Raw genomic sequence first — 138,883 nt, 5'->3', positions numbered from 1 at the left:
AGGCACCTGCCCAGTCCCGCCCAAGGCCCTCGGCGCATCCTGGATCTGTGTCCACCCCCCCCACACACACACAAACACCTGGGCCCTAGGTTCCCCAGAACCTGAAGGCCGCGCAGGGGGCACCCAGCGACCTGCACTACTGGGTCGGGAAGGAGGCCGGCGCGCAGGCGCAGGGCGAGGCGGGCGCCTTCGTGCAGCACCTGCAGGAGGTGCTGGGCGCCGCCGCCACCGTGCAGCACCGGGAGGCGCAGGGCCACGAGTCCGACTGCTTCCGCAGCTACTTCCGCATGGGAATCATGTGAGTGCGTGGCGGGGGTCCGGGAGACCCGGGGCGACTCCCTTCTCCCTCCTGTGGGGGTGTGGGTGGGGGAGAGGTCTTTCCTGAGTTACAAATCTCATACTGTACAACCGGCCCATTTAGAGTGTAAATTCAGTGATTCCTAGTGTATGTATAGTCACAGACCTGTGCAACCGCCTCCGTCACCCCAAAAAGACGCCGCATACGCTTCACAACACCCCCCATTTCCCCCCAACCGTTTCTTCCCTCAGTCTGTATAGACTTGCCTATTCTGGGCATCTTTGTAAATGGACTTGCACAGCACATGACGTGGGGCTAGAACGCATTTTATTTATGTGTTTATCACTTACGGGATATTTGAATTGCTTCCACTTTGCGGCTGTTAGGGGTAACGCTGTTATGAACATTTGTGTGCATGTTTGGGGGGTGGGTTTTTTGTTTTTTCCAGTTTTATTGAAATAATTGGCATACATCACTGTATAGTTTGAGGGGTACAGCATGATGGCTTGACTTACAAGTATTGTGACAGGATCACCCCACTAAGTTTAGTTAACACCTGTCTTGTCTACAAGCTTTTGTGCGGTAGTGTTTTTCGCTTTTCAGATATATACCCAGGAGTGAATACCAATGTTCTTTTGCGTTTGCCTTTTTGTTACTATGCCCAGTAGAAATACGCCTTTGGCTATAAATTGCTTCAAATATGGATTAAATTAATAATTGCAATATATTGGGTTAAAACCATAGGAAAATGGCAATATTTGCTGTTTCATACAGTTAAACCTCACACATGCAGATAGTATAGCCAGGAGCATATTTGCACACGCGGAAAACACACCACTGTCTGGTGGGCACACCTACATACATCCGCACCTGCGTGCACACATGTATGCGGTCGCCCAGATTCCATGCACTCCTGTCTATACTTCCACGGACAGCTCCCCCTATGCCCCCACTTGTACACAGACACATGCGTCTCCCCCCATGTGTGCTCACATCTGCGCTCACTCCTGCACCTAGCAATGTCTGGTCTTCCAGGAGAGCCCATTCCCTCCTCAGCTACAGGAAAGGAGGCCTGGCCTCTGGCCTCAGGCATGTGGAGACCAACATGTACAATATTCAGCGACTGCTGCACATTCAAGCGGGGAAGCACGTGTCAGCCACCGAGGTGAGGGCTGCGGGGATGCTGCTCAGTGTCTGGGCTCAGGTCAGACTGGGGGGACTGCAGTGTAGGGAAGTGTGGAGGGTGGAGGTGCGGGGGGGGTTGTTGGGGGAACACCATGGGCTGTCAGCACTCCCAGGTGGCCTATCTTGAATGAGGAGAGAAGAGGCGGAGCCAGGCTGCTAGCCCCACCCCGCCACCGGTCCTCTGACCCTGTTTTGTCATCCACCCCGTGGCATATGAAGAACCAGGGGAGGTGAGGCAGACAAAATGGTGCACCCAGGTGGTCCTCTTAGGCAGCGTAGTGGGAAGTAGCATGGTGTGGGGTGGGGGGTGCACAGCCCCACACTCTTCATGCACGTTGTCCCTATCACCCATAGGCGCACACATGGTCTCCCACCAGTCCCGCCAGGCCCACTCTAGTCTGCAGAGTGCCCATTACTTCCTTCTGTCAGGAACATAACGGGAAGTACAATCTTGTTAGAACATGACCGTCTGGCAGGGATTTGGTATCATGAACATCCGGGTGTTTGATGTCTGCAACGTGAACGCTGACACCTGAGGTGTGCACACTCCTGTCTCTATGGCATGTAGCAGCCCTGTGACAATCCCACCCGGGCTCACCCTCTGTCCCCACAGAGGCAGTGACCCTACATTCCTGGCCACACAGGGACAACATGCAGCCCCAGGTGCTGCCTGCCATATCGGCATAATTAGAGTCCCTCCTTTCACTCCCCAGAGTGTCTCTGTCTGGATGATAACTGCCCTTGTCGCTAGATAACACACTGCCCCCCACTCAGGCACATCACGTCATCACCCATGCGCTCACACACCTGTTCCCGTTGGGCGTGCCCCCATGTGTGTACACACGCGGATAGATACGCACGCCCTATTGGTGTACACACATGCAGCTGCCAACATACATTGAGCAGAAAGTGTCGTCGTCACGTACACCCTGTGAAACGCAGCAGGACCTGAAGTCACACATGCCTACAGATGCGCACAGCTACCCCCATGGAGTGACCTTCGGGGTCTCACGTGGTCACACAGAAGCATGCGTGCACACCGCAGTACGGGTCACATAGATGCGCAGTTGCCCACAGCTTCGTGCACACACGTGGACCACGCTCACGTAGGTGGAGATAGGCTGCCATATCCCTCCCCCCGGGTGCTGGCGGTATGACACCCTGTGTCCTGCCCTGCCCCCCTGACTCTGGCAGGTGGAGCTGTCTTGGAACAGCTTTAATAAGGGTGACATCTTCCTGCTGGACCTGGGCAAGGTGATGATCCAGTGGAATGGGCCCGAGACCAGCATTCCGGAGAAGGCGCGGGTCAGTGTCTGCCCTGGGAAATAAGGGGTGCAGGGTTCAGGGAGAAGGTTGATCTTCCAGGTGCCCATCCTCCAGCCACCCCGAGAGGTGGGCCTGGTTCTCCGCTACAGCCTCAGAAGCGCCAACTATGCGCAAGCTGAGCCCAGACCCTGCACTGGTATCCTCGGAGGCCAGGATACCGTGATGCCTCCCCCTGAGTCCAGGTTCTGGGAGCTGAGCTGTCACAGGAGGGCTCTGGGATGGATTATCTGAGCGTTGGGGGGAGGGGGGGCGGCATGCTGGGGAAGCCCTGACTGCCAGGTCCTGTCCTACAGGGCCGGGCCCTGACCTACAGCCTCCAGGACAGGGAGCGTGGTGGTCGTGCACAGATTGGTGAGGTGGATGACGAGGTCGAGGCCGCCGACCTCATGCAGGTCATGGAAGCTGTGCTGGGCTGCAGGGTGGGCAGCCTTCAGGCCACCACGCCCAGCAAGAGTATTAACCAGCTGCAGAAGGCCAGTGTCCGCCTCTACCAGTGAGCAGACCTTGGGAGTGAGCAGGGTGGGTGGAGTTGCCTGGGTCTGCATGTCTGTCATTACTGCAATAATGCAGTGTCTCTAGAAAGCTCTCCAGGAAAGGCCCCTGGGTTTCTGGAGCAAGCCATGTAGGGCTTTGGGCCCAGCCTGTACTCTTGCATGGCTGCCTTTCTGAGAAACCCATTGTACAGATAGGGCAACTGAGGCCCTGGAGGGCCGGGGAGCGGCCTAAGGCTCCACAGCAAGGCTGAGGTGACATCAAGACTGCAACTCAGGGCCCCAGACTCCATGCCTTCTGCCTTTGGGGGGACTAAAGGAGGCTGGAGTGGAGCCAGGCCAGAGAGGGGCTGAGCTGCCTACATCTGGATACCTCTCCCCCAGCGTTTGTGAGAAGGACGAGGACTTGGTGATCCAGGAGTTGGCGACCTGCCCACTAACCCAAGACCTACTGCAGGAGAAGGTGAGGCAGGCCTGGCCCAGCCACCTCATCCATCCCCACCCCACCCACAACCCCAACCCAGTCTGGACCATGTACTGACCAGTCCCCCTCTTGCTTCTAGAACTACTACATCCTGGACCAGGGTGGTTTCAAGATCTATGTGTGGCAGGGACGCAGGTCCAGCCTCCAAGAGAAGAAGGAGGCTGCCTTCAGCCGGGCTCTGGTGAAGCTGTTGGGCCCTGTCTCAAAGGGAGCTGCCCTTGGGTTTGAAGGGGGGGAGCCCTGCCCCGGGGTGTGAGGGAAGACATGGCAGTACCCTGAAATCTAAGCTAGGAGACATCCATGTTCCCAGGGTCTTTAATTAAGGAGAGGTAGTCCTGCCCTTGGGCCGGGAGGTGGATACATTGTGCCCTGGGAGCCTGTCTGATAGAGGAGGACATGACTTTGCCCTGGGGTCTAAACCTGGAGACAAAGTGCCCTGCCTGAGGATGGAGAACACAGGGCCCCCCTCAGGTACCAGGGACATGCAGCCCGCCCAGGGAGCCCTGACAGGGGTTGGGGGAGCAGGTGACCAGACAGCACCCAAAGAAACCACGTGCAAAAAGGTACCGCTCTGAGCGCCTCCTCCTTTTTGAGGAGGGGAGACAGGGCTCTGCCTGGGGTCTGGGGTGCCGTCACGCCCGCCCTTCCCGAGGCTTAGACTAAGGGGACCTTGCCTGTCCTCAGGGACCTCAGAAAAGTCGGTAGTGAAGGAGCCAGCTTTTTAAGCGGGTCATGAGCTCGGTTAATGAATGCTGCTCAGGGCTCGGCTGAGCCGCAGGTCCTGCGGGTGGAGCGAGAATTGGGCCGTCGGGCCGCGCGCCTGACAGAACCCCCGCCCCAGGCCTTCATTCAGGCCAAAGGCTATCCGACCTACACCAACGTGGAGGTGGTGAACGATGGCGCCGAGTCGGCCGCGTTCAAACAGCTCTTCCAGACTTGGTCTACGAAACAGCAAAGGAACAAGAACCTCGGCGGGTTGAGTAAGCGGGAGGGGTGGGGTCTTGGGGGGCGGGGCCAGCTCGGGGCGGTACCCAGAACGTCGGTGGGATGGGAGTGAGGGCGTGGCTTGGCCTACGGGGGCAGGCGTGGTCGGCGCAGGGCGGGATCTGCGGGGCGGGGCGGGGCCGGCGCGGGGTGGCACCCAGAACCTTGGTGGGATGGGAGAGCGGGCGGGACGAGGCTGGGGGGCGTGGCCGAGGAGGGGCGTGGCCGGGGCGGGGCGGCACCCAGAACCTCGGGGGGTCCGAAGAGTGGGCGGGACGAGGCCCGGGGAGTTGGGGAACCCCCGCACGGGGCCGATGCGGGGCCGGGTCTGGGTGGGATGGAGTGGGACCGACAAGGGGCGGCGCCCAGAAAGCGCCCCCGGGTGGGGGAACGCGGCCAGAGGGGGCTTCTTGAGTGATGGGCAGGATGGGGTTGGCTGGGGCGAGGACGCTAGTGACACCCTATGCCCTCCCTGATTCAGGTAAATTGACTCAGGTCAGGCTGGATGTGGGCCAGCTGCACAGTCAGCCTGAGCTCGCGGCCCAGCTCAGGATGGTGGACGACGCCTCCGGGAAGGTGGAGGTAAGGGTCATTAGCTTGGCTGGGGGAAGATGGGCACACAAGGGTAGGCTTTGTCTTCAGGTAAACGGTATGGCTGCTAAAGTGCCCCAAGTACGCGCAACTGCACAACACACAGCGACACCCAGGGGCATGCGTCCATGTACACACACCCTGCCTACAGCTTGCTCATACACAGCACGCTTGATCCATCTATAAAGCGGTGTTCGCATAACACTTGGCACACAGCACAGTAACACTTCAAGATACTTAATCGTGCCCTTTTGTTAAATATATGACACAACCATATATATAATACAGACGCATGTATGCACACCTTCTAATCGCACCCACCCAGCCAAGTTCATCAGCTGCAACCATGTAATTGCACAAATTCTACATTATACGTGATCACAGTCACACACAACACTCAACCCACAGGAACACACCAACATCGTACACAATCACATGTAGTCAGTCACAGCCCCACACAGCTGGCCACCTGTCTGGTCTCAGACCAGTGTCCAGGGAGATGCAGCGGTTGCATTGTGACATGTTATCTGATCCCTGGTAGAGCCCTTAATTCCTTGGGCCTCAGTTTTTATCTATAAAATGGGGGCAAAAGCTATGGTCCCATCTGGCCCCTGGCTGGTGTGGGGTACTGTAAGATTCTGGAAGCAGGACTTCCGGGCCTCTGTGAGGGGTTCTAGTTCTTAAGGTAGGTGGAGGTCAGAGAAAATACCATTTCTCCAAGGTGTCTTCCTATATTTCCCCTAATATGAATGGACAGAAACTGTTAGTAGGAAGGGACCAAGATAGGAGGAGACAGGGCAGGGCTTGGGGGAGCAGGCAGAAAACAGAGAGAGAAGAGACTGAGAAAGACAGAGTAGGGAGGAGACAGAGTGGGGGGGCGGTGGGATGAAGAGCAGGAGAGATGGGGTACACAGGGAGAGACAGAGGGGGATAGAGAAACAGGAGAACAAAGGTCTTGCCACTCAGGATCCCTCCCAGCAGGCCAGCAGGTGGGGGGAACCCCTGAGCCCAGATGCCTGGCTGCCAGATTAGGGCTGCTCCTGGGTAGCGCGTGTGGTCCATGTGGTCAGAAACAGCCTCTTCTGCAAAAGGCAGGATTCTGGTTGCTCTGCTCCAGACGACGTCTTCCCCAGAGAGAGCTGTCAGGCTCTGCGTGGGGACAGGATGCCCAGGAATTGTTCCTGCCCTTGTCAAGGCGGGCGTTGTTATGCCCACTTTACAGATGGGAAAAGCTGAAGCTCAGAAGGGTCTCCCTGCCCACACAGGGCCTACCTGGGATTTGAGGAGGCTCTGCCTGGCTCCAGAGCCCATGCTTGCCACCCACTAGGAACAGGAAATCGCACTATTAAGTGTAAGGAAGTATTTTCCTTTCAGCCTTTGAACAGACTTTGTCTTTTTAAGTGACACTTGAAAATCGAGAATTTTCTCAAGAGCCCCGAGGCCTTGCATCTGCCCAGCTTCTGCAGCCCCGGCCTGAGCAGCAAGCAGCTGGGCCAGGACCTGCCTGCCCCAAACGTGCCTGTGGCTGGAGGGGGCAGGGTAGGGGTGGTGTGTGGCATGGCTCAGGTCTGTCTGGGCAGCCTCTGGAGTCCTCACTGCTTGCTCGTCCCGGGAACCACAGGCCAACTCTGTCCTGGCTGACAGCACACCAGTACAACCGTGGTGGGGCCCAGAGCGCCACGGGGAAAAGGATCAGCTGCAGATCCTTGCGCAAGCCCGGGAGAGCCGTCTTCTGCACGGATGAGGCCTGCCCTGAGGCTGAGGATCGCTCGCTGGCTGGGCACAGGTGGGGGGGCTGGTTCAGGTGAAGGAGCACCTGGGCTCACTGGTCCTCTGTCCCGCAGGTGTGGTGCATCCAGGACTCACGCAGACAGCCCGTGGAGCGCAAGCACCATGGACAGCTATACGCGGGCAACTGCTACCTGGTCCTCTACACATACCAGAAGATGGGCCGCGCCCAGCACATCCTGTACCTGTGGCAGGTGTGCTGACCTGAGAGAGCGGGGTGGGCACCTGCAAGCCCCAGAGCTGAGGGTCTGAGAATGGAATCTAAGAGCTGCCCCAGGCCCTTACCACCCCTACCTGCAGGGCCACCAGGCCACCACACATGAGATCAACGGCCTGAACTGCAACGCCGAGGAGCTAGACCTCCTGTACCATGGCGCCCTGGTGCAGGAGCACGTGATCATGGGCAGCGAGCCCCCTCACTTCCTTGCCATCCTCCAGGGCCAGCTGGTGGTCTTCCAGGTAGGGCCCACCTTGGAGGCTGCTCCTGCAGCCTCCCCGGCTCCTCCATGTGCCCATAGCCCTTAGGTAAGGGCGAGGCTTCTCTTCAGCCCCAGGGCCCCGCTTACTACCCCTGGTGTCCCGGTGCTGTCAGTTGGGTGACCCCTGCCTGAGTCTCTTTGCTTGGTCCCCAGAGCCAGCCATAAAGCAGAAACACAGGTCAAGAAGCTGAGTTGGAAGGGAGTAGGGCCTTGCCTGGGGTCGCCATTTTCTGTCCTCAAGGCCTGGGGGAACCATGACCTTGGAGATGAGGGAGGGATCCATTGAGAAAGGGCCTGGTTCCCTATCCTAGGCTGATGGAATCCTCACCCTCTACACTCAGAGGGTCTGGAAGATAGTGGTGGCTTCAGGCAAGAGTCTGCTAGGCCCCAGGGCAGTTTGTCCATCACTGGGCTAGGGAGGAGGCTCCCAGGAGCCCTTGCCTCATCCTGAGACCCAGCCCTCTTGTAGGGACGCATGGGGCACAATGGGGAGGGGCAACCAGCATCTGCCACGAGGCTCTTCCATGTGCAAGGCACAGACAGCTATAACACCAGGACTGTGGAGGTGCAAGCCCGTGCCTCAGCTCTCAACTCCAGTGACATCTTCTTGCTGGTCACAGCTAGCACCTGCTACCTCTGGTTTGGAAAGGTACCTCTAACCCTGGCCACTCGACTCATGCCTAGAGCAGTGTGCCAGGCCAGGGATGGCTCTACTCCACAGAGGAGGCAGACTTCATGTCCAGCCTCAGATAGGCCAGGAGTGGGGCAGGGGCAGGGCCACAGTGGGGAGCTGAACATGACAGGTAGATCTGGGAGTCTACTGGTCAGAGGCAGACCACGCCCAGGCCGCCTCCCCTCCTTCCTGCCTCGAGCAAGGAGCATGACCCTTCCGGAGTCTCTTGGGAAAAAGAGGAGGCCTAGTCCACTTTGCCAGAGTTTTCTCTGATCTTCAACATAAACCACAAATGGTCCTTGAGCCTGGAGTCCCCATCCCATTCTCTGGACCAGGAGAGGGTCCCAGTCCTGGGAGTGGGGAAGGGGAGATCCCTGGCTCATGTGTGCCCTGCCATCAGCCTAGGCCTCCGCTGACTCAGGCCCAGCCCCCCAGAGTCCCCTGAGAGTGGGGAAGGTGGGGCTGGAGGTGAAGACCCCTCCCCCTCAGGGCCTGACCCAACTCTTTGTCGGCCAGGGCTGCAGCGGTGACCAGCGTGAGATGGCGCGTATGGTGGTCACTGCCATCTCTGGGGAGAACAAGGAAACGGTGCTGGAGGGTCAAGAGCCTCCCCACTTCTGGGAGGCCCTGGGAGGCCGGGCTCCCTACCCCAGCCACAAGAGGTGACAGGGCTGGGAAGAGGGTGTTCTCCTTACACAAAGGAGGAAACTGAGACCCACAGAGGGTGGGTGATGACTTAAGAGTCATACAGAGAACTGGAGAGGCCACCCTAGAACTGAGGTCTCTTGGCTCCCCATTCCAGGGCTCCCAGGAGCACAGCCCACTCTTCACTCCCCAGCCCTGGGTCACTGGGATCAAGATGCCAGGGAGAGCAGGGGAGTGGCGCCCTCTTCTGGCCGAACATGCTCCCTGCATTGCCTAGTCCTGGACCTTCCCAGTGGCAGAGAGCAAGAGGGCAAAGCCCCATTCCCAGCCCACAGTCCCCAGGGGTCATTGTGCCGAGTGTGTGTGTGTGGGGGGGTAATGTGACGTGTTGATAAACAGTATGTGTGGAGTGTGTGAAAGGACAAGGGTGTGTATTGGAAGGTAAGGCAGGGTGACGCCTTCAAGGGAGGAGGTTGCTGAGTCAGGGCTGCTGTGTGTGTCTGTGGGGCCTGGTTTATGCACTGTACTCCCCTCAAGTCCCCTGAGCATCCAGTCAGGACCAGGGGCTCCTCCCTCCTGGGGAGGGGAGGGCCCCAGCTTTACACGCCCCCCCCCCAAAGCGCTGCTGAGCCAACCATCCCCTTCGCAGGGCCCACTCCTGGGAATATTCCTGGGGCAGCGTGTGTCACAGCTGGCTGTGGCTAGACAGGTCATGAAGTGGGCTTGCCCATTGACAGATGGGGATGGGGCCCAGAGAGCAGCGGAGCATCTCCAGAGTGATTTTATGGGCTGGGGGAGCCCAAAGGAGGGCCCGTGCCTCCCGCTCCAGGAGAAGCTGTTTCCCATGGTAGGGTAGGGGCTCTCTCCACCCCTCACAGCCTGGCTGCCCACACTGGCCAGGCTTCCGGAGGATGTCTCCAGCTTCCAGCCACGGCTGTTTGAGTGCTCCAGCCAGATGGGCCACCTGGTCCTCACAGAAGTGGTGTTCTTCAGCCAAGAGGACCTGGACAAGTATGACATCATGTTACTAGACGCCTGGCAGGAGGTAAGGCCTGGCTGGGTTTGAATGGGGGGGCGTCCGTGTCTGCGCAGCTGGGGTTGAATGGGTGTAACTGTGTTTCCAGCCATGTCAGGCTGCGGGTGAGTCTGTGCGATTGTGTGTGACATGGTAGCGCTGTGAGTGACTGCACTGTGTGACCAGGGACAATTCCGTGTCACTGCAAAGCTGCAGGAGACTCTGGCTGTGTCTGGGGCTCGTGTGCAATTGTGAGCAGTTTTGTAGTTGCGTCTGCGTGCCTTACAACGGCGTGATTCCTGGTGCCTGGGTGCCCGTGGCTAATGTGTTGGTGCGAGTGATTGCAAATTGAATGCGAGTGTATGTGGTTCCTTTGTGGTGACAGGGCTTGCCTCTGTGGAGTGGCCGTGTGGTCACGCACTGGCTATAACCGGGGAAACCAAGAGACTGGGAGACTGGCCGCAGTGTGAGTGACTGAGTGGGGGGCAGGGTTACCATGTGTCTGAGAGGCTACATGTGGCAGGTTTTCTGGGCTGCCTGGGTTTTTCCGGAGTGCGCACAACTGTATGATGGAGTGCAATCTTGTTTATGTGCAGCCGTGTGTGACTGTGGGTGACGGTGAGTGGCTGTGATTTGCTGGCTCTGTGGCAGTGGGGGATTGTGTGTCTATAGCTGTGATCATGTGTGTCTGTGACACTGAATGTGGCCGTGAGGCTTTTGTATCTCCATCTCAGACAAAAGCAAAGCCCTTACTACCGTCCACGTGACCTGGAGGCCCCCACTCTCTGGGCCGATTTGCTTCCACTTCCCCCTCCACTTGCTCTGCTCTAGCCACAGTAGCCTCCTTGCTGCTCCCTGAATTTGCCCAGGTGTGCTCAGGGCCTTTGCACTGGTTGTTTCTTCTGGTTAGAACACTCGACTTGCTCCCCTCACCTCCCCCAGATCTCTACTCAAATGTCACCTTCTCAGTAAGGCTCTCCCTGATTCTAACTTAAAATTGCGGTCATCCTCACCCCCCAACACCCACCACACTTCGTGTCTTCTTTCCCTGCCTTACCTTTCTCCATCTGATATAGTACATGTTTTACTTATTTAACTTACTATTTTTCTTTCTCCCCCCTGATAAAATGAAAGCTCTACAAGGGCAGGGATTTTTGCCCGTTTTGTTTTTTCACTGTTGAATCCCCGGTGCCTAGAACAGTGCCTGGCACACAACACGTGCTCAATAAATATTTGTGGGTTGAATGTATACATGCATGCCTGTGACCCTCTGCCATGTGGGTGGAATGGCAGCAGGCCTGCTGGGTGTGCCTGGTTGGCTGGGATGTGTGCGGGATTGTGAGACCATTTAATGGATGGGAGTGGGAAGGAAGTGGTCAGCTCTGGGCAGCCCCTCCACTTGCCCAAGGCCAGGCCCCCTCTGTGGCCCAGATCTTCCTGTGGCTGGGGGAAGCTGCCAGCGAGCGGAAGAAGGAGTCGGTGGCCTGGGGCCAGGAGTACCTGAAGACACACCCGGCAGGGAGGAGCCCCGCCACGCCCATAGTGGTGATCAAGCAGGGCCATGAGCCTCCCACCTTCACTGGATGGTTCCTCACCTGGGACCCCTACAAGTGGACTGTGAGTGAGGCCTTAACTCCAAGCCCCAACCTACTCCAGGGAGAGGGGCTGCCCTGAGCAGACTGGGAGGAGGCACTGCCCTGTCTGGGGACCTCAAGTGTGGGTAGAGGAGCCCTGGTCTTGTCCTCAGGCCCCTTCCCAGGTCCCAGTGGTGCTCTCCATCCTGCCCCTGCCCTGATTCTGGCCCCCAGAACAACCAGCCCTGTGAGGAAGTGGTGGATGGCAGCCTGGGAGCAAGACCTGCCATAGCTGAAATAACAGCAGTGAGTATTGGGTCCGCCAGGCTCCCGCTGGGGACTAGGCTTGGTTGGCATGGTCTGGATGGGCAGAATGGGCAAGGACGGAGCCAAGCCCGGGTGGGTGGCAGGGTTTGCAGTAGGGGCAAGAGGGCCAGTGGGCTCAGTGTGGCCTCCCCGTGGGAGCCTCTCCCCCGTCTCCCCAGCCTGAGTCCCCTCTCCGGGCAGGAACTCAACAACTTCCACCTGTCTAGAGGGCCAAGCAATGGCAGGACAGGCCCCTTGACCCTGCGGAGACTCGAGGGCTCCCAGGAGGTCTCAGGGAATGAGCTGCAGAGAGGCCCCAAGGCCGGTGGCACCGGCACTGGCAGCTACCACAGCAGCCCCAGACTCAGCATCAGTGGGAGCCTGCCCCGAGAACAGCTAATGCACCAGGCTGCTGAGGATCTGCCAGAGGGCGTGGACCCAGCCCACAAGGAGGTCGGTGCCCGAGGCCCCCTGCTACTCGCTGCCCCAGCACTGATGCATCTAAAACTCAGCTGGAGGCGCCCGGGGCATGACCCACTGATGGTGGGCAATGGGCAGGCTGCCCGGGGAGAGGGGTCTTCCAGATGGGATAATGGGCAGAGAGATCTGGGGGAGGATCGCACCACTGGGTGGATGGGACGGGGTTCTGGGATCAGTTGACACCCTGCCCCTGTACCCTCTCCCTCCCAGTCCTATCTCTCCGACTCTGACTTCCACGATATCTTTGGGAAATCCAAGGAAGAATTCTATAGCATGGCCAAGTGGAGGCAGCAACAGGAGAAAAAGCGGCTTGGCTTTTTCTGACCCCAGGCCCTGCCCCTGCCTGTGCCACCCACATGGGCAGGACCTTGGGTACCTCCCCCACACATACCTGAGCTCCCGGGGAGACCCCACTGGCACACCCTAGTCGGAGACTCCCGGGTCACCCCTCCACCCCAGTCAATAAAAGCTGGTGGTCCTCACAAGGTGTGGCATGCGGGTTTTCAAGTCTGGATCACTCAGTTGGTCCACCCCTGGGGGGAAGGGGCCTCTGGGACTGCAGGGGGTAGTCTGTGACGTTTTCCGGAGGACTGAGCTCTCTCCACTGTCTTCCATGGAGAGGTTTGTTTCTCACTGGTCCTTCCTGCCCAAGGGGACAGACAACCCTCCTACTCACAGCGTGAGTGTGGGGCAAGTGGAGAGAGAGAGAGAGGTGCTGGGGCTCCTCTCTCCACATACATGCACACGCACGTGCACACACAAACACACACACACACTCGGGTGCCCTTATAGGAATTTTCTGGCATTCCAGTGAAGAGACCACAGGTCTTAGTCTTATCATTTTTATAAAAACCCTCACCCCAGGGCCAGGCCAGAGGGCGGAGGGCTGCAGTGTTTGTCCTAACGGAACTGAGGAGAGCTCCAGGGACTGGGGCTCCTGGGACCCCAGAGACGCAGCAGCACAGACGGTATGTTAGAGCTGAAGGCAGTGTGGGGCCTCTAGCTCCGAGTGAAAGGTCGGGAGCAGCCACACCAGCCCTGTCCCCGGTGGGGACGGAGGGCCTGGCCTGCTTGGGGCAGCCCCCGTCAGAACCCCCAAACCTAGTCCTGGAGAGACACCTTCACAAAGAGGGTGGCGGATGGGTGCTGGTCTCCGTTCTTTGACAAGAGGTGGACATGGCGGTATCCTGGCAGGGGGGATGGGCAGGAAAGAGCACACAGAGAGTTCCTCCGGTCATTCGGTGAGGATGCCTCAAGGGACAATGGCTCTGCCTCCTCCACTTGTCATCCCCTCCCCTCCACATACACTCACCTTGCTTGAGGCTGCCCAAGGGGATGGTGCTCTGGCCGATGAAGTCGTTCTTAGAGGAGGCATCATAATCCTCCACCACAAAGCGCACGAGCGCAAGCTCAGGCACCACCACCTCAAACTCAAACTCCGTGTCCCACCATGGGTTGAACCCTAGGAGTACAAGCCCCACATCAGCAGCACGGACACCAGCTCCAGGGGGCGGGCCCCACCCAGGCCCAGCAAGTACCGTTATTGGTGACCACGGCAGTCTGGCGGCTGGCCACGTCCCGGCCCACACCGTGGATCTCCACGGTCACCTTGGGGTCCACAATTGAATTCTTATTCTTGTTGACTTTTGGCAACTGCTGCCCGGAGATGACCTGAGGAGAGGCCAGGGACAAAGGGCGTTCGGGAATGATAGCAGGGAGGGAGGCCCATGGGCTCCTGTCCCTCCTGTGGCTGGCCATACCCTGACACTGAGTCGCTTCCGGGTCCACCAGGGCCCCTGAGCCAGGGCACGTGAGTTAAAGGTAGAGTTCGGGTCTCGCAGGAAGGCAGGCTTCAGCACATAGCCGCAGGCCCCGTTGTCCCGGAAGCGGCCCTGGTACACATCCATCTCTGGGCCAGGTGTCTGGAAATTCAGGGCCACTGTAGCCAGGATAGAGCAGTCACAGGCTGTGGGCTGGTCTCAGGGGCCCTAGAGCCTAGTCTACTCAGGGCACCCTGAGGCCTTAGGGTCATATGGTGAGGCAGAAGCAGGGTCCAGCACCACTCCAATGCCTCCTGCCCTCCTGCCACCTCACTGACCCATCACACCAGCCTCACATTCCATTTCTGGTGTCAGAATTCAAAGGACTAGTGTGCTAACCATGCGATTTCGGATCCTGCCTTCCTGGCCGGGGGCTATTTCCAAACCGAGACTACCAGCTCCCGAGCCCACAGGTCCCTGTGTCTGGTCCCAGCTGGTCCCCAGAGGCTCCTGACCCCTGGCCCTCTGGACGGAAACCCTCCCCAGGCTGCCTCCCGGCCCCATACCGATCTGGCAGCCCCCATTCCACATCTCCACGGGGCTGTAGTTGGAGGAGTCCGTCCTCCACCCAGCGGGGTAGATCCGGCTCAGGTGACTGACGTTGTGGCGAACGAAGCTGTTTCCTGCAAAGGGGAGGGTGCTCAGACGCGCAGGCCGCCTGGTGAGCCCGAGCCCCCCACCTCTGTCTGGTAGCAACAGGGAGTGCCAACTCTGGGCATGTCCCGGGCAGTGGAGCCAGGCCGGGCCCGGGCCAGTGCAAATGGTCAGGCGGATGGCCAGCACCCTGATGATGCAGGGCTGGGGCTCACCTGATTCTTGGAGCAGTCGGAGGGCGCGGTTCTCAGAGAAGGATGCCATCTCATAGAAAGCCTGCCCTGGGGTGCCAGAGCTGGGGAAGCCCCCAAAGTGGACACTCTTGCAGTAAATGACCATATCGGAGAGCTCCTTCACTAGCCTGAGCTTGTCCTCCTGGGGGCCATGGGGAGGCCCAGGTTAGATTCGGAGGTTGGGGCAGGTGGGCACTGAGAGAGCCAGAAACCCAGACACAGACAGACAGAGAGGGAGACAGACAGAGAGAGGGGAACCGAGACGATGGGGGAGGGCCCCAGGGCTGCCCCCTCCCCCACTGCTCCCCCTCGAACCCTGGGCTTGCGCTGCACGCGGCTCCTCACGGCCTCGTCCTCCATCTCAGCAGCCTCATCCTCATCCGACACGACAGTGGCTTCAGGGCCACCCTCCCCGCCAGGGGGCAGGAGCCCCCCAAGCTTCTTCCCCTTCAGCAAGATCTTCCCCTTCAGTTGCTAGGAAGGGAGGAGCAGCTTGTCAAGACCCAGCTGGCCTCCCCGCCAGTCCCCCTGCCCTCTCGTCTGGGTACCCCCATGCCCACCGCGAACCTCAGGGGAAGGCAGACTTGTGGTGACCCCATCCAGCGGCCGGTCCAACAGCATGGGGCCCAGGATGGTGCGCAGGTGTCGCGCCATCACACGCTGCTGCTCCAGGCTGCAGTGGTTCTCCAGGGACAGGATGACGGGGTAGGGGGACGCCTGGAGGCCCCAGGGCAGGTTAGGAGGGGGGGCCGCCCCTACCATGGCCCTCCTCACCCGCCAGGGGCGCGCGCAACCTTGAAGGCGTAGTCCCGGATGGCCCTGAGCACGTCGCAGAGGAGGATCTTGGACGTGAAAGTGTAGCCGTGGTAGATGACCGGCTCCTGGTTGGGGCCGTCCCAGCAGTCCAGCTCCAGGCAGCGGCAGCCTTTGCACAACGCCCTGAGGGTAGGCGTGACGGCTAGGCCCTTCGACCCCGCCCCCAGGCCGCCCGGCCCCGCCTCCGCCCCGGCCCCGCCCCCGCCTCGGGCCCCACCGGATGTAGGCTTCGGTGCTGCTGGGCCCCGTGAGCTGGTCTTCCAGCAGGTAGGTGTTGTGCGAGGAGGACATCAGGTAGTGGCTGAGCGGCTGGCTCATGTCCTGGTACACCCGCCGGTGCGCCAGGCTGAAGGCGCTGCCGTCGGCGGACAGCAGGTACATGAGGAAGCCGTCCTTGGTCATCTGCCGCTGCGCCTTGGCTGCGAAGGAGGAGGCCGGCGCCAGTCAAAACCCTTCCGGCAGGGCCAGCCACCTCCAGGAGACCTTCCGGCGCCACTGCTCTGGGAGGGGAGCCCTCTGCTGTCCTTGCCTCCCTGTCCTGAGCTGGTCCTTGATATCTCTCGGAGGGGGTGAGTTTGAGTCAACCATCAGACTGTGACTACCCCACGGTGGGGGCCCTGTCTTCTCCACGGCCCCCCATACTGTGAGGCCCCCTGAAGCCAGAGCCACATCTCCTCCTCCTCTGGGCCTCCAGTCCGAAGCCCCTCCAGGAAAGGGCCCTGACTGTCCATCTCAAAGCCTGGCTCAGGATGGAAGCAGGAAAAGGGTTTGCTTTCTCAGCCTCCTCTCTATTTCCTAGAGGAGGAGTCCACAAAACCCCCTGGAAAAGGAACCAAGAGAGGGGTAGTGATGCTGGAGCCCTGTCTCCCATCTGCTTGCTTTCATGGGGCAAGCAAACACTGACCAGGGTGCCCCCCTTCCCTCCAGCTCCCTATCCTCGGGCTGTAGTCTCCCCAGGGGTCTCCCCGCCCAGTGTGGCCCCAGGGACTGCAGGCCAAAGGCCCCAGCCAGGATCTCACCAGTCTCACTGGGCTCATAGCGCTCAATGAGGGAGAGGGCCAGTGCAGGCCCTGATGCCTCCTCCCGCTGCTGGTGCTGCAGGAACATCACTAACTGGTCCACTGACAGTGTTGCCCTGGAGCCGGCTGCCTGGGCGAAGGTGCGGTCAATCTCCTGCCGCTGGGTCAGCATCTTGTAGAAGGCCTCGATCTCATCATCCTCCAGAGAGTCCGTCTGGGAGTGGTCACACTCCTGCAAGGCCAGGTGGGCCTGCTCAGAGCAAGCTCCTAACTCGGGTGCGGGGCCCACTGCCCCACGAACCCAGCCCTCAGTCCCTGCCTCACCCTGAAGATCTTCCGGGCGTAGCTGTCATCCACCTGGATGTTGAGCTCCTTCAGGAAGTTCTGCAGCTCCTTGAAGCTCATCTTGTTGTCCTTATTTTTGTCAGCTTTTCGCAAGCAGGAGTGAATCCAGCTGGGCAAGAAGTAAGGAAAGAACCCAGGAGCCCTGATACCCCCAAGGTCCCAACTACAGCCAGGTTTCAAGCCCAGGGTCAACGCCTGGGCCCAGATGGACTGAGGTCACCTACAGACAAAGCCCCTGCAGGCCTGACACACTGCACACCGGCATTCCAGGACAAGACCCCAGGGCCTTTTCCGAGGATGTTACATCCTATTAAGGGGTCTTTTTCCTATTAACTGTCTTTGAACCCTTTCACATTTAAAAAAAAAAAACAAAAACATTTCTTTTCTCACTGTGGAAGAGTTCGCTATAGACAACTTACAAAATGCAGAGGAGTAAACAAACAAATCCCCCATAGTCCTGTCACCCAGGTATAATTCCTGTTAACATTTCAAAGTATGTCCTTCTGGTTTTCAATACATAATTGTTAGACAACTTGACTAAAGCACTTGAAGCTTATTTTACAAGAAACAGCAAACTTGAAGCCACAGAGCAGAAGGTGAGGGCACCAGAAGCAAAACCAAAGCCTGCATCATGCTGTCACAATGCGGGCACTTAGCCCCCACTTTTCCATGATCTCTGGCCCCTCTCCCCTCAGACTTGACCTGGAGAAGTCAAGAAAGACGACCTCCACCTTCCACAGAAATTAAAGAACAAAGACAATGAAAACAATTTTTTAAAAAATGACAGTAGGTTTTTAGAAGTCACACAGGAAACAACATAAAAATGATGCCATGTAAACCTTAAATAATTCTGAGGGTCAAATAAAGAAAAAATAAAGCCATCCAGAAAACACTATAATGACCCTAATAGCCAAATGAGAAACGGCCATAAGCTGACCTTTTGCAAACATTCTCGGTAATCAAAGATACTAACAATTTGCAAGCGAGATGCAATTTCTTAAACTCTAAGATCAGCAGTTGAAAAGTCTATTACCCAGTACAAGGAGGGGTGACGTGCCATGGACACTCCCATCCACCACTTGGGTAAAGGAAATTGTCAACCCTTGGGAAAGTGATGCAGCGATAGAGCTAAAGCTCGGAGCTGTCCCATCACTGGACTCGCTCGTTCCACTTCTGGGAATCTGTCGGTAAGGAGATACTCCTAAATACCGAGGGCTTTTAGAAACATAGTTCTTTGCGATGCCACTTATAGTAGTGAAAGACTGAAAATAAATGTTCCACACTAAAAGAAGGGATCACTAATTTACAGGCATCTACTCAATGGAGTATTACACAGTCACTACAGCTTTTGATGGAGGCTGTACTAACACAGGGAAAGAGTTATGACATACGGTACACAGAAAATGGATATCGGTGTAAGATCTCCACTATTTTTGGCAAATGCATCATTAGGCAAATTGAAATGCAAAAAAGAAGATTGGGGGCAGAACCCACATATTGGCAGTTTCATTTTGTGGGCCTTTAAAACTTCATTCTAGGGCGCCTGGGTGGCTCAGCCGGTTAGGCATCCTACTCTTGGTTTTGGCTCAGGTCATGATCTCAGGGTCATGAGATCGAGCCCTACCTTGGGCTCCACACTCTCAGCGGGGAGTCTGCCTGAAGATTCTCTCCCTCTCCCTCTGCCCCTCCCTGTGCACATGCAGTCTTTCTCTCTAAAATAAATCAATAAATCTTTTTTAAAAATTAAAAAATTAAAAGAAAACTTCATTCTAACATAGCCATATTTTATGTATATATTTACATGAAATAATAATTATGGCAGAATTCCAGGTTAAGAAAAAAAATCAAGTTCAGGGGCGCCTGGGTAGCGCAGTCGTTAAGCACCTGCCTTACGCTCAGGGCGTGATCCCAGGGTTTTGGGATCAAGCCCCGCATCGGGCTCCTCTGCTGGGAGCCTGCTTTTTCCTCTTCCCACTCCCCCTGTTCCCTCTCTCACTGGCTGTCTCTCTCTGTCAAATAAATAAATAAAATCTTTAAAAAAAAAAAAATCAAGCTCAGAGTGGTCCAGCCAAACGTGAAGTCCCCATGAGAATTGTTCGTCAGCAGGCTGGGATGGCTCTATGATCAAGGGCTAGGTAACAAAACCGTCCACCCTCCAGAGGGCACAGGACTGCCAAGGATAAGCCAACGCTACAGAACGGGACTTTTAAGAAAGCTCAAATTCAGGCAGAGGTAGTGTTGAAAAAAATACTTAAAAAATCTATGAAATGCTGAAAAGCACAGAGGAAGGAAACTAACAGAGCTCGAAGTATGTCCCTCGAAGCAGCTGGATAACACTAGCAATGAATAATCAGAAAATGAAATTAAGAAAGGAATTCCAACAAGTAGCCTCAAAATGAATTACAATACTTGGGGGGCGCCTGTGTGGCTCAGTCATTGAGTGTCTGCCTTCGGCTCAGGGAGTGATCCTAGCATTCTGGGATCGAGCCCCGCATCAGGCTCCTCTGCTGGGAGCCTGCTTCTTCCTCTCCCACTCCCCCTGCTTGTGTTCCCTCTCTCACTGGCTGTCTCTCTCTCTGTCAAATAAATAAATAAAATCTTAAAAAAAAATCGCCAATAAGAACATTACAATTTTTAAAAAATATATAAAAAAAATAAAATACTTGGGAATAAAAATTTTTTTTTAATGTATAGCTCATAGTCTGAAAACTACAAAACACTGTTGAAAGACATTAAGGAAGATCTAAATAAACAGAAAGATAGCCATATTTACAGATCACAAGATTTGATATCATTAAATAGGGAATACTCTCCGGATTGATCTACAGACTCAACCACCCCTATCATAATCATGCTGGCTTCTCTGCAGAAATTGATCCTAAAATTCACATGGAACCTCAAGGCACCCAGAATAGTCAAAACAATCTTGCAAAAAAAGAACAGGGGCACCTGGGTGCAGCAGTTGGTTAAGTGTCCAACTCTTGGTTTCGTGAGATCAAGCCCTTGGAGTCTGCTTGAGATTGTCTCTCACTCTCCCTCTGCCCCTCCTGCTCCTGCTCTCTCTCTCTCTCTCTCTAAAATAAATAGATCTTTAAAAAAAAAAAAAAAGAACAAATTTGGAGAACTCACACTTCCTGATTTCTAAACTTACAAAGTTACAGTAACCAAACCATTGTGTACTGGTGCAAGGATAGACATAGATAAATGGAATAAAACTAACAGCCATGAAGATAAACCCTCTTGGGGCACCTGGGTGGCTCAGTTGGTTAAGCATCTGCCTTCAGCTCAGGTCATGATTCCAGGGTCCTGGGATCGAGCCCCTTGTCCGGCTCTCTGCTCAGCGGGGAGTCTGCTTCTCCCTCTCCTTCTGTCCTCTCTCTCTCTCTCTCACTCTTGCTCTCTCTCAAATAAAATCTTTAAAAAAGAAAAGAAACCCTCATATTTATGGTCAATTGATTTTTGATGAGGGTGTAAAGACAAGTCAATGAGGAAAGAACAGTCTTTTCAACAAATGGTGCTGGGACAACTACCTATATGCTAAAAAAATGAAGTTGAACCCCCCACATCACACCACACACAAAAAGGAATTCAAAATGAAGCAAAGACTTAAATGTAATAGCTAAAACTATAAAACCTTTAGAAGAAAATAATAAGAGTAAACATTAGTAATTTGGGGTTAAGCGAAACCTTCTTAGACATAACATCAAAAATCACAAGCAACAAAAGCAAAAAGTAGCTGGATTAGACTTCACCAAAACTAAAAACTTGTGCTTTAAATACCATCAAGAAAAAGAAGAGAACCCACAGAATAGGAGAAATTATTTACAAAGCAGAATTATGATGGGACTTATATCTAGCATATATAAACAACTCTTATAACTCAATAATAAGACAAATAGCCCAATTAAAAATGGCACCAGAGACGTAAATAGACATTTCTCCAGAAAAGATACAGGAAAGCAAATTAAAAAAAAATACTCAACAGCACTAATCATTAGGGAAACACAAATCAAAACCACAATAAGATACCTATCAAAACCCAAACCAAACCAAACCAAAAAACCCAGAAAATAACAAGTGTGTTAAGGACTTGAAATCAGAACCCTTGCGCACTGCCGGTGGGAGGATAAAGTAGGTCAGATGCTGTGGGAAACAATATGGTGGTGCCTCAAACAATTCTAAGTAGAATTACCCTGGGATCCAGCGACTCTGCTTCTGGGTATCTACCCAAAAGAACTGCAAGCAGGGTCTCAGAGAGATATTTGTTCAGCCATGTTCACAGCAGCATTATGCACAACAGGAAACAGGTGGACGCAACCCAGATGCCCATCAAAGCATGAATGAAAAGACAATATATAGATAATGCAGACAGTGCATTATTATTCGGTCTTAGAAAGAATGGAAATTGGACACCGGCTACCACATGGATGAACCTTGAGGACATTATGCTAAGTGAAACAAGCCAGTTGCAAAAAGACAAATACTCTGTGATTCTACTTGTCTGAAGTGCCTAGGGTGGTCAAATTCAGAGAGGCAGAAGGTAGAATGGTGGCTGCGGGGGAGGGGGGGTCGGGGCTGGGGAGTGTGGATTGCAGGTGGAAGAATGAGAAATTGTTGTTTAATAGGGATAGAATTTCAGTTTTACAAGATGAAAAGAGTTCTGGAGATGGACCGCATGACAATGGGAATGTACTCAACACGACTAAAATGGTTGAAGATGGGAAATTTTATGTTATGTAGATTTTACCGCAAGTAAAGATTTTGAAAAAATAAATCCATTTAAAAAAGAGCTTAAGAGGGGCGCCTGACTGGCTCAGTGCGTAGAGCGTGCAACTTTTTTTTTTAAAAGATTTTTAATTTATTTATTTTGGAGAGAGAGAAAGAGCATGTGTGAGCAGGGGGAGGGGCAGAGGGAGCGGAAGAGGGAGGAAATCTCCAGCAGATTCCCAGCTGAGCACGGAGCCTGACTTGTGGGGCCCGATCTTACGACCCTGAGATCATGACCTGAGCTGAAACCAAGAGTTGGATACTTAACTGATTGAGCACCCAGGTGCCTCTGAGCATGCAACTCTTGATCTTAGGGTTGTAAATTCAAGCCCCACATTGGCTGTAGAGATTACTTCAAAATAAAATCTTTAAGGGGCGCCTGGGTCGCTCATACAGCTCAGCATCTGCCTTCAGCTCAGGTCATGATCTGAGCCGGCTTCTCCCTCTCCCTCTGTCTGTCGCTCCCCCTGCTTGTACTCTCTCTCTGTGTCAAATAAATAAAATCTTTAAAATAAAATAAAATAAAATAAAATAAAATAAAATAAAATAAAATAAAATAAACTTAACAACAACAAAAAGTGGGCAAAGGATCTGACAGATATTTCCTCAAAGGATCTGATAGACATTTCTACAACTGATGGATAAACACATGTAAAGATAGCTGACATCAGTAGCTATCAAGGAAATGCAAATCGAGACCACAATGAAATACCACTTCACACCCACAAAGGTGGCTACGATAAAAAAAAAAAAAAAAGCAGTAACAATAGTAACCAGCCTTAGCGAAGATGTGACAAATTGGAACCCTCATAGGCTCCTGGTGAAAATGTCAATTTCCTGGTTGGGAAACTGCAAGTCCTTCAAAAGGTTAAACTTACAGTTACCATAAGGCTTATAAATTCTAGGTATATGCCACACAAAACTTCTGCACCAATGTTCATAGCAGCATTAATGCATAAAAGATCCAGAGTGAAAACGCCGCTGTCCATCAACTGCTGGCTGGATAAATAAGCAGACCGTGGACTATTATTGAGCCACGAGAAGGAACGAAGTGGTGACTCACACTACCACCACAGGGATGTACCTGAAAGACCGGCCCGTGAAAGAAGCCAGTCACTAAAGACTGTGCGATTCCATTTACAGGAGATGTCCAGAAAAAGGCAAACGTAAAGAGCCAAAAACTAGATCAGTGGTTGTCTGCGGCTGGGGGTTATGGGGAAATGGGGCCTGGCTGCCAATGGGTACGGGGTTCTTTTTAAGGTGATGAAGGTGTTGTAAAATTACTTGTAACTTTGTATACACTAAACAGCATTGACGTGGACACTTTAAGCAGGTGAATTACATGGTATGTGAACTGTATGTCAATAAAACTGTCATTAAAATGAAGGAGCTGGACTGATTCCGCCCTCCTCCTCTGTACCAGAAGCCTGACCACTTTGAATCACAGGCTGGTGTGCTGTTGGGCCTCCAGACTGGGAAGCGAACTTGTTTTAAGCCTATGGGCTGGCCTGCACATGAGGCCCAGGGAAACTTGATCCACTCCCTGAGGAATGGCACTGGGGGTACCATGGCCTTCCAAATTCCGAGAGAAAAAAAAATGTAGTAACTCCAAGAAACATGATTCAAACACTCAGGACTCGGTCTCCCACGGGAGCAGGCTGCTGCCATTAGCAGAACTCCATGCTGGTTACGGGGGGAGAAGAGGGGACATCGGGGGCTGCACTGAGTAGACCAAACAGGGCTCCAGGTACCTTCTCTGCTTCCCTTCCGCTACGGACTGAACTGTGTTCCCCTCAAATTAATATGTGGGATCCCTAACCCCCAATATGATAGCATCTGGGGATGAGTTGTGGGGTGCTTACATGAGGTCATAAGGTCATCAGGTGGAGCCTACATGAGAGAATTAGTGCCCTTATCAGAGGAGACACCAAAGATCTTCTCTCTCTCTCTCTGTCTCTCTCTCTGCCATGTGAGGACACAGTGAGCAGGCAGCCACTCACCAGCCAGAAGAGAGCTCTCACCAGAAGCTGACCGTGCTGGCACCCAGACCTTCGGTCTCTAGCCTCCAGAACTGTGAGAAGATTCATTTCCGCTGTGCAAGCCACCCAGCCTGTGCTGTCGGTATGACGGCCCGAGCAGGGTATCCTCCACACCCAGGCTGCCCTGGCGATGACCACAGCCGGCACCCGCAGGCTGGGCGGACCCGCTGCTGCCGGAAGGATACTGCTGCAGCTTCTGCCTCTGGTCCATGGAGCCCGAGTGGTGGATGATCTTATGCAGGCCCCGCACCCAGTGCTGGGCCTCCGCCGGCGACGGGGAGATGAGGTCTAGCGTGTTGCGCTGGTCCTTGAAGACGATGGAGAAGCAGCGGTCCTCAGGCACATCCCGGGCAAACTTCTCCATGCCCTCCGTGCGGTGGCCCTTCCGCACCTCCTGAATGTCCTCAATGGAGACTGCAAGAAGGGGATAGGTGGCAGAGAGAGCTGTGAGGCCAGTCCCTGCCCCCGGTGTGGCCAAGGCACAGTGTGGGGACACAGAGCCGGGGCGGGAGCTCAGGCCTGGATCCAGAGACAGGGAGGGGGGCAGCAGGATGGACAAGGGGAACGCAAAGGAGGAAGGAGGACAGAGACTGAGGTGGAGGAGGAATGTGAGACACAGGGGAACCAGGGGCGGGGGTGGACAGAGGGAGAGACTGACCCTAGAGAAGGGCACCTGGGACCCCAGGCTCCGCTGTTCCTGGACTGGGAGGCAGGAGGGCCCCTGGGAGAGGACTAGGGCAGGGCAGGGCTTTTAGAGATGGGGAGAGACCATTCTGGAGCTTGGAGCCTGAGGCGGACAGGATACATACCCTCCTAATCACACTTGACTTTGGACCATCTTCCCCTCAGATGGCCCTGAGAGCCCGCGGCCCCTCTCATGACCATGCGGGAGCCTGGAGCCACCCTCCAGCAGCCCTGGCCCCAGGGTGGGGGGGCACAGGAAGAAGTGCTTGTGCTGCAGCATAGACACGACCTAGCCCGGCGTGTGTCCACGTGGGTCCTGACCTCAGGGAACCCCTTGGCAAGAAGAGTATGGGAAGGCTCTTGCTCTCTAGGACCCCAAGAGGTGCCCTTAGGGGTCTGAGAGAGTACATCATTCTGCCCTTAGGAACTGGGGGGAGAGCCGTCCTGTCACACCCCAGCCTTCCAAGCTTCAGAGAGCAGCAAGGCCCTTGCCCTCCACCCCCACCTCCAGGGTGCCCTTCCTGGCCTGGATGGCAGCCAGTCCCACCAGCTGGGCTCATGCTAAGCTGCCCAGCATCCAGGTCCAGGCTCTGCCCCTGCTCCACCTGTGTCCTGAGCCATCCACATCCATCTGTCCTGGGTCCTAGACCAGCTCCAGCTGCAAGCTCACCCGTCCTCCCCATGCCTGCCTGAGCTCTGAGTGCCCAGAGGCCTCCTAGTCACCCACAAGCCCCACATGAAGGGATGTGCCCAGCCTGGGCAGCAGGCTCCCAGAGTGGGACATGTGAGCCCGGGCCATCTGGGGTGCAGGGGATATCCCTGCTTAATCCCTCTGCCCACAGCCTCCTGTGCCTGCTAGGCCCAGGCCAGCCCCCGCTGCCCCAGGCTGGGAGTGAAAACAGGAAACCTGAGCCGGGCAGCTCCTGGCCAGCACCCCCACCCACGCCAGAGAGAAAGTCCAGATGCCTGCCCTGCTGATAATGCCTTGTCTGCCTCTGGGAGCCAGAGTGGAGGGAGTGGAGTGGTGGCAGGATCAGGGGAAACTTAGGGAGGAAAGAGCAGAGAGAACTGGGGGCGCTTCTCCACTCCTTCACCTGGCCTCAGTTTCCCCGAGGGTAGAGCGCATCTCGGGACAACTGTCTCACTGCTCACACAGAGAAGGGAAGCAGCCAACAGGCATGCTCAGCCTGAGAGCCGCCTCAGTGTGTCTGACATGGAACAGAGCCTCTTCTGGCCACATTCCTCACCTGAGCACACCGGAGCCCGACCCCGCACCTCTCACCCCTGCAGCCCCTCTGGTCAGGTGCAGGACGCTCACTCATGCCCCTTCCCCATTCTCGCCCCTGCACCTTTGCTCACACTGGTCTCCTGCCTGGAATGCCTCTCCTGCTCTTGTGCTCTCAGCCCTCCCAGCATGAGGGGCTCATCTCTCCAGCCCCCATCCCTACTCTTGTCTCTGCCCCCAGGCCCGCCACCAAGTGCCAGGGAACCAGGCATATGTACTGGCTGGTGAAGGGGGGGCGTCTCTCAGGAATCCCCAGAGCTCAGAGAGCAAGACGTCCGTTCCCACCGTGCCGCCCCCCACCAGCATCTAACAGGAAGCCCCATATCAGGGCAGAGACCTATGAAGGAGTCTGGCTGGTGCCACTGACAGAGGTGAGGTCTGGGTCACTCTCATGCTGTGTGACCAACATGCACTCTGGTTTTTGAAGACTACCGTAGGCTCTATCTGCTTTAACCCTACCCTGCCTTGCTCGGAAACCTTCCATGGCCCACAGCCCCAAGGCCCCAGCCTAGCTCTCCCCCTCTGACCCTGCTCCTGTCCTGCCTCACCTCTGACCCCGCTACAGGCCACACGGCCAGCAGGCAACACCTCAGATTTCTACCCAGCGTCCTGAGGCCCGGGCAAACCCTGCCTGGGCACCTCCCCTTCCTCCTGTCCCCTCTCTCATCCAGAGCCTGTCACCTGTGTCTGATCGCAGTCCCCAGTGGGGTGCCCCTGCCCCATCCCCCCTCCCCGCCATGGCAAAGGCAGGGGTGTGGGTTGGGTGAAATCCAGCTTCGATGATCTTTCCGCATTGTCCAATATAACAGCCACCAGCCACACGTGGCTATTTAAATATAAAGTAGCTAAAATTCAATGAAGTTAAGAATTCAGTTCCTCGGTCACACTGGCCACATTTCAACTGCTCAATGACCACGGGTTGCTAGAGGTGCCCATACTGGACAGCACAGATATAGAACATTTCCATCACCAAAGGAAGTTCTTTCGGGTAGCATTGGTCTAACGTTTTCCCACCAAGTAAAGATGTAGCAGGGACCTCTCATTTTATAGAACCCTTAGGGCATTCTTTGTTACAAGGCAGCTAGTCAGCACAGCTTTCTCTGAGAGGCCTGCTGGAGGCACTCTTCATTTGCAGGCCTGAGCCTTGGGTTCCTGGGCCTTTTCCAAAGCTTCCAGAAAATCCTCAGACCCAACACCCTCAAGGGAGCTGCCCAGCTAAGGCCTCTCTCCACTCCACCCTACCTCTTTGCTATGGCCCCAGTCCCAGGAAAGAACTGCCTCCTGTGGCCACACCTCATATCCTGGCCACTGAAACCAGGAAGGGCCTTATCTGCCCCCGGACTTTGGGCTTGGCTTTTGGCCTCACTACACCTGATACACCTGGAGTCCTAATCCACCCAACTTCCCTCCTTTCCACATCTGTCTGGGTGGATACCCTGTGAGTTCAGACAATACTGTCCAGCCACCTCCCTACTTCTGAGCCTGGCTTTCCCACCTGTGGTCACAGTATGCATCCCTACCCCCAAAAGGCTTCAGCCTCTCCATCTCTGGTCCTCCATGACTAACTTCTCTGGCCCAGACTGGGCCTCATTTGCCCTATCGGTGATCTAACTAACTCTTCTCCCCTACCCTTGCCAGCTTCAGTTCCCCATATCTGGTCCTTGTTGTGTGACCGACCCGGGCCCCACCAGGCCAGGCCTGGGTTTCCCTATTTGTGGTTCTGGTCCAGGATCGACCCCCCCGCCTCACTGTGCCCTCCCCCAGCCCGCAAGCACAAGATCCACACTCTGCTCCCACCCCGCAGCCCTGGGACACTCACACAGGTGGGACTCCGGGGTCCGCATGACCTTGCGGGACTCCTGCCAGATGGTCTTGCAGTCTTCCTGCAGCTTGTAGAAACGCTCTCTCCGCCATGAGTTGGACTTCACCTTCAGGAGCTGGCTGCCCTTTAGCAGTACCTGTAGGTCCTCATCATCCTGTAGACCTAGGGGGCAGAGCTGGTGAGATGCCACTTCTCCTGGTGTCCCTGCTGCCCCAAGCCCCATGCTAGCTACTCCCACCTCTGGACCCTCTCGGAGAAGGGTCCCACTTCTCACCAGCCTCACCCTTTGTTCCCCATTCCCTTCTCCCACCTTCACCCATGCTCCAACCTGATCCTGGAGCCCTGCCTCCTCCAGGAAGTCATCTCTGATTGCCAGCCAAGGCCAGGCAAACCTTAGGACACCCACCCACTCAAGGCTACACTTTTTATACCATGACCTGCCATCCACAGCTAAATGGACAAGGGGAAGCACTAATTCAAGAACATCTGGCTCCTGGGGAACCAGATACTGGGAAATGGCCTGGCTTGCAAAACAAAGTGTGCCCCTCCTGGTCATACTTCCTTCAGATCATACAGAGTGATCTGAAGGAAGCCAGGACCAAAATATCAGGCCGAGCAGGAAAGAAAAGGTCCGGATATAACAGCAGTTGTAGGTCTTGGTGTCAACACTGTGGTTGCTGTAGGACCCTTGTGCCCATCCCTGGCACCCTCACCCCTGCTGCCCCCACCCTGACTTCCACCTGCTTGAGAAGGGCTCTGATCCTTGCCCCCAGAAGAGACAGATGAGCCCACTGTGGCCTGGGTTTGGCCTCTGGGATGCCCCTGGGTCTCCCTGCCCATCCTGTCTCTGAGTGTCCTGGGTCTGGGACCCTCGCGTATAACAGCCCTAAGGCACAGTGCAGCCTTCTCAGCAGCTGAGGCAGGACCCGGCCCAGGGTCCTAAGTGAGGACCAGACTGTGGCTGCATGGCCTCTCCTGCCCAGCTGTCTTCAGAGACCCAGGCTGGCCTCCGAGGCACAGGCTCCCAAAGATACAATGTCCTTTGTCCTAACAGGCTCAAGCAGAGGTACCCCAAGGGCACTGGGCCTGGCCTCCCAGGAACCCTCATCCCCAAGCAGAGCCTGTATTAACTGTGATAAATGAGAGACCACTCCCCACCTCAATGATTCATCAATACAATGTAGAGATAGATGCGTCTAGATCCCTATCTCTCAGCTGAGCCCCATGCAGTCCAGCAGCCAGCTCTGCTCAGAGCCAGGTGGCCATCTCACCTCACTCTGTCCCCAGAACTAAAACTATGTGGCCATTCAGCAAGCTTTATCCTTCTGCTCCAGCAGAGCGGTGGCATCAGGGACCGTGTGCGTGCAGTCTAGGGGGCCTGTGACTAGGCCTATAAGCTTTGCTTTTCCGAGCCCAGATCCACAGCCCCTGATAGGCTCTCCAGCTTTATCCATGCCCCTGCTGCCCCCGCCCCACCAGCCTGCCCCACACGCCCACAAGACCCAGGGAAACTTCTGGACTGTTTCCCCAGGCTTCAGCCACCCATACCCTCTCTATCCCTCCCCAGTCTCCTGCCTCCACTAGGGACAGAGCCCAGTGCTAATAACCCCCCACCCCACCCCATGGCTTTAGGCAGCTCCCCTCCCCCGTGCCTCTGTTTCCCCATCAGCACAGGGTGAGAACAGTGTTGGGAGAGGCATCTGCAGGCCTCTTCAGAGGTGACGGTCTGATCTGCCCTCTTCTTCCTTTGTCCCAAGTCTCCCCACACTTCTGGGAGACCCCTCGGTCTTAGTTTAGATGAGCAGCCTCCCTTCAGCCCCAGCAGAGGTTCAGTGGAGGAGAAGGGGGCTTGCAGGACATCCTGCTGTGTCTGTGGTACTTGGAGCAAGAGGAAGGGGAAGGGAGTTCCCAGATGCCAGAAGAGAGTCCCTCAGCCTCTGCTGGGGCATTCCATTGTCCTTTCTGAGGCTGAGGTGTAAACTGGCAGGGGCATCTCCTTACCCTGTGCCTGCCCCCTGTCCCCCAAGCTGGGCACTCGTTAGGACAAGCCACTGCCAACAACACAGATGGTAACGGGGAGGGGGTTGGAAAGCAGAAGGTGAGCCCCACCCTCCGGTCCTGGAAAACACCGTAGGGAGATGACATGTTCATCCTGTCCTGGAGCCAGGCTGTGGCCTTGTCTGCAGTCAGGCAGAGATAAGTCCCCTGGCTGCCGACATGGCTTCCGGAACACGGACCTCAGCCCCAAGGTGGGCCTGGATAATGGCCGCTGCCTTCTGCGCCATTAGGGAACTAGGGCAGGCACCCCCACCTCTGAGTCTCATCTGTAGCCAGCCCTTTTATTTCTGAGGCCGCTGGGCTGCCCGCCTCGCCACCCTTGCTCCCTCAGCACTCGTCGCCCAGCCCGCTCACTCAGCTTCAGTACCCTCTCCTCCTGTGGGAGGGTGGTGGTAAGGGGCCTCTAACCTCAGGGGCCCCTGGGCTGACCTGGCAGCCTCACCAACCCACTCAGGCTAGCCGCACACAGTGAGGTGGCCATGTGGAAGAGGGCAGAAGGTGTGCAGGTGCTAACAGGAGGCTGGGGGGGGGGCTGGTGCCAGGAGTTCTGCCCCTGTACAGAGGGTGACGCATAATGGAGACAGACTGGGTCTGGGCCCCACAGCCATACAGTTACACGCTGCCACACTCGACACACAGTGCCGGAACATCGTCACAATGATAATCACAGCAGCCACCATAACATTCATGGGCAATATTTGAATAAGACACTGTTCTTAGCATATGTATTTAATCCCCCCAACAACCCTATGAGGAAGGCACTATCATTATTCCCATTTTACAGATGAGGAAACTGAAGTTCAAGGAAGTTACATGGTGGAGTCAGGACTCCAAAGCCTGCCCAAGGGTTCGTGCTAGGAAACATTACCTTATGCAAGTCACCGCTCAGGCCCACTGAGTAATGTCAGAAAATCCACATAACACATACTGTGACACAGAATCAGTCACCCGGTCACCCACTGTCAATCTGTCTCCCACAGTCACTCAGGGCACAGGATAACACTGGACCACACACAGTCACACTGGTGCCACAATGTCACACACTTGGTTACACAGCATTACACATCATCATTACCACACAGTGCCCCACGTACCACATGAAGGACAGAATCACCACTAGGTTACACACTGGGTCACCCGCTGTCACACTTGTCATTCACACTTGCACAGCATCACTGGATCACATAGTCTCAGAAAATCATCTCACTGGGTTACACAGTCATGCCAGTTACACACTGAGCCACATAACTAGTAGTGCCTCAGAAATCTGTAACAGGAGGGGTTGGGGTGGTAAGGGGCGGGGGGCTTAGGAGGGGCTCAGGGAGATCAGGAGAAGTAACCAATCCCCCGGAAAACACTACATGCCACGCCTACAAACACAATCCCACAGTGGGTCTCACTCACAGAGGTACTAAACAGTTCCAATAAAAGGATCAAAGGAACATAAGTCTACATCCTGCCCCAGCAGCCTTCCCAGCAGAGCTCGGTGCCCCCTGCGTCCCTTACCCAGCCTCTGCCCATTGAGCGCTGCCACCTTGAGGCTCTGCTCCTGCAGGTAGAGCTCTCTGGAGCGGCTCCGGCTCGGGATTCCTAGGCATTGCATGACGCTCCGCACTGCCTCTGCGCCACCGAGCCTGGCCCCGACAGCGCAGCGTCTAGAAAGCCCTGGCAGTGGGGGCGGAACTACCGCCCGGGAGGGGAGCAGGGGCGGAGTCCGGGCGTGGAGGGGCGGAGTGAGAACCCAGAAGGAGGAGCCAACCTGGAGGGGCGGAGCCTCAGCCCTAGAGGCGGGGCGTGAGAGAAATCAGGGCTGAAAGGGGCGGAGACAGACCCTAGGAGACGTGGCCAGTCCCGGAGGGGCAGGACCTTTGCCCCCGGGAGGTGCGGCAAGGGCGGACTCCAGGAGGGGAAAGGAGGAGCCAGAACCCAAGAGACGGAGGGGACAAATCTGTAATCCAGGAAGCAAATCAGTGGCGAAAGCCAGAGCCCAGAAAGCGGATAGGGGGCAGAGCCACAGCCCCAAATGTTGGGGTAGGAGGCGGGGGAAAGAAGCAGAGTCTGGGAGGCGACGTGGAGGCAGAGCCTCCCTCAGGAAGCCGACCGGGGGCGGAACCAGGGCCCAGAGGGCGAACCGAGGGAGGGCCCCGCACTGAAAACGCGGGGTTCGGGCAGGGAGGGGCGGAACCTCTGCTTTGGAGGCGGTGTCCCACCAGGGGGCGGTGTCCAACCGGGGGCGGAGCCCGAGTCGCGAATTCGAAACACCTGCTGGGGGCCGGGCTGAGAACCCGAAGCTTGAGTGAGATGGAGCAGAGGAGGGGAGATCGGGAAGCGGCGGCCTGGGTGGCCAAGTCTAAGAGGACGGGATGGGGCGGGGTCAGACGGAGCAGGGGATGGAGCCTGGGGCAGACCACCAAGCCGGCCAAATATTTTACTTCAATTACTCAACGAATTCATTGTAATTCAGCTGGCTGTTGCCTCACAGGCCGACCTATTTCCTTCTCACAGTTTCTCCACCCGAGTGGGGTAATCTCCAAGGTTCCAAATGCGAACGGAATTCTTGAAAAAAAGGCTGATCTTAAAAATGAGTCCATTAACTCAGGCTTGCTTTGAATAGACGAGAACTACTGCAACTTTATACAAAACTGTGCTGCCAGTGTGCTCGGGAACAGTGGGACCTTTCATTAAGTTACAACTTCTCTTTCATGCACCCAGCCCCTACTGTGTGCCAAGGTCAGGACACCACCCAGAGGCCTGACTCACCCCTCTCTTTGACTCTCTGCCTCCATTCGTCTCACTGCTGCTCCAGTCACCAGCACTGGCAGTGAGTCACCCGCAAAGCCAGCCATTAGCACGGCCAAGCAAAGCAACACTAACAATAAACTGAAGCACAGAGTGACTCGCCTAAGGTCACGCCACAGAGAATAAATCACGAGAATGCGTGTTAGTGTAGATGAGCTGAAATACGGGCACAAACAACTTGTTCTTCATTTGGAGGGGGAGGAGGCAGAGGGTAAGGTGAACCTGCTAATGGATAGAATCACATCTCAATATAATTTGCTTCCTTTGAATTCACATATATTTTATTTTATGCATTTAAAAACATGACCCTGGGACGCCTGGGTGGCTCAGTCCATTAAGTGGTTAAGGTCTGCCTTCCGCTCAGGTCATGATCTCAGTGTCCTGGGATCCAACCCCCACCCCCCCATCATCTGGCTCCCTGTTGAGCTCCCCGCTTCTCCCTCTCCCTCTGTTCCTCCCCCTGCTTGTGCTCTCTCTCACTCTCATGCTCTCTCTCAAAATAAAAATAATTAAACCTAAAAAATTAAAAACATGACCCGGGGGGGGGGGTTCCACAGGCTTCATCTGACTGCCAAAGGAGCCTACGACACAAAATGTTAAGATCAGTGTGGATCAGTGTGTGTCTGTGAAGAATGGGTCTGGAACCCCGGGGACAGTTTTGAAACATAACTGAGGTGAGTAGGGGGCTCACCCCAACTTGCTATGATGGCTCTGCAACCATTATCTGTTGGGGGCACTGCTTTTTTGCCAACCTAGAGCCCCTATGCCCATTCGTGCTTTCTCCTCACAGCGTCCCCTGTAAATTGGGTGTTGCTATGCCATGGGTGGAAAAAAAGGGCCCAGAGAGGCAAAGGGACGTGCTCAGAGTCACAACATTTATAAATAGAGGCCAAAAGAGGCCTGGAGCTCAGGTCTCCTGGGGCCAAGATGAGGCCCCTCCTATAGCCAGCCTTCCACTTCTACAAATGCCAGATTTGACAGTGGGGCAGGATGGATCTGGGGTAAGTAAAGTGAGTGACGGCGGATGTTCAGTGAGGGGAGGGCCTGGGAGGTAGTGGCCTTTGGGCACATGTGGAGACCTGCCTGCGAGGCCAGCGCAGGCCTGGCTAGAAGGGAGACAGCAGAGGTGGTGGAGGAGGGGGAGGAGGCCAGGGGACTGGAGCATCAGTCTGAGGGCTTCAGAGACAACAGAAGGAGCCCTTTGGTTCTTGAGCCCTGTTCTGGGCACATTTTTCCCAGCAAGTGACTCCTTTTTGGTGCCTCCCTCATCTCCCAGGAATGCACAGGGCATGATCACTTGGGGGTGGTCCTCCTACAGGAACACAGCCCCTACCGAGTGCTGGGTGCTGTTCCCATTGCCTTATATGTATGACCTCATTCAGTCCTCACAGCAAGCCTATGAGGTCGGTAGGGTTCTTGTCCCCTATTTTACTGAGGAAACGGAGGCACCAAGAAATCAAAGGATTTGTCTACAATGAAAAAGTCAAGGCTTGAACTCAGTCTGCCTCCAGAACCCACGTATGTAGGCTGCACTGTATGCAGAACCCTCCACTGTGGACTACCCTGCGTCTGCACGCATCCGGGGTGAGGACGTAAGCGACATCTCCTATCTAGGGAGGCTCTGCCACAGACTGCCAACTGCCCAAGCCACATGTTTGGTGCTGTGGGGCCCCAAATAGGAAAGGGGTACGGCCTCTCCAATGGAAGTGTGGACACCCTGGAATAGCACCAGGCACAGTGACAACCCCTCCCCACCATCAACTTCCCTTGCTGGGTTCTTGCTTCCTGATCTGGTTTGCAGGAAGGACAAAGGCAATTAAGGGAGTTAAGTCTGGGTGATGAGCTAGAAGTGGCAGGGCCTACAGGGAAAGAGCTTGGGGTTGCAGTGGTTCTGCTGGTCCCGCAGGAAGGGCTGGATGGACAGAGTGAGGCATTTGGGAGGCAGGTCTCAAACAGAATGGGCCAAACCCATGCCACAGTGCCTCCACGTAGCTTCCTCTCCAGGGAAGACACCAAGGGACAAAGACTGGACAGAGGCACAGATGCCTGAGGGGGAGCCCGTTCCAACATGAGCTGTGCCAGAGGCGACCAGAGGAGACCAGAGGACTTTTAGGAGATCTGAGTGAGAGACAGGCCCAGAAGAGCTGGTAGTTTGCAGAGCAGCACTGACTAAGGGATGATGAGAGAGAAAGCAGAGGTCTCCACTGCAGTCTCCTGAGCCATCCAGACTCCCTTCCTGCCAGTCTGGCAGGAGCATTAAGGACACCTCTGGTCTGAGAGGAGCAAGCACTGGAAGGAGCAGGGATCCCCTGACCCAGCTGGATGAGGTTGCCTTGAGGAGCCCAGGCTAGTGGTGCGAGGGTCACAGCTCTGGCCCCTGAGCAAGGTCTCTTTGGGCCATGGAGACCAGGTCTAGGCCAACGAGGAAACACAACACAGACTAGGGGCTGGCTGAAAGGAACATCTCCTATCCCCCTGAATTCCAGGGGGTCTCTAGTGGGCAGCTGGAGGGCTCTGCCTTTCTCTTTCCCATCTACTATCTTCATATATGGTTTAGATAGACAGGTGGTGGGCACTGAAGTCTCCAACCCCAGGGATACTAGAAAACAGGGAGATATGGTTAAACAGTGATTGGCATAAGGGACAGGTTTTGCTGAACTGGCAGATGATCTCAGGAACCAGGAGGGCAAGACACCCTTAAGAGTGAGTTGAGTCGCCAGGCTGGAGCAAAGAGATGCCAGACCAGGTTTGGGGTCCTGACCTGCCAGAAGACCTCCAGGCCCTACAGTGGGAAGCCACTGCTGCTCTTTCTCCTGGAGGGGCAGCAATAGGGCAAAGACTGTTCCCCGGCCGGTCAGAGGGACAGAACTCTCGGCTGGACAAAGGGTGGAGCTGCAGGCAGTTCGAGGTGAGACTCGGCCCGTCCCGCCAGGAGGGTGCGCGGAGGGGAGGAGCAGGCTGCTCCTTCCAGCTTGGGCATCGCTGACAGCAGTTACCGCCGCCCAGCCCGACCTCGGCCAACCTTACACACCTCCTCATCTCCTCCCCCCACAACCCCCACTCCCTCCACACCCGCGCGGCCTGACGCGGTCCAGGCACGCCTGGGCTTTGGGGAGCCTCTCCAGCGGGGCCCGGACGGTGTGGGGAGAACTTGGTTATTCGTAGATGCTGGTTCCGTCCCTCTTCGGCCCTTCCGTGCGCGCTGGACCGTGGAACCCAGACTCTGAGACCAGAAAAAGGCAGAATCCTTGAGGCGGAGTCTGGGGGTCGGGGGTCGCTTTCAGCGAAGTCTTCAGATCCGCACCCCACCCCCACCTCCGGCCAGATCTGGGGGACAAGGCTAGAGACGCCCAAGGTCTTGCCTGGCAGTCCCCCCCGGAGAGTCCTGCGCCGAGATTTCCCCAACGCAACAAAGGAGCCGAGAGGCGGGCCCGGGGCGGGGCGGAGGGCGGCCGGAGGAACTGGGGTCCCCGGCCCAGGGCCGGGAACGGCTGCCCGGGGGGTCGGCCCGTGCAGGGTCTGCCCGCACGCCGGCCAGCCAGGAACTCACCATGCAGGGTCAGGAAGTCCCGGCCCGAGTCCATGCCCGACGGGCGGCGCAGCGGGAGGGGGCGCCGCGGACACACGTGCACGGCGACTGCGCCGGCGGCCTCGGGTCCGAGCCGAGCGCGGTGGAGGGACCCGAAAGGACTCCGGTGGGAGGAGACCGGAGGTGGGCCCGGGACACCGCTCCGCCCCCCGGGCCCGCCAACCCGCGCCTCTCCCCGCCCCCTCTTGGGGATCGGGGAGGGCAGAAGGGGGGCCCGTAGCCCGGCCAACCCTGGCTGGGGCTAGTGGGCGCGCCCCGGCCAGAAATAGCCGGATTCCTCCCGCTTCCTCCGCCGCCGCCACCCACAGGCCATAGGCCCTGTCATTACAGCGGGCGGCCCGGCCCCACGCCCTACCCGTGGGCGCGTCTCCGGGTTTGGGATGCCGCTCGAAAGAATCTGGCGTCATTCTGGGAAAGGGACCGTGTAACTTCCGACGCCCAGCCGGGCTGCTGCGAAAGGGAGCCTGGACGTCTGGGCGTCCAGACTTGGCTCCCCGGATCTCTGCTTTCCCTTCTGCAAAATGGGTGCACAGGCATGGGTTAGGAGGTTCTCAGAGAGGTATGCCTGAATCTTGTCCGGAGGAGGGTCCTCTCCTCTCTCGATGGGAAGTTTCTAACCCCAGGAGCGCCTTTGGTGAGGGCTGGGGCGCAGGCAGGGAAAGCTTACAGCAGTTGGGTGCAGGGAGCTCACCTTTGAGCCTCCCATACCTCAGACCCCTGGTGGGACAGTGGTGGGACAGGACCTAGGGGTGGGTTACATCTCCAGGGTCCCTTCTTTGGGTGGCCTCCCAAGGGGCTGTCTGAACAAGGGGCCACGAGGCTCCTACATGGAACCCCCCCCTTACTCCCCCTCAACTCTTGCCACCCAGATACCCTCTTTATAGGGTATCTATATACCCCCAGGGAGAGTCCAGGAATCCTGCTGCCCACCACACTTTGGGAGAGTCCCTTGGGAGAGCCCCCAGAAGGCCTCCCAGCATGAAGGGTGCTGGGCTCACCAGTGGATCACCCAGGCTTCCTGAGGGCTGATAAAGCCATCCTGAGAGTCTGGTAGAAGTCAGTTGGACCCCTCTTGGAGGAGAAGCCCTGACTCACCTTAACCCCTCCTCTTTCTGGTACAACCAGGCCTGGGTGGCGTTGAATACCTCAGGTAGGGATGTAAGCCATGGGGCAGGTCTTCCTATTCTGAGGGTCGAGACTGGGTCAGGACTAGGGACTTCAGAGAGCCCCATCCCTCCATATGCCTCCCCTCCACATAGAGGTTCTAGCCCTTTATCTGGCACTTGTTCCAGTGAGCCCCTCCTTCAGTAAGAGTGCCCCCTGGTCCTGGCAGGCCTATCAGAGCCTTCCTTGGTTTCCCTTTCAGTCAGGGATGAGCAAGTCCACACTGGCCGGCCTGACTCTGGAGCCCCAGTGAGGGGGTGGGGGGTGGAGGCAGGGTGGATGAGGCGGTTCTTTCTCTGCCCTCACCTGTCTCCATCTCTCTCTCCGTCCTAGGCTAGGACATATGCCAAAAGGCCTGCCGTCTCGTGGCCTCTGACTTTCCTGGGGGCCTACAAGCCCCTCTACTCAGCGTGTCAGGCCCCTCAAGCCCTGTTCCTCTCCCCAGACAGAGACACAATGAAATTCCGACACCGGCAGTTGCCTTGGCTTCAACTCAAAGCATCATTCCTATTGATCCACGTCACCTCCCAGCTCTGAGCCCCAGGCTCCAAACTAGGGAATTATTTGGGACCGTGGCCTCTCCCTCTGCCCCAGATGCCTCTGGGGTGGGGGCTGCAGCCAGGCTCGTCCTTTACATGCCCCCACCCCTCCCCACACAGGTCCTCTTCTGGCATCGGGTGCAAGCTGGGCTCCTCCCAGGCCCGAGATGGTTAGGCGTGGCTGGCTCAGAGCTGGCACATGTAACCAGGTTCTGCCGGAAAGGAGGGCTGGGCAGCGCCCTGCTTGGAGAAGCCAGGCTGCTGCCCAGCCCTGTGGCTCCGTCTGCTGCACTCCTGCACTCTGCACAGTCCTCACCTCCTCTGTCTGCCCCTCCCTCTCTCACAGGCTGCCTGCGAGGCACTCCGCCTGCTTCTGCTGGGTGCCAGCCTCTGCGGGGAGTGTGACTGTGCGTCTTTGGGTGGAGGGGCTGGAGGGCCTAGCAAGAGGCTCTGTACCCAACCACAGAGTTGCTGGCTTCTGCTCCCTCCACCCTAAACAAGCAGGGCCCTCTGTGGGCCCAGCCCTGGCCAGGCGCCGTAATTACCCGCCCCAAAACCCAGCTCCCAGTTACCTCAGCAAGATGCCCTGAGATCCTGGTGACTCACAGGATTTTTGGCAGGCTCACTTAGTGTGTAGAGAGGGGCCACGCATGCCCAAAGCCGTGCTGTCCTACGGTGGAGTTTCAGGCATCTTGCCACCTCAGCTGACCATCCTGTCTTCAATGTGTGTGTGAGGCTGGGTGCAGGCGAAGGGGACGTCTGGGATGACTGGGGACAGGTGAGACCCAGTGAGACCTAGTGTTAGGGGCGTGCCTACCTCCAGGCAATTCCCTTGGCCCCTCCAGCACTACCCCATGTAGAGTTCAGGCCAGGAGCAGGATCAAAGCCATGAATGTCAACTTTCAGGACTGTCGGGCTCCCGCTGTGCTTCAAGGCTGCCCCGCCCAACCCTTCCCCCAGAAACGCAGACCCAGGCAAGCTTGAGTAGGTGGGGGGCAGGAGGGTTATTCTGTCCCTCCTGGTCTTTGGAGCCCCTGTCCCAGGGCATGGGGACGAGGGGCTGTTTAAACCGGCCCTGCCCTTTCCTGCTGTGAGACTTTGAGCAAATCTCTTCATTTCCGCGATCTCCACAGTCAGGGGCTGCAGCGCCCTTCAGAATCCGATGGAATAGCAGATGTTGGCTACCTGGTACAAATTAGCGCCTGCTGGACAGACATACGCTGGCATCCGATGTCCCCACAGCTGTCCCCTACCTGGCCTCCTCTACCGAGCCTGGTGATCATGGAGCCCAGCCTCAGGCTCTTGGTCTGAGGGCATGCCCCTGATGCTTGCCAGGGCTGGAAAACCCCATCTGAATTCCCTCCAGAGAGTCCTGGACCCAAATCCAGACGCGTCAGGAGGAAAAGTGAAGGCGGCCTGTGCCAAGGAAGCAGCTGTGTTAAGTGTGTGTGGTCAGGTCATGCCAGGAAGACAGTACTGACCGTGCAGGGATCCAGGATGCAGTGATGGACCACAGGGTGTCTGGACCCACTGGTTCTCCCAAGATGATATGGGATGACTTGGGGTTACTTTTCCATAATTACATTTGTGGGATTTTATAGTATATTTGCTTATGACTGTAACTGATGTTTCCTTGAACGTGGACTAAGTCCCAGTGCTCACCTCCACCCTATCCCACCCCACAGGCAGAGTCTAGTGCTAGGTGGGGGGAATGGTCAGGAGACGGGCTTTCAGACCTTCCTCTGAGGGAGGAGACACACTTAATTCTGTGAAGCGAAGAAGACACTGCTCTATTTCATTTGTTTAGCAAATATTTATTGGGCACCTACTATGTGCCAGGCACTGTTCTAGAGGCTTGGGAATCACCAGTGAACAAAATACACCCCCAACCCCTGCCCTTGTGGAGCTTAACTTCTAACAGAAAGAAAAGAGACGCCATAATAAACATAAGAAGTGAATTGTGGGAATTCAGGAATGGGAGAGGGTTAAATTTTAAATAGGTTGGATCTTACAGGGAAAGTGACATTTGAGCAAAGACTTGTAGGAGGTGAGAGAGTGGGCCATTTGGGGATATCTGGTGAAGAGGATTCCAGGCAGAGAGGACAGGCAGTGCCAAGGCCCTGTGGCAGGAATCTGGCTGGTGTGTCGGAGGACTGGCAAGGAATCCAGTGTGGCTGGGGCAGAGGAAGAGGGATAACGAGAGGGGACAAGAGTAATGGGGACACATTCGGCTGGGCCTTCTAAGGGCTTCCCTTGTACACTGGGAGAAATGGGGAGCACTTGGAAGGTTTCAAGTCAAAGAGGACATGATCCAACTCATATTTAAAAAGAATCACTCTGGAGTGCCCGGGTGGCACAGTCGGTTAAGCATCTGACTCTTTTGATTTCAGCTCAGGTCATGGTCTCAGGGTTGTGAGATCGAGCCCTGCATCAGGTTCTGCCCTGGGCGTAGAGCCTACTTAAGATTCTCTCTCCCTCTCAAAAAAAAAAAAAAAAAAAAAAAAAAGAGAGAGAGAGAGAGAAAGAAAGAAAAGAAAAAAGAATCACTCTGGCTGCAGGAAGGAGGAGTACCATCGGGGAGGGGCAAGGACTGAAGCAGGGAGCTCAGAGAGGAGGCTCTTGCAGAGTGATTCAGGTGAGGCAGATGGTGGCTCACACCTTGGGGGTGGGAGTAGAGGTCATGAGAAGTGGTAGGATTCTGGAAATATTCTGATGGGAGAGCCAGCAGGAGTTACTGGTGGGGGCCATGAGAGAAACAGGAGTCAAGGCTTCCGGTTTTTGGCTGGGCCAACAAGTTACCGATAATTGAAACGGGGGAAGGCTGAGGAGGGGCAGCTGCTCTATTCTGGATGTAAAAGTCTGAGATGTCTTCAGATAGCCGAGATGAGACGTCAAATATATGGTGGATGCACAGATCTGGAGTTTGGGAAGGAGATGAGAGCTGGGGGTAAAATTTGGGATATGGTTGAAAATATGTTAAAAATGTCCATCATGGGGCGCCTGGGTGGCTCAGTCAGTTAAGTGGCTGCCTTTGGCTTAGGTCATGATCCTAGAGTCCTGGGATCAGCCCCATGTCAGGCTCCTTGCTCAGTGGGGAGTCTGCTTCTCCCTCTTCCTCTGCCCCACCCCCTGCTCTTGCTTGTGCTCTCTCTCTCATTAACTCTCTCTCTCTCAAATGAATAAAATCTTAAAAACAAAACAAAAAATGTCCATCATGCTCTCACAGGATGCAGGTGGGAGTCTACTCTGGGATAATCTTTCTGGAGGGCAATTTGGCAATATGTCAAATATTAGTAAGTACATACCCTTTGGCTAAGCAGTTCTAATTCCATGATATGATCTTATTATCTGATTCTGTGATCTCATCTGCGTGTTAGGTAGAAAAACATTACTTGGTTAAATAACCTTATTTCCATATGGTGGGTTGTCTTGTGTCTGTTTTAAAAACAAATACACAAACAAAAGTTCTGGTCAGCAGAAAAATAAAGAAGGCAGCTTAAGGGATTCCCTTTGTGCTAAGAGGTCTGCCTGGAGGAGGAAGCTGGAGAGTGGTTCCAAAGGTGGCTCGAGCCCTTTGTTTCTGGTGCAGGGTTTGAACCATTCCTTTGGTCAGTGAGAGTTATCAGGCAAGCAGAAATCGAATGCTGGAGGCAGAATCGGGGATGGATCCAGCCGATCAGGCAGAGAGAGACCAGTGGTAGAGGGAGATGTGGGGAGCACAGAGGAGAGGGAGAAGCCAGGCAAGAGAGGAAGAGGCAGTAGCAGGTACTCCTGGAAAGCCCAGGATGACCAGGACAGAGGAGTGGCCGCTGCCGCTGGAGGAACTGGATGGCTGCTGGAGACCTCAGCCTGGACAGAGCAGGGTGAACTAAAGCCAGAGGGTGGGAGGGGTCACAGAAAAAGGGGAAATGGCTCCCGTGCCGAAGCTACTCCTTGCGACCTTCTCGAGGCTGTCTGGAGGCAGCTCGGAGAGGCCAAAAGTGTTAGCAAGAATCCACTGTCCTGTCTTTCCCCGAGACGGGGAAGGGGGCCAGGGAGCCTCTGTGGAGAAGGGTGCAGCTGGGGGAGAGCCAGAGCAAGGTCCTCTCTGAGGACTGGAAAGGTACTGGAAAGGACAGATGAGGGAGCCAGGCCTACCCAAGAGAAGCGGAAGTGGCCCAGGTCAGTGGGCAAACATCCTGGGGCTCATCTCAGGAAGTGGGTTTTAGCTGCAAGGCAAACCGACTCACCCCAGGAGGAAAAAGCAGCTAGTTGGGTCAGCTGTGAGCAGAAACCATAGTATGCCAATGATGCCAGTCCATGTGATGTCAAGCGGCTGGCCTGGGCAAGCCTGGTCCTTTCTCCCATTTCAGTGGAGACAATCCCTCCCCTGGTTGCCCACACGTGATATCTGGGAGTCATTCTGGGCTCCTCCTCTTTCTCACGTCCATTATCCATCAGTAGGTCTTGTGACTTCTCCCTTTTTTAGGTCTCCAATCAATTCCTCCCCCTAATCCAAGCTCCTAATTCATCTTTTTCCTAACCTCTGCATGAATGCAGTTTCCTAATCCATCCATAGTTTCCTAATCCATCACCCTGACACCTTCTGCCTCCCTCCAGCCTGTTCTTTACGGCAACCAGAGTGATCTTAGTAATACGCAGAGGTGACCATGACATGCCCAGCTGAAGACCCTTGATGGCCCTTCTAAATGGACTCAGAATAGTTTAAATTCCCTAATGTTGCCTACAAACCTGCTTATGATCTGGCCCTCACCTCCCAGCTTCATTCCTCCTGCTCTAATTCTTAAATTCCACTCCTGAACTTCCTCCATTTCTTCCCATATGCACTTTCTCTCGTTCCACTTTTATACAATGGTTTCCCTCTGCCCAGAATGCCCGTTTTCCTCCTCTCCTGGCTTATTTCTACTCATTCTTTTTTTTTTTCCTTCACTGTTTAAAAAACTGGAGTATAATTTGTATGCAGCAAAATTCATCCTTTATGGTCCTGCGGGGTTTTACAAATTCATACAGTTGTGTAACCATCACCACAATAAAGAACAGTTCCCTCACCCCAAAGAAATTTCCTCAGGCTCCTTTGGAGCCAACACTAACTTCCATGACCAGCTCCTGGCAACCACTGATCTGTTTTGTTTTGTTTTTGTTTGTTTTGTTGTTGGCTCCACACCCAGCCTGGAGCCCAATATGGGGCTTGAACTCACGGCCCTGAGATCAAGACCTGAGCTGAGACCAAGAGTCTGATGCTTAACGGACGGAGCCGCCCGGGCCCCCCGATCTGTTTTCTGTCCTGAATTTTCCAGAATGTCCTAAAAATGGAATCATTATGTAAATAGCCTTTGGAGAACGGTTTCTTCTACCAGCATAATGCATTTGATATTCACCTCTGTTGCTGTATGTATCAACATTCCTGTTTCCTCTTTATTGCCGGGAGCGTTTGTTGTATAGATGTACCACAAGTTATCCTTTAGCCGGTGGATAGAACATTTGGGTTTTTTTCCAGGTTTTGGTGATGATAAAGAAAGCCATCATAAACATTTAGGTACAGGGTTTTGTGTGCACGTAAGTTTTCATTTCCCTGGGAAGATACCTGGAAGCGGGCCTGCTATATGTGTAACTTTCTAAGAAGCTGCGAAACCATTTTCCAGAGCTGCTGTACTAGTGTGTATTCCCGTGGCAAAACGACAGTTGGAGTTTCTCCACATCATCACTGGCACTCGCCTGGTACATTTATTTATTTAGCCAACTTTCTGACATTCTACTAAGTGTGCAGTGGCATTGCACTGTGGTTTTAATTTCCACTTCCTTGATGACTAAGGATGGAGATTTTAAAAAAATCTCTGCCTGGTCTTCACTTTGTCCAAAAAGCCACTGTTCGCGCTCCCTCTGTAAAATGATTAAGTTCCTGTCCTTTGTGGTTCCCTGACAAACAACATTTATTGCCACCTTGGGCTTAACCCACTAAACTACCAAACTATGATTGTTTTCCAGTGTCCTCCCTGCTCACCACCCTGGTTTCCGAGTCTAGGTCTCTCTCTCTCTCTCTCTCTCTCTCACACACACACACAAAGACTGAGGGCAGAGGCAGCATCTTACTTCCTTTGCTATCTTCAGCTCCCAGCACAAACCTGAAATAGAACCTTTACACAATAAATATTAAACGAGTGAATAATTACTTAACAAATTAGAGAATGGACGCATGAAGAGAGGTAGTCAGGAGCCAGGTTTTGCAACCAGACTGGCCTGGCTCTGCCAATGAACCATTCTCCACACGTGCCTCACACTATGCTCACTTCAACAAGGCCGACGCAAAAGATACGAATATTTATGACGACGACAACACCGAAGACACCCCCCGCGGAGAGAGGCAAAGCGGAAGGGGCGCAGCCGGAAGCGGAAGGGCGGCAAGGAGTTAGCGGCGTCTCAGTTGCCATGGAGACGGGAAGAGCCAGAGATCGGCAGTCTGCAGAGTCCGGGTCGTACGCATTCCGGGGCGCTACGTGGACGCCAACCTCACACCTGGCCGGGATCCGCAGCCCCAGCGAGTCCACCCGGCTGTCCTCCTTAACCTACTCCGAGACCTTTCACTACGGCTTTGGGGGCCGGGCCCGCCGCGTGGGGCCCCTCACGCTCCAGCCGCTCCCCGAGCCGCAGCTGCTGAGTCTGCGCCCCACCTCGCTGCGCACCCAAGACATCTCGCACTTGCTCACCGGGGTCTTCCGCAACTTGTACACTAACGAGGTGATCGGTGAGGACCTGAGCGCGAGCTTGATCAAGGCCCGCGGCAGCGAGGATGCGCGCCACGAGGAGTTCGTGGACGAGCTGCAGCGGGTAAGGCGGCCCCGGAGCCCCGCGCGCTCCCTGCCGGTGCTCACCGAGAAAGCGGTGGCGTCGCGTCCGCGGACAGTGCGGGGGACCCAGGGCGCGCCCCTAGAAAGGCAGGGGACTCAGCCGCTCGATAAGTGCCAGCACCTGCCGGGTGCCAGGCCCTGGGGATGCAGCTAGGAAAGCGCAAAGTCCCTGCCGCAGTGGTTGGGCGGTCTAGTGGAAGGGCAGGCTATCCGCACGTTTACATAAATACGTGCATAAGGCATATGTCTGCAGCACCTATCCATCTTCATTTGTCTACGTGCATACACACATGAAATACTGCATATATAAATAAAAGGACTGGGGCAGATAGCCGACTAGTTGTTGTTGCCTGGAGATGATAAAGCTAAAAATCACCCCTTTGGGGTGCCTGTCTTTGTATCACAAACCACAGTCGTAACCTAAGCATTCATGCCCAGATTTGAGGAAGCATGTCTCGTCTTTGGAAGGCAACTGTTTCCTCATCTGTACAAGGAGGAAGGCAGCTGACTTGGATCCTCTCCGCTGAGGAACCCCTTAAAGGGAGTCTCAGGTGAGGTAGGCATCTGGGTGGCACGCCCCTGTCTACCACAGATGGTGTGCTAACTCGTGTTTGCTCTTTCAGAGTTTGGGTGGCAGCTGTGAAGGCAGGAGGTACATTTTCAGGCTCGGCTCTGTTTCTGACTTTACTATGAAACCTTTAAGCCATTTCCCTCTGTGGGTCTCAGGTTTCACATCTGTTAGGTTGGACCAGATGGTTTCCATAGTTCTGTGACTGTTCTTCTGTGCTTCACAGGAAGCCCGATGCTGGGGAGGGAGGGTGAGTAAAGCTCTGCGATCTCAGCATATTTCTGTGCGTTTGATCATCTACCTGCCAGATTCGGGAGCTCTATAAGCAGCGACTGGATGAAATTGAAATGTTGGAGAGACATATCATTCAGGCCCGCGCACGAGCTCTTGCAGAGAAAGAACGGATCATGCAACTGGCCGAAGTGCGTGTCCTCGATACCTTTGTCAAGATGCCTCCAGGTGTGTATAACCTGATTCCCCAGGTGTTAATATGTTGCAGTGTTTGCTCCACGATCTACTCTCTAGTCTTCTTGTGAACATTTGGAGATTAAATTGCAGATGTGATGTTTCATTACCACAAAACACTCTAACAGGCTTGTCTCCAAAACAGGGACTTTCTCCTATGTAATCAGCATACAACCATTCAAGCCTAGAAATTAGCATTTGTGTGACACCAACCTCCAAGTCACAGATCCCATTCAGATTTCACCAGCTGTCCCACAGTGGCTTTCTCTCTTCTATGATCCAGTACTCTGTCTAGGAAGTCATGTTGCATGTGATTGTCAAGATGCATTTTTAGTCCTTAGCGTTGAAGAATTCCTTGATCTTTTCTTGTCTTTCATGTTCTTTAAAAAAAAATTCTTTTCTGGGGCACCAGGGTGGCTCAGTCAGTTAAGTGTCTGACTCTTGATTTTGGCTCAGGGCATGATCCCAGGGTTTTGGGATCAAGCCTCGTGTTGGGCTCCATGCTGGGCTTCGAGCCTGCTCGAAATTCTCTCTCTGTATCTCTCTCTCTCTCTTTCTTTTTCCCCCTCTGCCCCTCCTCTCTCTTTCTCAACCTCTCAAAAAAAATTTCTTTTTTATTTGAGTGCAGTTGACATACAAGTTACATTAGTTTCATGTGTACAACTTAGTGATTTGACAAGTTTATACACGATACTGTGCTCACACACCTGGAGCTCCCATCTGCCCCATACCTCTCTATCAGTGTCACTGACAGCATTCCTTATGCTCTGCCTTTTATTCCGGTGACCTTTCATTCCATAATCGTCTTTCATGTTCTTGACAGTTGTGTTTTTCTCCACAAATTCTTTTATTGTGGTAAAATATGCATAAAATTTACCATCTTACCTATTTGTAAGTGGGCAGTTCAGTGGTATTAAGCACATGTATAATGTTGTATGAACATCACGACCCTCCATCCCCAGAACTCTTCATTTTGCAAAACTGAAACTCTATCAATTAAACAATAACTTCCCATTCCCCTTACGCCAGCCCCTGGCAACCACCATTCTACTTTTTTTTTAACAATACAATTTTTTAAAATAATACAATTTTTTAAAAGATTTTATTTATTTATTTGAGAGAGAGAGAGAGCAAGCAGAGGCAGAGGGAGAAGCAGACTCCCCGCTGAGCAGGGAGCCCTATGGGCGGCTCGATCCCAGGACCCCAACATCACGACCTGAGCTGAAGGCAGACGCTTAACCAACTAAGCCACCCAGGCACTCCTGTCTTTACAATTTAGACTCTAAGTACCTCATATAAGTAGAATCATACAGTATTTGTCTTTTGTGACTGGCTTATTTCACTTAGCTTCGTGTCCTCAAGGTTCACCCATGTTGTAGCCTGTGTCAGAATTTCCTTCCTTTTTAAGACAGAATAATATTCTGTTGTATATCTCTACCACATTTTGCTTATCCATTCATCCACTGATGGTTACTTGGGTTGCTTCCACATTTTGGGTATCATGAAAATGCTGCTCTGAACAAGGGGTGTACAGATACCTCTTTGAGACCCTGCTTTCAGTTCTTTTGGGTGTATACCCAAAGGGGGAATTGCTGGCTCATATGGTAGTTCTATTTTTAATTTTTTGAGGAGCCACCATACTCTNNCTTTCCCACAGCGGCTGTGTCATTTTCACATTCCCACCAAGAGCGCACCAGGATTTCCATTTCCCCACATCCTTGCCAACACTTGTTGTTTTCTGGTTTTTTGATAGTCGCACTTCTAAGGCGTGTGAGGTGGTATCTTATTTTTGATTTGCATTTTCCTGCTAATTAGTGATATTGAGCGTCTTTTCATGGACTTATGGTCATTTGTATATCTTCGTTGGAAGATATACAAATTTCAAACCCATTTTTTAATCTTTTTTTTAAATTGTTGACTGTGCCTTGGTGTCGTATCAAGGCTTATAAGAAATCATTGTCAGATCCAATGCTGTGAAACTTTTGCCCTATGTTTTCTTCTGAGAGTTTTATTGTTTTAGGTCTTACATTTAGGTCTTTGATTAAATTTTTTAATTGGAGTATAATTAACATACAGTGTTGTATTAGCTTCGGGTGTGTGATGTGATGATTCAACAATTCTGTACGTTACTTAGTGCCCATCGTGATAAGTGCACCCCCTTTTCTTTTGAAATTGAGTCTGTTTTATTGGCTCTAAATAAAATTTTGTGCTTAATGGAACTAGCTTCTACAAATTCTTAAGGGATCTTAATGTACAAGATGTTCCAAAACAGCCAAGACCCAAATTTTGTGTTTAGTAAAAGCAAATGGCATTAAGCGCCAGCGTGAAGAAAATTCTCCCTTACAAAATTGGAGAGCCACCTACTATCCCGCCAGCAGACTAGCACCTACCACTCTGTTTGCGTCATCAAAGAGAATGACACTAAAGCTGGACTCAGCCTCTCCCCACTGACTTCATTTCTTTACACATCCCTGCTCCTTATCCTTGTGGCAGGTGAATCAGGCAGTGATCTCCCCATGTTCTCTGGGCAATGAGGAAAGAGAGAGGAGCTGGGGGAAGCTCAGGAAGGAACGCTCGCCTCTGCACCAGAGTTTTTACTGCCCTGAGTTAAGTAGGCTTCATCCCTGTGTTACAGATGACACTGAGACCGCACAAGTTTTGCTACCTTGTTCAAGGTCACCCAGCTAGTAAGTGGTGGGAGGTCCTTTATTCAAAGTGAAATTTATACTCTTGGAGGGGCTGATACACCATCCAAATAAGGAAAGATATAGGTTTGAGTTTTTTGGGAAGGGAAGGATAAACTTGACATGAGAGTGTCTTTAGTGGTTCTAACCTTGGGGCAGTGCTGTCCTCCTTGGGAGCATGCAGACATGTTTGCAAGCATCTGTGGTGTGCCAGTAAGGGGGGGGTGGGTTGTGTTCCTGGCTTTTAGTACTCCACGGGCCAGGGATGCTCAGACACGCTGCAGTGCTCAAGACGGTTCCACACAACGAAATATCTATCCCAAGATGCAGATAGTTTCCTGTTGAGTAACACTATAGGCGCCGCATTAAGTTCATGAGTTACAAGTGATGAAATTACTTTAACTCCCTTTGGCATGAAGTCAGACTAAGAGATGCAGTGACTCACAATACGTGTACTCTTAATCCCTTTCATTTCACTCACCACCCCGCCCACCTCCCCTTTGGCAACCACCAGTTTGCTCTCTGTATGTAAGAGTCTGTTCTTTTATTTGTCTTTTTTTCTTTGTTCATTGGTTTTGTTTCTGAAATTCCACATATGAGTGAAATCAAATGCTTATTGTAGCATTATTTACAACAGCCAATATATGGAAGCGCCCAAGTGTCCATCAGTAGATGAATGGATAAAGAAGATATGGTATGTAAATACAATGAAATATTACTCAGCCATAAAAAAGCATGGATCTTGCCATTTGCAACAACGTGGATGGAACTAGAGGGTATAATGCCAAGTGCAATAAGTCAGAAAGAGAAAGACAAAGGTCTTTGACTAACTTTGATATGTTTTATACAGTGTTAGATAAGGGTCCAACCTCATTCTTTTGCGTGAGGATATCCACTTTCCCCAGCATCATTTGTTGAAAACACTATTCTTTCCTCATTGAATGGTCTCGGCATCCTTGTCAAAAATCATTTGACCATATATGCGAGAGTTTATTTCTGGGCTTTTTATTCTATTCCATTTGTTTCTATATCTGTCTTTATGCCAGTACCATATTATTTTGATTACCATAGCTTTGCAGTAAGTTTTCAAATTAGGAAGTGTGAATCCTCTAGTTTTGTTTGTTCAAGATTGTTTTGGCTATTGGGGATTCCTCGAGATTCCGTATGAATTTTAGGATGGGTTTTTCTATTTCTGCAGAGAACATCATTGGCATTTTGATAGGGATTTCACTGACTTTGTAGATCACTTTGGGTCGTACTGACATTTTAGTATTAAGTCTTCCAATCCATGAGCATGGGATGAGTTTCCACTTATTTATGTCATCTTTAATTTCTTTCAGCAGTGTTTTGTACTTTTCATTGTAAAAATCTTTCACCTTTTTAGCTAGCTTTTAAGTATTTTATTCTTTTTTGATGATGTTTTAAATGGAATTGTTTCCATAATTTCCTTTCCAGATCGTTCATTGTTAATGGATAGAAATGCAACTGATTTCTGCATGTTGACTCTGTGTCCTGCTGTTTTGCTAAATTCATTTATTCTAAAGGGTTTGTGTGTGTGTGTGTGTGTGTGTGTGTGTGTGTGTGTGACCTTTAGGGTTTTCTACATATAAGGTCATATCTGCAAACACATAAATTTACTACTTCCTTTCCAATTTAGATTCCTTTTTCTTTCTTGCCTAATTGCTCTAGTTAGAACTTCCAGCACTATGCTGACTAGAAACAGTGAAAGCAGGCATTCTTGCCTTGTTCCTGATCTTAGAGGAAAAGCTTTCAGTCTTTTACCATTGGGTATGATGTTTGCTACTTTTTTTTTTTGTCTGTGGCTTTTATTATGTTGAGGTAGTTTCCTCCGAGTCCTAGCTTTTTAGTGTTTTTATCATGAGAGGGTATTGAATTTTGTTTAATGTTATTTCTGCATCAATTGAGATGATCATATGATTTTTTCCCTTCATTCCACTAATGTGGTGTATTACACTGATCAATTTTCATATGTTGAACTCCCCTTGCTTCCTGGGAATGGATCTCACTTGGTCGTGGTGTATAATCCATTCGATAAACAGCTGGATTCGATTTGTTAGTGTTCTGCTGAGGACTTTTGCATTGAGGTTCCTAAGAGTTATTGGTCTGTAGTTTTTTTGTAGTGTCTTTGTCTGGCTTTGGTATCAGAGTAATGCTGGCCTTATAGAATGAGTAACTCCATTTTTTTTTTTAACTTAAGATTTGGTATTAGTTCTTTAAATGTTTGGTAGAATTCACCAGTGAAACCACCAGGTCTAGGACATTTTTGCCAGGGGGGGAGACTTTTGATTACTGATTAAATCTCCTTACTAGTTATAGGTCAATTCAGATTTTCTGTTTCTTTGGGATTTTGTCTTTGTGGGTTTCGTGTTTCTAGGAATTTGTCCATTTTATATATGTTATCCAATATGTTGGTGTAGAATTGTTCTTAGTACTCTCTTATAATCCTATTTATTTCTGTGGAATCAGTGGTAACATCCCCACTTTCATGTCTGATTTTAGTCATTTGGGTTTTCTCTTTCTCTTAGTTGATCTAGCTGAAGTTTTGTCAATTATGTTGATTTTTCTGAAGAACCAACTTTTAGGTTCATTGATTTTCTCTGTTGTTTTTCTGTTCTGTATTTACCTGTGCTCTAGTCTTTGTTATTTCCTTCATCTAGCTTTGGGTTTAGTTTTGCTAAAGTTCTAAACTTAGGTTGCTGATTTGAGATCTCTCTTGTTTTTAAATGTGTTTATAGCTGTAAGTTTCCTCTTTAGCACCACTTTCGTCGTGTCCTGTAAGTTCTTATATGTTATGTTTTCAGTTTCATTATTTGTCTCTAAGTAGTTTCTAATTCCATTGTGATTCCTTCTTTGATCCATTGGTTGTTTAAAAGTGTATTGTTTAGGGACACCTGTGTGGCTTAGTTGGTTAAGCATCTGTCTTCGGCTCAGGTCATGATCCCAGGGTCCTGGGATCGAGTTCCGCATCGGGCTCCCGCTCTGCAGGGAACCTGCTTCTCCCTCTGCCTCTCTCTCTTTCATGAATAAATATATAAAATATTTTTAAAAAATAAAATAAAAGTGTATTGTTTAATTTCCACAATTTAGTGAATTTTTCCAGTTTCCTTCCATTACTGATTTCTACCCTCATCCCATTGTTGTCAGAGAAGATGCTGTGTATGATATCTATCTTTTAAAATCTACTGGGACTCGGTTTGTGGCCTTACGTATGATCTAGGAAATGTCCCGTACGCACTGGAGAAGAACATCAGCTGCTGTTTTGGGGCAGTGTCCTGTCTGTGTCTGTTAGATATACTTGGTCTATTGTGTTCTTCAAGTCCTCTGTTTGCTTACTGATCTTCTGTCTGGCTTTTCTATCCGTTATTGTAAAAGCGGTACTGAAGCCTCCAACTAGTACTGTAGAACTGTCTATTTCTCTCTTCAATTCCGTCACTTTTTACTTCATTATTTTGATGACCTGTCATTAGCGTTTAAATGTTTATAATTGTTCGATCTTATTGTTGTACTGAAACTTTAATTAATATACAATGTCTTTTTTTTGTGTCTTGGAACCTTTTGGTTTTAAAGCCTATTTTGTCTGATATTAGAATAGCCACCCCTTTTGGTGTTTTTGCATGGAATACTATCAGTTACTTTTTGGTTACTATTTGCATGGAATATCTTTTTTCATCCGTTCACTTACATTCTATTTGTGTCTTGGATCTAAAGTGAGGCCATTATAAACAGTGTATAGTTGCATCGTGTCTTTTAGCCATTCTACCAACCTGTCTTTTGATTGGGGAATTTAATCTATTTACATTAAAGTAATTACTGATAAGGATGTGTATGCCTTATAGGTCTTTTGTTTCTTATTTCCTGCATTACTGTTTTCTTTTGTGCTGGGTCAGTTTTTGTGTGTGTGTGTCTGTGATATGTTTAAATTGCTTTTTAATTTCTTTTGTGTATATTAACTGGTTTCTTGATTACCATGGGGATCACATTTAAGAACCTAAAGTTATAACACTCTAATTTGAATTTATACCAGCTTAACTTCAGTAACATACAAAAACTCTACTTCTTTACAACTCCATCCCCACCCTCTTAGGTTGTTGATGTCATGTCACAAAATTACATGTCACAGAATTACATCTTTATACATTGTGTGCCCAGAAACATAAACTAGCAATTCTTTTTTAAAAAAGATTTTATCTATATATTTGAGAGAGAGAGGACAATCTGGGGGGGGGGGCAGAGGGAAAGGGAGAAGCAGGCTCCCCACTGAGCAGGGAGCCTGATGTGGGGCTTGATCCCAGACCCTGGGATCATGACCTGATCCGAAGGCAGATGCTTAACCCACTGAGCCACCCAGGTGCCCATAAACTATCAAGTCTTTTAAATGCATTAGTTCTTTAAATTATGTAGAAAACAAGGCTTGGAGTTATAAACTGAAGTTACTATAATACCAGGGTTTAGACTAATACTTTTTTTTCCCTTTAAATAATATTCTCTTAAATCATGTAGAAAACTTTCATGATTTCCCATGTATTTACCTTTTTTGAGATCTTTATTTCTCCACACAGCTTCAGGTTATTGTCCAGTGTCCCTTCATTTCACCTTGCAGGACTCCCTTCAGCATTTTCTGTAGGCAGGTCTTGTGGTAACAGACTCCCTCAGCTTTGCTTAACTGGGAATGGCTTAATTTCCTCCTTACTTGTGAAGAACAGTTTTACTGGATATAGGATTTTTGATTGACAATTTTCTTCTTTTAGCACTTTGAATACATTGGCCCACTGCCTTCTGGCCTCCAAAATTCTTAGAAATCTGTCGACAGCCTTATTGAGGATCCCTTGTATGTGATAAGTGACTTCTCTCTTGCTGTTGTCAAGATTCTCTCTGTGTCTTTCAGAAGTTTGATTATAATGTGTTTCAGTGTGAGTCTCTGAGTTCATCTTATTTACAGTTCATTGAGCTGCTTGGATGTTTATATTCATGTATTTCATTCAGTTCGGGAAGTTTTTAGCTATTATTTCTTCAGATATTCTCTCTGCCCCTTTCTCTCTCCTCCTCTGAGACCCCCACATGTGTGTGTTGGTCTCTTTAATGGTGTCCCATAGGTCTTCCACCTCTGTTCACTTTTCTTCAATGTTTTTCCTTTCTGTTCCTCAGGCTTGATAATTTCCATTGTCCTATTTTGATTCTTCTACCTGCTCAAATCTGACTTTGAATCTCTTTGATAGTGAATTTTTCGTTTTTTGTTATGGTACTTTTCAGTTCCAACATTTCTTTCTGGTTTCTTTTTAGGTTTTCATTCTCCTTTTTGACATTTACATTTTGTTTGTACATTGTTTTCTGGACTTTCTCCACATCTTCCTTTAGTTCTGTGAGCATCTTTAACACAGTTGTTTTATAGTCTTTGTCTGGTGTGTCTGCAATCAGGTCTTTCTCAGGGACGGTTTTCGGTTGATTGACTGATTTCCTTTGAATGGGCCACACTCTCTTGTTTCTTTGTATGTCTTGTGATTTTTAAAAAAAGATTTATTTATTTGAGAGAGAGAGAGAGACAGAGATAGCAAGAGAGAGCACAAGTGGGGGAGGAGAGGGAGAAGCAGGCTCCCCGCTGAGCAGGGAGCCCAACGCGGGGCTCCATCCCAGGACTTTGGGATCATGACCTGAGCTGAAGGCAGATGCCTAATGACCGAGCCACCCAGGCATCCCACTTGTGATTTTTTTTTTTAAGTAAACTCTATACCCAACTCTGTCTTGAGATCAAGAATCACATGCTGTACTGACTGAGTCACTCAGGCACTCCTCTTGTGGTTTTTTTAGTTGAAACCTGGATATTTGAATCTAATAATGTGTGAACTCAAGAAATCAGATTCTCCCCCTTCTTGCAATTTTTGTTTACTGTTTTTATTTTTATTTTAACCGTAGGCTGTCTGTGCCAAGAGTGAGCCTGAGGTGTAAACTTAAGGTTTTCTCAGGTCTTTTCTGAGCTTTTCCCTGGGCATGTGCAGTCATATTCTAATTTTCCTCACATCTGCAGTTGTTTTTGAATGTCCTAGTCCTTAATACCTGGCTCCCAAAAGGGGAAAAAAGGGAAGCTCAATGAGGGGGGAAAGGCACTGGCCCTTTAAATTGCCTAGAATTAAAAAAAAAAAAAATTGCCTAGAAGTCACTTCTGCTGCAGGGAGAGGGGCTTGCAGCAGTGGAGGAGGGACCACAGCAATGGCTGCTGGCTTCTTTTTCCACACCCCTGTGGTCAGAAGCAGTAATATGAAGTCAGAGCACATCCCTGGTATTTGGAAGATGCAGTCCTTTTTGCTCATGCAGGCTCCCACAAACTGCACGCAGGTTGCGCCAGGAACGCGTAACAGGTGCTTGCCATCGGAGTCGGACTGTGGCTGGGTCGCTGCTACTCTGCTAAGAGTTGGCGTTAACTGCCGTTTACCTCCACGTCTTCCCCAGAAGTTCCGAGCCTTCCCTAGCCTCCAGGGATCCAAAATAGCTACATTAGAGTGCACTGCAGTTGTCGTCTAAGTGAGGAAAGGATTTCTGGTGCTTCCTACTCCACGCCGTCACAGAATTCTCTCTTGATGGTTCCTGACTGGCCTTTCATCCCATAGGATGGCTCTCGCTTCCTTGTGACCAGACTCTGACTCATTCTGGGCAGCAATACCGCAGAAGTTTGGGGCCCTCTTCTCACTGCAGCGGTCAGAAGGCTCAGGTGGTATTAACCTGGATCACCTGGCTCACCTGGTCAAGCTGGCATCTGCTGGAGTCTGTCTACATTGAATTCTCCAAATTAAATGATAGCTGATTAGTATTCATGGAGAGGTGTCCAGATTTCACCAATTCTCCCTCCTCAAAGCTCATTGCTGCCAGCATTCACGGAAAAGTGTTTTTTTCACTCAGTCACTTCCATGGCAACACTTCCTTTGATCAATTTACTTGTTAAAGAAATTGGGTTCTTTTTCCTCTAGACTTGTCTGTAGTCTAGATTTTGCTGATTTCAACATGGTGGTGTCGTTTAACCTGTCTTCCTGGTTCCTGTATTTCCTGTAATTCAGTAATTAGTTCGAGAGACTTCGTGAGGTTTAGGTTCAGTTTTTTTGTGGGGGAAGGGGCGAGACCACTTGATAGGTTGTGCTGTGTGCTGTCCTCAGGAGGTATATGATGTCTGATGTCTCTCCCTCCGTGATGCTGGCGGCCTTTGCCTGGATCTATTATTTCATTAGGGGTTGTAAATTACAACACAATGCTAATGGTACTGGTACTTCCATGAAGAGAAACTTTTCAGCTGCTACTATGATTACCCCAAGGTATGAATGAGCAGGATTAATTCTTTCCCCTTATTTGCCACTTTTTATTTTATTTTATTATTTTTTAAAGATTTTATTTATTTATTTGACAGGGAGAGAGAGCACAAAGGGGGAGTGGCAGGCAGAGAGAGGGGGAGAAGCAGACTCCCCGCTGAGCAGGGAGCCCGACATGGGACTTGATCCCAAAACTCTGGGATCATGACCTGAGTGGAAGGCAGACGCTTAACTGACTGAGCCACCCAGGCACCTCTATCTGCCAGTTTTATAAATAACGAGTTGGTTCCCCTAGCATCTTCCACAGGTGACTAAAGACGTTTGTTGGTTGATTTTTGGTATTATTATGAACTCATGGGTTTCATAACTACAGTTATATTTATATCTTTATTAATGCTCAAATTGTCCCATCTTTGGCCAATTGGAGCCTTTTCAAGTTCTCTCCTAACTCTTTTGCTACAATAGCAGTTGTCTTTGATAACTTCCTTATTTCCTGGAATGGTCAAATGTTCCAGGCTTATCTTATTGCCCCAGACCTGGAATCAGCCATTTCTCCAAGAAGGCCTAGTTCCTTTTATTGTCCCCAAAGACTTTGGTCTATCCTCCTGCATCCCTGAAAGTCATCATTTTCCAGTGCAATAGGCAGAAGGGACTGTGCTTTTAGGATTGGGAGACCCAGTGTATCTGTGGCCCAGAGGGAGGGAGAAGTGGAAGATGTATTGGCTCAGAAAGGCATTATACTTATGGGGTCCTATTGGGGACCAGATGCTACGTAAGATGCTTTATATAGGTTATCCCACTGAACCCTTCCAACAACCCTGTGAGGTAGGTTTTCTCTCCATTTTATAGCTGCAGGAACTAAACTGAGAGAAAGGGTCAAATAACTTCCCTAACTTCGCATAACTCAAAAGGGCTGGGAGCCAGATTTGGACTTGAGTGAGTCTGTCAGAGCCGGCCTTCTTCTCTCAGGAGCAGGAGGAAGGATTGTTGACCAGACCAGGCCGGGTGTCACACAGGTGTCAATGACTTCCCTCAGGGCGTGGCTCTGGGTGTGAGGCCCTGAACTGGGTCAGGCCCGCCACCTCTGAGGCTCAGCCCAGCTGACAGTGAACTTGCGGTGTGGGTTTCCTATCTCCTCCGTATCTACCTCCACCGCGGAGGAGTCGGGTAGCTGCCAGGACCCCGCCCTCCATTGTGGATTTGGCAAAGATCCTTGGTAGCGGATTCTCTAGAGGTCCCCCTAGTGCCGGGAGTCCAACACTGTTCCTTGGATTCTATTGGCTAGAGATCAAGGAGGATGAAAGAATTGTTTGGTTGTTTTTAAATGAAAGTGAAACAAAACACTGAGAACTGAGAAACAAACTCAGTCAGGGGAGTTTTTCAATGACCTTCATTTTATTTTTTACCCAAGATAATATTATTATAATCAGACATTATCTGCCCTGGTTTCTCAGCCTTCTGCTGGTAATATTTCTCTCTTTTATTTCAAAAGTAGCAGAAGTAGAGACCTTGATCCAGTTCTGAGGACATTCCTCCGGTTCCTGCTTCTGGTTGGGTGAGGTGAACCAAGAACCTCCTTACAATCCCCTAAAACTTTTCTTATTTGAGGCACAGAGGCAGCTTCTCTCTGTTTGCTAATACAAGTGTCACAAGCTGGAAAACTATATGTAAATTCTCCAGACAGAGGGGGAAGATCAGAACATCTTGTGCTTTCATTCCCTTCTACTACTGATAAATTGTCCACGTTGTCTCTTGGGGAGGGAACAGAGCCATGCGCAGGAGCCTAGGGTTGGTGCAGGAAGCCCACTCTTCCCGGATGGAGGACGATGCCCCACAAGGCCAGTGCAGGGTGTTCCAAGGCTCACATTGTGCAGGCCAGACATGGAGAGAGACTTTCCAAAGAGTTGACACACAAACTGCCCCCTGCTTCTGCAGACGTAACACCTAACTGCCCACAGCCTGGGGGAGGACTGCAGAGAGAATGGTATCAGAAGAGAGAGGCTCTATCTTCCCACATGAATATTTCAAATAGGCCACCACCAAAGTCCTTGGGACCTGGGCTGGAACAGAATTTGGCATTCCTGCCACCCCCTGCTGAGGTCTCTGTATTGCAAAGGAGAGGCCAGGCATTTCCCAGAATGCAACTTTCCCCCTTGGTTCCATGTTAGGTCACTCATGAAAGGCTCTTGGTGAGTTTTGGAGGAGGAGGTCACTATTCTCCAGAAGCAGTAGCAGACAGATGACTGAGCAGCTGTGAGTTTCACAGCAGCTTCTAGATAACTTCTTGAGAAGCCCCTGCCTCAGTGCTGCTGGCTGAAGTCAGCAGCGGTAGTTTCCCTGACCTTCAGTCTCCCATTCCATATCCCCTGCATTCAACCCCTTTATATATGACATGCAGAGGGTGATTTCTGTTTTCCTCACCAAACCCTGACTGTAACAGTAACTAGGCCAAACCTTGAAATTCCTAAATTAGAAAGTATTATTGGAGAAACACATATTCTTCGCTTGTCTCACCCTTGGTAATAAGAAACTTCTAAAGGACAAGGCCATGTGGGTTAATGGAGCAAGCAACAAAGTTTGAGAATTTTTGAGTTCCATTCATCTTATTTGTTCCTTAATTTTTATCAATGTGTTAATGTACATGGTTTTTAAAAAATCAAATAGTTTAGAAAATCTTCTAAGGAAATATAAAAAGCCTCCACCCATGCATGTCATTATAAATTTGTCCAAACCCATAGATCTTCAGCACCAAGAGTGAAGTGTAATGTGAAGTATGGACTTTGTATGATAACCATGTGTCAGTGTGGGATCATCAGTTGGAACAGCTGTACCACTCTTGGGGGGGGGGTGTTGATGGTGGGGGCCAGGGGTGCGTTTGTGGGGCCAGGGGTTCTATGGGACATCTCTGTTCTACCCAATTTTTCTACGAACCTGAAAGTGCTCTAACAAATAAAGTCTAGGGATGCCTGGGTGGCTCAGTCAGTTAAGCATCTGCCTTTGGCTCAGGTCATGATCTCAGGGTCCTGGGATCGAGTCCCTCATGGAGCTTTTTGCTTAGTGGGGAGCCTACTTCTCCCTCTGCCTGCTGCTCCCCCTGCTTGTGGTCTCTCTTTCTCTGACAAATAAATAAACTCTTTAAAAAAACCCAATAAAATAAAATAAAATTAAATTAAAAATAGTCTGTTGAAAAAAATCTTCCATGTCACCTCTCTGTCTCGGCCCACCTGCTGAAGGTGGCCATTTTTAGCTTTAATTCTTCTGGTTACCTCCAAATAATATGTCTCTACTACTTTTTCTTGGCTCATCAGCCATGGATATTAATGACTGACTTCTCACTGTATTAAATGAGATTTTTCTCTCTCATGTGTCAGTGGGTCTGTTGGGAGTTGGCTGATCTATCTGGGCTTGGCTGGCTAGACCAGCTTTAAGCTGTGGGCCCAGCTGAACTTGGCTCCTTGCTACAAGTTAGGCTCAAGTCTGCTCCACACGGATTCATGCTGGAGTCCAAGATAAAGAGGCGGGAGCTCTTCTCGTGATGACATAACGGCAAAGGCGCAAGAGAGAAGGCTGAGCTCTGCAAACCCCTGCCAACATCTCATTGGCCGAAGCACATCACGTGGCCAAGGTCAAGGGTGAAGAAGTACACTCTGTCTCTAGTAGAAGGAGCTGCAAAGTCATGTGGCAAAGGGTGTGGACAGAGCGAAGGGTGAAGGATTGGGGCCATTTCTTTAAGCTACCACACTTTCCTTAATTATACTTTATTAATAGACCTCTCCTTGAGTCACGCAGTACTTTAGCTCAAATAATACCACAGCCCAGCCTTGCCTAATGGTTGGCCTCTGTGAAGTGGCTGGTCAACATTTGCTGATGAATTTCTGAAATCTCAAAACTGACCACAGAGTTCTTGGAAAGAATTTTGTGAGATGGTTTAGATTTGAAGGATGAGAAAGTTTGGGGTGCAGGCTCTTTAACGTCAGTCTGGCTTCAAACACCTTTGTCCTTCTTCCCTTCTGTGTAGCAAAGTCTATGTTCAGATGGTGTGTGGACAGTGAGCTGCTACAGAAACACCATTTGATCTGCCCGGACGATTACTATGGTGATGCAGCGCCATTTTGCTCTGCCCCTAAAGGTAAGGCTTCTGTGCTCTGCGAGGGCCTTTGCTCTCATTCTGGGGCAGTTCTTTAGGAATGCGACCACACACTGGCCACTTTTGCTGCCATTTCCTATTGATTTTTCCCCCTTTTGTTTAATTTTGATCGTGACTATTGGGAGGGTCAGCTCTAAGCATGCTGCTTCCTCTCTGGCTCCCTAACACCTGCAAGACAGAAGTCTCAACTCCTGCACGTGGAATTTGCGCCCTTGTCAGCTGCTCAACACCAAGAGAGATGTAAATGCTTAGAAAAGTAGTTGAATGAACCAAGAGAGGGAGGGACTGAAGACAGATAAGTAAGGGAGTAAGTTCCTGCGGCAGTCAGAACATGGACCGTGGGGTTTTTCCATACCCCGCGTAGGAAAAGAGCAACTTGACATTCTTTGAGTTTGGTGGGAAGACTGGGTAGGGAGGCAGAAAGGATATGTATGCGTGTGTGTGATGTTGGGCCAGTTTCCTGTGGTGCGGGAGGCAAGATCTTCTGAGAGTGAGTGGGGTGGGAGCTGCGCTGTGGGGTTAAGCTGGGAGGTAGACTTTTGGGAGAGTCAGCGTATGGATAGGGAGAAGTTGCTGTGTGGATCCAGTGGCCACATATCAGGATGGCCCAGTGGCGCCAGGTTTGGAAGATGAGCTGTCTAGGCACCCCAGTCAGTGGGACTCTGGTGACCTCTGAGGCTTTGGAGCTGAGAAGGCATTTGGGGTGGGAAGACTGGGATCCAGAGAATTGAAGGTGCTCATGAGAACAGAGTTCTCTTGACAGCCTGAGCCGTGTAGAGAGGGCAGGCCAGAGAGAGGGAGCAGAAGTAAGTGTCACGTGGTACTAAGCCACTTAATATTGTGAAGTTAGTTGTGAATTCACTGCCTTATGCAGATAAGTAAGGATAGAGTTAACAGGTATTGAGGATTTACTGGTATTGTACTGGTACCAGTTCCTGCTAGCAGTGGGCATTCTCCTTTAACCTTTTGGAGATGATCCTAGAGGTATAGAAAGCTAATACAAACTTTGATTCCTCATGTGGGCTTTTCAAAAAGCAAGTTCACATATGGGATATGTGTACATGCGTGAGACAGACAGATAGACAGACAGTAGTCTACCTATGTTCTTTGAGCTAAAGAGCAATTATGCCCAGCGTAGCAAATGTGAATTTGAGGAAAAAGTACCAAGCTGACTGTGGCTTTGGTGGTTTTGTGTAGTCGTCTTAGAAACGTCCATTTCGTCTGTGGTAGCTCAGTTTGCTTCCCTGGTGCCGCAGGCATCTCCATCCCCGGCTGTTCAAAATTCACGTTCAGTTGTGAGAAGCGTTCCGTCCCAAAGAAGCACCTGACCAAGCAGCTTGAGGATTCCTGCAAGAAGAGGCTCACTGAGTCTAAAGACGAGTTAGCCTACACTGTGGACAGCCTGACGGGGGACTCGTGTTCAAAGGTTAAGCGCAAGGCCGTCAAGGTGGGTGTGGAAGCCTGTGCATGGTGGTGGGTGTGGGCAGTGGTTACAGCAGGCAACAAGGAGAAGCGGTTCTCGGTGACACAGGAAGCTGCAGGTCGCAGCGATGTAGGGAGGGGAGTTTGCATTGATTGCAGGTGGGTCATGCGGTTGGCCGGGTGGCAGCACTCATTCCCCTGGCCTGTCATGGACTCTATTTTTTGTGTGTTTCCAAGAAGGCAGGTCCACCCAGGAATAAAAAGTGGATGAGCCACTTAGCCGTGCCCCAGAGAGAGCTGGAGCGACTTCTGCTTGCCAGAATGGAGAGTCGGAACCACTTCCTAAAAAACCCTCGCTTTTTCCCTCCTAACACTCCCTACGGAGGCAAGTCTCTTCTCTTTCCTCCGAAGAAGCCAGTACTGATGGGAGATTTCCAGGGTGGAGATTTGGAGCAGAGGTGGGTCTTTCCTGATTTGGATTTATCAGAACGTCGGACCTGTGGGAGTAAACCCAGAATGTCCCGGGTCTGGTCTGGACTTTTAGGGGGTGGGTGGGGGTGGGGGCGGGGGATGGGATGTCAGTAGCAGAACAGAGCAGGGCTTCAGGGCTTCAGGGCTCCCCATGGACCTGGCCTTCGGACATCCCCCAGAGGCCTGGGTTTGTGCTTTTCTGACCTGCCAGGGTTCTGAGGGATCAGCAGTGCTGGTCCCCTGCTTCCTTCAGAACAGTCTTGGTCTGTAGCCATGTGCTCTTCCGTTGCACTCCTATGTCTCGGAAAATGACCTTAAAAATAAAAATATTTAAAACTTGATTAATGCAAATAATACGTATAAATTGTGGTTTTCTTTCAGAGAGTGCCTTTGGCTTATTTCATTAATTGTCCTTGTGAAGGGAATGAATGGCTTAATGGGTTCATAGTTTCAGGGGACTTAAAACTATTAACATTTATTAGTCAAATGGTATCTTTTTTATTAAGAAAAATTGGACTAATGTTTTCAAAGAAATACAGCACCTATATTAAAAACCCAGTTAGATATTGGTTAGAATATTGGTGTGGAAACTTCAATTCAATATATGCAGATTAAAAATGACCATGCGGCTGTGCGTACCTTCATGAAGATTCTATCATACAGTAAAATTATTTTGTAACCTGCTTTAACAACAGGAACAAAACCCAATAAATGACATATTGTGATGATCTTTGGCAGTTTGGGTGTATTGATTTTGCACAACTCACATGGGCAAAACTAACAGCCTTTCTCCCCTTGTTTGCCCTCCCACAGTTGTGCTGATACTCCCGTATTTCTAGCTAAACCATCAATCGGATTTTTCACAGATTATGAAATTGGGCCAGTTTATGAGGTAAAGATCTTATTTCTTTCCAGCTCTCACTTCATCAGCTTCCTAATGTTTTGATGTCATTCATGGAATTAAAACCATATACAATATTAGAGAAACAACTGTAATAAACCCTTGTGTACCCATCACCCACCTTCAGTAATTACCTGCTTTCTGCAAGTCTGGTTTCATTTGTCACTCCCACAACTTCTTTGTGTGTGGGTCTATGTACCCATGCATACACTGGAAGTGTTTTAAGGAAAAGCCTAGACGTCGGGTCATTTAGTTAATACTTCAGTATGTATCTCTAACAGGTAAGCACTTTTACAAAATAACCATTATCGGGATGCCTGGGTGGCCAGTTAAGCATTGCCTGCAGCTCAGGTTGTGGTCACAGGGTCCTGGGATCAAACCCCTGCATCAGGCTCTCTGCTCAGCGGGGAGTCTGCTTCTCCCTCTCCCTCTGCCTGCTGCTCACCCTGCTTGGGTGCTCTCTCTTTCTCTCTATCTGACAAATAAATAAATAAAAATCTTTAAAAAATAACCATCATCACACCCAGGAATATTAATATTAATTAATGTTAACTAATATTAATTAATATTAACTAATATTGATCCATGTCTGATTTTCCTCCATTTGTTAAAAAAAAGGTCAGTTTACATTTGGTTTATTTGAATCAGAATTCATTGCATTTGGTTAAAATCTCTCTTTTTTCTCCTTTAGTGGATGATAACTCTTCTACCCCTGCTAGTTTTTTCCCCCCAAAGTGGCTGTTTATGCTGCTGTACCCAGTGGGGGATTTCTGGTTGTTCCACATCTTCACCAAGACTCAGGCTTTTTCATTTTGACCGTTCTGAAAGGTATCAGAGATCACTCATTGAGCACATTTTCATGTGTCTTTCAGCCATTTGGATATCATCTTTTGTGAACTGTTGGTTTATACCCATTTTTTCTATTGGGTTGTCTGTCTTTTTCTTACTGATTGATAGAATTTTTACTCATATAATAGATTTGAGTTCTTTTTCTAATTATTTGTATTGTAAATATCTAATCTCAGATTTTCCCTTTTCAGTGTTTTCTTTTATGGAAGTAGAGCTAACACACAGTGTTACGTTAGTTTCAGGTGTATGACGTAGGGGTTTGACAATTCTGTGCCTTCTGCTGTGCTCACCAAAGTGTGGCTCCCATCTGTCACCGTACAGCGGCATTACAACGGCATTGATGGTATTCCCTGTGCTGCGCCTTTTATCCCCCGGACTTATCCATTCCATAAGTGGAAGCCCATTTCTCCCCCTCCGCTTCACCCATTTTGCCCCTCCCTCCTCCCCCCCATGAATGAACCATCAGTTCATTCTCTATTTATAGGTCTGATTCTGGTTTTTTTGTTTATTTGTTCATTTGTTTGGATTTTTTTTTAGATTCCACATTTAAGTGAAATCACACGACATTTTGTCTTTCTCTGTCTGACTTATTTCACTTAGTGTAATGCCCTCTGGGTCCATCCGTGTTGTCACAAATGGCAAGATTTCATTCTTTTTTATGGCTCAGTAATATTCCATTGTACATATGTGCCATATTTTCTTTATTCATCTACCGGTGGACATTTAGGTTACTTCCATGTCTTGGCTATTGTAAATAATGCTGTAATAAACCTAGGGGTGCTTACATCTTTTCAAATTAGTGTTTTTATTTTCTCTGGGTAAATACCCAGTAGTGGAATTACTGGATCAGAGGGTAGCTCTATTTTTAATTTTTGGGGGAACTTCCATTCCTGTTTTCACAGCTGCACCAGTTTGCATTCCCACCAACAGTGCAGGAGGGTTCCTTTTTCTCCACATCCTCACCAGTACCTGTTGTTTCTTTCTTTTTTTTTTTTTTAATTTATTTATTCGACAGAGATAGAGACAGCCAGCGAGAGAGCGAACACAGCAGGGGGAGTGGGAGAGGAAGAAGCAGGCTCATAGCAGAGGAGCCCGATGTGGGGCTCGATCCCATAACGCCGGGATCACGCCCTGAGCCAAAGGCAGACGCTCAACTGCTGTGCCACCCAGGCGCCCCAATACCTGTTGTTTCTTGTGTTGTTGATTTTAGCTATTCTGACAGATCTGAGATGATATCTCATTGAGTTTTGACTTGCATTTCCCTCATGATGAGTGATGTTCAGCATCTTTTCATGTGTCTGTTGGCCATCTGGATGTCTTCTTTGGAGAAATGTCTGTTCAGGCCCTCTGCCTATTTTTTAATTGGATTATTTGTTTGGGTTTTTTTGTTTGTTTGTTTGTTTTTGCTGTTGACTTGTATAAGTTCGTTATATATTTTGGATACTAACCCCTTATCAGATACATCATTGGCAAATATCTTCTCTTATACAGTAGGTTGCCTTTTCATTTTGTTGATGGTTTCCTTCACTGTGCAAAAGCTTTTTATTTTGATGTAATCCCAATCATTTATTTTTGCTTTTGTTCCCCTTTTCTGAGGAGACCTATCTAGAAAAAAGTTGCTAAGGCTAATGGCAGAGGTTGCTGCCTATTCTTCTTTAGGAGTTTTATGATTTCAGGTCTCACATTTAATCCATTTTGAGTTTATTTTTGTGTGTGGTGTTAGAAAGTGGTCCAGTTTAATCTTTTGCAAGTACCCGGCCAGTTTCCCCAGCACTGTTTATTGAAGAGACTGTCTTTTCTGCAGTGTATATTCTTGCTTCTTTGTCACAGATTCATTGATCATGTAAGTGTTTGTGTATCTCTGGGCCCTCTCTGTTCTGTTGATCTATGTGTCTGTATCTGTGCCAGCACCATACTGTTTCCATTATTATAGTTCTGGAGTATATCTTGAAATCTGGGATTGTGATACCTCCAGCTTTGTTGTTCTTTCGAAGATTGCTTTGGCTATTCAGGGTCTTTTGCGGTTCCATACAAATTTTAGGATTATTTGTTCTGTGTGAAAAATGCTGTTGGTATTTTGATAGGACTTGCACTGAATCTGTAGATTGCTTTGGGTAGTATGGGTGTTTTAGTAATATAAATTCTTCTACTCCATGGGCATGGATTATCTTTCCATTTGTTTGTGTCCTCTTCAGTTTCTTTCATCAGTGTGTTATAGTTTTCAGAGTAGAGGTCTTTCATCTCTTGGGTTAAGTTATTCCTAGTTATTTTATTCTTTTGGGTGCGATTGTAAATGAAATTGTTAATTTCTCTTTCTGCAACTTCGTTATTAATTATAGAAATCCAACATATTTTTGTGTGTTACTTTTGTATCCTGCAACTTTACAGAATTCATTTATTCTAATAGTTTTTTGGTGGTCTTTAGGGTTTTCTATATATAGTATCATGTCATCTGCAAATAGTGACAGTTTTACTACTTCTTTGTTATCAGTTTGGATGCCTTTTATTTTTCATCTATGGCTGCGTCTAGGACTTCCAGTGTTATGTTGAATAAAAGTGGTGAGAGCGGACATCCTTGTCTTGTTCCTGATCTTAGAGGGAAAGCTCTATTTTTCACCATTATGTATGACTTTGGTTGTGGGTTTGTCATATATCATCTTTATTATGTTGAGGTATGTTCCCTTTAAACTCACTTTTTTAGAGTTTTTTTTTAATTTATCATGAATAGGTGTTGAATTTTGTCAGACGCTTTTTCTGCATCTATTGATACGCTCCTATGGGTTTTATCCTTCATTTTGTTACTGTGGTGTATCCCATTGATGGATCTACCAATGTTGAACCATCCTTGTATTCCCAGAGTACGTCCCACTTGACTGTGTGAGTGATATTTTTAATGTGGTTTTGGATTTGGTTTGCTAATATTTTGTTCAGGATTTTTGCATTTGCGTTCATCAGGAATCTTGGCCTGTGGTTTTCTTTTTCTGTCGCATCTTGGCCTGGTTTTGGTTCAGAGTAATGCTGGCCTCATAGGTAGTATTTGGAAGCTTTCCTTCCTCTTCTATTTTTGGAATAGTTTGAAGAGAATAGGTATTAACTCTTTTTTAATGTTTAGTGCAATTTACCTGTGAATCCGCTGGGTCCTGGAATTTTGTTTCTTGGGAGTTTTTTGATTACCAGTTCAGTTTCATTATTAGTAATGGTTGTGTTCAGATTTTTTTATTTCTTCCTGATTTAGTTTTGGAAGATTTTATGTTTCTAGGAATTTATCCATTTCTTCTAGGTTGTCCAGTGTGTTGGCATATATTTTTTCATAGTCTCTTACAACCCTTTTCATTTCTGTGGATGTCAGTAGTTACTTCCCCTTTTTAATTTCTGATTTTATTTACTTCAGTCCTCTCACTTTTTTTCCTGATGACTCTGGCCAAAGGTTAATCAATTTTGTTTTTTCAAAGAACCAGCTCTTGTCTATTGTTTTTTAGTTTATTTCATTTTTTCTCACTGTGATCTTTATTATTTCCTTCGTTCTACTAACTTGGGCTTTGTTTGTTCTTTTTCTAGTTCATTTAGGTCTAAGGGTAGCTTGTTTATTTGAGCTTTTTGTGTTTCTCGAGGTAGGCCTGAATTGCTATATATTTCCCTCTTAGAACTGCTTTCACTGCATCCCAGAGATTTTGGACCATTGTGTTTTCATTTTCATTTGTCTCAGTGTAGTTTTTAATTTCCTCTTTGATTTCTTCACTGGCCCATTGGTTGTTTAGTAGCATGTTGTTTAGTCTTCACATGTTTGTGTTTTTTCCAGCTTTTTTCTTGTAATTGATTTCTAGTTTCGTACTGTTGTGGTTAGAAAAGATGCTTCATATGATTTTAATCTTCTCAAATTTATTGAGACTTGTTTTGTGGCTTAACATGGGATCTGTCCTGGAAAATCTTCCTTAATGTAAGTGGGGTGTTTAAGTCCCCTACTATTATCATATTACTATCAGTTTCTCCCTTTATGTTTGTTAATATTTGCTTTATGTATTTAGGTACTCCAATGTTGGGCATATAGATATTTACAGTTGTTATAGCCTCTTATTATGTTGATCTCTTTATCATTATATAATGCCCTTCTTTGTCTCTTTTGTGATATGAGTATTGCTATCCTGGCTTTTTTATCCCGCTTCTATTTCCTTAGCTTCCAGTGTATATGTGTCTTTAGTTCTGAAGTGAGTCTCTTATTGGCAGCATATAGAGGAGTCTTGTTTTTTTTTATCCATGTGTCACCCTGTGTCTTTTGATTGGAGCATTTGGACCATTTACATTTAAAGTAATTATTGATGTAGGTATGTAAGTTAAGTATGAACTTATTGCCATTTTGTTGTTTTCTGGTTATTTCTGTAGTTCTTCTCTGTTCCTTTCTTCTATTGTTATCTTTCCTTTGATTGATCACTTTCTTTAATGTTAAGCTGGGTTTTCTTATATATGAGGTTTTCTTATACCATGAGGTTCATATATAACATTCTAAGTATAAGTTAACGGTCACTTAAGTTTGAACACATTGTGAAAGAACTTCATTTTTACTCTCCCCTCCACATTTTATGTATATGTTATTATATTTTACATCTTTTTATTTTGTGAGTCTCCTTAGTTAATTTTTTAAAATATAATTGATTTGACTTCTTTTGTCTTTTCAACTTCATACTAGCTTTGTAAGTGATGACTACACTACCTTTACTGAGTGTTTCCTTTTACTCATAAAATTTTTTCCTTTCATAATTTCATTTCTAATTATGACTTTTTCTTTTCCACTTGAAGAAGAAGTCCCTTTAATATTTCTTCTAAGGCCCGTTTGTGGTGATCAACTCCTTTAACTTTTATTTTTCTGGGAAACCTCCTATCTTTCCTTTAGTTCTGAATGATAACCTTGCTGGGTAGGATATGTTTGGTTGTAGGTTTTTAACTTTCAACACTTTGAATATATCATGACACTCTCTTCTGGCCTGCAAAGTTTCTGCTGAAAAACAGCTGATAAGTTTATGGGGGTTTCCCTTAGTTTCTTCTCTCTTGCTGCTTTTAAGATTCTGTCTTTATCTTTAATCTTTGACATTTTAGTCATCGTATGTCAGGATGTACACCTCCTTGGGTTCATCTTATTTGGAGCTCTCTGTGTGTCCTGAACCTCAATGTCTATTTATTTCCCCAGTTTAGGGATGTTTTCAGCTTTTATATCTTCAAATAAGTTTTCTGCCTCTTTTCCTCTTCTTTCTCATACCCTTATAATGCAAATATTTGCTCACTGGGAATTATCTGAGAGATCCTTTAACCTGTCTCCTTTTTTTTTTTCTTTTTGTTGTTTAGCTTGATTGTTCTCTGTTACCCTGTTTTCCAGATTACTGATCATTCTGTTCCGCTAATCTGTCGTTGATCCCCTCTAATGTATTTTTCACTTCAGTTACTGCATTCTTCAATTCTGATTGATTCTTTTTCATATTTTCTTTCTCTTTTTTGAAGTTCTCACTTATTTTCTCCACCCTTTTCTCCAATCTGGTGAGCATCTTTATGACCATTACTTTGAACCCTTTGTTGGATACATTGTTTCTCTTCATTTCATTTAGTTCTTTTTCTGAGGTTTTGTCTTGTTCTTTCATTGGAACATATTCCTGTCTCCTCATTTTGCTTGACTTTCTATGTTTGTTTCTACAAAATTAGGTGGAACAGCTACTTCTCCAAAAATTGAAGAGATGATCTTGTGTATGGTCATCCTCTGTGTAGACTTTGTGTGCCTAGTGACTGTAGAGTGTAGAAATGCTGACAAGACTGTCTTCATCTTTGGCCCTCCATCTTGTTCGTGTTCGCCAGATGACCTCTCTTGGGATTATATGTTCCGAGCCCCTTGGAGATTAATATACACACCTTAGAAATGCCTACCAAGGCTGGGTTGGGGGGAGGCTTGCTTTGGCTTCCCATGAACCTGTTAGAAACTACATAGTCTTTCCCCTTCCTGAGGCACATGTGGCACTACAAGATCTAATTAAGGGTTAGCTGTCAATTAGATGCATGCAAACCCTTTGATCTCACTACAGAGTCCTTCTGCACATCCCTTCACTTTATAAAATCTGTGGACTAAGATCCAGACTTTGTGGAAAATAGCCATGCGGATGCCTGAATTGTTGCTCCCCCAATCCCCCCATTGGTAAGTTACCCTGAATAAAACTCTGTGAACTGCCTGGAGTCACCTGCTTTGTTTTCTAGTCTCAAAGTACCTTCTCAGTTTGGAAGATATTTTACTATCCCTCCCCCACCTTCTCATAGGCTGGCTGGCTGGATCTGTGGCTGTCATGGGCTGGGGGTCCTGTGACACTCTGTGCCGGAACTGTCCTGGTGGGAAGGCTAGAGCTGAAGTGGGTATAGGCTGGGGTGGTCCTGGAACTCTCTATGCAGAGGGCACCTTGGAAGGATAGCTGAAGGTGAAACGGGTATAACCCAGGGGATGCCAGGGCTCTCTGTACAGAGAGTGTCCTGGGAGAACAGCTGAAGCTGAAGTGGGTGCAAGGTGGGGTGTCCCAGGATGCTCTACATAGGGGTGCCCTGGGAGGGGATGCAGCTGGAGCTGAAGTGGGCATGAGACCAGCACATTCTGGGTGGTCCATGCGGGGGCACCCTTGCAGGGTGTCTGGAGCCAAGGCATGGCATGGCCTGGAGCATCCTCGGGTACTTTTCTGGGGCACTTTGTGTCAAGGGTGCCCTGGCAAGTCTGGAGCAAAGGTTGGTGCTAGACTGGCGTGTTCCATGGTGCTTTGCACTTGTATCACCCTGACAAGATGGGTGGAGCTATAGTGAGCACCGACCAGGGGTGTCCCAGTGTGTAATGTGTTGGGGCCACCTTGGTGGGATAGCTTGGGCTGGTATGTACTAGCGGCCCAGGGCTTACTGAGGCAGCAGGCCTGCTATGGTGCCCAGACTCTGCTCTTGGCTGTGCTATTAAGGTGGAAAGGGAATGTAAACTGTAGGGCTTGCCAGCTGAGGGGTTTCGGCAGCTCCCACTGTCCGGCAGAGTTCTAGGACTGGATCCTTTATATCCTAGTTCCCCTTTGGAGCTACACCGTTTTTTTTTTGTTTTTTGTTTTTGTTTTTGTTTTTTTAACGGTGCCTTCAGTACTGTCCCTCCCCACTACAGTTTGCAGCATCAGGGGTAGCGGTTCCCATTGTGACTGTTTCCCATCTCTCTTGCTGTTCTCTATGTGGTCCCTATTTTTTGTTGTATAGAAGCTGTTCAGTTGGACCTCAGGTGTAGATTTAGAGCATCTGTGGAGGAGGTGAGTTCTGGGTCTTTCTACATTGCCATCTTGGACCAGAAATCCCGTACCTGCTTTTTAAAAATGCCATCTAGTTTTCGAAATGGTAGTTTCTTACATCCTGGATCTGGCTAATTGCATTATTGTAGTGATATTAAACATGTGCCTTTATTCATATTTTCTGTAAACTTACAGTTTAGGTGTAGATGTTTGATTACATTCATGTTCAGTTTTTTTTTTTCTTTTTTGGTGAGAATAATTCTTTGGTGGCGCTGTGTATTTCTTATAGCATCCCATCAGGAGGAGCGTATCTGTTTTTCCTCTTACCAGTGAAGCGTGGCTTTGGATGTTGTGAGCCTGAGCCAACATTTATAAAGTTTTTATCAACCTTTCATATACTGGCTCTGGAAGCCTTAGATGATTGTTACCTAGATCCATTTTTTAAATAAAATTAAGGGTTACAAAATGGCGATTTCTAATTCTGTTATTCCTTCTGCATTTATTAGCTGTGATTTTCTATTTAAAAAGAAACTTCACTTCATATTCCTTTCCCCTCTTCCTTATGCTCTCCTTACCCCTACTGGTAACTATTTTTATTAGTTTGGGTTCTGCCATTGTTTCTTTTTGGAATCATAAGTAAATATGCGGGTATATTTGAGCTCCCTCTCCTTCTTACTGTCCTCAGCATCTTGCTTGTTTCACTTAACAGCAGATCCAGTGATTCCTCTGAGAGTGGTTATAGAGACTGTCCTGATACCTTTTTCCTAGTCTCCTTCATTTTCATGCTAGCCTCCACCATCCTAGGGAATCAGACTAAGACCAAGCTTAGTAGTTGCCAACTCTGCTCACCAGGTCTAATCATGACAGATCTCATGACAGATCCTTCATATATATGTAAATTGTACTTTACAGCTTAAAGAGCACTTGAAAATCCATCACTCTTTTTTTTAAAGATGTATTCATTTATTTTAGAGAGAGAGAGCTCGTGCAAGTGGGGGGGGGCAGAGGGAGAGGGAGAGAAATCCTCAAGCAGTCTCCGTGCTGAGTGTGGAACCCCACTTGGAGCTCCATCCCAGGACCCCAAGATCATGACCCAAGCCACAATCAAGAGTTGGACACTCAACTGACTGAACCATCCAGGAGCCCTGCAAATCCATCCTTCTTTATGAACTCTCAACCCCCTGTGGCAAAAGCAGATAAATATGTCAGTCTTATGTGTTATATGTTAAAGAAAGCATTCTTTTTTACTTCTTTAATGTAACAGTGATAGATTCTCTTTTGGACTTCTGTGTCTGGTCACTGTATTTCAAGGACAGTTGCAGAAGTTGGCCAAGACTCCAAGAAAGGGAATAAAAATACTTCCACTTGGGGAGTGGAAGGGGCCAAAGGGAGAGCTGCCCAGGGCCAGGACTGGAGGGTGCCAGCTGTGGAAGCCTCTAGACAAGGTAGACACAGACTGCCATGGAACAGTCTTCCCTCCTGTCTTTGCCTAGTCCCCTACTGCTCATTCCTTTCCTGTTGCTTAGTTGTCACTTCTCTGGAAGATCACGCTGACCTTTCTGGACTCAATTAAATGTCCTGATTGCAGGCTCTTTTTCTACCACTTGCTCTTTGGTGGCACAATTTTATACTTATCTACCCCACTAGACTGTAAGCCCCAAAGGGCAAGAATTATTTCTAGGTTTATGTTATCATTTTATTATCAATGCTTGGCATATTGTGGTTCCTCAGTAAATACGAATGGACTAAATTACATAAATACTCAAATACAGTCTACCCATTAGCCTTGTCTACCTCTGATAAGATAAATCAAGAACAAATGAAAGGTGCCATATTTTACTAAAAAAACCCAAGTGTGGAGGGGGGAGGGAGAGAATGACTTCCAAGGGATTTTGATAAGTTAGTGAATGACAGACCACAAATGTATTAGTAAGGTATTTATTCCTTTAGAAGTTTGCTAAGCAGGGCACCTGGGTGACTCAGCTGGTTAAGTGTTTGACTCTTGGTTTCAGCTCAGGTAATGATCTCATGGTTGTGGGATCGAGCCCTGCATGGGGTTCCATGCTCATCATGGAATCTGCTTCAGATTCTCTCTCCCTCTGCCACTCCCTCAAATAAATAAATAAAATCTTAAAAAAAAATGAAAGGCTCAAGGTCATGGGCAACAAAGAGAAACTAAGAAACTATCACAGTTCAGAGGAGACTAAGAAAACATGGGAACCTAATGCAATTTCAGATTTTGGATTGGATCGAGCAATGGAAAAAGAAAGTTAGTGGACAAATTGGAAAAGTTTACATAGATTCTGTGGTTTAGTTAATATATTGTAGCCAGCTTAATTTCTTAGGTTTGATCATAGTTCTATTGTTACGAAGATATTAACATAAGGGGCAGCTGAGTAAAGAGCATATGGGAAATCTCTGGATTATTTTTATAACTCTTGTAAATCTATTATCAAAATCAAGCATTAAAAATGTTCATGTATTAGGGAGCCTCTATTATAACTAGATAACCTGAAGAATAAGAATCTACCAAAAATGAAAAATCTAGAACTGACACTACTCAATAGTAATAGAGCTTACCAGCAAATTAGACACAGATGAGAAGACTTGCAGAGAGGTCAGTAGAAATGATTCAGATTAAAGCAGAAAGAAAAAAAAAGAAGGAAAAATACAGAAAGTCGCATTTTAAAAGATGGGACCTAGTAAACAGGTCTGTTGTATAGTTGAAGTCCTAGAAAGAGAGTAGAGAGAGAGAGTGGGGCAGCAGCAGGGTTGCAAGATATAGTGGATGACAGTGATCCAAAAGTAACAAAGACATCGAGCCACAGAGTAAAGCAGTAACAACCCTAAGCAGAATAAAATAAAATAAATAAAATAAAATAAAATAAAATAAAATAAAATAAAATAAAATAAAATAAAATAAGAAAATCATACCCAGGCATATTTAGTAAAATTCTGTTCTAAACCAAAGAAAAGGTCGGGGTGGGGGGGATCCTGACTTAAACCATCGAGAGAAAAAAGACCCACCACCCTCTAATGGACATGATTGAAGCTAGAAAATACTTGGAATGGAAGCTTCAAAGTGATGAAAGAAACTAATTTTTAATCTAGAATTCTAAACCTAGTGAAAATATTCTTCAAAAATGAAGATAAAAGGAAGACATTCTCAGACAGAAACTGATCATTCACAACCAGATAATAATTTGTCACCAGGAGATCTGCACCAAAGTAATTTTCAGTCAGAAGAAAATGATACCCATATGGAAGCAGAGAAATGCAAGAAGGAATGAAAAGCAACAACAATTACATGACATGTAAATGGACCAGGAACTGCAATTAAAAGAGAAGGATCATCAGACTGGGCAGAAAAACAAATACTAACTTAATACTGCTTGTATGGCATAACCTTAAAAGTAAGGATAAAAGATGGAAAAAGATACATTAAACCTTAAGCACAAGAAAGCAGGTGTAGCTGTACTAATACCAGGGAGAGTACACTTTAAGGCAAGAAGCATTAATAGAAAGAAAGAAAAAGGGCTTTTCATAACGATCAAAGTTTGAAAAAGTCCATGAAAAAGATACTATTTAAAATCTATACACACGTGACACTTGGGTGGCTCAGTTGGTTAAACATCTGCCTTCGGCTCAGGTCATGATCCCAGGGTTCTGGGATCGAGTTCCGCATTGGGCTCCTTGCTCAGTGGGGAGCCTGCTTCTCCTTCTGCCTGCCACTCCACCTGCTCTCTCTCTCTCTCTCTGACAAATAAACAAGATCTTTAAAATCTATACACACTAATGATTTGGCGTCAAAATATGTAAGTACTATTTTACAAGACTGGAAGAAAAACAGATACAATAACAAATATGTAGGAGATTTTAACATTTTTTTCTCCCCAAAACTTAAAAACTAGGTAGACAAAAAAACCAGTAAAGATAAAGAAGAATTGAGTAATTAATAAACTATACCTAATTGACTTATATGTAACACTACATCCAGTGATTGCAATATGCATTTTCTTTTTAAAAAGCATATGAAACACTAGACTTGTCTTTGTATTGGGTCATAAAGCAATTATCAAAAAATTTCAAAGGACTAAAAACATATATAGAGTTAATATAAAATCAATAACAAAAATATGACTAGCAACTACCCAAATATTTGGAAATTAAGCAGTTCATTACTAAATGAACTCATTACTCATAAATCAAAGAAGTCATAATGGAAATCAGAAAATAGAAAATAATGATCATTTTTAGGAGTTATTGAAGTATAGTTGACATACAGGGTTATATCAATTTTAGGTGTACAACAGTGATTCAGCAATTTTATACATTACTCAGTGCTCACCATGATAACTCATCACCATCTGTCACCATACAACATTATCACAATATTATTGACTATATTTGCTATGCTGTACTTTTCATCTCTGTGACTTATTTATATGAATGATCATTTTCAAATGGTACATCAGAGCTTGTAGGATGCAGCTAAAGCCAAGCTTAAAAGAATATGTGTAGCCTTATATTTACATGTTAGAAGAGAAATAGTCTGAAAATCCATTATCTAGGTATTTTTGAAAAATCAGAAAAGAATAGCAAATCAAACACCCAAAAATGGTAAGGAAATCACAAAAACAAGAAGAAATTTATATGAAATAGAAAACAAATATGCAGTAGGATCAGCAAAGCCAAGAATTATTTCTTTGAAAAGACTAATAAAATCAATCATTAGCAAAACTGATCAAAAAGAAAAGAAAATACAAATTCACCAATATCAAGGAAAAAGAGGACATCAGTATAGATCCTATAGACATTAGAAAAATGAGAGGTTTATGAACAGTGTTATATCTAGAAATTTGAAAATGTAGATGAAATAGAGAAATTTTCAGGGAAATACAATTTACAAAACAGATATAAGAAGAAATAAAACATCTAAACATGGGGCGCCTGGGTGGCTCAGTCATTAAGCATCTGCCTTTGGCTCAGGTCATGATCCCAGGGTCCTGGGATGGAGCCCCGTGTCTGGCTCCCTGCTCAGCGGGAAAGCCTGCTTCTCCCTCTCCCATTCCCCCTGCTGTGTCTCTCTCTGTCCAATAAATAAATAAAATCTTTTTAAAAAAAAATCTAAACAGTGGTTAAAAAACTGAACCTGTAATTTAAAACCTCACAATGTTGTAAAGTTGTGATGGTCTCACACCTCTATGAATATACCAAACACCATTGTATCATACAACTTGAAGTTGTTGAGTTGTGGCATGGGAATTATATCTCAGTAAAGTTGTTTAAAACAACAACAACAACAACAACAACAACAACAACAACAACAGGGGCACCTGGGTGGCTCAGTCAGTTAAGCATTGGACTCTTGATTTCAGCTCAGGTCTTGATCTCAGGGTCACGAGTTCAAGCCCTGCTTTGGCTCCACGCTAGATGTGGAGTCTACTCAAGAACAACAACAACCCTTCCTACCAATAAAATTTGGGGCCCTGATGGCTTCACCAGTGAATTCTTTCTAACCTATGAGGAAGAAATGCAATGATCTTTTATAAAGCCTTACAGAGAATGGGAAAAAAGGGAACACGGCCCAACTTGTGTTATGAGACAAGCATAATCTTGATACCAAAACCTGAAAAGGATTTGGAAAAGCCTGAAAGGCTAAACTTTGTCATGAACAGAACTGCAGAGTTTCCTAGCAAAACATTAGCAAACTGAATTCAGCTTTATATAAAAATGATCAGCATTACAACCAAGTTGTTTTGATCCAGCAGTGCCAAGTCAGTTTCACATTTGAAAAGCAACAAGTAGAGTTCCCTACCTGAACACAATAAGGGAGAGAACTCATTCACTAGATGCAGACAAAATTTAATATCTAGTCATAATTTTAAAAACTCTTCTCAAACTTGGAATAGGATAAAACTTTCATAATTTAACAAAGATATTTACAAAAATAAAGCTATTATTCACAGATGACACGATTGTGTACCTAGAAAATCCAAATAAGTCTACAGATAAACTATTGGAATTGAATAAAATTAAGTGAATTTATTGAAAGTCTTTAGATACAAAGTCAATATACAAGAACCAATTTTATTCCTCTGTACCAGAGCAAACTATTATAAGATATGATACTATTTATAGTGCATTAAAAAAATCAAATTTAGGAATAAATTTAAATAAATATGTGCAAGACGTTGACAGAAAACTAAAAATATAATTGAAAGAAATTAAAGGAAACCCAAATAAATGAATAGATAAATACCCAGTGGTATGTTGGAGCCAGGTCATAGTAGCTCATGAGAACTGACCATGCACATCTCTCCCCAGCTCCATGTTCAGTGATGGTATCTTGAAATCGACCACAGTGGGAGTATTTCCACCGTGGAAATTAACAAATACTATCAAATCAGGACTTTCTCCCACCCCCAAGAGCCTGCCATTAACCATTCACCAGCACACTACTGAATATACTATATTCATGGATTGGAAGACTCAATAGTAGAAGGATGTTGTCAAAGAATAATTCAGAGGAATTTGTTGTCTGCATGCTCATATGAGGAATGGTAGTATACTGTTGTCAGCGAACAAAGGCAAAAGCAAATTTATAACTGAGAGGAGAGAGAAAAAAATTGGAGTCTGGGAACAGTGATTCATCCAGTGTTTGCTGTTAGTAACTGTGTCTTAGGCCAGGACTGAACCGTGACCCTCATGAAAATTTCTCAGCTCTTCCCATTTTGGTCAAAAGTTCCTAAAGGAGAGAATTTAACCAGAAGGGCTTTATTCTCTGGTGCAGAAGCATTTGGGGATGTCGGTTTGATATTGGCAGAATAATGACCTTTATATACCTGAACAGCAAACAGTAGAGGAGAGCAAAATACACCAGGGGAATTATAAGTATTATAAGAAACATTTAGAACCTATTTTGTACCCAGTTTTTTGGTCAGCATGGGTCTAATCAGGAACATACATCTTAAAGATCCGTTTGGTCGATTTTAGCGAAGTAATTGGGTTTTTCCCTTTGATTAATTGATTGTTTTATCTTTTTCAAGATATGTATGGTAGTAGTACTGTAAAATCTAGCTATTTGCATAGAGTTCATTTTCTTGGCCAATATTCAAGAGCACATCTACTTAGAATCATTCTAAATAATGAAGTTACGTTAGTCTAGCCTAAAATGACAGTATTCATTTTGCTTCTGTAATTATCTTAGATTTGTCCAGTGGGAATCTTATAAGTATTCTCCAGTGGGAGTCTCCTGTGTTCTTTGTGGGTTTTTTTTTTTTTTTTGAGCACTTCCTTGCATTCCGGTGTTACAAGATGTTCCAGGTTCATCTTGTCCTCACTTTGTCCCAGTTCTAGAATCAGTTTCTAAGAGGCCCTGGTTCCTTTTTGTGGAGAACACAGAAACTTGGGTGTTTAGAAACCAGGGTCTAAGCACTAGACCTGCTGTTCGCTGCTAGGGTGTCATTGCTTGTGGGTCCTTTCAATGGACAGAGCTGGAGAAAAAGAGCAGTTGCATAGATCCAACCGTATATATGCATATGTATGTACACATGTGTACATGCAAATGCCCACACACAGTTGCATAGTATTTAAAATCATGACTATACTGATGCCTCTAGTACTAGTCTAATCCCACCCTCCCTCCTCCCCTTCCATGCTTGTGGCTCCCTTCTCCCACAGTCATCTGAAGAATCTTGGAATCAAATTCTACTTCTGGAAGTCTCTGCATCTGGTGGCTTTGTAGTGAGGCTCAGGGTCAGATCTCCACGATAAGCGGATGTCCAGTTGCAGGATTCTAAGTATTTATACAGTGAAAGGCATATATCCCAGATGTATTATGTTCTGAAGCTTAAGAACAACATTTGTGGTTAAAAGTATCTGATAGAAAAAAAAAAAGTACTTGAAATGTTTTTTTCTGGTGTGGTTTCAAGGGCAACTTTTAATATATGTCCCTTTTAATATATTCAGTATTTCAAGTACTATAGCCACATAACAAATTGCCTCAAGACTTAGTAAAATAGCCATTTGCTTGCTGATCAGACAGGACACAGTGAGAACGATTTATTTTTACTGTGATGTTTGGAGTCTTAACCAGAAGACTGGAGGCTAGAAGTTTCTAAAGTGCTGATCACTCACGTGTCTGGTGGTTGATGCTGGCTTTCAGCTTGGATCTCAGTTCCTCTCCCTGTGGGCCTCCCACAGAGGCTTCGCCACATCAGCTAGTTCCTTCCCTCTCCTTCCCTCCCCTCCTCGCCCCTCCCAGCCAGTGGCTGGTTTCCCCAGAGCAAGCCTCCCAAAAAGAGAGAGAGTCTGCCACAGTGTATTATATAAATTGTATTACATATAGTGATATCTGTTAGAAATGCACCTTGCATTTGTTGGGCATATGACTGTTGTACATGTTATTTACCCAACTACACTACAAAGTTTAAGGATAGAAACATTTTCAAGTTTGTAAAGTTTTTACAAATGTATGTCCCATGCACTTTCCTCAGGGAACTCCTGGGGCACAGGCTCTCCTACAAGCGAGTAAGCCAAGGAAGAAGGCGTGGTATGTGGGAAACGAAAGATCCAACGTAGGAGAGAGGTGAAGGAAATCCCCAGATTCCTAATGGTTAAGTGGGTTTCCAGTGATTGTTGCAGCAAAGAAGATTTCCCCAAAGCTTAGCAACTTCAAACAGCCATTTTATCATGCTCCCAGATTCTTTGGATCAGAAATTCAGACAGGGCACAATGGGAATGGCTTGTTCCACGATGTTGGAGGCCTGAGCTCTAAAGAGTCAGTGCCTAGGGGTGACCTGAAAGCTGGGAGCTGGAGTTCTCTGAGGCATTTTTACTTGCACAGAGAGTGGTTGGTTGTCAGCAGCCAGCGGAGCGTGTCGGCCAGAGCACCCACACATCGGTTCTCCCTGTGGCCTGGGCTTCCTCGCAGAATGGCCACCTCAGGGTAACCAGATGGTACGTAGCAACTCAAAGTGAGCATCCGAGCTTCTAAGTGAACATCCCAGCAAGCGGGATGGAGGTTGTATCACTCTGTACGATCTAACCTTGGAAGTCACCTGGGATAGGTAGAGATAGTATTTCCTCTGCGTGCTATAGGTTACAAGTGACTCACTGTTGGCCCAGATTCAGGGGGAAGATGCCTACACCTCACCTCTCCATGGGAGGAGTGTCAGAGAACTTGTAGACATGTCTTCAAACTGTTGTAGGGGTTGTCCTGGGTGAGAGTTAGCAGTAGGTATAGCAGGGAAGCAGCCCAGATTGGAAGAGGCCAGAAGGCTCTAGCAGAGGTTGATTTATGGGGGTGACATCACTAGGAGTCCCTGATACATCTGGACGTCTTGGGAAGAGATTATTAGAGTAGAGCAGGGAGATTGAATTATTCATAAGTACATATTAAACAAAATAATCAATTGATTATTAACTCCGGATGGACAATAATTATGTAAGGGACAATTTCATGCTCAGCTGTGAATATCATTTACACAGTGACAATAGTGTAAACATCAATTACTATACTAACCAAGTAGTATGATATAACTTATATTGGGAAGATGGGGGATAGGAAAGGCATATCATATGGTGAGTTGAATATGGGAGAGTAGAGAGAGACTGTCCATATCATCCATCTGTAATTAATGCTTACAAATTAAGAAAAAGTATCATGCCATTTGGAGACATATTCTGAAATAATCAGCCAAAGGGAGGGAAAAGTATTACAGGAAATGGCAGGAAACAGGTTCAGGGGAAGAAAACAGGATTTCTGTTTTCAGAACCTTTGACTCTTTACCTTTGTGGTGGTCCAACTTTGATGAAAATAACTGAAAAACAAACAAACTTTCTAGCAAAAGAAATGCTAGGCCTAGATCATTTTACAGGTGCACACCACCAGCCATTTCAGCTAATCCCTATTAAATATAAACTGTTTCAGACACTAGAAAAAGGAGGAACATACCCTCATTATTAAGTGATGAGCCTACTATGGTCTGAATGTTCATGTCCCCCAAAAGTTATATGTTGAAATCCTAGCCCTGAAAGATGATGGTGTTAGAAGGTAGAGCCTTTGGGAGGTGCTTCGGTCATGAGAGTGGGGCTTCATGAATGGGATTAGTGTTTTGTAAAAAAGGTTCTAGAGAGATCCCTTGCCCCTTCCACCACTTTGAGAACACATAAGAAGGTGCTGGCTATGAATCAGAAGGGGGGCCCTCACTGAAATGTGACCATGCTGGCGCCTTGATCTTGCACTTGTCAGCCTCCAGAACTGTGAGAAATAAATTTCTGTTGTAATAAGCCACCCACCCAGTTTATATTATTTTGTGAAGGAGCCTGAATGGACTAAGAGCCTAATATTACCTTGACCCCAAAGCCAGATAAGGAGCTATGACGATGAAAAACATGCGCCAGATTGCTGAAGAACATAGGTACACTCCCAGTCCCCAGCCTCTGGAAGCTGTGAGAGAGCTTCTCTGTCCTGAGTTGGGGGCAGATGGGACCCAGGCTGTGAGTGTGAAGGCTGAAAGGTTGTGGTGGGAATAGAGACCTGTACCTTGTAAGCCCTGGGGCTGTAGTTTTCATATACTCGCTCTTTTGTTTCCTTTCAATATTTTGGTAACTTAAAAAAGACATTTGAAAGGGAAAAAAAAAAAAGACATAGGTGCAGAAATACTAGGTGAAAAATGGCAAGCCAAAGCAAGCGAGAAGTGCATGTGGGCGTGTGCGTGCGCACCAGGAGCAAATTGTGTCTAACTCAGGAATGCAAGGAATGTCTTCACAGTGGGCCTTGAGTTGGCAGTTTGCTGCCCTTAGCCTGTCATTTTTCCCTCTGCGGCTTCCAGTGCTGTTAAGAAAAGCCAGTGCACTCTACAGCCCTCATTATTATCACTGCCCCAGAACTTGCAAGCACCAAAGCTGCCCCATGTTCCAGTGCCTGACCTCCCCCTGCACCTCATCTCAGCTGACTGCAGGTGAAAGCCATGGTGATTGTGATGCCACTGTGTACCAGGGGTCATCACACCCGACTTCCCACCAGCTGGAGTTCTGATTGCTACCAGACTGGCGGGAAAGCCAACTCCAGACTCGCATCCTAACGGTCTGCTGCCTTAGGACCCTTCTGATGCTGTCATAGCCTGGGTGCCTCATAAAGCAGAGTCTGGGGCAGCGAGAGTATGTGCTGTCATACGCATCTCCGGAGAGGACTGAGGAAAGGAAGAAGAGACAATCCGAGAATGTGTTACTGAGCTGTCTGCCAATGAGCACAGTTACTATTTCATCTTGTGTCACATCCCCTCAGAAGCCACATAAAATGCTGGCACATTTTACTGGTCAGAGGTCTGCCTTGTGTGGCTGGAGCAAGGCTCTCTCAATGCCTCAGTGGGCCTGAGGAGCGGCTGTGCCATGAACACCTTGACCATGAATCTCAGCACTGGGTGCAACTGGCTTCGTGTCTGAGGGAACAGCAGCCTGACGGAGGGAACTATGTGTGCTGTTGCTCGGGCTGTTCCATGCACATATGCACCCCTGAGGAGACAAAACTGAGATGGCATCCTTGTATTTGGAAAATAATTTAATCCCTACCTCACTCCATACCCTAAGCAAAGTACTTTACAGCAAAGATCTCAAACAAAATTTGTTTATTTATTTATTTTCAAGTGGAATTTAATTTTATTATCATTATTATTTTTTTTAGAGAGGGAGGGGGAGAGAGAGAGAGAGAGAGAGAGAGAGGAGGGGCAGAGAGAGAGGGAGAGAGAGAATCTTAAACAGCCTCCACACCCAGCACAGAGCCCTACACGGGCTTGATCTCACAATCCTGAAATCATGACCTAAGCTGAAACCAAGAGTTGGACATTTAACTGACTGAGCCACCAAGGCACCCGTCAAAATTTAAAGAAGAAAATATAGGAGTTATAGACAGATTTCTTGAAACAGAAGCAAAAACCACAAAAAGTTGATAGAGTTTATATTGAAATTTTAGAAACTGTACATCAAAAGATAATGAGTTATAAACTTGGAGATGTTTAAAACATATACCTTATAAAGAATTAGCACCCAGAGTATATCAAGAACTCCTACAAATCAATAAGAGAAAGAAATGGCAAAATGGTAAAAGGATATGGACAGACAACTCATACAAGAGGAACCCCAAATAGCAAATAAACATATGAAACGATGCTCATCATTATTAATAACAGAGAAGTGAAGATTAAAACCATAATATGGGTCTCTCCACACTTGGTTGTGCTTCACAGATGGATTGGTGCAAATGTTGTGTTGGCCAAAAATGGACAAGTGTTGACTTAGGAATATATACCTATGAATAAAAGTATGAAGACACACACTTCACATTTATGTAGCTGTTATCTGGTAGAGGGCAAAGGGCTGAGGGAGGGCTTCATCTGTATTTTTAATGTTTTTTCTTAAGCTGGGTGATGGAAACATGGCTTTTGTCATGTTATAATTTATACATTTTTTCCAGTATAATATTTCACAAAAGAGAAGGAAAAGATGTGTTCGTGTACTGAGCTCCTCTTTTGTGCTAGGCCCTGTGCAGAGTGCCCGTGTGTGAGTTCCAGGCCTTGCCCCTGGGGGTCTCCCAGTCTGAGGCGGGGAGAAGAAAAGGCAGGATTTAATAGGGGTTGCATGGGTTGAGTGGTGGAGGGAGGCCCAATTACAGCCCTATCATACAGGTGCCCACAGGCACCTCTTGACTGAGCCCATGGGAAGAAGTGGCCCAAAGGAATATGTGGGGAAGAAGTCAGCAAAGTAAGATGCCAGGCAGGCAGGACTTTGGAGTTGGATGTCCTGGGCTCAAATCTCAAGACCATCACTTACTGGTTAAGGTGCCTCTTCGAACTTCAGCTTCTTCAGGGTAAAATAGAGATAGCTCCCACCTTTTCCAGGTTATTGTGAGGTTGGGGGGCACATAGCAGATGTTCAACAAACAGTAGGTCTTGTTTTAAAGAGGGCAAAGCATAGGTCAGATCTATTCCTGCTTCATGTTCACCTTGTATTTTATTTTTTCCAATACAACCTAAGGTAGATAGAGGGGCATGGTGAATCCCCAGGTGCCCATCCCCCAGCCCAGACTCATTTCATCTACACCTGTACCCACTTTCCATATCATGTAGTCAATCTGGGCCTCATATCACTTGGCCGTGCGCATTGCTGTCTAAAAGAGCTCCCCTTGACCTTTGGGCAGATGGTGATCTCCCTGCAGAACACCACCGCAACCAGCCGCTACCTGCGAGTCCTCCCGCCTTCTACGCCGTACTTCGCTCTGGGATTGGGTGAGTCAGCCTGGTGGTGGTCTGGACCACCTCAAAATTGTATGTGGGGCTTGCTCCTGGCACAGACCCCCCTGACCATCAGATGAGCCTGGGCCCACCTTTCCCTTAGCAGTCCCTGGGGCCCTTCCACTCTGCCCATAGCTTGCCCACCTCCAGCCCATCCTCCTGGTGATGTCTCTGAGTCCTGCCAGCCCCTTTCTCCAGGCATCCCTTCTGGACCCTGGGCCTGCCCTCTGCTCACCCTCCATGCTGCCACTGCCCTCAGTCAGGTCGTCCTCATTCCTCATTTAAACCATTGTAGGGGCTTCCCAGCCGGCTTTCCAGCTTCCACAACACAGTGCTTTATCCAAGAATAGCTCTGATCATGTCATTCCCCTCTCTAACCATGCGCAGAAGCCCAAATGGCTCTCTGCTGTCCACAAAATACATTCTAAGCCATCAGGCCAGGCATGGCCTCCCCTAACTATTCCAGATGGACCATATCTCTCCCCCACCACCTGCCCAGGCCCTGGTATATTCACCTGGACTCCCTGCCCCAGCAGCCTGTCCCCCTTGCACGCCCTGGTGGTTCTGCCATCAGCGTGGCCTTGGCCCAAAAGGCATCTACTCATGGAACAGCCCAGCTGTGATGGGGTCTACCTGTGCCCCCTGGTTGCTACCCATAGCACTTGAACCCAAGTCCTGGGGGCTGACTGCTCCCCAGGTCCTCATCTGTTGCTTTTGTCACACACAGGGATGTTCCCAGGAAAAGGCGGCATGGTGGCTCCCGGAATGACCTGCCAGTACACTGTCCAGTTTTTTCCCGACTGTCTTGGGGATTTTGATGATTTTATCTTAGTCGAGACCCAGTCAGCCCACACACTCCTGATCCCCTTGCAGGCCCGGAGGCCACCCCCAGTGCTGACGTGTGAGTGTGTGTGGTCTGCCTTCCCTGGGATTCAGTTAGGGTTGAGTCCCTGTAAAGACTGCCAGCTCTCAGGGCCCCTTTGTGGCAGCACATGACTTGGTCCTCCTGGGCAGGGGTTTCTGGGTCCTGAGGAGGCACCTGCTAGCAGCTTCCATACAGCCTTCCACCATGTCAGGCCCCAGTTGTTGTCCTTCCCAGTGGAGACTGACTCAGAATTGCACACAGCAGGAGAGGAGGCCAGCAGCCTAGCTAGCCCCAGCGCAGGCTTTGCTGACTCCTGGATCCCCGAGTGGGCCTATGCCACATTGAGGCAAGGAAGGGGTGCCTGGGGCCCTCAGCAGATGTCCCCTCTGTGGCTGCGTGGGTGGCTTCTTTGGGAAGGCTGGCTTTGGCTGGGCTCCCTCATTAGCAGCCAGCCTCTTCGGCTGGGCACAGGCTGGAAATTAGGACTCTGACCCACCGCCCCCAGGGCCATGCTGCGTGGCCCTGGCTGAGGCCTGTGTCAACAGTGAGCACAGACTCCTGTTGTTCTGGAGACCAGTGGCTGCCATGTAGGCGCAGGGCTCAGGGCATGTCCCCATTCATCCTCTCTGCTCCAGGTGCTGGGCCGGAGCCCCTGCATCCTTCCACGGCTGCTCTGAGCTCTGGCTGGAGCTCAGGTGAACAAGGGCAATAGGGCCTATTCAGAGCGATATGTTATTTCTTTTGTGCCTCTTTTCCTATGGCTCCAGTGTCACCAGTGTTGGACTGTGGTTACTGCCTCATTGGGGGAATGAAGATAACCAGATTCATCTGCAAAAACGTGGGCTTCAGTGTCGGCAAGTTCTGCATTATGCCCAAAAAGAGCTGGCCGCCACCAAGTTTCAGGGTGAGTGACTGCACACTGCTACCTGGAGCAAGAGCAAATCCATCCAAGAAAATCCCTCCCACCCCAGTCCCATGAGGAACTTGCTAGAGTGCACCTGTGATTGGAGACACACAGACAAAAGAATTGTGTAACGTCTCTCTCACTCAGCTGCCATAATCAACATGTATGCAGACCAGTGCTGTAGTTCTTGTCACTCCACCGAGACCTGTGTCACCTGGGCAGCTTGTATCACCTCCCTTATCCTTCCAAGCCTGGCTCAAGCGTCACTGCATTTAATCCTTCATTCAGTCATTACTGTGGCAAATGTTTTCCTAGATCCGAGGTCCTAAGTTGGCAGCTCTTTGGCTGAATTCTGTGTGCGTATTTATTTGGCACCATGCTCAAAAACATTTTTGGGAGACAACATTTAAAACTAGGGAGATTGCACCTAAAACTCTGCATTTCCAGTCTCTGAAAAATTGGAGGGGTGCCTGGCTGGCCAAGTTGGTAGAGCATGTAACTCTTGGATCTCGGGGTTGTAAGTTTGAGCCCCACGTGGGTGTAGAAATTAAAAAAATAAAATCTTTAAAAAAGAGAGAGAGAGAGAGAGAGAGAAAAGAAAAACTGGAAGATGTGCAGCACTGGGCCAGGATTCCCCGTGGCCCCTTGGCTGATACGGAGCCCTGGCCCCATGGATCGCGTGCTCACACTGTTATTTTCCAGATCTGTTTCTCTGTAACTATGTCTCTGGAACACAGGTGATAGATCCAGAGAACTGCGTGTTCCAAGCCCATCTGGCTCACTTCTGTTACCTGTCAGGGTCCTCTAGGTGTGGGTTTGTGTCCCCAGAGCGCTGAGAGGGCTTCCTTTGCCAGCGAAATGGCAGCTCCCCTCGACTCCAGAACTTAGAGCTGGGGGTGGACTGGGGATGGAGGCAGCCACGCAGGGCGCTGGGGTGGGGAAAGGACTGTGCTTTGGGAGCCCTCCTCCCTGGCGGGGCCTCCTCTCACGCTTCTGCTCCATATCTGAAGCACTCGTCAGTGGTGTTCCTCCTGCCTCCTACCAGCGCTCAGCTCCTCACGGGTGTTCTGTGATCCTTCGGCCCAGGGAGGGTGGAGGGAGTGCTTGCGGAATGGGCGAGCCTCAGTTTCTTCATTGGCCGTGTACTGGAAGATCCTTAAAATCCTTCAGATTGCAAAATAGGATGTTTGGAGGAGAGAAGTGTGTAATGGGAGCGCTGGATTTTACAATCGCTTCCATGCTCCTGTGTAATCTTCCGCTTCTCTTTAAGGCTGTTGCAACCGTTGGCTTCGTCGAGCAACCTCCCTTTGGAATCCTGCCTTCGGTGTTTGAGCTGGCTCCGGGGCAGGCTGTATGTATGGAGGTAGGTAATTAGACGTGACGTATAGTTTCTCCTCGGCACGACTGGACATTGCTGTTTCCACAGCTGCTTACCTGATGTCACTGGCCTCTGTTTTTGTGACTTGAATATCCACTCCCATTCCAGGATGGTTTCTGTGTAGGAGGGTGTTCCTACGTTCTTGGGAGGTTCCCACGTTCTTTGACTGTCTCCTGACACCTCTTACAAAGCAAGTGCAGACAGCCCTAGCATTCCATCATGATGCCCCAATGCTGCGTGTCCGCACTGTTAGCCTGGGAGTCCCTCCCATCTTAGCTGCCTCTGGAATCTTCCTTTGGTTCTTTGGTCTCTCTTGGACACCTTCCCCACACCCCTGCCAGATCTGGTGCCTGGGGGATGATAGTGACTTTGTCCTCTCTTTCCTTTTTCATCCTCAGTTATATGGTCAACGAGGCCTTCCTTCGGCCTTATTCTGAACCTCTACAGAAGCTCTCAGACTTGGGTCTGCGGGCTGTGGGGCTTGTCCTTTCCTAACCAGCTTCTTTCAGTGGCCCCTTTGGCTCATCACACCTGCTCACTGATCCCCAGCACAGTCTGAGAAACGATGCTGTCTCTTTGCCCCTCTTGCTCCACACCTTCACCCTCCCTGACTGTCCAGCCCAGGGATCAGACTCTGAGCCGCAGGCATATGTGGCCTTCCTCGCTAGCCTGTTGGAGGAGGCACTGACATTCAAGAGTGAAAACTGTCTAGTCTCTAAGGAAGGGGATTTGAGCCAAGAGCTGTAGGGTTTTCAAACTACCTATTGCAATCTCCTGAGAATCTTGCAAACGCACGGGTGTCTTGGCCCTAGTCCTGAGGTTTTGAGTTAATGGGTCTGGGGTTTGCCTGAGGCATAGGATTTTTAAAGCCTTGCAAGTGTGCAGCAAAGTTTGAAGACCACTTCTGTGAGCTGCTTTGCCATAGTGAAAAGGAAGGCTTCCTTTATTAGCTGCTTTCCAGTGTCAAGTGCCTGATGGCATCTCGTTTGGGAGTCCTGGAGCAATGCCTTTTTGTTCATGTCTGTGCTAATCTCATCCCTGGTAAGAACCTGGCTTTTGGGGTTGGGATGAAGCCAGTTCAGGGTGTTGTAGGGTTTTGTCAGACCTCACCTGCTGATGGAGAGTGGCTTGGGTCCTTTTGCCTGTTCCAGGCCTTGTCAGTACCTTGTGGTGTGGCTTTAAGGAATTGGGGCCGGCCACCCCTGCCCAGGCCAGGATATCCCCTCATCTCCCTGTGATTTCCAGGGAAAGGAAGAGGGGAGCAGCAGGACTCTTCGGGGAGCAGTGAGGAGTCAAGGGGGGGGTTTTCCCCTTGACACTCCTTGTGTATTGATTGTTTGGGGTTTGTTTTAAAATGTATTCATATTTCTGGGGCACCTGGGTGACTCAGTCAGTTAAGCGTCTACCTTCAGCTTGGGTCATGATCTCAGGGTCCTGAGATCGAGCCCCACATCAGGCTCCCTGCCCAGCGTGGAGTCTGCTTCTCCCTCTCCCTCTGCCCCTCCCCCTGCACCCCCGCCCTGCTCGTGTGCTCTCTCTCTCTGTCAAATAAAAAATAAAATCTTTTAAAAGATTTTTCTGAACAAGAAACAAATTCACATGATTAAACTTCAGAAGCTGCAACTAGATGAACAGCGAAGTGCTCCTTCTCCCTGTGGTTTTCAAGTTCTTCACCCACCCAGAGGCCACAGCCCCACCAGTCTCTCACCGCCCTGCCAGATAACGCGGTGCCTGGCGAACAACCGCGTGTGTGCTTTCTTTCCCTTGCTTCTCGCTTTCCTTTCCACAGATCGCTGCCCACGCTCTACCCCGTCCTGCCACTCACTGCTCTGTCTCAGAGTGTTCTCATATTCGTCACAGCTGTGCAGTAGCCCCCCACACCAGTGCGCCGTAACTCAGCTCAGCCGTCCCCTGCTGCTGGCCGCGAAGATCCTTTCTGATCTCTGGCCATTTCAGGGACTCCATACATCACTCTGTCCCGCTGTGAGTCTGCTGGCAGGTTCTAGTCCTGGAAGTGGATTTGCCGACTCCGGGGTCTCTGCTGGTCAGAATTGTGGTTCACGTTGCCCAAATCCCTACTATGTGGGTATGTCAGGGTGTCTGTTCCCTCACACCCTTGCCAATACAGTGTGTTATCAAATGTAAAAGAAAAACTGTTACCAAAAAAAAAGGAAAGAAAACCTGTTGTCATGAGTATTTTAAAGCATATGCAAAAATGGGAGAGGCTAGTTTAACACTCACTCGTGTTCTCAGCACCCAGTCAACATTTATCAACTCTTGGCCAAACTCATCGCATCTGCGCCCCTCCGTCTCTTCCAGCCAAGCCCTGCCCTCCAGATTATTTTGAAGAAAATTCAGCTATCTTATCATTGCATTTCTGATTGCTGGCTTTCTGCCCTTTGTCCGTATGTAGAGTGAAAACTTTTTCTGGGTGGTTTTCATTTGCATTTCTTTTATCATGGATGAGGTTAAACGTGTTCATGTGTTGAGCTGTTTGTAGCTCAGTCTCAGTCTCAGTCTTTTTCTTCATGCCTTTCAACATGCTTCCTGCATTAGTCTGGGGTGGGGCCTTGGTGGAACCCCCTGGCCTTAGGGAGAAGGGGCGTGGGGGGGAGCTGGGAGGGAAGTGAGAAGTGGAGAACAAGGGGAGAGGGTGTGTGTCAGAGGAGGAGGAGGGCAGCTCCTTAATGGGAGGTAACAGGGCAGCCCTTCTCTCCACAGGTCTTGTTCCTCCCAACGAGCCTAGAAAAGGCAGAGCAGACCTTCGTCATTGTGTGTGACAACTGCCAGATAAAGGAGCTGGTGACCGTAGGTGGGCTTGTGTGTGCTTCCAGGCCTGGGGCCGGTGCGGGTGGGTACCCTGACTCCAGAAGCTACTGCATTAGCCTTGGCATAGCCACCCTATCTCAGGGGGCCACACTGAGGGGGTGCTGCAGCCTCTAGGCTCTGGGGCCTGGTGCTCTGGTCAGACGTTGGAGACCCAAGCCATTGTGGCCTTTGGGACAATCCCAAGGAGCCTTCTAGTGAGAGACAGATGGAAACCTGGGGTGAAGTCTTTGATTTCTTAGATTTTGATTTGATTTCTTCATTTTGAAACTCACCCCGATCTCCTTTGGGGAATTGCCACAAACTTACACATAAATGACCGGAGGCACCCCAGGTTCTGTGGAGCCAGAAGGGGCATCCTGCTGGACTTCCCCAAGATGCCCTTCTTCCTTCCTTCCTTCCTTCCTTCCTTCCTTCCTTCCTTCCTTCCTTCCTTCCTTCTGTCCATCCTTCCATCCAGTTTCACCCAACAAGCATTAACTGCATGCCCGCTATGTGCCAGGTTATCAAAATCACCTCCTTGTAGTCTGGGAAGATATGGGTGCAGGGTCTGTGTGCGGATGGCCCCCTGTTCCTGGGGTCATGGTCAAGGCCAGTTGCACGTGGATGGTGGCATGGATCCTGTGACAGCCTTTGGTCACAGAGTCCTGATTTCAGCCCCGGTGAAACTTTACTGTCTTACTGTGTCAGGAATTGGGCAGCTGGTTGCTTTGGATCTGATCTATATTTCTGGGGAAGAAAGTCAGCCGGAGCCTGGAGAGCTCACAGACTTAACAGCCCAGCACTTCATACGCTTTGAGCCTGAGAACCTTCAGTCCACAGCTAGAAAGCAGCTGATTATTAGAAATGCTACGTGAGTGACCCTGTGCCAGACCCTCCGATGTGCACCCTTTCTCCTTCTGCACCTGGCCTGGAGTTCCCAGTGAGGCAGGGGGTTCCTTCCAAGGGCCAGGAAGGAATCTGGGCACAGGGTGGAAGAACCCAGATTTGCACTGCCCATCATGGTAGCCGCATGTGGCTATTGAAATTGAAATCTATTAAAATAGTTCTAATTTTGCTTTTTTGGTGGCACCAGTCACATCTGAAGTACCAGCCACATGTGTAGCTTGTGACCATCATATTGGACAGAGCAGATATGTAAGACGGCCGTTGCTGCGGTCTGTTATGTGGGACAGTGTTGTTCTAGGTCATCCTGGAGTACCCTTAGCCCAGAACAGTTTTGCAGAGAGGTCTTGCCCTTCCCATGAGGGGCAACCATCCCAAGTTCCAGGATCAGGCAGATTGTGACCAGTGGGTTCAGTTCCTGACCATCCTGTGAGCACCGCCTTCCCTGGTGACCCCAGGCCTTGCAAGTGTCTGTCACCCGAGCTGATGAGCAGTACCCATCTGCCGTCCCTCCCCGTCTGCAGCCTGCCGGAGTCCCGCCTCCCCACCACCGTGGAGTTGTCACGGCTCTGTTGGGAGCTGGCGGGCACATCCCCTTCTGGACAGAGCTGTCCTGGGAGGCCACAGCTGGAGGGGTGGAGGAGGGTAGGGGGGGAGTCCAGGGGGCAAACTTTGGAATTCTCATGTGGTAGGAGACACTGCAGACAGTGGTCCAGATATCTGCAGCTTCATAGTTAGAGCCAGATTCCCTGTGTTTACCATTTTCCCTGAGTCACCGTGGCTCCAGCCCCCAACTGCTGCAGTGGAGAGAGGGAAGCTCTCTTAGGAGGTCTCCAGCGTAGCCTCCTTGACCCACGTGCTCCCCCACCTCCTGTTCTTGGGTCCTTCGCTCACTCCTGGAGTGGGGCCCAGCTGGGCAGGGGGTCGGCAGACTGGTCCTGGCAAAACTGGGACGTGGCCTTGGATCTGCTGCCCCCACAGGCACGTGGAGCTGCCCTTCCACTGGCAGACCATGAAGCCCAACCTGCAGCCCCTAATGCCAGGAGAAACCTTCAGCCTGGACAGCCTCAAGTACCACCCTGACAGGGAGACGGCCTTCTCCATCCTGCCCGAAAGGGGGGTTCTCAGCCCCCACGCAGACCATGAGTTCATCCTGAGCTTTTCTCCTCATGAGGTAAAAATGATGCCATCCTGGTAGTCACACATGATGGGGTCGTGGTACTTTCACCCCCCTCCCCGCCCCCATCCTTATTCTTCAGTGACACTGAAGCTGCAGCGGAGCCTGACGAGATCCCGGCATCCTCCGAGGTTGGCACTTAGCTGAGAGTGGGGCCGGAGGACAAAGTGGCCTATCCTGCCTGGTCCTGATGGTGCACACACCTTGTCTGCGGCAGGACCCTGAGCTCATTTCCTCAGCTCTGGTGTCTTCCCCGAGTCCACTGTGTCGGTGGCAGTACCATCTCTGTCCAGCCCCCAGCGTCCCCCAGAGAGTGAGGTGCAGGTGCTGAGGGCCAGGTTCACATGGTGGGCTCCTGTGCGAGGCCCTGTGCATAACTCGAGAGGGGAGTGAGAGCTGGGTGTGAAGGGGGTGCTCTGGGACCCTGTTCAGCCAGCATCCCGGCCCTACTCTTCTGGGAGGCTGTGGTGCTACCCACAGTTGAGGGCACTGCCGATAGACAATGCCAGGGTCTGGAGAGCCTGTCCTTTCTGTTGCTCAGGTCCAGCTGAGGTAGGAATGCCAGTCTTGAGACTGTGGCGGCCCCTACACCCTGAGTCCTGCCTCACATCCTGGCAGGCCACCCCTCTTTCCCTAGGATAGGGGGGCGGTAGCAGGAAAGTGGCACCGTGTTTTCCAGAAGTTCTCTCTGGCAGCTAGGCCAGGAGGAGAAGGAATTCCTGCCATGGCTCCTGGCTTCTCCAGGGCAGCCTGATTGGAATGCAGTTTGTTTTCAGGGTGCTGTGTTTGTCTTGCAGCCCAGGGATTTTCACAGTGTACTCCAGATGGTGCTAGAGGAAGTCCCAGAGCCCATGAAGTGAGCGGGGACTTGGGGACTGGGCCTTATATGAGGGGTGGACAGCGGGGCCTGCCTTCGCCTTGGGGATACGGGGGAGGGCAACGGCAAGGAGTGAATGACCCCCCTGCCCCCCAGCAGGCTTTGACGTGGGGTGGGGGGGGGCTTCTGCCTTGCCCTGGCGCCTAGGCCCAGAGGGGCTCAGCCACAGGAACTGCTTGCTGGGCTCCACTCACTGTTAACACCGGGCAGCCAGGCTGCTGGGTCCTGGGTGGTGGCAACTAAGGAGGAGAGGCTGTAGCCCATCGGGGGCATCTCCCTCAGCTCTTCCCTGGACAGACTGTCAGGGTGGGTCTCCAGTCAGCCTCGCGTGGAGACCCCAGGCTGGATGCCACTACAGTGTAGTCCTCGGAGGCGACAGGCAAGGCGCCCTGCCCCAGTACTGTCACTTTTCAGTTGTCTCATGCCTCTGATTTGAGGGTGCTTAGGAGCTGCGGGTAGGGGAGTGCTTTCTTTTCACAAGACCACAGATAAGGGACAGAGGTGGGGGCCATGCAGGGCCATGCTCCTGGGCTGCGTTGGTTCTTAGCTCACGGTGGGTTTGTGTTCAGCTTGGAACTGGGAAAACTGAAGGATTCCTCCTACTCTGTGGATGACGTGATTGTCCTGGAAATCGAGGTGAAAGGCTCAGTGGAACCTTTCCAGGTTCTCTTAGAACCGTATGCCCTCATCATCCCTGGGGAGAACTACATTGGCATAAATGTGAAGAAAAATTTTAAGGTAGGCTATGGTCTCCCCCCAGCCTAGGCTGGCCATGAGTGTGCGGGACTTGGCATGAGTATAGGGAGAATGTGGCTGGAGGGGTGGATGGCAGCCACTGCATAGAGGATGAGACTGTCCCCAGGGCTCTTGAACCTGACTTGGTGTGCACAGATGACGGGCCGGGCCTGTCATTTTACCAGCTCCCCAGCAGCCTCCGAACAATAGGGCCGTGGGACTGTTCCTGCGTTCCTGGGCCTCTGGTGGGATGTGGTGCCCACAAACTGCCATGTGGTGTCGGTGCCGTTGGATGGCCAATAATTAGCTGGGAGGGTGTCAGGAGGACCCATGTGGGCCCACAGCCCTGCGGTCCTTCGGCGGGTGCAGATTTGGGCGGGGGCGGCGCCTGGCGAGCCCGGGTTGGGGCGTGTCTTGCAGATGTGGAACAACAGCAAGTCCCCCATCAGATACCTGTGGGGGAAGGGCAGTGACTGCCACATCATTGAAGTGGAGCCCTGCACAGGGACCATAGGTAACTGAGGGGACAGTGGGGGAGGGGCTGGCGGGAGGGGGAGATCCAAGAAGACAGGGCCGGTGCAGGGGTTCAGAGGGCTCCGGGAGCAGCTCCAGCTGCAGCCTGGCCTGTGTGGCGGACGAGAAAAGTCAGCGGAGGCCAGACATCTGGGCCCAGCCGCAGGGGGGGGCTGCCCCCCTCCCTTCCTCCAGCTCGCTTCCCCCTCTCTTCCAGAGCCCAACGAGGTGGAGGATTTTGAGCTGAGCTTCACCGGGGGTGTCCCTGGCCCAACATGCCAGGACCTGCTGTGTGAAATCCAGAACTCACCCTCGCCGGTGGTGTTACACATTGAGGCGGCCTTTAAGGTGCTGCTGGGGGGCTGCGCGGCTGGGTGGGCCGGAAGGGTGGCAGGGGTAGGGCGCAGAGTCAGCTCCCAAGGCGGCCCAGTGACAGGCCCCTCTGGGTGTCTCAGGGGCCCGCGCTTGTCATCAACGTCTCAGCCCTTCAGTTCGGTTTGCTGCGCCTGGGGCAGAAAGCCACCAACTCCATCCAGATCCAGAATGTCAGCCAGCTCCCTGCCACGTGGTGCATGAGGGAGAGCCTGGTCTGCCTCCAGGAGAGGCATGAGAGCGTAAGTCGGGCACGTCTGGCTCGAGCGCTGCCACCCCTCCCCCTGGGAGCGGACTCACCGGTGGTGGAGGAATGGTGAAACCTGTCCTGGCGTGTTCAGAGCATAGAGGCTGGAGAGGAAGAGCCTGCCTGGTCACTCTTGCCTGGCAGTGTCCCCGGTTCTCCCCATCTCAGGCAGTTGGGGTCCTCTCTACAGCAGAACTTAAACCTGAACTGGATTTTCCTGTTCCTTTCTCCACCATCTGATGTGGAAATAAGACATGGGTCTCTCCTTCTGTCAGAGCAGCCTGAGTTAGGACGAAAACAGGCAGCTGAGCTGAGCGGGAAGCTCCCAGGCCTCCTGGGAGGGCCAGGCCCTCAGGGCTCCCCCCCAAAGGTTCCGAACCTCCCAGGGACTGTGCTTGCAGTTTGACTACCTGCCACCAGGGGGCACTTGCGCCTGGGCCTGAGGCCCCAAACAAGGGAATCCAAGATGCATTTCCACTCAAGTAGCTCTTTCCTCTTAACTATAAACATGGAAAATACTAAAAGTGATTAAGTATCATCATCGTCATCATCACATTTAAACACGATGTGCGATCCAGAGCAAAACCAGAACAAGTGGCACGAAACGTCAGTTACTCCCTTCCTGCCGGCGGTTACCTGGGAGTCACCGCCGGCGGCCCCCACTCTTCCTACACGGCACAGCTGTGGCTTCTTGGGAGCTGCCTTAGGTCATTATTGCCCATGTGAAGCTCTGACAAGGTCTGCGTGGTGAAAGCATCCTCCCTCTGACTGCTTTTGCTTGCCCACTTACCATCTGAGGGAGAACATTGCCCTTCCCTCCTCCCACATTCAGAAGCCGAGGACAGACAGGTGCAGCCGCATTGCCATAGCCGTCTTATCTGCCAGCGGGCGTTCCCTTTCTCCTGACTTTTCCTTTACCCTGGACCGGCCTCGTCCTTTAGGCAACGGCCTCATTTCTCCAGCCAGGCACTCTGGAACTTAGCAGTTTTGACCATTTGCATCAAATTACCAACGCCATTGCCAAGAGCCACTGCCAAGTGTCCTGTTACACAGGCTTGGGGTTTAGCATTTTCCGTCCAGGCTCATGGGTCTCCCCACTTGGATTTGGAAACCATGGAAGATGGGGACAGGGACAGGGTGGTATCGGTATCTTTAGGCAGGAAGTTTTTCTTCAAATGAAACCTTAGGCAGAAGCCCAAGATCGAGAATAAAGTGTGCTCTGGCCACCCAAAGATGCCCTTGTTAGGCGCCCCTGGCCCCGTCCTGCCTCTCCTCCCACCCTAGTCCCCTTCCCTAAGTACCGTGGTGCTTCCCAGAGCACAGACCACCGCCACTCTCCTTATTGGATAGAGACAGAGAGGGAGAGTGGCTTCCCCAGGGTCACACAGCTAGTGGGTGGTGGAGTCATCAGATCCTGGTTCTCTAATTCCCAATCTGGGTTTCTCTCCCACTGTGAAGAATGACAACACTGTATAATTGAAGTAACTTTCAATTTCATAGTATAAAATCGAGGCTGGCATGAATCCTGTCTCTACAGTTCTCTGTACTCTGTTCTTTTGAGCTCTCAAAAGTAATGTTGGGATTTGGGGTTTGTTAGATGTGCTCAGGTCAGGGGCACAGAGACCCAGTCTGGCCTACAGCATCCCCCCGGGACTCCCAGGGAGATGCATGTGAGGAATAAAGACCAAGGACAGCAAAGGGGCTCTTCTTTACTACCAGAGCTTGGGACTCGCGGAGAGTTAGGCCAGCCCCTCCTTTCCTGCTAGTGCCAGGGAGGTGAGCCGTCAGAAGCAAGACAGCATGGAGCCCAAGACAAGCACTCTGCACCTGAGCTGGCCAGCATGGCAGCCTGGGTGGGAGGAAGGGGCGTAGAAGACGGCAGTCCTCCACGGAGTGGGCAGGCTGCCCTCCAGGCAGGTGCCTGGCACTCACCATCTCAGTCTCCTGGAATGAAGAGACCAAAGAGGGGATAGCAACCCTCCTGGGTGTGACCTTTCCATGTTCAGTGACACCCTCATTAGGCAGTGAGACCATGGGGCCCTTCAGTCAGACCAGTGCTCCTCCACTCAGTTGGGACAGGAAAAGGGGAGTAGAGAGCCCCCCTCCCAGATGCATTCTTCTTCCTAAGGTTTTGCCCTTCTTCTCTCCCTTCCTGTGCCTAGTATGGAGGCTAAGGGGTTCAAGCCTGCAGTGGACAATGGTTGGCCAGCGGAGGGGGGGGGTGTCGTGGAAGCATCGCCCTTCCCCCAATCTGGTGACTTGGTGGTTTTCCTTATTTAGAGCCCTCAGGGTCCTGACCCATGCCTGCTCGATGGAGCTGGGCAGATCCCTCAGAGCCACTGAGCCTGCCCCCAGTGTGGCTCCCCTCTTCCCCCTGGGGCACTCCCTCTGCCCTCTACCTCTCAGATCTGCCAGTGCATGAGGACCCTCTCCTCTACTTAGAGACTTGGTTTTGTTCTCTTAATCCTGAGAGCCCTGCTCTCCCTGCTTGCTTTGTCCTGCATCCTAGCAGCTCTTTGAGGAGCTGGGGCAGCTTGGGGGTGACCCTGGTTGGGCACGACCAACTACCAGTTCTACAATTCCAAGTGTCCTCTCTCCTCATTCTTCTGGATTGACCTCCATATCAGGTGTCTCCCTTCAACATTGAGCCCTCAAGCGGCCAGATTCACCCTCTGGGGGAGTGCAGAGTGAACATCACGTTGGAGGCCAAGCAGTGTCAGCGGCTGCAGACCGTCCTGGAGCTGGAGGTGGTAAACGGGGCCTGGAGGTAAGGGGGCAGTGGGGCAGCCATGACAGCCCACTCCACGCCTATTCACACTATATGGATGTTGTATGCCACAAAGGACTGGCATACAAATGACTATGAATCCTTCATAGCCATTGAAGAATTTAAAAGTATTGAGACATGTTTATTCTATAAAATTTGGAAATTACAGAAAAGAAAATCCATGACCCAGAGAAAATTCACTGGTCATATTATAGGTACATCCTTCTAGTCTGTGTGCCGAAGGATTGGAAATGAGTACAACTTTGAACAGCACTTTGTGTCATCCAGTAAAGTGAAGTGTGTGCATTCCCTGTGACCCAGCAACAGCCCTCGGGGAGGTGCTCCTAGAGAAACACACACGTGTGCAATGGGAGCCCTCACAGGGGATGCTCGTCACCATTGTTCATAGCTGTGAAAAACTGGAAACAACCAGTGTTTGTCAACAGGACAATGGACACCAAAAATTGTGACGTGTTTAAACGAGCAAATACCCCTGTCTTCTGGGAGGCCCACGCTGGAGGTTTCAAGGGTTTTGGTGCTATTCCCTTTCCTTCCTCCCTCCCTCTGTTCCTGTCTGCCTGCCTTCTTTTTTCTTTCTTGTGGACAATTTCTTACATATATAAAAATAGAGCAGTATAACGAGCCCGCACGTACCTATCACCTGCCCTCAGTAATTATCGCAGCACTACAAACATTGTCTCACTCGTAGCCTTCATCCCTCCCCAGACCATTCTGAAGCATCACACTCATTTTCTTCAGCTGGGTGAGGGGTACACAGGGGTTCTTTTTATTATTCTTTAAACTGTATATGTATATTTATGCTGTAGCTGTGTCATAGTCATTTCTAAAAACACTTAAGTGCTTGTTCTAAATCTTCATGGATACTCTTGAGTTATCCTCTGAAAAGACTGCCGTTTGATACTTCCACCTCCAGTGTCTGAGACTGCTCATTACCCTACACTCTCCCAGTGACAGAATCCGACTTCTAGGGGCGCCTGGGTAGCGCAGTCGTTAAGCGTTTGCCTTCGGCTCAGGGCGTGATCCCAGCGTTCTGGGATCGAGTCCCACATCGGGCTCCTCCGCTGGGAGCCTGCTTCTTCCTCTCTCACTCCCCTGCTGTGTTCCCTCTCTCGCTGGCTGTCTCTCTGTCACACAAGTAAATAAAATCTTAAAAAAAAAAAAAAAGAATCCGACTTCTAAATGTGACCACCTGATGTTTGGGGTGAGGGAGTACCACCTGTGTCCATTTGGTTTGAATGTATTTCTGTGCAGGTTTCAGTGTGACTCTTCCTCACTGCTCCCACGTGGCATCGTGTGGGCCTTAAAACCAAGGTTAAGTCTTTCTCCTCTGGGAGAATGCCTTTTATTAAGTCTGCCTATCTCCCTTCCTAGCTCTGTTGTTCTTAAGGACCGAGAGTGAATCAGAAGGTTTCCAGTTGTAGGTGATGGAAACACAGATGTAACCAACGTAGCTGTTGGCTCCAATAACTGGGCCTTCCTGCCCTGCTGAATCCATGGGCTCCAACCTCTTCCGGGGTCTGCTCTTCTGCTTCTCGCTCATTCTCTTATCTCCTTCCCTCACCCCCACCCTCGCCTCCAACTCTGCTTCTCTGTTTGCCTTGTTCTCCCCTGGTGGCAAGAGCATTGGCCACTCTGCCACCGGGAAGGGGCGCCGCTTAGGGCTCCCGGCTCTCACACTCCCAGCTTAAAGACCTTGGAGAAAAATGACGCTTTCTCCGGAGGTGGACTCTGATTGCGCCTCTTTGGGTCACGTGCTTCCCCTTCCCTGTTGCCTGTGCCAGAGGGGGAGGGTCTGCCTGCAGAAGAAGCTGGTGGGAAAGCTGGCCAGGCAATAAAGACAGTAGCCCCCGCAGCCCACCACAGGCCTGCTGGGTGGGTCCTGCAGGAATTTAACATGTTCCTCATATTGTCCATCTCTCAGCGGGCACTAATTCGGTCTTTGGTGGATGCCCTTCTTTTGGTAATCACGGTTGTAAGTTTCAAGCTTACTTGTTCTCGGACCGTCCTTTACCGTCGTCATCTGTTATTATGGGTGCAGCAGCGTCTCACATTCCCCCAAGGAAACTCATCCTTGTTTCCTCACGTTTTGGTTGGGATCCTTCTCCTTCACTTCTTGGGTTTTGTTCTACAGTACGTAATCCTCGGCTGCCCACTCCGGATGTGCAGTGGGAGAGGAGGGAGATTTACACAAGGAGCCGAGGAGCCGGTGGTCTGGGTTTCTGAGGAAGTGGGTGTAGGCATGCAGAGCACTCCTCTTCCAGGGAGCGAAGTGGACGTGAGTGCCATCAGTACCCGGGGACCGGCATCCAGGAGGAGGAAGGCACCTTTGGGCTGGCGGCCAAGACAAACAGTAGAGGCAACCCACCCTGGCCAGCTACTCAAATCTTCGCATTCCTTCATCTGTAAATAGGAATGAAGTGGATCTCTATGATTGGTTTCCCTCGTGACAGTTGAGAGGCCCCGTGTTACTGCAGGCCCGGCCCTGACCTCTCGTCAGCCCCACACCCCTTCCGCTGTGTTGCTGTGTGGCCTTGTGGTGTGCATGAGCTCAGGCGCTGGGGCCCTGAACTGGCCACGCTAACCTCGGGGCAGCCTTTAGTTAACTCCTGGGCCCTTTCCCCATGGCCCACTCCTGCCCACGAGGCGTCTCGTTCTGTTGCTAGGGGAGCTCTGCAGGGCCTTCTCCTGCAGGGATTTTCAGTTGTCCATTCTCTGTGTGATTAGCTCATCTGATCAAGTCCTTTCTTCTTTTCTCATTAGAACAGCATTACATTTACTTCTTTATTTATTTACAGTTTCCCACAAATGGTCTGTGAGCCACTCCAATGGCACAGGTGTAACAGCGGCCAATCCTGACCCAGTCTCCAGCCTTCTCCACCCTGCTGGGCTACGTTTCCGCACCCTCAGGATCTGTTAATGGTAGTCATCCCAGTGTGCAGATGGGATATTGCATTGAGGATTTGCTGTATTTTTTCCTGATGGCAAATGATGTTTTGCATCTTCCGTGTGCTTATTGGCCATTTCTGTGTCTTCTTTGGAGAACTGTCTATTGAGATCTTTGCCCACTTTTTAAAAATAGGGTTGTGTTTATTATGGAGTTGTAAGTGTTCTTTATATATTCCAGATATAAATCTCTTACTAGGTATATGATTTTCAAATATTTTCTCCCATTCTGAGGATTGTCCTTTCACTTTCTTGATACTGCAAAGCATAAACATTCTTAATTTCCATGAAATCTACTTTATTTTTCTCTTTTGTAGCTTGTGCTTTTGAGGTTATATCTAAAAAACCATTGCCTAATCTCATGTCACAAAGATTTTCTTCTAAGAGTTTTGTAGTCTGGGCTCATACATTTAGGTCTCTGATCTGTTTTGAGTTAATTTTTGTGTATGGTATGAGGAAGGATCCAGCTTCATTCTTTTCTATGCAGATAACCAGTTGTTCCAGCACCATTAAAAAAAAAAAAGATTTGTTTATTTGAGAGAGAGAATGAGCATGCAAGCAGGGGGAGGGCCAGCAAACAGAGGGAGACAAGCAGACTCTCCACTGAGCAGGGAGCCCAAGATGCTGTGCTCAATCCCAGGACCCTGAGATCACGACCTGACCTGAAATCACGAGTCAGACACTCAACCGACTGAGCCACCCAGGTGCCCCTCAGCACCATTTTTTAAGAACACTGTTCTTTACCCACTGATTTGTCTTGACACCCTTGTCAAAATCAGTTGACTAGGGGCACCTGTCTGGCTCATTCGGTAGAGCATGTGACTCTTGATCTCAGGGTTGTAAGTTTGAGCTCCACACTGGGTGTAGAGGTTACTTAAAAAAAATAAAATCTTAAAAAAAAAATCAATTGACTCTACACGTGAAGGTTTATTTATGGGCTTTCAATTCTGTTCCATTGATCTATATAATTATTCTTATGCTAGTACCACATTTTCATGATTACTGTGGCTTTGTGGTAAGCTTTGGAATCAGGAAGTATGAATTCTCCAACTTTGTTTTTCTTTTTCAAGATTGTTTTGGCTTATTCTAGGTCCTTAGAATTTCCCTATGAGTTCTAAGATCCGTTTATCAATTATGGCAAATAGCCAGCTGTGATTTTAATAGGGAGTGTATTGGATCTGTTGGTCAATTTGGGGAGTATATTCACCTTAACCATATTAAGTCTTCTTATCTGTGAACATGAAATGTCTTTCCATTTATTTAGGTCTTTTTTCATTTCTTTTGGTGATGTTTTGTCATTTTCAGAGTATAAATCTTGTACTTCTTTTGTTAAAGTTATTCCTACCTATCTTTTTTGATGCTTTTGGAAATGGACTGGTTTTCTTAATTTCATTTTATGAATATTCATTGCTAGTTTATAGACCTACAGATATTTTTGTTCATTGATCTTGTATCACACAACCTTGCTGAATTCATTATTACTTCTAATAGTTCTCTAAATACAAGTTTGTGTTGTCATATGCAGAGATAATTTAACTTCTTCTTGTCAGATCCGGATGCTTTTTATTTATTTTTCCTGCCTAATGGACCTAATACTCCAGTCCAGTATTGAATAAAAGTGGCAAAAGTAGACATCCTTGTCTTGTTCCCTATCTTAAAAAGAAAGCTTTCAGGGGCGCCTGGGTGGCACAGCAGTTGAGCGTCTGCCTTCAGCTCAGGGCGTGATCCCGGCGTTCTGGGATCGAGTCCCACATCAGGCTCCTCTGCTGGGAGCCTGCTTCTTCCTCTCCCACTCCCCCTGCTTGTGTTCCCTCTCTTGCTGGCTGTCTTTCTCTGTCAAATAAATAAATCTTTAAAAAAAAAAAAAAAGAAAGCTTTCAGTCTTTCACTGTTGTGTATGATGTTAGCTCTTGGCATTTTGTAGATGTCCTTTTTCAGGTTGAGGAAGTTCCCTCCTATTCCTAGTTTGTTTTTCTATTGAAAGAATGTTAGATTTCCTCAAATGTTTTTTTCTGCATCTATTGAAATGATCGTGTTCTTTTTGTCCTTTGTGTGTGTCACCATGATGTTTTACATTGACTTTTGGATGTTAAAACCAACCTTGCACTCTTAAAAAAAAAAAATCCCATTTACTCAGTGTATGATCCTTTTTATACACTGCTGGATTTGGGTTGCTGGTATTTTGATGAGGATTTTTGTAACTGTAGTCGTATGGGATATTGATATGTGGTTTTTCTGTAGTGTCTTTGGTTTTGTTACTAGTGTAATACATCTTAGAATGAGTTTGGAAGGGGCGCCTGGGTGGCTCAGTCGTTGGGCGTCTGCCTTTGGCTCAGGGCGTGATCCCAGCGTTCTGGGATTGAGCCCCACATCAGGCTCCTCCGCTGGGAGCCTGCTTCTTCCTCTCCCACTCCCCCTGCTTGTGTTCGCTCTCTCGCTGGCTGTCTCTCTCTGTCAAATTAATAAATAAAATCTTAAAAAAATGAGTTTGGAAGTGTTCACTCCCTTCTCTGTCATTTAAGAGTTTGTGAAGTATTCGTGTGGATGTATGTCTAGATTTTCTATATTGTTCCGTTGGTCTGTGTGTATATCTCTCCATGAATGGTTCACTATCTTGATTACTGTAGCCACAGAATAAGTCTTAACATCCAGTACAGTGATTTCTTATTTTATTCTTCTTTTTAAAAATTGTTTTAGTTATTCTGTGTCCTTGGTCTTTCCATGTAAATGTTATAATGAGCTTGTCTGTATTTACAAAAATCCTTTCTGGGAGTTTCCTAAGAGTTATATTAAACCTATAGGTCAATTTGTGGAGAATTGACATCTCTACTATGTTGAGTCTTCTAATCCATGAACATAGTATGTCTCTCCTTTTATTAAATCTTTGATTTCTTTCATCTGTGTTTTGTATTTTTAATTTATATGTCCACATGTTCATTGTTAGCATATCAAAAATGTGTTTTTGTACCCCATAATTTTGCTGACTCATTAGTTGTGGGAGGTTGTTGTATTTGTTGTTGTTATTATTTTTTAAGAAGTTTTTAAAATATAGACTCCTTGGGATTTTCCACATAGAGCATCATGTCATCTGCAAACAGGGATGGTTTTGTTTCTTTAATCAGTATACCTGTTATTTCCTTGTGTTCCAGCTACCTTCCTGTGTATGCTGAGGTACAGGAGCCCCATGTGTACCTGCGAAGTAGCCACGTGGAAGTCACGAACCTCTACCTGGGCGTGCCCACCAAGGCAACCGTTACACTCATCAATGGCACACTCCTGCCTACCCGGTTCCACTGGGGCAAGGTGAGTGAGCTTGCAATGTCAGGCACTGGGTCTGCAGCCCTCAGCACCAGAGGCCTATGTAGAGAGGGATGTTGCCCCCCAGGTGCTCCCCAGAACAGAGGCTCTCCTCTCTCCCACAGCCTGCCCCTTGCCCCACAGTGCTCAGAAATGCTGGGCTCCTTGAAGGAGCAGCACATCTGGTCTGCTTTTCCTTGCTCTGCCTCCAGGGAATTCTAGTTCCCTACCTGAGAAGGAGTCACTGGAGCACACAGCTAGGGCTCCCAGTGGGTGTAGCCCATGACTGGTCCACATGGCTGTTGTGAGTCCCACTAGGCACCACCCACGGGGCTGACTGTGGAGCTTGCTTTGCGTGCTGTGGGAGGTGGGGCCATGACCTGTGCATCAGAGGCAGCTGCCCTCTGCTCACCATCACCCTAGGCCTCCCAGGGCAGTTTGTTTAGTCCAGGCAACTCCTGACAGGTGTGAGGTCCACCCAGGGTTGGGGAGGGGAGGAGAAGGAACCAGTGGATTATCCCCACCAGTGAGCACCCAGCCCTTTCTGGTCCTGCTGTGGGCCCCCAGACTGCCAGCCCCCAGCAGAGCATGCCCCAGTGCTAAGCACTGTCTGGACCCTGGGTCCATGCTGGGAATCCAGCATGTGACAAGAGGGTCGACATACCCATATGTCTGCCAGCTGCTAGGGCACCAAGCAAACATCTGCACAGTAAAGGTCTCCCCTAGACGCGGCACGCTGGGTCCCAGCGAGGAGCGCCAGCTCAGCCTGGAATTGACCGCTCATACCCAGGTGAGTAAGGTGGTGAGGAGGCCTGAGGGACTAGGAAGGTACCCTGCAACTCTCTCTCTGCTGGCAGGGAGATCCACCTCAAACCCCGCTCCTGTCAGAGGGCAAGAGATTTCTTGCATTTGGGTTTGGGGTACCCATTCCTGTTAGGCCTGCTCTCTAGGGATACAAGCTCAGGAAGCCTGGAGCAGGCCTGAATGTGCCCTCAAACCCACTGGCCATGTCCAGCCTTTGGCACCAGCTTTACCCCTCCCCCCTTCTGCAGCCACAGGTGGGCCCAGCTTTCCAGTTTGCCCAGAGATGCGGAGCAGAGCTGTTGCTCACGGCAGGCTCTGTGCTGGGTGCTACTGGGAGAGGCTAGCTGGTGGCCACCTTCCCGGAAGAAGGGCACAGCTGCTCCCTGACACGGCCCACAGGAAGTCCATCTGGGAGCAACATGCTCAGTGCTCGGTTGGGCGTTGCTGGCTATCCGTTTGTGGTTATTGTGGGAAAAGAGACTTCTTCCTTGTGGAGCTCTAGGGTAATAGGCAGTTGGACCCAGGCGCAGAGCAGATGTCACTCAGGAAGGGCTTGATTTCTGTGGTAACAACTTCATCAGAATAAATGTGTAACTTCTCCAGAGGCCCACCTTGACGGTCTCCCTTCATGTGGGTTTGCACAGATACTTGGAGCAGACTCAACCAGGAGCCCTGAGGAAGCGACCAGGGTGTGGGATGTCAGGCTGGGCCTGTGGATGTTGGCTCACTGGAGGGACTGGGGAGCCCTTCCACAGAGATGAGATTGGCTAGACACAGGTCAAGGCCTTTGTGCTGAGTGCCCCTCAGCAACCACCTCTGCCAGGGAAGACCCTCTGAGGCCCAGTCGTGGGACTGACGTGTAGTGATGTGCCCTTGGGGGGCTTTCTTCTAGGAAGAGCTGAGCGATCTGGCCCTCCCTTGTACCGTGTCAGGAATGAAGGAGCCACTGGTTCTGGGCATTTCTGGGAAATCCCAGGGACTGCAAGTGACTATTGCCATCTCTATGGAGGGCTCTGACAGCAGGTGAGCCCCAGGCTGGGGCCAGGGCCTGAAGGCCGAGGCGACCATACAGAGGACTAGCACTGCACCATGGTATCAGCCTACTCCCAGCTGATCCCTGCAGCCAGGAAAGGGCCACGGTGTTATTGTGCCCCCACCACCTCTCTGGGAGCAGGTCTCCCTACCTAAACCCTGCACTCTGTGGCTTTTCCCCACGCACTTGGAGGCATGGCATCCGGGCAGGTAGGAGATGCAGGGGACAGGGCTGCAGGCAGCTTGGGCTTTCCCACACAAGGCCCAGCACCTGGGAGACGAGTCGGTCACCCCTGGTCAGGGAGGGTTTATGGCTGAGGCCCTTTTTGGCGTCATGAGCTGAGAAGAAGGATGTGTCTGTGGGGGGTGGCAGCTTCACGGAGGCATTCCAGGGACGAAGCCCAGTGTGTCTGCAGCTCTCACGCTCTCCCCATTGGGCTCTCTGGGCAGGGCCGAGGGTGGCGTAACTTAGTGCCCTGGGCCCGGGGCAGTGTTCCTAGCACGGAGCTGTGGCCCGCCCGCCTGGAGGAGCTCCGCCTTGACTTCGGCACGGTGCCTCTGAGGAGCCGTGAGAGCCGCCGGCTCACCCTGACCAACCACTCGCCCATACAGACGCCTTTCACCCTCCAGTTCGAGTACTTCGGGAGTCCCCAGAGCAGCCGGAACCAGAAGCCCAGCCTGTGAGTCTCGTTTCTTTCAGGGGCAGTTCCCAGGGAGGATGGGGCCCGGTGGGGTTGCCCTGGCAAGCTTCCGGGTGGCTCGGGTGGCCAGACGCTGTTTGGTGCGAGCCGTGAGGAGCTGCGCCACAAGGATACGTGGAGAACTGTTGAGAAACGGCTCCCACCGCCCATCTCCCAGACTCCGAGGGGGCCTTCGGGCGAGGCTGGGGTTGTGACGAGGGGCGGTGCTCCTGGTGGATGAGGCTGTAGTCAGGCCGGTGGGTGAGGGAGAAGCTCCTGGCAGTGGAGGGAGCCGTGTAGGCAGAGACGTCGCAGTGAGGCATTCTGCAAAGCTGTAACTGGACGTCAGCCATGGGGAAAGTATTTACACCCCAGAAATTGGCAGTTTACCAGAACACCAGAGCAAACACCCCACCGCTTCATCTCCTAAGGCAGGGGAGCCCAACTTAAAAACCGCTGCCATGGGTGGTGGGGAGCCACTCGTGGTGTGTAAGCCATTAACTTTCCCACTCCAGGAAAGTTAGTGGGTACTCGATGCTGGACAGATGTCAGCAGGAAAGACGGAAACAGGGCCTTTTGTAGAAGGCTGGGCAAGAGATGAGGAGTCTGGGCTGGGTTTGTATCCAGGGTCAGCAGGGCAGAGCCTGGGGATGAGAGGTCCCTACCCGAGCGCCCTTCTGCATTTCTTGGAAGGCAGTCCCTGGGCGGCGGGTGGCCTGTAGCCGGGGTGCTTTGGGTGATGGAGGTGTAGCAGGTGCCAAGACCAGAGAGGGAGGTGAACAGACTCTCTCCTGGGAGGAGCAGGCAGAGCCGCCTTCCTCCACTGGGAACCTGGTAGAATGCTAGTTGCCAGGAGACATGGCTCAGCTCTGGGGAACAGCCCTGATGGCTTGATGCTGTTTCTGTGTCCTGTCTGGTGAAGCCCCGACATGCCCCCTGCCCTGCTGAAGACATCTCGGATTCGAGAGCGCTTGGCCAAGCGAGAGCAGCTGAGTAAGAGCCCCAGGGTGGGCCAGGGCAGGGGTTCCTGGGGCCTTCTCGGGGGGTGGGTCGCCTGCTGCAGGGAAGGGACCCTGGCCACAGACCCCACTTCAGCATCTTTTCTAGCAAGGCCTCAGATGGCAATGGCCCTCCGCCTGACACTTCCCCTTTTTGAATGGGCATACAGCCCATGGACAGGACCTGGTTTTGATTTGGGATGGGTGACGGCTCAGAAGGGAGGGCTCCTACTGGGGCCTGGCCCTGGAGAGGTGAGGGAGGCTGCCTGCTGGATTCTGGACTCCCAGGAGGAAGGTCCAGACCAAGGAGAGGCTGTGGAGTGGCTTGTCTGGTATAGTGCTTTGCCAACTCCTGAGGGTTTGGACCTCCTTCCTGCCCTGGAGTCCTGAATCTGCATTCCTGGTTATCACCCAGATTTCATGGAAAGCATGTTGTCTCATGGAAAAGGAGCTGCCTTCTTTCCCCACATTTCCCAGGGCATGCTGGGGGCCCACCAGCAGTTAAGCATCGACATCACAGGCTACGCTAACATGTGGGGCGAGTACTGGGACAACCTCATCTGCACGGTAAGGATAGATGGCCTGAGCCCGGCCTCACCTTTAGGCTTTCCCTCCTCCAACTCCTGGGCCTCAGCCTCTCAGATTCTCCAAGTTGGAAGACAGTGCCCAGTGAGCTTGGGATAGTTATTCGCGTCCACAGCAACCACAGGGATTCAGGCAGGAGGGATTCTCGTGAGCATGACCTTTCATACCTTTTCCATGGGGTCCTATGAGGCTGGGCACACTGAGGGGGGCAGAGGAATCTGATAGGCTACCTACTTGGGCCAGGACTTGAGACCTGGGGGGGGGGGCTGTAGGTGTGGAGAAGCAGTAACAGCCTCCCAGAGCCATACTGTCACCTCGCCCGTGGTGCATTCATTCACTCTCCCCTTGGTCCTTCATTCACTCATTCAGTCTGAAGGGGGCACCCGCTGTGCATGGGGTTCTTGTGGAGTCCTCTGGACTGTGGAGGATACAGGGACAAATAGGAACAGATGATCCCACAAGGAGTTCCTAGTTCCGTATGGAGGGGTGAACTATGTCCATTGTTCTGTTGGAGGAGGGAAGACCTTAAACGGTCTGAATGGGGAGCCAGGGAATGCCATGGCAGCAGGGGACGAGAGTGACACAGGATTGGTGTGTGTTTACAGGTGGGAGACCTGCCACCAGGAGTCATCCCGGTGCATATGGCAGTGGTAGGTTGCCCCATCAGCTCCCGGAGGACCACCTGTTATACCACTGACCAGTTGCAGAAGGAACCTGTCATCAGGTGACCCCACCAGCCTCATCCTCTAACCGTTGAAACCCTCTGGCCTCTACCCTGGCTGCCCGTGCTGACCATGTTGCCCTCCAGTGGGCCCAAAGGCTACTGGGTGCCACCCAGCAAGAAAGCCCCAGGACAGGGCTGCCCTGGAAGAGAGGGGCCTCCGAGGCCGCGGCTGCTGTCTGCACATGTCAGAGGGCTTGGGGTGGGGAGAGCAGTAGCAAGTGGTCAGGGTGGCCTGAGGTCTGGGCCAGACCTGGGGTCCCGCACGCCACCAGTTGGGATCTGTCAGTAGGTGCTGGTGTAGAGCGGGGGCACAGAGCGGGTGCTACCAGGGCACCAAGCAGCCCTGGGTCATTGCACACCGGGCACTGCGCGGGGAAGGCCTCCAGCCTAGGTCCTCGTGACTCCAGGAGAGACCACTGCGGCCCTCTTCCCTGCGGGAGCTCCTGTTCCAGCACCCTCTGGGAAGCAGCCCTGCCTGCGCGGTGTGCTGTGGCTGCACTGAACCCGGTCTCCTGCCTCCAGGTTTGGCACCCAGGTCTCTGGAGGAGACACAGTCACCCGGGTCCTTCGCTTGAATAACTCCAGCCCCTGTGGTGAGAGGCTTGTGAGGGAAACCGGGGCTCTCATGACACGTTGTGCCACATGGCGGGCCAGGCTGGGAGGGACGGTGGGGCTGGGGGAAGCTGATGGCCTGTGACTGGGACCCAGGAGTCCAGGTGGCCTGTGGTTACCGAGGGGGGCCCCTGAGGGCCAAGGTGGGGAGCGACCCATTGGTCGGGGTTGGCATAGATAGCCGCTTCCATGCGTGAGGACAGGATGTGCCCTTGTCCCCCCCGTCCCCCCCCCCAGGGTCTGTGGGGCCGCAGATGCCCTGCTCTCAGCAGGTTCACTTTGCATAAGGACAGACACTGGCGGGGGACACCTCTTCTCATCCCTTCAGCCAGCACTACCTGAGCGATAGCCAGGTGCTGTACAAGCTGCTGGGGATCCAGAGGGAACAGGACAGCAGAGTCTGTCCTGAGAGGCTCTGTGCAGATGGGGCTGCAGCCAGCAGGTTGAGTGCATTAAGGGGGATGGCTGGAGGGTCGCATGGGGTGGGGCGTCCAGGAGGGAGGCTGAACCAGCTGGGCCTGGGGAAGCGTATGGGGATGGAGAGTATCTGGGCCACAGGAAGGACTTCGGCGGTCTGGAGGCGGACCAGGGTTTCCGGCAACTCGGCAACTCGGCAACTCGAGGCTGAGCCACGAGGGGCTGAGCCAGTCTTTGGGGGCAGGGCCTGGGCAGCTCCGACTTTAAGCTCCTTGCCTGTAAGGAATGTGCAGCAGGCGAGTGCCAGCGCTCCAGGACCCTGTTCCGTCTGTCCCTGGGGCTCTGGCCAGTGAGGAAAGGGACACGGAATTCACTGCTCTAATCGACTTTATCAAGAGCTCCTGGCATTTCCAGGGGCACCCGGCTGGCTCAGCTGGTAGAGCACGCACCTCTTGATCTTGAGGTTGTAAGTTCAAGCCCCACATTGGGTGTAGAGATAACTTAAAAGCATAAGAAGAAAAATCTGGTGTCCCCAACAGTTTTACTTCGTAGCTGCTGCAGTATTAGATGCATTTGAGAACAAAATCTCATCTTTGCCCTTCCCTGTTTTTACCCTTTATCACTTTGACATGTTTCTTTGTAAACAACAGAGCGCTGAGCTTTTGAAAAGCCCAACCTGACATTATCTTTTAATAGGAAAAGTCGGTCTATATACTTTTTCCTTATTTTATGATTTTACTTTATTTTACTTCTACTTTCTTTTGCTTTTTGTGACTTTGTGCCATCTTCTCTTCTACCTTCTTTTGTTTTGGTGGTTCCCTTCCTGTCCTCAGGGCTCATCATCACATGCATATTTCTGTCTTTACTGAACTTCCGGGGGTGGAGGTCACTGGTGGCCTTAGTGAGGGGGATTTGGTGGATTTGGTGGATGTAAGAGGCAGGTACCAAGGTAATGACTTGAGGAAATACAAGCTCAGGAGTGTGGACCTGTTCACCAGGTCTCCCACAGGGCTAGCCATGAGTCAGATGTTCGCTGGGGAGTGGCTGAGAGCAGAGTGGGGGAGGCGATGGTGGACAGGGTCCTACAAGCGTGCTATGGAGGGAGAAAAGGTAGTTTGGAAAGGTAGTCTGGCAGAGGGAAACTGTTCAAGGTGGGGAGACTGGGCATGGCTGGCCCCTGAGAGGAGGTGGAAATGGACTGAGGCGGGAGGGAAGGGGCGATGCCTGCTGACAAATGAGGGTGTTGTGATGGGACTTCAGGGACATCTTGATGTGGGGACTTCAGGGAGGTGAGCTGGGGCCAGCAGCCTGGTGCCCAGGAGGCAGCACAGGTATCAGAGAGCAGAGAAGGCATGACAGCGGGGCCGAGGGTCAGTTCAGTTCTCCAGGGTTTGGCTTTGTCAGGTGGTGGAAGATTGGGGAGAAAGGGGGATGAGAATTGTGGCAAAACGGAGGTTGACATGGTGGCATCCAGACTAGCTCAGCTGGGGAAGGAAGTGAGTGCAGTGAGAGCTGATGGAGGGGAGAAGGCAGGGAGAGGGGCTGGAAGGCTTGGGGAAGCTGTGGGGGAGCCCCAGGTACCTGGAGTGGTGCATTTGGATGCGAATCCATAGGGTAGGGCGGGTAGAGCTGATAGAGCAGCTGCCATAGCCTGTAGACTGTTCTCAGGACAAGAATTGCCTGGAAGCAGCATCAGGGAGAAGGCGAGGTCCCCCACTTCCCCCCCGCCCTGAGTATGGGAGAATAGGCAGCAGTGGGGGTTGCGGGGAGGGGGTCCAGGGAAGATTCGTCTGCCCCTTCCTCAGCCCTCACCCCCCCTCCCCAGACATCCGCCTGGACTGGGAGACCTACACTCCAGAAGACAGGGAGGACCGGCTGGTGGAGCTGCTGGTGTTTTATGGGCCACCTTTCCCGCTGCGGGACCAAGATGGGAATGACCTCTTGTGCCCGGAGACTCCTGAGAGCAGCAGCTCCTTCTGGTCCCCAAGCCCCTCCAACGAGTCGGACTCCAGCCACGAAGCTGCCCAGTCTGTGAGCAGGGGAGGAGGGGCAGGGCAGGTTGGCTGCTGAGTTGGGGCCCGTGAGCCTTGAGCCTGTGTGAGCCCCAGCAACTCCCTGATGACAGGCCGAGGACAACTCTGGTGTCAGCGACAGGGCCTCGCAGAAGATCATCTCAGTCGTTCTGCGGGAGCATGACGGGGTGCCCGCTGACCACCTGTACTGCATCAGCCCCAAGCAGGTGGTGAGTGGGGGCGGGGCTGGGAGCTGCATGCAGAGCCTGCACTGGGGGGCAGGTGGCCAGGGGACAGTACTGAGGCTGCTGTCTGTGCCAGGTGATCCCTGCAGGGGGCAGCAGCACCATCTCCATCTCCTTCACACCTATGGTCCTTGGCCCTGATACCCTGCACAAGGTGGAGTGTGTTGGCTACGCCCTGGGCTTCATGAGCTTGGATGATGAGGTGAGCCCTCCTAGCTCGGGTGGGGCCGCGGCCACCGCCTCTCCCGGGTGGCCTGCTGCCTCCTCAGCTCAGGGACCGCCAGTAATGGGGCTTGGGCTCTGCAGGTGGAAAGAGAGCTTCCAGGGAGGAGGCGTCGCCTGCAGGACTTTGCCGCGGGACCCCTGAGGCTAGACCTGTGTAGCTCCGTGAGGCCTGCACAGTGAGTTGGCTGGGCCTCCCGTTACCCCCTGTGGAGAGCACCTTCTCTCTGGGAGCAAGAGGGTGGGAATGGGAGGCAGAAGCCAGCAGGTGAGCCCCCGCAAAGGCTGGCTAGGGCCAGAGGAGCAGAGGGGGACAGCCGGGAGGCCCCCAGGGCCCAGCCGTGGTCCTTGCTGGCAGGCTAAGCGTGGAGCTGGACTACGGCGGTGGCGTGGAGTTCCGGCACCAGGCCAGTGACCTCATCCCGGAGCAGCCCTGTACTGGGGTGAGTGTGCTGCCCCCCCCCCCCCCCCCCCCAGCCCTGCCAGTCTACCTGGACCTCAGATCACCCTGTGAGCCCTCCTACAGCCCGGAGCCTCCTCCCCCAGAAGTGCCTCCACCCCGGGGACACGGGCTCCAGGAGGGGAGAGCTGCATCCCCGGCCTCCCCCACCTCTGCGGCCACCCAGGTGCTGAGTGAGCGGGTGACCACCCACCATCTGAAGCTGAGCAACACCACCGAGATCCCACAGTACTTCCGGCTCCTGGTCTCCAGGCCCTTCTCTGTTTCTCAAGAAGGGGCCAGCCGACGCCGAGCTCCTGGCAGGGAACAGGGCTGTGAGGAAGAGCAGGCCAGGGCGGGCAAGCAGCTGGTGCTCCACCCTCGGGAGAACATGCTGGTCAGTGGGGGCTCTGCAGTCACCTGGGCCCGAGTTCACCTTCCTCGCACACACATGCACACATGTGGACAGGCGTGTGCCCACCACCGTCACGCGCTTGTGCACATTTGTGTCCGGACACTGCACACTCTCATGGCATCCGCTTCCAGAGTGTCAGGGCGCGGGCACATGTGCTCCTCCCAACTGCACTTCGGTATAGGCATAACCGAGTGCCTGCCATGAGCCAGATGCTGTGCTCAGCGACAGACTCCCCCAGGACCTCAGCCTGGAGGGGAAACATCTACAAAAGAAAGAAGGACGGGCACCCTCGGTTCACTTAGCCTTGGCTCCCTTCTTCAGAGGTAAACTGAGGGGCAGCCCCGAAGCACAGCCAGAGGACCTGTTCTACCAGGGCGCCATGAAACCACAGGCTGTCACCAAGTAAAGGTCCCTTTAAAATGCCCCAGGGAGCCCCAGGGCTCTCAGAGAGAGGATATTTCATAACAGTACTACCTCTCACCCTCTGTGTGCTTACGGAACCCAGGCATCAGATCCTGACCAGAATTCTAGCCCCAATTCAGTTCTCCATTGTCCTCCTCACCCAGTCCTGCCCACGCCTGTGCCTCCACTCTTGGTGGGAGTGTTTGATGTGAGCAAATACCACTGCCCCCAACCCTGTGCCTAAGCAGAGCCCTGGCATCCTCCTCCCTGGCCCCTCTCCAACCAGTAGCCCCCACACCGTTGTTGACCTCCTCAGTCTCCATGTCTCCCCACTCTTCATCCCACACCCACAGCCTTGGTCATGCCAAGGGGTAAATGGCGGTTTGCTTGTAGTCTCCCCTCGAGGTTCTCAGCTCCAGAGGGCAGGCGGGTGCTGGGCACAGAGCAGGGTGCCGTGTCTGTGGACTGAATGCACCAGACAGGGCGCTGGGTGGAGGCAGGCGCACTGCTGGGCGGCTCACCGGGCAGGGCTGGCTCAGTCTGGGCTGGCCCTGCAGGCTGGCTGTGGGCAGGGGCCGAGCTGGGGCCTTGCCGGGCAGTGGGGGCCGTGGAGGGAAGGAGGACGGAACTCCAGGTGGGGAAGCTGCCACCTGCCTTCTGCAGCCTAAGGGGACAGCTTCGTTCACGTCTGCTCAGGTGAACGTGTCCTTCTCGCTGTCCCTGGAGCTGCTCTCCTATCAGAAGCTCCCGGCTGACCAGATGCTGCCTGGAGTGGACATTCAGCAGCACGCCAGTGGGGAGAAAGAGATGGTGTTTACTCAGAACCTGATCCTGGAGTTCCCCAACCAGACCACTCAGGTGAGTCCCAGGCCTGCCCCATGTCAGAGAGGGCGGAAACGGGCCAGGCTCTGTTCTCGTGGGTCAGAGGACAGACCCCGACACGGTCTTCAGAAATAAGAGGAGGAGCCCCAGCCCTTGCCCTGAGGGCCTGGTCTGCCCTGCAAGAGGCCTTTCCCTGACGACACATGTGGAGAGATGAGGGTCATCCTTCCTTACCTGTCTCAGCTCAGGGTGCCGAGGTAGGGTGGAAATAGGGAAGGCTTCCTGGAGGAGGTATGTGGCATGTGAAGCCTCCCAGCTGGAAGGTACAGGTGAGGAACAGAAAGGAATAGCCTAAGGCGTGGCTTCTAGGGAGGTCAGAAGGAAGAATCCGTTTGTGACCGGGCAGGCCCTCCAGCTTGGTCGTTGGGTGGCTGCTGGGGCCCAGGGGTGGAGAAGGCTGAGGTGATGAGGGGTGTATGGCAGTGCCTGAGGGTGATAGGGGGGGCCTCCAGGAGCCAGGGCAGATCAGCGCACAGGTGGGGCCTGAGGCCAAGGGAAGAGGTGAGATGGCCTAGAGCCCAGGAGGGGCAGAGGGCTGGGCCTTGGGCCCCCATCGGATGGAGGATGGGCCAGCGGGGGAGGGCGGCCTCACCAGGGAGAAGAAACCACAGAGCTTGATCAGGGCAGGGGGAGTGGGGGTGGACAGAGAGCAGATGGTGTCTTTGGGACCCTTTACTGGCGCAGACCCCACCAGCCTTGGTTTTAGCTGCTGGCACCAGCCCCCTTCCACTCGCTGTGGTGCTGCCTGTGTGCTCCTCAGAAGCTTCAGAACCGGGGGTCAGCAGGGCCCCGTGTCCCTGAGACCCCGGCCCGGAGCCCGGCAGGAGGGGACGAGGACCCCACATTCCAGGCTCTGGCCCCCTAGGTGGTGCCCCTGAGGGCCACGGTGGTCGTTCCCGAGCTGCAGCTCTCCACCAGCTGGGTGGACTTCGGGACCTGCTTTGTGGATGAGGAGCGGGTCCGGGAGGTCAACCTCATGAACCTGAGCGGCTGTCGGAGCTATTGGGCTGTGCTGATGGGTACGTTGTACCTGCCCACCACTTCCCCCACCGCGGGCGGGCACCACCTGGGCTTCCTGCATAGATGGCCGGTCCCCAAATCCCAAGTGATCCCGGGGTTGCCATGCCCCGTGGCACTGAGCCAGACCAGAGGCGCACACCTGAGCTGCGGGGGCCTCTCTGGGTGGCGCCTGGAGCTGCCCATGCTTTGTGTGCTCCCTTCCCTCGGTGCAGGCCAGCAGGAGCCAGATAAGGACCCTGCGGCCTTCAAGGTATCTCCAAACAGTGGGCTGCTGGAGGCACGACTGGTCAATGCTCCCCCAAATACCATCACCCTCCAAGTTTTCTTCACTGCCAGGTACCAGCCTCTCCCAGCCTTGCCCATAGGCTGGGGCCTCCTTCCCAACCTCAGTAAGTGACCTCCACCCTCACAGGAGCAGTGAGCTGTATGAGTCTACACTGGTGGTGGAAGGCATGCTCGGTGAGAAGGCCTGCACCCTACGGCTCCGGGGCCAAGGCTCTTATGATGAGAAATATGTGTCACCCCACCAGCTCTGAGGCTCTCTCCCCTCAGCCCCCCAGCTTTGGAAATAAAACGTGACCTAGAGCTAAGGAACAGGTTTGCTGGGCAGGGGCGCATGCTGGAGGACCTCTGAGAAGCTCTGGGGAGGGAAGGGACCCCCTTGGTGGGCAGTGGTCTTAGCCCAGGCCCTGCCTCATCTGCCCTCAGCATGCAGCTGGGCCAGAGGCAAGACCCGTGACAGCCAGCACTGGCCCTTGGCAAAAACCACAGCCACCAAGATGAGAATACGTATTTACTGTCTGCTGCACTCCTCACCCCCAGGACCCATGTGGTGGCCTGGGTGACCCGACAGAAGGCAGCCCTGAACCTCAGCCACGCCTGTACAGTGGCACCAGTCCCATGTCTGTCCCAGTGCCACTGCCACCAGCAGAGCAGAATGAGGTGGGGCCTTGCTCAGTTTCCAGGGTATTCAAAGACAGCAGCGGCTCCCATCCCGGTCCCGATGCACATGGACACCACCCCGTACGCCCTGTGGAAGCAAGACGGTGTTGGCTGGGTGAAAGCACCAGGGGCAGAGGCCTCGCCACCAAACTCTGCCCAGAGTTCTGGACATGCAGTTCCCAGACTGCCCACTTAAGCCCACACACAGGGTGGCAGGTACTTGCTGGAGGCCAGGGTGCCCCTCCCCCCGGCCCCCAGGGAAAACAGGGGTCACGGCCCTGCGTTGTCCATTCAGAGTGTGCGCATATACGCTTCCCCCTCAACTACCCCAGCTTACCTCTTCCCACGGCGCTTCAGTTCATTGAGGAGCGTGATGACCTGTCGAGCTCCAGTGCAGCCCAATGGGTGCCCCAAGGCCACTGCACCCCCCAGAGGGTTCACCTTCTCGGGGGGGAGTCCGAGCTTCTCCACACAGTAGACAGCCTGGAAGGAGGCAGAGCATCAGCCACAGTACCGTCCCCAACGCCTGCACATGCCCCCTGGCTCCAGCTCGGCTATCCAGGGCCCAGGCACCAGGGAGAGAAGAAAGCTCACCTGGCTTGCAAAGGCCTCGTTGATCTCAAAGATGTCCACGTCATTCACCGTCAGCCCTGGGGGCAAGGGGAAAAGACCTGAGCTGACCCAGTGTCCCCCTGGTAGGACTCTGTCTCCCCAGGGCCCCATCCCATTCATGGCCTAAAGGCTGCTTGGTATTCTAATCCACAGGGGCAGATGGGTGCCAGGTGGGTCAGGAAGGGCTTGGGGTAGGGATGCTAGCCTGGCCCACCTTCACTCTGCAGCACTGGCATGACCTCCCCCCATACCGGCAACAGCACGAGAGACAGGAGTGGGATACAGATAGAGACTATGAAGGAACCACCTTACCTGCTTTTTGCAAAGCTACAGGGATGGCATAGGCAGGTCCAATGCCCATGATGTCAGGTGGGACCCCAACCACCGCATAGGACCTCAGGACCCCAAGGATGGGAAGGCCCAACTCTTCTGCCTTGGACCTCCGGGCCAGCAGGAGGGCAGCTGCCCCATCACTCACCTGACTAGAGTTTCCTAGAGGCAAATCGTAGGGGTTAGGATGCCTCAGGGCAGGGCGGAGAAGCTGCACCTGCACACCTTGCCTGGGGGCTCCAGGCTCCCGGAGAACACCCCGTATGGACACTGCCCCTCCTGGCCCTCCCCAGCCCAGTCTCACCAGCTGTGGTGGAGCCGCCCTTCTTGAAGGCAGGCTTCAGTTTGGCCAGGCCCTCCATGGTGGTGTTGGGGCGGATACCCTCATCCTGGGCCACAGTGATGCTCCTCTCGGTGCCCTTGTCATCATGGACCGTGGTGGTCACAGGTACAATCTCAGCTTGGAAACAGCCCTTGCTCTGGGCTCTGGCTGCCCTGCCAGCACCATGGACAGCCAGGCTCAGGCTCCCTTGAGGTCCCTTCCTCCCAGGGGTCCCTCCCACTGCCTCCACCCCCCCTGCCTACTGGGGAAGACACACAAGCTCAGGCTGCTAAACGTGAGACACACTCTCCTCGGGGGAGTGGGAGGCCTGAGGCCTTATGGGGCCTTCTTCACCACCAGCCTCCTATCTTCAGATCCTGGCCAATCCCAACCCTGAAGGGCAAGGGGAAGTTTAAATGTGTTGCCTCCCACTTTGAGCCCTTAATCCAAGAGGGACTGAGCCTGCTCAGTTCTCTGGGCCAAACTGAAGACGGAGCCCCAGGAATATTTGTGCTGGGTTCTACCAACTTGTTTGTTCCATCCCAATGGCAAAATTTCATGTGTTCCCCAGTTTCCACACATTTAAAATGACATACACTACACTACTTAATGAATCTTAGTAAACAGTACAAAAGCACAAAGTGTTTTTAGGGTGATCCTTGGAATCATATGCAAGATGTCAGTGCCCAGGGGTTTCCCCTGGGGAAGATCCCAGTTTTCACGAAGTTTTCAAATGTTTCCTTGACCCCAAGTACCTAAGAACCACTTCCTCAGAGAAGCCCACTCCCTTCTTTTGCTGTCCTCTCTAGGCATCTAGGGCTTGTCAACCTCAGCCTGCCCCTTCCCAGAGGCCTGAGCCCCTGGAGGTCTTCTGAGGCTACCCCAGACCCAGGAGTGGTCCAGAAGCTGGAATGCCAGGGTCCCCAGCAGTGCAGGCCCCATCGACCAGGTGAGCTAGAGAAGCCTGTGGCTGCCATATCGAATCACCAAACCACAGACAATCAAAGAACAGTCCTGGCCCTCATTACACTCCTGATGAATAGATTGGGAAACCGAAGCCCAGCTAGGGAGAGACGCAGGGTGAATAGACAGTAACAGGACACGGAAGAACTACCAACGTGCTTCTAGCACACCTTGGCCCCTGCCCACCTCTCCCTCCTGGCAGGCACTAGGCTTGGAAACTGCTCACTGCCCACCTGTAGCCCAAGGGCAGCTCCACCTGAGGCCACTTAATCAGCCTCAAAACCTCTCTCCAGCCTCTTAAACACCGCATTCCAAACAGCACTCACTTTTGCTGGGAAGCCAGGGCAAAGGTATCCTGCTTCTCCCGCGAAATGCCAAACCGCTCAGCTACATTCTCTGAAGTTATCCTAAAACAAAACCAGCACACCGTGGGGACGTGCCCAGCAGCCTGCGGGCCTGGGCCAGGCCACAGAACTCTGCTTGCAACTCTGGATCCCTGCAGCTGTAGGCAGGGGAGGACGGGAGGGCCGGTCCACGCCATGGAGACAGGAGATGACTCAGGGTGGAGTGTGGGGGCACAGAGAGGGAGGCAGCAGTGCTGGCTGGACCCCGAGAAGCTTGTACACCAGAAAGACCAGCCCAGCAGAGGGGCAGATGAGGGAATGGGTGGGGACACTAACTGGTTCCTCTTAGCCAGCTTTTCCTATGCCTTGAGGAAAGCTGCTCTCAGGTGGGGAGAGGAAGGCCCCCATGGCCCTCTGGGAAGGCCACCCATAGGCTTTCTGCTCACTGTGACCAGAGCCGGCCCTCACCCTGGGAACCCAGAGCCACAGCTAGGTCTTCCAACCTGGGCTTCTGGCCTTACAGGCTTCCTGGGAGATGGGGTCACTGGATGTGGAGGCAGCCAGGGCACTGCCCCTCTCTGAGCCTCAAATCTCACATTCAGGGGACCCATGACTCCCTGCTTATGAATCTGGGGGATGGCCCAGAGGCTCAGCGATGTTGGCTGCAGAGCTAAGGTGCTGAGCAAACGCAAGGCACTGTGATGTGGCATCTGATGGGACCCAAGCCCCCTCACCAGTGTGTTCCAACTCAAAGCCCTTCCACTTCAAGTTTCTAGGCCTCCAACAAATCTTTGGCATGCAGCTGCCATGGTTCCTTATGCGACTGGCCCCTCAGGGTGGGAGTAATAGGCTGGGCCACGACTGGAAACCTAGAGGCACAGAGGACCTGGAGGCCTCAGGAAAGGGAAGTCAGAGGCAGCAAGTCCCATCTCCATGTGCCAGCCAAGTAGAACAAAGGCAGGCCACAGATGATCCAAGTTTCTGCGCACCTGCTCCAGGCCAGAAAGGGAGCTGAGGGGCACACTCACCCCATAGGAATCAGGCAATCTCTGGCCTTCTCCTTCTCCACCAGGCGTGAGGTAATATTCCCAGGGTTCCCTCTGTCAGCCAGGGACATGGACTCCACCCTGAGGAGGCAGCAGAGGAGGTCGTCACCCTCAGGACTGCCCCGGGGTAGCTCTGCATCCCACGAGTCCTGGGAAACAGCCAGGCGGCCCTGGGAAACCCAGCAGGTTGCCTGGAAACCCTAGGCAGGGCACTGGCTAGCAAGGCAGAGCTGGGGGTGCAGGGCTGCTGAGTCACCTCCACCCCCACACCAGGACAGAGCGCTGCACAGTCCACACTCCCAGGCAGGGCTATGCTTGCCTAACACAAATGCTCCTGCAGCCGGCCGGTGAGAGCCTCCTGGTGCCGACCTCATCCAGGAAGCCCGGGCCGTGCCCTCAGGCAGCATAGGTGCAGAGGGTAGAAGAGCCAAATATTTTAGAAGCCATAGACCAAAGGGTGTCTGACCCGCATTGACTAGGAGGTGCTAGGAGCTCAGAGGAAGGGAAGATCTCAGCTTAGAGCTGTCAAAAAGGCCTTCAAAGGGACAGGGGGCACCTCGGTGGCGGAGTCGGTTAAGCATCCGACTCTTGGTTTCGGCTCAGGTCTGATCTCAGGGCTCTGAGATCGAGCCCCAAGTCCGGCACCATACTCAGTAAGGAGTCTGTTTGGGTTTCTCTCTCCCTCTCCCTCTGTTCCCCCTCCCCCCTGCCTCGGGTGAGTGCGAGTGTGCTTTCTCTCTCTATCAAATAAATAAAGCTTAAAAAAAAAGGCCCTCAAGGAGACGCAGGAACATAGGGCCTCAAGGGATAACCTGTAACTCTAAATGCTTTTCACATGCTCTCTGCTATTTGAAAAGCTTTTCAGATATTAGCTTTCAACAGCATTAGTCACATGACCTATGTCCCAGAGTGGTAGCTGCTGTTATTACTCCGTTTATCAACCAACAGGACTGAGGTAGTTATCCCCGTTTTATAGACGAGGACACTGAGGCTCAGAGAGCTGAGTAATTTGTCCATAGTCACTCAGCAGGGATCCAGATTTAGGTGTCTGGCCCCAGAGCCCATTCCCAACCAGGAAGCCCTGGGCTCTTCATGATCAAAGCCTGTGGGGGATGGTCTTGGCCCAGACCCTCAATACTCTAGAAACATAGTCTTTAACCTGCCTGGGGACTCAGATGCCCTCTAAAGAACTCATGGAGACTGTAGCCTTCTCCTTAAGTTATTCACACCTCTGCCTCCCCCAGTAAGTAGAGGGACATGAGAGAAATCAAAGGGCAGACTGCCAGCGGCCCTTGCCTGGCCGAAGGCTCTGCAGTGTGGTCTCTCTGGCTTTATTTACAAGTGCAGACAACCAGTGCCAGGCAGCACAGTTCCGAGGTGGCCCAACAACACTCTAATCAAGAAATGCTACAAAGAGGAAATGAAAGGCAGAGAGAACATGTCAAAATCCTGGGGCTGCTCACCTCCCAGAGCCTGCCAGAGCCCTGGCTTTGCCTGCCTCCCGATCCTAGATGCCCACCCCAGACTGGGCTCCAGGGCCCTTCCCCTCCCTGGAGGCACTGCCTGGTACACCTTCTGTGGCTCCAGGTGCTATAGCTGAAGACAGAGCTACAGCTGACAGTGACCGAACCACTACAGAGCTGACCAAGCCCCTCAGAGTCCAGCAGGCAGCTGCCAAGTTTCCACCCTGGTACCAAGGAGGGGGTCAAGGGGACCTACAGCCTCATAAAATGAACAGGCTAGTTATAGAGTAGGCAACGGTCCCTGGATTTAGGGAACCAAAACTGCAGTGTCTCAATAGCATCATAAATCAACAAGGGCCACAGAAGGAAACCCAAAAGCTATATTTTCTCAAAATACTTGCATTTTCCTGCCTGACAAATTTCCAAGAAAGCAAGCTTTTAAAAGCCAATTCCCTTTCCCCACTAGTGCTGAGACGTGTGAGCAATTCCTGAGCACCCAGAGCTGGGGGCTGCTTCTAAGCTGAATTTGTCGGAACCTACTCCCAGCCATCTGCCTAAAAGGGCTAAGGGAGAATTCTATAACCATGGCCTCTGAGAACTCAGGACATGAAAATTAGTTTTATTATTAGAAGCTGGTTAGTAAGCTCTGGCAGAAAGAAATTCTTACCCACAAGCCATGCCAATGTCATAAGACCCATTTCTGATGCCACCTGCAACAAAAGCATTTCATAAACATTCTTTATCAGAGTCCATCTGTTCTGGAAACAGAGGAGCTTCTTCCCCACCTGGTCTCTAAAAGGACTCGGCCCCAGCCTCAGAGATGGTAAGACCCAGGTGTCCAAAAAGGCTGGGTGCAGTGGCAAGGGGCTCTTCCAGACAGTCCTCTCAGAAATCCTTATTGCCTGCCCAATAGACAGTGACCTTGCTGACCCAAACCAATGGAACCAGGACCCAGGCCAAGCTGTAGCAGTGGGCACCCACCCCGTCACAACTTACCAGCTATGCTGGCCACCGCCTGGAGCCCAGATGAACACTGTCTATTGACAGTGGACAAAGGCACAGTCTCTGGGATGTCACTGAAACAGAAAGTGAGACCACAGTCAGTCCCCTCTCCTCTGCCAGGCTCTCATGGAAAGCAGGCCTATGCTCCTGGTCAATAGGACTGCCCCATCAAGGGGTGCAAAACCCAGGGGAACAAACAGCCCTGTCCCCTCTCCAGGCCAGATCCATATTAGGCAGACCCCATCTCTGCAGTCACTTGCTCCCCAGGGCCCCACAAATACATGCTCTTTCCTTCTGTGATTCTTCTCAACCAAGGCTGAGAATAGCCCAAAGGCAAGGAAAACTGGTTGGGCCACAGGGATCCTTTTTTCTCTTCCTTTGAAGATTAAAAAAAAAAGAAAACTATACATCCGTTTCCTCAAAAAAAAGAAAAAAAAAACAGGGAACAGGATCTGTTGCTGGGGCAGAGAACCAGGGCAAAATAAATAAATAAAAATTTAAAAATTTAATAAATAAATAACTCACTCAAGCATCAGCCTTACCAGTAACTATACAGCTAGCCCTATATGTTCCCACTCTCCCTGGAAGGTCTGTTCTCAGCTGGACAAAGAACCCTTTATAGGTACCAAGTATTCTAACGTCCCTTGTTTGGGCATGTTCCCCTAGGTTTCCACACTGGTCCCAGGCCTAGAAGCTGGGGGGGCTGTCCCTCCTGATGTAACCTGCCCTGACCAAGGGTATAAAACCCTGAGAAAAATCCCAGGCCCTCCTCAGACCCATGGACTCAGAACTTCAGGGGGTGAACGTGCTCTGGTGATTCTGGTGTGCAGCCCGGGTCAGCAACACGTGAGCTAGTGCCCAGGCCAGGCCCTGCTGAGAGTCTCTCAGGGGGGCCTCCTAGGCCCATGCAGCCTGTGTAACCCATCCCAGGTCTCCTAACTCCTTACTAGCTAGTTACTACCTAGTTATCACCTCTTCATCCAATCTACCAGCTGTTCACTAAATACCTGGTCAATACAAAGCACCACCTGAGGGATGCTGACACGCCCTAGAGGATGGCCAACCAACACACAGAAAATGGATCAGCTAGCAGAGACTGAAATAACCGTGCAGAGAGAGGAGGTAGGGAGAGCACTACAAGGGGACAGAATGACCAACACAGGGAAGGCAATGGGCAGACAGGTGGGCTGAAAGAGGAAAAGTCAAGGCAAACAAACAGCTGGGAGATAAGGCTGGATGGTAAGTCTGGAGCCAGATCGAGAGAGTTCTTGAACTCCATGCTAAGCAGTCTGAACCTCTCCTAGTCCTCAGAGGTTTTGTCAATTTTCCTGTTCCATCACTGGCTAATGTCCTATTATTTCTTCTCCAGGTAGTAGGGAGTGCAAAGTTAAGTGGTTCTTAAATCTACACATGACAATAATTTAAGCCCTCCTCCCTTGTCTTGGAATAGCAAGTGGTGAAGGGCAAGTTTCCCAGGGCCCCTCCTGGGCTGCCCCTCACCCCAGGGTTCTGCCACATCCCCAAGTCTACCCCTTGAAGGTCTCAGCTTGCTCAACCAGCTTTAAAAAGTTCAAAGTCACTCTTTAGTGTGCCTTCCTGGTTAGTTACCTGGCAAAAGAGGACAGAGTCCACACTTACAAAAGGCAAAGCAACAATTTGACTTTGGCTAAATCATTAGGACACAGAGGCTTTTGCTCTAGTCCCAAAGGTGCTGTTTGTCCTGGCTCAGTGCCCATAATGCAACCTTCCTTCAACGTAGGGGAGGGGCACCTGGCTGGGTCAATCGGTAGAGCACGCAACTCAGGGTCCTGAGTTCAAGCCCCACACTGGGCACAGAGGTTACTTAAAAAAACAAAACAAAACAAAACAAAAAACTCCCAAAACCACCAAAGACAATGCCAAAGTAGGGGAAAGGTAGTGTCCACAAAAGCAGGGTGCCAAGGACCCTGGCTGCATCTGGGTCTGCTGTCCAACCTGATCCTCTTCCACTCATAGGCTGAGTTCCCTGGGGCCTGAGCCTACTCAAGAGCCAAAATGGCCAAACCCCAGCTAGAACTAGAAAAGTTTACCTCAGAAACTGAGCAATTCGGGCCATGATTGCTCCGGCCCCCGGCTGAAGCACATTTCCTGTGGACAACAAACCTTTATTCAGTGCCAGATAGTGTTCTAGACACTAAGGTAAAGTTGTGAATACTAGAAAGGGGATATTCCAGATCTTCCTTCAACAACACAAGCCCTCAGCAGGCTCCCTTGGGGCTCTGGAATTTCAAGGAGCCGGTCATACAGCAGCTTGCCCTGGTCATACAATTAAACCCAGTCCCCAAGAGTCATAAGCTCCCTTGCCCTGCACCCTGCTTTCCCAAATCAATGCACAGTGGGCAGGCTGGCTGCCTGCTTTTCAAGGAAACATGGAAAGAAGATTGCAATGCAAAGCTTGCAGTCAATGAACTTGTCTTGTCAGTTAGGAAAATGAATTTCTGAAAATGCACACCTCTCTGTGTGTCCTCAGCCAAACCCTGCTGGCATTTCAGTGGTGGAACAGTGATTCCCCACCTAAGGATGGGACCTACTTGATAGGAGTCTGGCCAAGTTCTGATGTTTTCAGGCTAGAGGAGTAGGGTTGGAGGTAAAGGGTTGGACTGAATGTCAAGAGGCTCTGGATTCAGGTTCAGTCTCTGGGGCAAATTTTCCAGGACCTAATGTCTTTATCTGTGAGGGGCTGAACTACATGGTTTTTGATGGTCCTTCTGTTCTGTGGTGGCACAGGCAGGATGGGTTGGGGAACCCTGACGCCTGTCTCCTACGGTGTCCGCAAACTCCTGTGCCAACAGCTTGGGTGTTACAATGCCATGGAGATGGCTGCTTTCCATCATACTTAACAGACAGAACGTGCTTGGGTAGGGGTGGAGGGGCAGAAAGTGCCTGGAGGCGGGAGGGAAGGATAGGATCTAGCCCTAAAGAAACGATTCAATTCACTGCATGGAGTCCCTCGACATTCCCCTCAGTGAAAGCACCTGGAAGGTGCCTGGAGGGTGTTTGAGGAGGGCTCTGGCCCGATGGATGGCGCGGAGGACCAAGTCCAGGGCCTGGGCAGTGTGCTCACCCACGCAGATATCCCCCAGCTGGGCTGGGCTCAGCTTGACGTCCCGGAGAACCGCGGTCATGACAGCAGAGAGAAGCTCATCAGGGGTCGTGTCCTGCAGCGGGAGGCGCGGCCACGGTGATCCCCCGCCAGCAGTGCACGGGGTTCCCGGGACCCCCGCTCCCCCACCCCACAGAGAGACACAGAGCGGTCACAGCTCGGGCGCGGAGCCACCTCCGACGCCGAGGGACCAGACCCCAGCCCGCTCAGGCCCGCCGTCTCCCACCCGCGCCCGGACCCAGGGCCCTCACCTTGAAGCCGCCGCGGCCCCCTCGGCCAATGGCCGTGCGCCGCCCGTGCACCACCACCACGTCCTCGGGCGACACCCGCGGGGCACCACTCAAGCACGGCGCTGCCTGCGGCGCCGGCTCCCCCTTAGAATGAGGGTGGCCCGTCAGGTGGCCCAGCACCACCTGCAGCCTCCGCATCGCGCGACTCGGCCCAGTAGACCTCACCGTCCGCAAGGAACAGCGTAGAGCTAACAGATGGCAGCCCGCGCAGGCGCAGACCCTGATTCCTTAACCTTGCCCACAGCCCCGCCCCGAAGTCTCGCCCACCTCCCACCTCAGCCAACCAGAAGGGGTGTCTACCTCAAGTCCCACCCCCGGCTTCTAATCAAACCAGCAGAGCTCTTGTTTTGGTAGAGAGTCTTACCCCCTCAAAATCCCGAAGCCCCGCCTGGGATAGCCTAAGCCGGCCAACCAGGAGGTGGACACTTCCGAAGCCCCGCCCAGAAATGCCGGCAGGAAACCTTTCCCCTAGCAGTCTGCCTACTGAAGAGTCCTTTCGGTGTCTTGTGGGTTTGTTTGTTTGTTTTTAAAGATTTTATTTATTGGGGCGCCTGGGTGGCTCAGTCCGTTGAGCGTCTGCCTTTGGCTCAGGTCATGATCCCGGGTTCCTGGGATTCCGCCCGCATGGGGCTTCCTGCTCAGTGGGGAGTCTGCTTCTCCCTCTGCCCCTCCCCTCCGTTTGTGCTCTCTCGCGCGCTCTCTCTCAAATAAATATATAATCTTTAAACATTTTTTACTTATTTATTTGAGAGAGAGAGCCCGAGCGCAAGAGCTGGGGGAGGGGCAGAGGGGAAGGGAGAGTATCTTAAGCTGACTCCATAATGAGCATGAAACCCACATGGGGCTTAGAACTGTAGGCCCTGAGATCCTGACCTGAGGTGAAACCAAGGATCAGAAGCTCAACCACTGAGCCACCCAGGCGCTGCATGACCCTTTCAGTATCTTGAAATAAAATCCGCCGTAGCCGGGGCTGTTTCCCCTATAACCCTGCGCACTGCAGGTTACCAAACCCAGGAGGAGGAGACAGCCAGCACCAACCCCAACCCGCCCGCCCACGGCTTCCTGCTTGGGCAGGAGGCGTGGACTCTTAATTCCTCTTCCCCCTTGTTTTCTCTGCTGTTCCCGGATCTCAGCACCCAAGCTGGGGATCTTAAATAATTTCCAGAGGCCCCAGACCCTTACCCCGACGTGCTTGTGCTCTCCTGGGAAGTCTTTCGAGAACACGGAGGGAATTGGGGACCGGTACGGCAGGAGAACAGATCGTATAAAGTTGTTGAGATGTGACAAACTTCCTATCTAAGGAGAGTACCATGCACCTACCAATTTTACAGTGGTTTGGGTTTATTTAATTAGTGTCCACCTCCCACACTAGGCTGGGGTCTTCACCGAGGCAGGGAGGGGATTGTATCCGGGGTGCCTGCAACATGCTTGACACTTAGTAGGTGATCACTAAATACCTACTAACTGAAAGACCAGAGCTCCTTATGGCAGGACTGTGTTTCCCATCCCCCCAACCCCCCACCACTCTAAAAAGCAAGGACAGCTGCCCCCTTGACTCCCAATAGTAATGTGTTCCCTCGACCCCAGAGAGTAGTACTGGGTTTCTCCTAGACACCAAAGGCCAGGGTGCCCTGTTACCCCCAGCCCCAGAGGGGTTCCCACCTTTCAAAGGCAGGGCCATGGCATGCCTCAGACTTCAGAAGGGAGTATACCCTTTCCCACCTCACCTCTGGATCGTGCCTTCCCAAGAGATCCAGGGACGGGCGTGAGGGGGGGGGGATGTCTCCTCCTTTGCCCCCTCCCCGCCATCCTCGAGGGCAATACCATATCAACCCCTCAGATCCCCCACAGAAAGGATGTGATTCTACAAGACCCCAAAGAGCAAGGCCCCTATTTCCTACAACCCCCAAAGTAGGGTCGTGTGACGCCCCTCCGCCCCCGCACTAGACCCCGGAGGACTGGTCGGTGGGCCTCCACAGACCTCAAACGGCAGGTCTCCGGTTCCCTTCTCCCCTGTTGCCCCAAACCCCGATAGCGGAGGTGGGGCATCCCCACCTTCACACAGCTGCTGGGGCTCCAGATTGAAGGGCAGGGCGGCGCTTCTCGGAAACAGAAACCGGCGGGGCGGGGCCGGGGGTGGCGGTAAAGGAAGGAGGAAGCGCGGACAGGCGACGCGACCCGACAGCGCTGAGGCTCCGCGGTATCCCGCCATGGCTGCAGAAGTCTCCGGCGCGGAGTCCGCGTCCGCGGTCTGCTCTACGTCCTCCCTGCCCCTGGCTGCTCTCAACGTGCGAGTGCGGCGCCGCCTGTCGCTGTTCCTGAACGTGCGGACGCAGGTGGCGGCCGATTGGACCGCGCTGGCCGAGGAGATGGGCTTCGAGTACTTGGAGATCCGGCATCTGGAGACGCACGCTGACCCCACGGGCAAGCTGCTGGACGACTGGCAGGGACGCCCTGGGGCCTCGGTGGGCCGCCTGCTTGAGCTGCTCACCAAGCTGGGCCGCGAGGACGTGTTGGTGGAACTGGGGCCCAGCATCGGTGAGGACACGCGCTTCCGGGCCTCATACCTAGGGCGATGAGGGAGCTGACCTTCACCAGCCTCAGCATCTAACCTCCCCTGGAGAGGTCCTCCTTTTCTGCCTGGGGTGGGGTGGGGGCGCTGGAGGCAACCCGCACAGGTGGTACCACCGTGTGAGGCCAGGTCCCTCCTTCAGTGGGGTGATAGGAACTGGAGAAAGGGGGTGAAGGCTGGGGAGAGGCAGAGAACATAGGGAAACATCTTAGGCAAAGGCTTTCAGGTAGGGCCAGGAGTCAGAATCGGGGTCCTTTGTGGGGGAGTCAGGACTGCTTCAGGTAGAGCAACAGGGCAGGTGAGGGACTGAAAGCTGACACTCATGGAAACCTCAGGTCCCTGAGAAATGCACCCCTTCCTGCCACTCGCTGGCACATAATATGCATGCATAGGTGTAGGAACAGCGGCCCACAGGTGATGCATCTTGCTTGGTTGGGGCCTCTGCCCTCACTGCACATAACCTCTGGGTCTCTTGAGCCGTTCTTGCATGCCCAGTCCCCTGCTCCTATCAGCCATGGGTCCTAGAAGCAGCAGACCTTGGGTTCTACTCTGTGGAGTTCTAGGAAGGAGGGCCAGGACAAAGGGACAGAAAGACACAAGCCTGGCCTTGATGACTTTCCAGATGACCAGAATAGCGATGACATCCCTTTGGGATGGTCAGAGCCAGATGGGAACTCAACTTTTCAGAGCTATTGAACTGTGGATGGCACCAGTTTGCCAGAAAAGGCCTGGAGCACATCATAGTTAAGGGAGTGGGAAAAGGGCTGGATCCTAACTGTGGGTAGGCATGGGACAAACCGGAGGAGACTGCCACACCCTGTCTCTTCTCCACAGAGGAGGATTGCCAAAAGTATATTCTGAAACAGCAGCAGGAGGAGTCTGAGAAGCCCTTACAGGTGCCTGCTGTAGACAGCAGTGACCCACGGACACCAGAGCGGGGCGGCATCACCATGCTTGATGACCCCTTGGGTAAGGATCCAATATTGCTCCCCAGGTGTGACAGGTGGGCCATCGGATATTGTGTTAGAAAGCATAGATTTTGAAAGCAGGTGGGCTGTGGCCTCTTGGGCAAGTCACTCAATCTCCCTGATTGATCTCCCCATTTCCTCACCTAAGAAATGGGAAGAATAGTAATCCTACCTCTGAGGTGGTATGAGACTCATGAAACGATGTGTCTGTTTCATGGTCAACCCAGGGCTTGGCCCCCGGAGGGGGAGGGGTGAGGGGAGAGACACTCATCTTCCCTCTCCTAGGTAAGGGCATTTTCTCTTAGTGTCGTCTCAGGATTGGTGTAGGGTTCAGAATGAGGGTCACCTAGACTGGGGTTCCTGGCTGGGCTCCTCGCCTGTAGAGCTTTGACATCATCCTTGTGCTCTGCACCCAGGGCAAATGCCCGAGCGTTTTGATGCCTTCATCTGCTACTGCCCCAGCGATATCCAATTTGTTCAGGAGATGATCCGGCAGCTGGAACAGACAAACTATCGGCTGAAGTTGTGTGTATCCGATCGTGATGTCCTGCCTGGCACCTGTGTCTGGTCCATTGCCAGTGAGCTCATTGAAAAGAGGTTGGCTAAGTGGCCAGGGGGCAGGTGGGTGGGTACACAAAGCCCTGCCTGAGAGATCCAGATGCTGGGATTCTCCTGTCTAGCTTGGGCACAGTAGACTCCTCATGAGTCTGTCCCCTGGGGGTGTGCTGAACTAGGTTGCCACAGTGCCTGCAGCCTGTTCACTCTCCCTTAGGTGCCGCCGGATGGTGGTGGTTGTCTCTGATGATTACCTGCAAAGCAAGGAATGTGACTTCCAGACTAAGTTTGCACTCAGCCTCTCTCCGGGTAAGCACTGCCTTTGCCACGGAGGAGTGGGTGGGCGGGGCCTTAGGATGCCTTCGGTCCCTCACCAAGGGCGTGGATGCAGCACCAAGGAACTCCTGTAGGTTTCTGCACACCTGAGCATGTGTGTACACAACTGCCTCCTGTGTGGGTGAATGTGTGCCAGGGGTGCTTATTGGGGGGGAGGGCTGTTAACCCCTGGGCTGGGGACTGATCCCTCCACTACTGTGGGGTGAGGGCCTGGTGCCAGCTCGGAACTCTTTGGCTTGCAGGTGCCCATCAGAAGCGATTGATCCCCATCAAGTACAAGGCAATGAAGAAAGAGTTCCCCAGCATCCTGCGGTTCATCACCGTCTGTGACTACACAAACCCCTGCACCAAGTCCTGGTTCTGGACTCGCCTCGCCAAGGCCCTGTCCCTGCCCTGAGGACTGCCGTGGGACCCTGGTCATGTGTGCATCTATCTGTCTGCCCGTACATGTACTTCTGCCTCTGCTTCCTCCTGCAGTTGTAGGGGTAATCTGTGCTCCACTTGCCTCTCAATTCCTGGAGATGCCAATCCCGCAGACACACCTGTAGCCACTGTACATAGCTGTGGGCATGGCATTTCATGTCCCGCACGGAATCAGTGGCTATAAGTGGCATGTCCGCATGCTGGGTTATCAGCCAAGACAGTGAAATCCAGAGCCACTGGCACTAAAACGACCAGTGGAACCAGCCCTGACCTGTCCACACATCTTAGGCCTCAGTTTCTCCACCTGAGAACTAAGTAGAGTGGGGAGAACTGGCAGTAGCTGGGTTTGAATCACTATCGAGGGGGCCTAACCTTGGACAAAGGTGGGACACACTTGTATTCCTTCTCTTTTTTTCCCTCTTCATTGAAACTTAACTCTGGAAAGAACCCTATATGCCAGCATATTTGTGCCTTCAGTGAAGCACAGAGCAAGAAAGAGCTGCTTGAACTCGCAGAGCAAGTAAGCTGTAGACACAGCTGTTCTTCTCTCCCAGGGGACTTGTATGCTCGTTATCTTCAAGCTCTCCCAAGGGGAGAAAATGTCATGGTCTCAGATCTCTGTCCCAGGGCAGACCCTAGGACCCTAAATCTAATAGAAAATGTGTCTTTGCTGCTCCACACCCAGCCAGGGCTAGGGCAAAGTACCTTTCCTCAGGGTCTGGGAGGACCTGGAGGCCCCTCTCTGCATGATCCTGATGAAGCACTTAGCTAACCATGCACTTATCCTCACTTTGGTCTTGGGGATTATTTTTAAACAATTCGAAAAAAGTATCTTTCATACCTGTTTTGTATGCACAGAGAATTTCAAAGACAGCGGAGATATGCCTATGTGTATCCTTTCTTTTCTGTATCCTGGGTTTATAATAAAGAGTTCTATACTTTTGGAATAGCAGGTAACATTTGTGTCTGGGAGTTTGGAAGCAGTAACCTGGGATAAAGCTCTCCTGGGTAAAAGAAATTGGCCCATTGGGTAGGCTCTAGTGGGTTTGGCAGGGGCTTCCAGAAGGCTGGGCCTCCTCCTCACAGGTCCCAAGCCTCACCAGGGCTGCAGGCAGAACCAGGAATAGGGGCCTCAGTTCCAGACTCTGGGGAGACAGCTCCGCTCCACCACGCTTGGTCTTCCCTGGATTGTGCCACATTTCTGGGTTCTTGCTTGGCCCTTCTGGGCTCTAAGGAAAGTCTGGAGAACTTCCATTCCAGCCGACAGATCTCTGGAGAAGTCAGTTATCAATAATGGTCATCCTTAAGCATATCTCGGTTAATCCTGAAGACTTTGACCTATTTTTACTCTTATTTTTTTTTAAGATTTATTTATTTTTTTATTTTTTAGAGCGAGAGCGTGAGTGAGCATACATGCAGGTGGCAGGGGAGGCAGAGGGAGAGGGTGAGAGAGAATCTCAAGAAGACTCCAGGTCTAGCATGGAGCCCAACATGGGGGTGGATCTCACAACGCTGAGATCATGACCGGAGCCAAATTCAAGAGTCAGACACAACCAACTGAGCCACCAGGTACCCCTAAAGATTTTATTTTTAAGTAATCTCTACACCCAATGTGGGGCTTGAATTTACAGCCCTGACTGAGATCAAGAGTTGCATTCTCTACTGACTGAGCCAGCCAGTTGCCCTGGTTTTGATCTATTTTTAAATAGAATGTCACTTTTTTACTGTTCACTCAAGAAAATTTTGAAAATGTATTATTTTTAAAAATCAGTGATAATTCTAATCCAAGAGATAACTCTAGTGATCTTTTAGAGTCCCCAGATATTATCAGTGACCATAGCTTTTCACTCAGTGGTCTCTGTCACCATGTCCTGGCTCCTGAGCCTCCTCAGCCTAGCCCCTGTGCCCTCAGGGACTCCTAGAAATGCCCCAGGTATTCAGGGCAGCCCTGAGACAGGACTTACCTCTCCAATGACCCCTGGGAAGCAGAGCCCCAGTGTAGTCCTGGAAGAGTCCCCCAGGATCTGCCCTGTGCCACTTATGGCTGGCGTATAGTCTTTGGGTCGCTCCTGGTCATGGGGTTGGCAGGGGGTGGGGGAGTCCCCCGGTAACACCAGTAGAGTAATGGGAAACACTTCCATTCTTTCAGGCCAGGCTGGTGACCTGAATGTGCTCACTTCACTCCCATCTGATTCTCATACGTCTCCTACATTCCTTCCACCAATGTCCACTTCCCCACAGGCAGGTTCCCAGATACCAAGAAAGCTTCCTCTTCTCATTTTGGGCGTAGTCTAGGAACCTTTGATTGAGAAACACTGATTTTTCAATAGGGGAAATTTCACTGCTGAAATTATCAAGGGCAAAAGCAGAAAATTTTGGAGGGCAGCACCAAAGTTAAGATAGAAAACTGTAAGTCTACATGACTGTGAACCTGAATTCTGCCACAAGTCAATGACAGGGAAAACAACAAGGAGAGGGATTTCCTCCAGATTAGACAATAAAATATATATAATATAGGGTGACTGTGTTGGATCCTGGTTCAAATAGATCAATTGTAAAAAGACGTCCTTGGGTCATATAACTGGTAGAGGTTAATATCCAGAACTCCTACAACTCAACAAAAAAGAAATACAACACAATTTAAAAATGGGCAAGGGACTTAACAGACATTTGTCCAAAGGAAACATACAAATAACTAATAAATAGAGGAAAAGATGTTCAACATCACTAATCATTAGGAAAAGGCAAATCAAAACCACAAGAAGGGGCACCTGGGTGGCTCAGTAGGTTCAATGGCTGCCTCTCAATTTTGGCTCGGGTCATATCTCAGGGTCGTGAGATTGAGCCCCATGTTGGGTTCTGCATGGGCATGGAGCCTGCTTAAGATTCTCTCCCTCTGCCCCTCCCCCCATCACTCTCTCTTTCTCTCTCAAACACACACACACACACACACACACACACACACACGATACCACATCACACCCATCAGGACCCTTACCATCAATAAAACAATGCCAGAAAATAACAAGTGTTGGCAAGGATGTGGAAAACTTGGAGCCCTGTGCACTGCTGGTAGGAATTAACATGGTGCAGTTGCTGTGGAAAATGGTATGGCAATTTCTCAAAAAATTAAATACAGAAATACCATATGATCCAGCAATTCCACTTCTGAATATATAACCAAAAGAACTGAAAGCAAGGTCTTGAAGAGATAGTTGTACACCCATATTCATAGCAGCGTTATTCCCAACAAACAAACCATGTAAGCAACCCAAATACCCCTTGACAGATGCATGGATAAGCAGAATGTATGCACATACAATGGAATACTATTCATCCTTAAAAAGGAATGGAATTCTAACACATGTTGCAATATGAATAAACCTTGAAGACATTACACTAAGTAAAATAAGCCAGTTGCAAAAAGACAAATACTATATAATTCCATTTATATGAGTTATCTAAAAGAGTCAAATTTATAGAGAGAAAATAGAATGGTGGTTTCCAGTGTGAGGGGAGGAGAGAATGGAGAGTCATTGTTTAATGGGTACAAGGTTTCAGTTTTGCACGAGGAAAAATGTTCTGTAGATTGGCTGTATGACAATGTGAATGTACTTAACACTACTGAACTGTATACTTGAAAAATAGTTAAGATGGAATATTTTATGTCACGTATATTTTACCCCTCAAAAAAAAGACATTCTTGGGACAATTGGGGAAATTTGGGTATTAGATGATGCCAAAGAATGATCACTATCTTTTTTAAGATGTGGTAATAGCATTGCAGTTACACAAGAAAATTTCCAGATTTGTTAAAAGAGTCCAAATCTGAAGTATATTGGTATGAAATAAAAGGTATCTGGGATTTGTTTTTATTTTATTTTTATTTTTTAAAAAATTTATTTATTTATTTGAGTGAGAGAGAGAGAGAGAGAGAGAGCACTAGCAGAGGGGAGGGGCAGAGGGAGAAGGAGAAGCAGGCTCCCCGCTGAGCAGGGAGCCTGAGGCGGGGCTCAATCCCAGGACCCTGAGATCAGGACCTGAGCGGAAGGCAGACGCTTAACTGACTGAGCCGCCCAGGTGCCCCTGGGATTTGTTTTTAAATACTTAAGTAAATTGAGAAAAAAATAATAAAGGATATATGAAGCAAATGTAACCATACAATAGTTATTAAATTAGTTCATTTTTTTCTCTCTATTCTTGTGTCTAAAATTTTTGATAATTAAAAAATGCGTTAAGTTTAAGAGTACAGGCATTGTTGCTACTCCACTTGGACAGATGTCTCTCTTGCTGCATCTCCCTAAGCTAGGTATTTTAAAATCATTAATTATGAATGACTGAAACAAATAGTAATCTTTTCTTATCTGGTTGGGGAAGTGAAGGGGTAATTTGATAATATATTTTCAGACATCTGAAAATCTCATCTCTGACAATTGGTTTTATAAAAATTACTCATTAATTTTGAGGCTTAAAAGTAGTATACCAAAAATATTTTAACTCAAAATATTTTTCTTTATCTTCAAAGGGACTTTCATGAATGGCTTGCCATTCAGAAGGACCAGACCCACTGATCCTGGACACAGGGAGAAGGGCCATGGCTCCCTTTTGGCCATGCTGAAAGCCTTGCTTTGTAGCAAAGGGGGACCATGGCTCTTCAGCCAAGCCAGGAAGACATAGATACAGTTCATTCCCTCAACAATGCAGGAACAGCCTCTTTGGGGCCTCTGGTTGAGAGAATTCTGAGGGGCTGAGAAGTGGCAAGTGGTGGAAAACTGGAGTATGCCTGTTCAAACCAGGCTGGAATGATTTCAAATTCTAGAAGGTGAACTCAGAATCACAGAGCAGAACACATTGGGCCATTGTGCTGGTAGGCGGTTGGTGAGGAGGGAGTTCACCATCAATTCAGGGGAACTCTGCTCTGCTGGCTGCTGTATGCCAGATCATGCAGAGTAAATGGTCTAAAAGGCCCTGGGGACTTCTGGTCCTGGGAAAATATGGAGTAAACACATGTCTCCCTATTCCCTCTGTTAAGTATAGGTAAAAAACAAAAACAAAAACAAAAAAACCCCGGACTTCACATATAATAAGACAAACATAAGGACACTCTGAAAAGTGGAGAAAAGACAGACTGGCTAGGGACCTGGGGACTGACAGAATGACATGGTGGTGATTCCCAGGGTTTCTTTTTGCCTTATATAGCTCAGACTGAGTACTGGAGAAGCCCAGTACTAATTGTACCCAGAAACTAATTGGTACAGACCCAAAAAAGGGGGGGGACTTGCTCTCTCTACCCAAAGGACTAGCAAGGGGCAGCCTAGAAAGAAAACTTTTAGGGGCACCTGGGTGGCTTACTCAGTTAAATGTCTGCCTTCAGCTCAGGTCCTGATCTTGCGGTCCTGGGATCAAGCCCCACATAGGGCTCCCTGATCAGTGGGGAGCCTACTTCTCCCTCTCCCTCTCCCTCTGCCTCTCCCTCTGCTTGTGCTCTCTCTCTTTCAAAAAAATCTTAAAAAACAAATAACAACAAAACAAACAAACAAACCTTTTAGATAATAACCACTCTACTCCAGCCATAAAAACTGTAGAAAAAACTGCAATACCACCTATACCCTGCCAGCCAGGCCAAATGGGGACCCGAGACTTCTACTCCTACTTGCCCAGGTGGTGTCAGAAGAGGCCTAGTGGAGAGTCAGGATTTTCACCCCTGCCAGCAGCAATGTGGTCCTCCACCATGTCCGTGGAGGCCACAAGGGGAGCAGTACCGACGCCTCCTGCCCCCTCCAGCCAGGGTGGTATCAGCAGAGCTCAGTGGGCAGACTGAATTCCCACCCAGGCCCAGCAGTAACTAGGTACCCCCCATCCGCACTTCCCAGGATATCAACAGAGGCTGAGTAGGGAACCTGAACTTGGACAGCACCGAGAAGGCCTTCTGAAACAGAAGATTTTTTTTTAAATATTTTATTTATTTATTCGACAAAGATAGAGACAGCCAGCGAGAGAGGGAACACAAGCAGGGGGAGTGGGAGAGGAGGAAGCAGGCTCATAGCGGAGGAGACTGATGTGGGGCTCAATCCCATAACGCCGGGATCACGCCCTGAGCCGAAGGCAGACGCTTAACGACTGAGCCACCCAGGCACCCCTGAAACAGAAGATTTAAATAAGATCCAGAGTCTTGTAGTACTCAAAAGTTCCAGCTCTGAAAATCACTCTTCATACCAAGAACCAGGCAAATCTTGAGCAGGAAGAGACAATTCCACAGATGCTAACACCAAGGTGATACAGATGTTGAAATTACCTGACAAAATTTTTTTAAATCTTTATTTTTATTTTTTAATTTTTTACTTTTATTCCACTTACTTAACATACAATGTTACATTAGTTTCATGTGTGCGATATAGTGATTCAACATTTCCGTAATCACCCTGTGCTCATCACCAAAAGTGCACTCCTTAATACCCATCACCTGTTTTTTTTTTCAGGCCTACTGAATCAGAATCTGCATTTTATTTTTTTTAAATAATTTTTTATTACATTATGTTAGTCACCATACAGTATATCCTTAGTGTTTGATGAAGTGTTCCATGGTTCATTATTTGCGTATAACACCCAGTGCACTATGCAATATGTGCCCTCCACAGGAATCCATCAAAATCATAGAGGAGAACATAGGCTGCAACCTCTTTGACATTGGCCACAGCAACTTTTTTCATGACACATCTTCTTTCCTTCCAAAAGCAGAGGTAGGAGCACATGCACATTTCTTAAAATCCCTATGGCCTCATGGTACAGGACAGATCAGAAGAAGGCAAGGCTGGAGAAATCAAGGCTGTGAAGAGTTAATTTAAGAGTCCTGCTAAGGGACATTCAGGACACCTATTATTCCAGAACATGTGCAGTAACTTAGTGGAGCCTAAGTAATTTTAGACAAAAGATGGCACAGAGCAGTCTGCCAAATCCCCACCACCTTCTACTCCCCTAGCGCCCAAGTCTTGAATCTTCTTCTTATGTAAGAAAGATACCTATCAGCTGCAGGGTGGATGGAATCAAAGAGAGAAACTGCCTGTCCACTAGGGCTTCTTTATACCCTTGAGGCTTGTCACCTGCTGGAAAGCAAGTCCCTGAAATCTGACCCATCAGATTAAAACCCCCCTCAGAGTGCAATCAACGGAGTCAAAGGCAAACACTGATTTGAAGTCCATCCTCTAAAGAAAGCAGAATATTACTCAGCCATCAGAAAGAACGATTACACAACATTTGCGGCAACATGGACAGGACTGGAGGAGATTATGCTAAGTGAAATAAGTCAAGCAGAGAAAGACAATTATCATATGGTTTCACTCATTTATGGAACATAAGAAATAGCAGGAAGATCCATAGGAGAAGGAAGGGAAGAATGAAGTGGGGGTAAACAGAAGGGGGAATGAACCATGAGAGACTATGGACTCTGGGAAACAAACTGAGGGCTTCAGAGGGGAGGGGGGTGGGGGATTGGGATAGGCCGCTGATGGGTATTAAGGAGGGCACATATTGCATGGTGTACCTGACAAGATTTTTTAAAGCAGCCAGCGTAAAAATGTTTCAGTGAGCAACTACAAATGCACTTCATTTTCTATTTGCTTTTTATTACCAAGCAAAAAAAATGATTATAAATCAACAACGCAAGGGTCCCTGGGTGGCTCAGTAGTTAAGTGTCCGACTCTTGATTCAGGCTCAGGATCGTGGTCTCAGGGCCATGAGATCAAGCCCCTCTGTCAGGCTCCAAGCTGAGCGTGGAGCCTACTTAAGAATCTCTCTCTCAGGGCGGTTGGGTGGCTCAGTCTGCCTTCAGCTCGGGTCATGATCAGGGTCCTAGGATGGAGCCCCGTGTTGGGCTTCCTGCTCAGTAGGGAGTCTGCTTTTCCCTCTCCTCCCTGCTTGTGCTCTCTGTCATTATCTCTGTCTCTCTCTCTCTTGAATAAATAAAATCTTTAAAAAACAAAGATTCTCTTTCCCTCTCCCCCGCAACTTGCATGCATTTACACGCATGTACGCTCTGTCTCTAGAAACAACAACACAAGAACAACCTTAAAGTTGGAACAGCAATGAGTCAAACTGCTGCTGGAGTTCCTGAACGTACCCGGGGTCCATGCTCTCTCACTGCGAGGCAGGATC

At 50.7% G+C, this 138,883-nt stretch overlaps 5 protein-coding genes across 16 annotated transcripts in view; 3 read left to right on the top strand and 2 right to left on the bottom strand.

The window, feature by feature from the left end:
* The window catches only part of VILL (villin like), a 13,295-nt gene extending 497 nt beyond the window's left edge, over positions 1–12,798 (top strand). The window contains exons 3-19 of the mRNA XM_008710239.2: positions 90–298; positions 1,355–1,463; positions 2,678–2,788; positions 3,103–3,302; positions 3,685–3,763; positions 3,864–3,965; positions 4,626–4,764; positions 5,250–5,350; positions 7,204–7,341; positions 7,448–7,606; positions 8,096–8,275; positions 8,816–8,961; positions 9,845–9,989; positions 11,391–11,576; positions 11,768–11,839; positions 12,041–12,292; positions 12,530–12,798. Of these exons, the coding sequence (XP_008708461.2) occupies positions 90–298; positions 1,355–1,463; positions 2,678–2,788; positions 3,103–3,302; positions 3,685–3,763; positions 3,864–3,965; positions 4,626–4,764; positions 5,250–5,350; positions 7,204–7,341; positions 7,448–7,606; positions 8,096–8,275; positions 8,816–8,961; positions 9,845–9,989; positions 11,391–11,576; positions 11,768–11,839; positions 12,041–12,292; positions 12,530–12,643 (2,442 nt within the window). The 3' untranslated portion in view covers positions 12,644–12,798. The remainder of the gene's footprint in view (positions 1–89; positions 299–1,354; positions 1,464–2,677; positions 2,789–3,102; positions 3,303–3,684; positions 3,764–3,863; positions 3,966–4,625; positions 4,765–5,249; positions 5,351–7,203; positions 7,342–7,447; positions 7,607–8,095; positions 8,276–8,815; positions 8,962–9,844; positions 9,990–11,390; positions 11,577–11,767; positions 11,840–12,040; positions 12,293–12,529) is intronic.
* Positions 12,799–13,147: 349 nt separating this feature from the next.
* Positions 13,148–36,303, bottom strand: PLCD1 (phospholipase C delta 1). Of its 4 annotated transcripts, none has more exons than XM_040636967.1 (15): positions 36,151–36,303; positions 27,741–27,905; positions 24,138–24,366; positions 17,126–17,255; positions 16,802–17,033; positions 16,000–16,201; positions 15,761–15,905; positions 15,534–15,683; positions 15,282–15,440; positions 14,949–15,108; positions 14,646–14,762; positions 14,080–14,258; positions 13,858–13,990; positions 13,632–13,781; positions 13,148–13,506 (listed from the first exon to the last, which is right to left on the bottom strand). In XM_040636967.1, exons 1-15 carry the CDS (start codon positions 36,182–36,184, stop codon positions 13,421–13,423), a joined length of 2,271 nt encoding a protein of 756 aa, XP_040492901.1. In that variant the 5' UTR covers positions 36,185–36,303; the 3' UTR covers positions 13,148–13,420. The 4 variants fall into 4 exon arrangements, 3 of the variants coding, with proteins under 3 accessions (XP_040492901.1, XP_040492899.1, XP_040492900.1); XM_040636965.1 differs by lacking the exon at positions 36,151–36,303 and adding an exon at positions 31,308–31,435; XM_040636966.1 differs by lacking the exon at positions 36,151–36,303 and adding an exon at positions 31,308–31,337 and having other exon boundaries at positions 27,741–27,897.
* Positions 36,304–44,282: 7,979 nt separating this feature from the next.
* Positions 44,283–116,007, top strand: DLEC1 (DLEC1 cilia and flagella associated protein). Of its 5 annotated transcripts, XM_008710228.2 has the most exons (37): positions 44,285–44,717; positions 45,614–45,764; positions 59,786–59,896; positions 61,171–61,361; positions 61,574–61,794; positions 62,621–62,699; positions 84,033–84,120; positions 84,854–85,027; positions 85,759–85,895; positions 87,166–87,258; positions 89,995–90,085; positions 90,790–90,952; positions 91,966–92,158; positions 92,959–93,017; positions 93,608–93,776; positions 94,194–94,287; positions 94,504–94,634; positions 94,742–94,900; positions 97,533–97,672; positions 103,786–103,939; positions 104,613–104,723; positions 105,630–105,760; positions 106,261–106,449; positions 107,372–107,442; positions 107,863–108,014; positions 108,638–108,756; positions 109,279–109,349; positions 111,611–111,816; positions 111,911–112,027; positions 112,119–112,244; positions 112,349–112,443; positions 112,623–112,707; positions 112,891–113,100; positions 114,217–114,378; positions 115,268–115,421; positions 115,635–115,758; positions 115,835–116,007. In XM_008710228.2, the coding sequence occupies exons 1-37, from the start codon at positions 44,319–44,321 to the stop codon at positions 115,956–115,958; spliced, it is 5,244 nt and encodes a 1,747-aa protein (XP_008708450.2). In that variant the 5' UTR covers positions 44,285–44,318; the 3' UTR covers positions 115,959–116,007. The 5 variants fall into 5 exon arrangements, with proteins under 5 accessions (XP_040492891.1, XP_008708450.2, XP_040492888.1 ...); XM_040636957.1 differs by lacking the exon at positions 115,635–115,758 and having other exon boundaries at positions 44,283–44,717; positions 106,270–106,449; XM_040636954.1 differs by lacking the exon at positions 105,630–105,760 and having other exon boundaries at positions 44,286–44,717; positions 106,382–106,449.
* A 195-nt stretch (positions 116,008–116,202) lies between these two features.
* ACAA1 (acetyl-CoA acyltransferase 1) lies at positions 116,203–126,091 on the bottom strand. The gene is made up of 12 exons (XM_040636958.1): positions 125,840–126,091; positions 125,550–125,643; positions 124,516–124,573; positions 122,441–122,520; positions 122,112–122,154; positions 119,964–120,062; positions 118,918–118,998; positions 117,611–117,801; positions 117,289–117,468; positions 116,959–117,014; positions 116,702–116,847; positions 116,203–116,452 (listed from the first exon to the last, which is right to left on the bottom strand). Exons 1-12 carry the CDS (start codon positions 126,014–126,016, stop codon positions 116,377–116,379), a joined length of 1,281 nt encoding a protein of 426 aa, XP_040492892.1. The 5' UTR covers positions 126,017–126,091; the 3' UTR covers positions 116,203–116,376.
* Positions 126,092–128,004: 1,913 nt separating this feature from the next.
* Positions 128,005–131,679, top strand: MYD88 (MYD88 innate immune signal transduction adaptor). 5 transcript variants are annotated; one of them, XM_040636961.1, is made up of 5 exons: positions 128,019–128,416; positions 129,285–129,419; positions 129,835–129,996; positions 130,191–130,282; positions 130,552–130,572. In XM_040636961.1, exons 1-5 carry the CDS (start codon positions 128,089–128,091, stop codon positions 130,570–130,572), a joined length of 738 nt encoding a protein of 245 aa, XP_040492895.1. In that variant the 5' UTR covers positions 128,019–128,088. The 5 variants fall into 5 exon arrangements, with proteins under 5 accessions (XP_040492897.1, XP_040492895.1, XP_040492896.1 ...); XM_040636962.1 differs by having other exon boundaries at positions 128,020–128,416; positions 129,835–130,024; positions 130,240–130,282; XM_008710210.2 differs by having other exon boundaries at positions 128,025–128,416; positions 129,835–130,015; positions 130,552–131,679.
* Positions 131,680–138,883: the final 7,204 nt, after the last annotated feature.

The sequence above is a fragment of the Ursus maritimus genome, unplaced genomic scaffold (assembly GCF_017311325.1).
Source record: "Ursus maritimus isolate PB19 unplaced genomic scaffold, ASM1731132v1 scaffold_20, whole genome shotgun sequence".
NCBI classification, from domain to species: Eukaryota; Metazoa; Chordata; class Mammalia; order Carnivora; family Ursidae; genus Ursus; species Ursus maritimus.
This window is presented reverse-complemented; position numbering and strand designations above follow the sequence as displayed.

Bases quoted from the DNA above. Each gene is read 5' to 3' on its own strand.
- PLCD1 (XM_040636965.1), bottom strand. From the start codon at position 31,404: ATGCAATGCCTAGGAATCCCGAGCCGGAGCCGCTCCAGAGAGCTCTAC. The intron at 15,109-15,281 runs GTTCGAGGGGGA...CATGGCCCCCAG, and splicing joins GCGTGCAGCGCAAGCCCAGG to GAGGACAAGCTCAGGCTAGT. The intron at 14,259-14,645 runs GTATGGGGCCGG...TCCTGGCTACAG, and splicing joins GAATGGGGGCTGCCAGATCG to TGGCCCTGAATTTCCAGACA.
- ACAA1 (XM_040636958.1), bottom strand. From the start codon at position 126,016: ATGCGGAGGCTGCAGGTGGTGCTGGGCCACCTGACGGGCCACCCTCAT. The intron at 118,999-119,963 runs GTGAGTGTGCCC...GTTTTGTTTTAG, and splicing joins GATTGCCTGATTCCTATGGG to GATAACTTCAGAGAATGTAG. The intron at 117,015-117,288 runs GTAAGGTGGTTC...CCTTGCCCCCAG, and splicing joins TGTAGCTTTGCAAAAAGCAG to GGCTGACGGTGAATGACGTG.
- MYD88 (XM_008710210.2), top strand. From the start codon at position 128,089: ATGGCTGCAGAAGTCTCCGGCGCGGAGTCCGCGTCCGCGGTCTGCTCT. The intron at 129,420-129,834 runs GTAAGGATCCAA...CTCTGCACCCAG, and splicing joins CATGCTTGATGACCCCTTGG to GGCAAATGCCCGAGCGTTTT. The intron at 130,016-130,190 runs GTTGGCTAAGTG...ACTCTCCCTTAG, and splicing joins AGTGAGCTCATTGAAAAGAG to GTGCCGCCGGATGGTGGTGG.
- DLEC1 (XM_008710228.2), top strand. From the start codon at position 44,319: ATGGAGACGGGAAGAGCCAGAGATCGGCAGTCTGCAGAGTCCGGGTCG. The intron at 108,015-108,637 runs GTAAGGATAGAT...GTGTGTTTACAG, and splicing joins GGGACAACCTCATCTGCACG to GTGGGAGACCTGCCACCAGG. The intron at 112,444-112,622 runs GTGAGTTGGCTG...CCTTGCTGGCAG, and splicing joins AGCTCCGTGAGGCCTGCACA to GCTAAGCGTGGAGCTGGACT.